General features: G+C 50.4%; 1 protein-coding gene across 1 annotated transcript; it reads left to right on the plus strand.

Annotated features, from left to right (window-relative positions):
- Positions 1 to 60952: 60952 nt before the first annotated feature.
- On the plus strand, positions 60953 to 113352 carry LOC144139675 (uncharacterized). The gene is made up of 4 exons (XM_077671964.1): positions 60953 to 60969; positions 61851 to 61986; positions 85940 to 86116; positions 113158 to 113352. Exons 1-4 carry the CDS (start codon positions 60953 to 60955, stop codon positions 113350 to 113352), a joined length of 525 nt encoding a protein of 174 aa, XP_077528090.1.
- The last annotated feature ends 4189 nt before the right edge of the window (positions 113353 to 117541 follow it).

A 117541-nucleotide genomic window follows, 5' to 3' on the forward strand; every position in this document is an offset into this window, starting at 1 on the left:
CATGCATACACAAAATGAAGCTATTGATATATACAATGATGACAGGGATCGCGACACTATAGTAAGAACAATAATGGTAATAATACGTACATGCAGTGCGATACTATGCTACATAGGGTTACAAAAAGAGCACACACTACGACTATAAAGAATCAGGGCTAAAGAGACGGCACAGGCATGCTATACAAACTACGCTGCGGTGCGAAAATAATATTTGCAAAAAAAATTCGGGAGACACCGTTCCGCGGGGCTTGTGCAAAGTTCGGCGGTTGGGAGCACAAAAGTTTTTCGGGGAAACGTTCGTTGTTGAAAATCGAGGAGAGAAGATGGTGGGCACCAGTGCCGGAACGACCTCACCGTTGCGCGAGATAGCAGCTCCACGAGGGGGGTACCAACCAGGAGGACATGCGGCTTGTGCAGCCAGCCGACAGGTATGATGACCGCGATGGCGCCGCTCAGGTGTATACCTCCCGTGGCACTCGATGGGTGCCCCGCCAAAGAGCGATGAGCGGCGCGGGTGGTGGCTGCCGCCCAGCGCGAGCGAGGCAGCTGCCGGACGACAGCCGTGGTGCCGATGACGCATGGTGCGGTTCCGATATGGCACCACATTGTCCACATCTGGAGAGGGCACCTCTTCCGCAGCTCGCAACTGGCCGCCAGTCCCGCTCTCGTCGGTGCCGGGCAGCCCGGCTGCATTCGCCAGCCTTACATGCCGTTGAACCCCCATAGTCAGCGTAACTGTTCTGGGCCCGGTCAAGTTCCAGAAAAGGGCACCTGCGGACCCTCCACCACACCGACGAGACACCACGCGACGGCGGCGCGCACCGGACGAAGCCGAAGCCACTCGCGGAATGCACCGTTGGGTTCGCTGAAGCCGGCAGAAGCACACACCACACGCACTCACGAACATCCTATGCGCGTTACAGCGTTCGTGCCACCGGGGCCAAGTTCCTTCGCCACAACGCGGTGCGCCCCACTCGTAGCGTACGCCCGGCCCGCGTTTTCCAGGAAAACACAACCTCCCGTTGGCATTGGGTATATGGTCCCCCCAAAGTCTGGCCTGCTCTCCCAACTTCACACAGTTCACGCAACGGCCTCCAGTACGCGCTGCTCACCCGAACACGGGGGCCGCGGACGGCCGAAATCCGACACCTTCAAAACAAGACTATAACTCTCGACCCTGGCTGCGCGCGAAAGCCAAAGACAGTCCTCGAAGGGCACTCCCGCGACCGACCCAGCCGCCGCTTTTTCGGCATTCGCTCTTTCGTCAAGACTGCGCCTGAGTAAAAAAACAGAAGAGAAGAAAACTAGCCCTGCTAACTGCTAAAAGGGGCAAAAAAGAAAAGAATTTACAAAGCACTTCGTCCCGCATGCGCAGACCAAGGGGTTCCTGTACCAAATAAATAACGTCAAAGCACTGGAAAAAGAAAACACTACGTCGTGCACCGACAACACACACACATAAAAAAAAGAAAACAACCCTAACGCCTTCAACGAGGCTAACACGCGAACCGTACCGAACCCAGAAACTAAGCAAACAAAATAGGTTCATGCTACATCACGCGATACAACGCTCATAATACTAAGCGGAACACTTCCTCACCCTGTGCAATTAAACTAGTGTTCTAAACAATAACAAAACAAATTAGGACAAGATACATTACGTGCAGTCATCAACGCCCAAATGGGGACACCCTAATACAGACAGTGCCACGTAACATGCACACTCTTACAAACCGAGTAAAAAGAGAAAACATGCGCTTACAGCTTTGCTGGAGGGGAGTGACAACTGACCACACAGATTGGGCTGGGGCGGCCGGGGCGGCCGCGCTGACTGAGACTGAGAGAAGCGAAGGCAGCATGGGGGAGAAAGCGCCTGCCGTTTAGTGTGCTATGATCACTGAGGTGACCTCTTCGTGACGCTATATTGATGAGCCGGCCGAGAGAAGCCTGGATTAACGTGGGTGCCGTGTCATTACCGCGCAGAGCCACTGTGCTCAAGCGCCAAATAGTCAGCCCGTGACACCATATAAGTAAAGCTCTGCTTGCTTCTCGGCAAAGGTCCCTTCAAGTCGCAAGCAACTACCTGCCATGGACGCACACTGTCAAATGGCTTCACAATTCCAGGCGGCTTCCCACCGTGCGCCCTCGCCGTTTGACAGACATGGCAGGACCGGCAACAGCGAAAATGTCTTGCCTCGTCCCGGGCCAGGTCACGGAGCGACTCAGTTTACCAAAACTTTGGAGCCGCCTAAATGCCCGGCGAATGGTTCGTCATGAGCTTAGCGCAGCAGTGCGCAACTCAGACTTAGGGGGTTACCACACTGAATGGTTGATGAATTGCCTCATCATCGGTGGCTACGTAGTTAAGCACGAGTCCTTCACCGTCCAGCAGAAATGAGTCCCCCGGGGCGTCGGCGACACACGCTGACTTCAGCCCCCCCCCCCCCCCGCGCCTGCTACAAGACAAGTAGTATCTCGGCGCACGCCCGCAGCAGGACAAGCTACGTCTCGGCGTCTAAAAAAAATCAAACTAAAAAAATTGTCTCCCAGAGACCATCGCACATCCGGCGACAAAAACGGGTAATTCTGCTGGCCGGCTACTAGCTCTTTTCGGCTCAATACAACCGCCTTGCAACGGGCATCGCTTCCCCCTCCTGATTTTACAGCCGAGGCCCGTCCGCTTTCCGGCGGCATGGAGTTCGCGAAAAGCGCCTGCCCCTCTCTGCGGGGTGTCCGCGCGCTCTTTCTCAACTCTGGGCCCTCTTCCGCTACTGAACGGCTGTCAATTTTGCCTCCTTTACTGGCACACGCTTTTGCGCCGCCGGCTAAAGTCACACTTGAACAATGAATCTCGGTGGATTACGAAGCACGAGATAGCGCGTCAACTACCACGTTCGTGCTCTACTCTCAGGGGACGGCAACAAGCATATATCTCGCGTGCACTACTCCGAGTGGCGGCTGTGGCCTTTCTCCCGGAATACGTATACCGCCGCTCCAGTGGGGCGCGGTTGCACCGTCGCACTGCCCCGTGGGGCTGCGTTAACGAGGGGTGCACGCACAGTCGCGTGCGGAGGGGCAGTCGCCTCGTCCCCGTAGCAGCTACCGCTAGCGGATAAGCATTAAGACTGATTCCGGTTGCGTACTCAGTTTAATTAGCGGCCAAAAGCTAATGAGCCAATGGCCCCACGTTGGGCGCCAGTTTGTGGTCTCTCTACCTCACAATATGCATAACGCTAGCTTTGCACAAGGCAGGCATTCATGCACACCGCGAAGAACCACCGTGGGTTCGAGCTAGTTGAGCACGCTCACGATACTGAAACGCCGTCGCGCCAACTTAACACCGCCTCTGTTGGGCAGGTGGAGAAGGGGGCGACAAAGGAATATGCCCAGGGTACGGAGGGAAGACGTTTATTTTATACTAACATTCTAGTCACATATTTTACAGACCCAATTACATATTTTACAGTACCGGTACGCACTTCCCGTTAGGTGAAAGGGGCGATGGGGCGCCACGCGCAAGTGCGCACGTTTCGTCGGCGCAGAGCCAGTGGGCTCTTCTGTCAGGGCAAATTCCGGGGTGCACGCACGTTGTGCGCGCGCGCATCGCCGTGCTGGCCGGATCGGCTCGCAGCAGCGAGGGAGACGGGGCCCATTCGCTCACAGGCGCGTACCGCACGGCGTGATCGTCGAGTGTTAGGTACGGCCTTACTATATGCAAGCGTAGGGGCAACAGGAGCAGCCTTAGGCACGGGCCGCAGCCGGAAGGGCTGGTGGGCTTTCGCCGGCACAACAGAGTTGCAGCCGGCTGGTAAAGAAAGCGTCACATACCTTCGGCCAACGCCTTCGGCGTCCTGGAAGCGTCTCTCCGAACGGACCCCCGCGCAGGGCGCGCGTTCGCCTCCCGGCGAGAGTCGGGTTCGGGCCTCGTTCAAACGGACCAATGAGCTGAGGTTAGCTCCGCTACCAGGGTGGAGCGCCCGCTGCGTGACAGTGTTTTATCGCCGCAACGGTCTCTGCAGGCTTCACCTTACGCAAGAGTTTGAGAGACGGCTCGGCTCTACACAGAGGCGCCAAGACGAGCCGGAATTCCGGAGGAGAGAGGGGAAAAGGGCCGCGTGATGGCACAAACCCAGTGATCGCGCAATGGCCTGGGCGTCAGGATCCCCACAAGATGCATCACCCAACCGGACACCCCACTACATGGCTTACACACGCACTAAAGTTGTTTGACAAAGGTTTTATCATTTTTTCAGTACTATCTTTACTTTCTATCTTCGTCTCCTGTATCACCATAACATCGATTTCTTTTTCGTACATTATTCTACGCAATTGACATTGTTTGCGCCTTTCTCCGAGGCCTCGAACATTTAGCGTGGCTATATGTAGCGGCCTTTGAAGTACTGCCATTTAAGAACGGGAAAGAAACAAAGCAGACAGTACTGTTCGTGTCGTCAGCTGACATGCTCCTCGTATTCCCGAAGGTGTGCCGCTGATTTCGGGTGCGGCTGTCCGTGCTTTTTTCCGGTTGGCGGGTTTGCTGAGCTCTACCAGGGCCTGGCCTTGCCATCGTTGCCTAACGTCCCATCCAGGCGTCGTGCTTAAGTCCCGTAGCGTGAGCGTTGCACTCAGTACCCCCACTACCACCACCCATTTCGACAGTCAGACTCAGGTGATGGACGGCTGAACTTTGTTGCGATCCGGAGGTATGATGGGCTTCGGTTTCAGCGATGCGCGTCGAATCTATGGAGCCGCCTTGGATGGCGGTTCCCCGGTGCTCAGCGCCTCGGTGCCTTCGTCGCTCACCTCTGCTCGGGGTCGCTTGCCAACCGAGGAGCTGGTTGCGTCGTCCCCGAGTTCCATGCACCCAGTCTGGTCTCCCTCGAGGTGGACCTTTTCTTCTTTGCCTGCGGACTGAAACGTGGGTGCTTCGTCCATAGTTCCGAGTTCCTTGGGCGCTGGCTGCTGTGCCGCGTCTTCCGAGGCCATCTCGGTGAGCGTGGTCCGTCGGTGGTCCGGCACCTTCTCGGCGTCCGCCGCGTCCATAATAAACTCCGACTGCCGGTCGTCCTCCCCTGATCCCGCGACGTTGGCATATGTGCGTACGCACTGGCTCTCGTCGTGGCCGAAGCGACGACAAAGAACGCAGCACGGCACCCGACACTCGCGCCGAATGTGGCCGCTCCAGTGGCAGCGAAGACACAGGGGCACCCGCCCGGGCACCACCAGCAAGGCCGTCTCGCCGGCGACTCGTACCTGGTGAGGGAGGTCATCCACGCTGATACCCGTCTTCAGCCGGAGGGTGACCAGGCGCGTCGGCGAAGACTGCGCAGAGCAGCCTGGCACACGCAATCGGTCCCTGGTCACTTCAGTGACCTTTCCGTAAAGCCCCAGGGTGCTTCGCACCTCGTCGTCAGGGACGTGGTGTAGCACCCAGTGGAGCTTTAAACGGACATCCTGGTTTCGAGGACCGATGACGAGGTACCGACGTTTCTTGACTCGAAGTTCTCTGGCGGCAACAAGGTTCCGAGCCCCTTCAGCGTCCTTGAAAGTCACTGCCCACAAATGGTTCATCTGGTACGCCCCCAAGGCGACAACCTCGGGGAGCAGCGCCAGACAAACCAGAATGTCACAAAAATCTTCCACCTTGCAAGGTCTTCCTTTGACGTCCACGTGCAAAAATATTGTATTAAGGGCAGATGGTCCTGATGGTAGATGGGGCAGAATCACTTGGTAGTACTGGGTATCGATATCACGAACAGTAGACGCGTTAGCGCGGGCCGAAGGGCCAGCCAAAACCGCTCCTTGCACGGAGCTTACCATTCACCGTCCGCATGGTGCGGTGGCCGGAAGTGGAATGAGACTGAGCTGACCAGGTGGCTAGTCGTTTGCAGCGCGACGGAAATTGATCACCAACTCGAAGTGATGGACAGGTGTTAATCAACCAGATTTAGGGGAAATCCCCAAGGTGGAAAACGTTCAGCGAAGGAAAGTTTGACATCCACCTAAATGCAGCCCTACGGCTAAAAAGAAAAGCTATACAGCTTCGGGGGCCTGTGCACTTCATACAACAGCCTGACATTTTGGGCAAAATACTTGCTTACAGTGAGCGCATTCGAGTCCGCATGTCGCACAGCCATTCTGGACCTCCAAATGGCATGTAACCTATAGCCATGATCAAATCATACAGGACATCATCGCGCTCAATCGTAAGGAACCGAATGCGATGCGCTGAAATGGGCAGGTTTTTCTTTAACGTTCTCTGGAAAACGTCCAAAAAACGTACGGCATCCCAGCACTCCGGGAAAACATGTTCCGCTGTTTCGGCTTTCGCACACAGCGTACACATGTTAGACAAACCAATAAACAGACCCTTCCCCTCAATCCATGTTTGAACTGGTAGCGTTCCTGTAAGTAACTTGAAAAAAGAAAGTTTTCACGGATGCTGGGACTGCCATTCTTTCACACGGGATAACACATCCTGGCCAGACAAGAGCTTAACACTTCACGATAACGTGTTACGGCGAACAGCATATCCCTCAAGTTATTTGTAAGAGAAAATTTCACAGTAAGAAACCTAACTAACCTAACTCAACCACTTCTTTCAGATAGCCTTTCATGGCACCAAATTTATCATTTACAGAAGAAACAATATACATAGGCAACGCATTTACTAATGTAACCTGCATTAAAGTGCGCAAAATAGATCACGTGTATCACGCAGAAACAAAAGCAAGTTTACAAGTTGGTGAACAAATATGTGACACAGCCAACATCCACATGCCTTGCTCAGCGAGAAAGGTTACTCCGACTGGAACGCTCCCATACCGATGACCAAATGAAGACTGCGAATACTCTGTGCATACGCTGCACATGGACTCGCGAACAATGACGCACCTGCAGCACATACCACAGCTTTCTAAAAAAAGCAGGTTGCATAGCGTGGATCGTGCGAAAACAGACAATGCGTGACCGCCATACTTCGTTGCTTCCCAGTGCTCGCCGCTATCCTGATAGCACTGAGCTAGTCAGGAGGCTAGTCGTTTGTAGCGCGCAAGAGAATTAATAAACAAAGTGATCGACAGGTGTTAATCAACCAGATTTAGGGCAAATCCCCAAGGTGGAGTATGTTCTGCGAAGAAAAGTTTGACCTTCACCAAAATGCGGCCTTGCGGCTACAAAGGAAACCTATACAGCTTTATCAGAAACTCGCAGTTAAAGAAAAAAACTCCCACCTCCCCTCGCGGGAACGCCTGTGTAGATGCGACGCATAGGGGGTTCGCGTTGCAGCGTTGGACAGCGGAGGAACGGCGCTGGAACGATAGAGGGGAGCGGCGCAGGCACCGCGTTTTATAGCGCGCATAACGGTGAGGGGACGCGCCGGCGCCAGTGCGTCTGCCGCGGCTATGACGCAACACAATCCAATCTTATCCAATCCAATCCAATCCAATCCAAATTCAATCTACTCCAATCCAATTCAATTCAATCCAAGCCAAGCCAAGCCAATCCATTCGAATCAAATCCAATGCCCCTTGCGAGAGTATTCGCTGTCGGAGAGGAGAGGGGGTGAGCGGCGGAGAGCGCTGCTCATGCGGCGAGGAGAATGGGGGAGGGGCGGATGCCGACAACAACGCCGACGACGCCGGATGCAGGGACAAGGCGAGTGAATGAGATGCAGTCGCATCTAAAATTCGTCCTGGTCGAACCCGGGAACGCCGTTTAACCCAAGCAGTCGTTCTACCAACTGAACTAACCAGGAGGCTAGTCATTTGTAGCGCGAGAAGCAATTGATCAACTCGAAGTGATGGACAGGTGTTAGTCAACCAGATTATCCCTAAGGTGGAGTATGTTCTGCAAAGGAAAGTTTGACATCCACCTAAATGCGGCCATACGGCTAAAAAGGAAAGCCATACAGCTTTGTCAGAAACTCGCAGTTGAAGAAAAATTCGTCCTGGTCGAACCCGGGACCACCGCGTAACCGAAGCAGTCGCTCTACTAACTGAGCTAACCTGGAGGCTAGTCATTTGTAGCGTGAGAAGATCAAGAACTTGAAGTGATGGACAGGTGTTAAACAACCAGATTTAGGGGAAATCCCCAAGGTGGAGTATATTCTACAAAGGAAAGTTTGACATCCACCTAAATGCGGCCATACGGCTAAAAGGAAAGCTGTACAGCTTTCTCAGAAACTCGCAGTTGAAGAAAAATTCGTCCTCGTCGAACCCGGGACCACCGCTTAACAGAACCAGTCGCTCTACCAACTGAGCTAAACAGGAGGCTAGTCATTTGTAGTGCGAGGACAAATTGATCAACAACTCGAAGTGTTGGACAGGTGTTAATCAACCAGATTTAGGGGAAACCCCAATGTGACGTATGTTCTGCGAAGGAAAGTTTGACATCCACCTAAATACGGCCATATGGCTACAAAGGAGAGCTATCCAGCTTTCTCGAAAACTCGCAGTTGAAGAAAAATTCGTCCTCGTCGAACCCGGGACCACCGCTTAACAGAACCAGTCGCTCTACCAACTCAGCTAACCAAAAGACTAGTCATTTGTAGCGCGAGAGAGAATTGGTCAACAAAGTTACAGACAGGTGTTAATCAACCAGATTTAGGGGAAATACCCAAGGTGGAGTATGTTTTGCAAAGGAAAGTTTGACGTCCACCTAAATGCGGCCATATGGCTACAAAGGAAAGATATACAGCTTTCTCAGAAACTCGCAGTTGAAGAAAAATTTTGTCCTGGCCGAATGCGGGACCACCGCCTAACCGAAGCAGTCGCTCTACCAACTGAGCTAACCAGGAGGCTAGTCATTTGTAGCGCGAGAGAGAATTGATCAAGAAAGTTACGGACAGGTGTTAGTCAACCAGATGTAGGGGAAATCCCTAAGGTGGAGTATGTTCTGCGAAGGAAAGTTTGACATCCTCCTAAATGCGGCCATACGGCTACAAAGGAAAGCTGTACAGCTTTCTCAGAAATTCGTAGTTGGAGAAAAATTTGTCCTGTCCGAACCCGGGACCACCGCTCAACTGAAGCAGTCGCTCTACCAATTGAGCTAACCAGGAGGCTAGTCATTTGTAGCGCCAGAGAGGATTGATCAAGAAAGTTACGGACAGGTGTTAGTCAACCAGATGTAAGGGAAATCCCTAAGGTGGAGTATGTTCTGCGAAGGAAAGTTTGACATCCACCTAAATGCGGCCATACGGCTACAAAGGAAAGCTGTACAGCTTTCTCAGAAATTCGTAGTTGGAGAAAAATTTGTCCTGGCCGAACCCGGGACCACCGCTTAACTGAAGCAGTCACTCTACTAACTGAGCTAACCAGGAGGCTAGTCATTTGTAGCGCGAGAGAGAATTGATCAAGAAAGTTACGGACAGGTGTTAGTCAACCAGATGTAGGGGAAATCCCTAAGGTGGAGTATGTTCTGCGAAGGAAAGTTTGACATCCACCTAAATGCGGCCATACGGCTACAAAGGAAAGCTGTACAGCTTTCTCAGAAATTCGTAGTTGGAGAAAAATTTGTCCTGTCCGAACCCGGGACCACAGCTTAACTGAAGCAGTCGCTCTACCAATTGAGCTAACCAGGAGGCTAGTCATTTGTTGCGCGAGAGAGGATTGATCAAGAAAGTTACGGACAGGTGTTAGTCAACCAGATGTAGGGGAAATCCCTAAGGTGGAGTATGTTCTGCGAAGGAAAGTTTGACATCCACCTAAATGCGGCCATACGGCTACAAAGGAAAGCTGTACAGCTTTCTCAGAAATTCGTAGTTGGAGAAAAATTTGTCCTGTCCGAACCCGAGACCACCGCTCAACTGAAGCAGTCGCTCTACCAATTGAGCTAACCAGGAGGCTAGTCATTTGTAGTGCGAGAGAGGATTGATCAAGAAAGTTACGGACAGGTGTTAGTCAACCAGATGTAGGGGAAATCCCTAAGGTGGAGTATGTTCTGCGAAGGAAAGTTTGACATCCACCTAAATGCGGCCATACGGCTACAAAGGAAAGCTGTACAGCTTTCTCAGAAATTCGTAGTTGGAGAAAAATTTGTCCTGTTCGAACCCGGGACCACCGCTCAACTGAAGCAGTCGCTCTACCAATTGAGCTAACCAGGAGGCTAGTCATTTGTAGCGCGAGAGAGGATTGATCAAGAAAGTTACGGACAGGTGTTAGTCAACCAGATGTAGGGGAAATCCCTAAGGTGGAGTATGTTCTGCGAAGGAAAGTTTGACATCCACCTAAATGCGGCCATACGGCTACAAAGGAAAGCTGTACAGCTTTCTCAGAAATTCGTAGTTGGAGAAAAATTTGTCCTGTCCAAACCCGGGACCACCGCTCAACTGAAGCAGTCGCTCTACCAATTGAGCTAACCAGGAGGCTAGTCATTTGTAGCGCGAGAGAGGATTGATCAAGAAAGTTACGGACAGGTGTTAGTCAACCAGATGTAGGGGAAATCCCTAAGGTGGAGTATGTTCTGCGAAGGAAAGTTTGACATCCACCTAAATGCGGCCATACGGCTACAAAGGAAAGCTGTACAGCTTTCTCAGAAATTCGTAGTTGGAGAAAAATTTGTCCTGTCCGAACCCGGGACCACCGCTTAACTGAAGCAGTCGCTCTACCAATTGAGCTAACCAGGAGGCTAGTCATTTGTAGCGCGAGAGGGGATTGATCAAGAAAGTTACGGACAGGTGTTAGTCAACCAGATGTAGGGGAAATCCCTAAGGTGGAGTATGTTCTGCGAAGGAAAGTTTGACATCCACCTAAATGCGGCCATACGGCTACAAAGGAAAGCTGTACAGCTTTCTCAGAAATTCGTAGTTGGAGAAAAATTTGTCCTGTCCGAACCCGGGACCACCGCTCAACTGAAGCAGTCGCTCTACCAATTGAGCTAACCAGGAGGCTAGTCATTTGTAGCGCCAGAGAGGATTGATCAAGAAAGTTACGGACAGGTGTTAGTCAACCAGATGTAGGGGAAATCCCTAAGGTGGAGTATGTTCTGCGAAGGAAAGTTTGACATCCACCTAAATGCGGCCATACGGCTACAAAGGAAAGCTGTACAGCTTTCTCAGAAATTCGTAGTTGGAGAAAAATTTGTCCTGGCCGAACCCGGGACCACCGCTTAACTGAAGCAGTCACTCTACCAACTGAGCTAACCAGGAGGCTAGTCATTTGTAGCGCGAGAGAGAATTGATCAAGAAAGTTACGGACAGGTGTTAGTCAACCAGATGTAGGGGAAATCCCTAAGGTGGAGTATGTTCTGCGAAGGAAAGTTTGACATCTACCTAAATGCGGCCATACGGCTACAAAGGAAAGCTGTACAGCCTTCTGAGAAATTCGTAGTTGGAGAAAAATTTGTCCTGTCCGAACCTGGGACCACCGCTTAACTGAAGCAGTCGCTCTACCAATTGAGCTAACCAGGAGGCTAGTCATTTGTAGCGCGAGAGAGGATTGATCAAGAAAGTTACGGACAGGTGTTAGTCAACCAGATGTAGGGGAAGTCCCTAAGGTGGAGTATGTTCTGCGAAGGAAAGTTTGACATCCACCTAAATGCGGCCATACGGCTACAAAGGAAAGCTGTACAGCTTTCTCAGAAATTTGTAGTTGGAGAAAAATTTGTCCTGTCCGAACCCGGGACAACCGCTTAACTGAAGCAGTCGCTCTACCAATTGAGCTAACCAGGAGGCTAGTCATTTGTACCGCCAGAGAGGATTGATCAAGAAAGTTACGGACAGGTGTTAGTCAACCAGATGTAGGGGAAATCCCTAAGGTGGAGTATGTTCTGCGAAGGAAAGTTTGACATCCACCTAAATGCGGCCATACGGCTACAAAGGAAAGCTGTACAGCTTTCTCAGAAATTCGTAGTTGGAGAAAAATTTGTCCTGGCCGAACCCGGGACCACCGCTTAACTGAAGCAGTCACTCTACCAACTGAGCTAACCAGGAGGCTAGTCATTTGTAGCGCGAGAGAGAATTGATCAAGAAAGTTACGGACAGGTGTTAGTCAACCAGATGTAGGGGAAATCCCTAAGGTGGAGTATGTTCTGCGAAGGAAAGTTTGACATCCACCTAAATGCGGCCATACGGCTACAAAGGAGAGCTGTACAGCTTTCTCAGAAAGTCGTAGTTGGAGAAAAATTTGTCCTGGCCGAACCCGGGACCACCGCTTAACTGAAGCAGTCGCTCTACCAATTGAGCTAACCAGGAGGCTAGTCATTTGTAGCACGAGAGAGAATTGATCAACAAAGTGATGGACTGATGTTAATCAACCAGATTTAGGGTTAATCTCCAAGGTGGAGTATGTTCTGCGAAGGATGACATCCACCTAAATGCAAACATACGGCTACAAAGGAAAGCTATACAGCTTTCTCAGAAACTCGTAGTTGAATAAAAATTCGTCCTGGTTGAACTCGGTACCACAGCTTAACCGCAGCGGTCGCTCTACCAACTGAGCTAACCAGGAGGCTAGTCATTTGTAGCGCGAGGACAAATTGATCAACAACTCGAAGTGTTGGACAGGTGTTAATTAACCGGATTTAGGGGAAATTCCCAGGGTGGTGTATGTTCTGCGAAGGAAAGTTTGACGTCCACCTAAAGGCGGTGTTAAGAATGGGCTAGCCGCTGGGCTTTGTTTCAACACTCCTCGGCTGTTCGGCGACGCCTCCACTACGTGCGCCTTTCAAGCAGGCCCCCTCTGTCGGTGAGTCACGCTTGAAATAAGCTCCGACAAGCCTTGATCTCTGGGGCCTATCTATCGGCGCGATCAACCTTCGATGGCATGGCGACGCAAAACGTAGAGACCTGCCCCAAGGACGCAGAAGCACCGCGTGCGCAGCAGAGACCTCCTCTCCCATCTCTCGGACTCAGCTTGCGTCGCTAGTAGCGACTGCTCACGAACTCTGGAAAGGGTGTTGTGTGTGTCTGTACCGTTCGTGTCATGTGCACAATCTAGAGGGAACGCTTGTTTCGACCGTAAGCGCTTTGGGTATAAATACGAGCAGCAGAGAATCAATGCTGTCACTCTGCTCGAGTCCTGTACTGTAACCTCGCCCGGCGGGGCATTGCATTGTTCTTTGGCTTCGGTTCATCTCTCGCTATGAAGAAAACGAGTTACGTTTTGCCTACGGCTTCTGGACTTCTTCACGGCTGCAACATTGGCTGGCCGCTCGCTTCAAACCACGCTACCACACGTATGTCGGAGGCGACGTGGCTCGGCTCGGTTCGGCCTTCCCGCATGCAGCAACGGGTTTTCAGTGGTGGATGACAACATCGCAACAACTGGTTGGCAGCGGTCGGATGTTAACTTCGTAACGACTGGAGCCAGCGGTGCGAGATCCAGCACCACGAACGTCAAGGGGGCTTCGGACTTCGCAGAATTCACGGCGATCAATGGTGAGTGCGGGAATTTTCTTCACTGAGTTTTACCGGCTTCGCAGGGTAGCTGGAAGGGCATGTGTTTTTGCCGCGTGAGTTATTCGCGCAAAATATAGTTGGAGCAGTGGGAAAGCAGTACTCTAGACCGGCCATCAATTTGAAGGCGTTGAAAAACCCGCAGTTGTTGGAGCTTGAAAAACAGTTGCGCTTGGATGTTTCGGATGCTCTGAGAAAGGCAGAGCTGATACAGGCCATACTCGCTGTTGGGATGACGATGATGAGCTGTCTGAGTGCATTGAGCTGATCAATGGCAGGGAGACCGCTAAACGTCAGGTTGCAGAGGCAGAACGCGAGGAGAAAATTGAGAACAGGAGCTCGAGAGGCAGAAACAAGAATGGGAACGCGAGGAAAGAAAACAGAAACAGGAACGCGAGGAAAGAAAACGGAAACAGGATCGCGAGGAAAGAAAACAGAAACAGGAACGCGAGGAAAGAAAACAAGAACAGAACCGCGAGGAAAGAAAGCGAGAACGGGAGCGACAGCATGAGCTGGAAATGAAGCGTCTAGACATCGAGGCATCTCGATCTCGGCGTGAGTGACAGCAGCGCGCCAAGCGTGCAGTCGACGGCGACTGAGCGACCTATGTTACGAATGAGAGAACCTAATGCTACCCTACAAAGTACAAGACATCGGTCTTTTTTTGGTCAACTTCAGGCGTACGTGCGAGAGGGCCCAGTTTAGCCGAGACTCATGGCCCAAAAGCTGCTTACGCTTTTGCCAGGTGAGGCATCGGACGTGATGGCCCGCTTGCCAAAGGAGGAGGCGGAAAACTACGAGAAATTCAAGTCAAGCCTCCTGCGTAAGTACAGGCTGTCGGCAGAGGCGTTTCGCCAGAAATTCCGTGAAGCCGAGAAAGCTAAGGGCGAGTCGTACTCGGAATTCGCCTATAAGCTGAGGGCTAACATGGAAGAGTAGCGCAAAGATGCAAAGGCTTTCGCAGAGCACATAGGTTGTTGAGTGCTTCGGTCTCGAGCAGTTTTACCGCCGTCTACCAGAAATGGTGAGACTCTGAGTGCAAGATAGGCCAGGGGTAAAATACTCTGGATAATGCAGCTCAGCTAGCCGACGAGGTCGTCGCACGATGAGGTGCGCAGGGGCCGAAAGACGACCAGAAAGAGTTCAGGCCGAGGCCTGATAAGTCAGGGCCGAAGGGCAGAGCTCCATACGTAAAGAGCGGAGTGAAAGTGGCCGAATCCGCGAATAATGAAACGGGCTCGGAAAACGAAAAGAGCGCAAATGCAGAGGAGCAGCGCCGAAGAAACGCTTTTGAATCGCGCAGACAGGCTGCGTGTTACAACTGCGGCGAGGCGGGGCATTTCGCTGCGAGTTGCAAAAAGGGCAAACTCGTCTTTCACGGGCTAGGTCAGAGTGAGGACAGCAGGCAGCTTCTAGAGCCGTACGTACGTGAGCTCGTGGTCAACGGTAAACCGTGCCGGGTTCTTCTCGACTCCGCGGCGACGGTAGACGTTGTCCACCCTTCGTGCGTTAAACCGGATCAGCTGACGGGGCAGTGTATTTGGGTGAAGCAGGCCGTAGCAGCACGAAACGTGCGCCTGCCGATTGCTAAGGTCAGCATCGGAGGTCCGTTTGGTGAACTTGTCAAGCAGGCGGCAGTATCCCCGGACAGCTTCTTCCGGAATACAGGTACCTATTCTGGAACAGGTCGGATCAGCTGTTACGCGAAAAGGGGTACAATTTCGAGAAACTACCGAGGAAAGAATCAGCTAAGCTCGCTGCGAATCGCTAAAGTCACGATAGGGTCACCACCTCTGAGAGCAATGACGAGACTCGGACAGATAGCGAGGATGGGGGATTTCGGGAGGCTCACGACAGAGGGTAGAAATACACTGTGTGTAAGGCCCCTACTGTGAGCGGAGATGTGTCAGCGTCGTCGTGTGTCAGGGGGAAAGCTCAGGGCAATGACGAGAGCTCAAATCGCAGTTCTCAGGGCGAGAAGTTGCCTGTAGACGCCTGACTTTCTCAATTTTATTGTTGTTCCTTAAGCACGTTTCGCCCTTTTCGATTATATTTATTTTTGTGTGGGACATTTCCAATCACGCGAAATGTCACCTTTCAAGTTTGCGTGCTTGGCTAAAGTACTGCTGGGCTAAAATATAACTAGTGCAGGTAATTATTAGCATATTTTATAACAACTAAAAGCCTGGTGGAGCTTCAGTGTGGATTTGTCTTCGCACTTGTCGGCGATGCGGTTGTATCTTCCTGTGTTGTTCGGTTGCTTGCCTGACCAAGGCAGAGACGTTCTTGGGGAGCCACTATTCGTCCAGTGACCGGTCCCGGTGAAGCTCCAGCCCGGTGTCGTACAGCCCAGGCCTGGAGTCGAGTGTCTGGCGAGCACTTCCCCGAAAGCATCCCTCCGGACAACGGTTGAAGACCCTTATCCATCGGGATCCTGGACCCCCCTCGGAGAAGCTGTTACGAATGAGCCCGCCGCTGGGCTTTGTTTCAATACTCCTCGGCAGTGCGGCGAAGCCTCCACTACGTGGGCCTTTCAAGCAGGCCCCCTTTGTCGGTGACTCAAGCTTGCAGCAAGCTCCGACAAGCTTGGATCTCTGGCGCCTATCTATCGGCGCAATCAACCTTCGATGGCGTGCCGACGCAACACGTATAGACCTGCCCCAAGGACGCAGAAGCCTCGCGTCTGCAGCAAAAACCTCCTGCCTCCCCTCTCTCGGTCTCAGCGTGCGCCGCTACTACCCACTGCTCACGAACTCTGGAAAGAGTGTTGTGTGTGTCTGTGCTGTTCGTGTAGGGTGAACAATCTAGAGGAAACGCTTGTTTCGACAGTTAGTGCTTTGGGTATAAATACGACTGCCCCCTAGCGCTATGCCATTCCTGTTTGAGCACAGACTCAATGCTGTCACTCTGCTCGAGTCCTGTACTGTAACCTCGCCGGCGGGGCATTGTTCCTCGGCTTCGGCTAATATCTCGCTATGAAGTAAACGAGTTACGTTTTGCCTACGGCTTCTGGACTTCTTCACTGCTGCAACATTCGCGGGCCGCTCGCTACAAACTACGCCACCACACGTATGTTGGAGGCGACGGAGCTCGGCACGGATCGGCCTTCCCGCATGAACCAACGGGTTGTCAGCGGTGGTATGACAACGTCGCAACAGCGGCCATACGGCTACAAAAGAAAATTATACAGCTTTCTTACAAACTCGCACTTGAAGGAATATTCGACCTGGTCGAACCCGGGACCACCGCTTAACCGAAGCAGTCGCCCTGCCTACTGAGCTAACCCGGAGACTAGTCATTTCTAGCACGAGAACTAATTGATCAACAACTCGAAGTGATGGACAGGTGTTAATCAACCAGATTTAGGGGAAATCCTGGAGGTGGAAGATGTTCTTCTGTGAAGGAAAGTTTGACATACACATAAATGCAGCCATACGGCTACAAAGAAAAGCTATACAGCTTTCTCAGAAACTCACAGTTGAAGAAAAATTCGTACTGGTCGAACCCGGGACTATCGCTTAACCGAAGCAGTTGCTCTACGAACTGATCTAACAAGGAGACTAGTCATTTGTAGCGCGAGAACTAATTGATCAACAACTCAAAGTGATGGACAGGTGTTAATCAATCAGATTTAGGGGAAATCTCGAAGGTGGAGTATCTTCTGCGAATGAAAGTTTGACATCCACCTAAATGCAGCGATACGGCTACAAAGGAAAGCTATACAGCTTTCTCAGAAACTTGCAGTTGACAAAAAAATCGTGCTGGTCGAACCCGAGACCACCGCTTAACCGAAGCAGCCGCTCTACGAACTGAGCTAAGCAGGAGTCTAGTCATTTGTAGCGCGAGAACTAATTGGAGAACAACTTGAAGTGATTAACAGGTGTTAACCAGATTTAGAGTAAATCAACAAGGTGGAGCATGTTCTGCGAAGGAAAGTTGGACATCCACCTAAATACGGCCATACTGCTCAAAGGAAAGCTATATAGCTTTCTCAGAAACTTCGCAGTTGAAGAAAGATTTGTACTGGTCCAGAATTCGAAGCCGGCACCACTGATTAATTGGAGCAGTCGCCCTAGCCACTGTGCTAATCCGGAGGCTAGTCGTTTATAGCGCGAGAGCGAACTGATGAAAGACTCGAAGTGATGGACAGATATTAATTGACCAGATTTTGGGGAAATCCTCAAGGTGGAGTAAGGTCTGTGAAGGAAAGTTTGGCACCCACCTAAATGCAGCAATGCGACTATTAAGGAAAGCTATACAGCTTTCTCAGAAACTCGCAGTTGAAAAATTCGTCCTCGTCCAGGATTCGAACCCGGGCCCATCGCTTAACGGGAGCAGTGACTATACCAATTGAGCTATCCCGGGGGCTAGCCGTTTGTAGCGCGTGAGCGTATCGATCAACAACTCGAAGTGATGGACAGGTGTTAATCGACCGGATTTAGGGAAAATACCCAAGGTGGAGAAAGGTGGATGTCCACGGTTGATGTAAGGTGGATGTCTAACTTTCCTTCGCAGAACCTATTCCACCTTAGGGATTTCGCCTAAATCTGGTCGATTGAGTGATGAGAAGCTTTCACCACGCGCTATCGAAGGAGGCACTGAGTTGACCTTGGCTGAACTTGACTGAGCTTTCTTGGATTTGTTCCTGAAGTACTTTGCTCCAATAAATGTGTCCCCTGTTCTTCCTCCTGCCACCACAAGAAGCGTGTTTGCAAGCACGGCTGAGTAAAAATGAAACTGGTCACCCTTGACTTTCCTTGTCTTGAACCATCCACGGATTGCCCAGTTCGGTAAGAACGTGGTGGAAAATCGAGTGCTGGATCGCGGGCAGTCCGCGGACGGACAATCCACGTGCTGCCCTGACTGCCCGCGGTGATTGTCGAGGATGCCCACTGTCAGTTGCCATGGCGGCTCCCATGAAGGCACGCTACTGCGGTGGTTTGTTTCCTTTTAAGCATTGTATCAGTATAAATATATATAATCACCAGCCCGTCTACGCCCGCTGCTGGGCAAATCCTGTGTTAACAGTGACCTATTTATCCCCGCAAACCTGATGTTATCTGCCCATCTAACTTTCTGCCACACCCTGCCACGCTTGCCTTCTTTAGGGATCCACTCCGTTACCCTTAATGACCAAGGGTTGTGTTGCCTTCGCCTTACATGCCCTGCCTACGCCCATTTCTTAACTTCTACTAATATATCCTTAACATGTGTTTGTTCGCTGACGCACTCCGCTCCCTTCGTGTCCCTTAATCCTTACACCTACCATCTTCCCTTCGATTGGGCGCTGAGTCGTCCTCAGTGTAACTTCAACCCTCTTAGTGAGGCTCAAAATTTCTGTCGCGTAGGTGATTACCGGTAAGATGCAGCTGTCATACACTTTTTTCAGGTAGAATGGTAGGCTGCTGTTCATTATCTGAGAATGCCTGCCGAATGCACTTCACCCTGTTCTTACCCTTCGAATTATCTCTGCTTCATGGTTGGGATCCGGGGCCACAACTTGGCCTACTTGGTGCGTGTTTGTGTGTGTGTGTGTGTGTGTGCGTGTGTGTGTGCGTGCGTGCGTGTGCGCGTACTCTTGCATGAGCCGTGTACGTTTGAGATGGGATCATGCCTTGGTACGATGAAGAATGCGATATAGCGCCCCTCTAAAATGTGCCATTTTTTTCTAGGAATTTTCGTATTACTTACGTTGAGGTCAAGAATGGCCTTCGAAAAGCCCTTTACGGCAGCCCCAGCCTCAATCTTTCCGACTACCAAGGGTTTGCTGTCATCAATTCTTACGTCAGAGACACCCGGCATCTTCAGCGGGAAGAATACATAAGCGTAAGTGTTCCTACTCAACAGCACCGCTTGGAGTGCACTCTGCGTCCTGAGCAATCCAGTTTAATTCAAAGTCTAGGGGTCTAACGTTAACGCAATACATCGGAAAGTTTGAAGGGTGACCAGGATGTGGGCCCAATGCGCCTGATGCTGCAAGAAATCTTCGCACCGAGAGGAGATTACGTGCCAGGGAATTACGTGCCAGAGATTACCTGCCAATTAACTCCCCACGGAGCTGAGAACAAGCCCTCGGCGTTAAGGCCAGCTTTACAGGAACGAGTGAACGAATGAATCAATGAAAATCGGGGTCGATGCCTCTGTCATAAGAATTAGTAGAACACAAGTTAAATGTGCAGCGAAATCTGCAGATGAGCATGATTTGCGGGTCGGTGGCTGTCTTGTGGGTGTTGTTGGCGAGCGACGTCCTACTGCCGGGTCGCTTCTCACAAGGTGTACTGGTGTCATTTCTGTGACGGATATGACGTCAGTGAAATCTTCCTGTATACCCACTTAAGCACTTTCGTGATAAAATATAAAACCCGAAAAGAAGCAGCCGTAAGTAAAGTACTATTTAGTACTACAGGTTGCTTCCCCGTAAGCACACCGTGTGTGCAGGGGTGGGCCCTTTACAGGCCGCTTGCTTCGTTGTACTGGCGTCATTTCCGTAATGCATATGACGTCCCTCAAATGTTTGTGTACCCCGTAATAAAACACTTTAGTGTTAAAAAAAACTGACAGTTCCCACGCAGGGGTGGGAATTGGCGAAGCTTCTATTGTGCCATACCTGGATGTAAATGAAGTCATATTTCTTAGTGTTATTGTGCTTGGCAAGTGCTATCCAGGGCGGTCAGCCGTCGCAAGCGCGCCGAGAAATACGAGATGTGAGGGGAAGCGTTAAATGTTGCAATCACTTTGGCGCCACGAGCTCCGAGCGCAGTGAACGCGATACACACCAGTAATGGTGTCTCCCCACAGCACCCCCTTCCGGTCAGGTGTGTGCCAGAGCCGACCCTTTGGACGGAATCCGAGGAGGCGAGCGTTACCTCGTGTAGCTTCGACACGCCCCCACGCCGCGGTTGCGATAAGGGCAGACGAGCTGGCATCGTCGGGTGCGAGGTAAACCCAGGTGGCCTACGATGCCAGTAACAGCAGCAGCGGGTTCCAAACCTGGCTGAAGAGCCAACGAAAGCTGCGATTGAAAGGCTTCATTGGGGAAAGGGTTGCCTGGGGCCTGAATGTGGGGAAAGAGGTAAGGAAGTTGGCATTGCGAGGGTGGCACCACCGGCATTGCGGGCCAAGTCCTGCCGTAGTTGGCTCCCTCTGGGGATCCAACCACGGCAGCGAACTCAGGGAGCCAAACGTAGTTGGCTCAACGTAGTTGGCTCCCTCAGGGTACTCGTGCACTCTAACCGCTGAAAGACGGTCTGTTTTCACTTGTGCCGCAGATCTTCGACCCAAACGAAATGCCTGCTCTGCTTCCTGCCGGCTGGATGTACATTCACACCGTCGCCGTGTGGCCCACATTATACGCCTTGCCAAAAATCGTACAGTGGCTCCTCACGTAAGGGCATGTCGGAGAGCGCAGTCATGCCTCTAAGCGTATATTTCTTTGCTCCTAACACGGTCATCAAAACTGCGGAGTTTCATTACGTTGCGGCTGAAGTGGTGCCGGTTTAAGGGGGCCAGGAAGACATAATGTGACCTCGTTCCATTTTAACGATCTGATTTTTTGTAGCTCAAGCAGTTGCAATCGAGATGGACGGACACTTTCTGAACCGAAAACAATGCTGCAAATAGTAAGAAGCTTTCAAACTTTGCACTAAACGTACGCCATATGGGCAGCCATGGCTCAAAAGGGCATTAAAAGTTTTTGTGGAGTTTCCAGCATGACCACAATGCGTCGAGCACAGATTGCGGCATATTTGCGAGGAGCAGAAAGATACGACGCGCGGCCGTCAGGCTGTCGTCTTGTTTATTGAAAGGTAATGCGCGCGAGCTGAGTATATAATACCGTGCAGGAGACGACGAAATCGAGGACGGTGGGCTGCGATCAGTCGCGGAGTCTGCTTCGCGGGCATCAGCGCTGGAGCACACTTGACCCTATCCGGTTGCTGTTTGTTGTTCAACTGCATGTGAAGTGATAACATCAAACAAAACTAGAGGCCGCAAAGTTCTGACAGCAACCTCGCATTAAAGAGACGCTGAAACTATTTGTAAACATTAGGAAAGAACTTGTGCGGATAAAAGTCTGGAGTTTGTTATTGGACTCCAAACCATCCTCCGTGACTGTGGGTCCAAACAGTATCGGGTATTCGGTCCATGCAGTCCATGAAATATACAGAAAAACATCTGGGAAAAATGTTTTGACTATGCTGGCTGCGTTTACGTGAATTTATTAACCCAGGCAGCACAGGACTGTTAGGCCTAAAACAGGCCGGTTAACTTTGGCCGGTGATTTTCTGTACGGCCGTTTTCCGGCAGCCATGTTCGGCCCATGTCCAAATGTGGGCCTTTAGGCCGTATACGGCCGTACTCCCATGGCTGTCCAACGGCCAGTCTCTGTCGGTCAGTCGACCGGCTTACGGTCATACGGCCAGATTCCAGCCGTAGGGCTCCGGCCATTCCAAAGCCACTCGTGTGCGGCCGAAGTACTGCCGCTGGAGGACAGCCGAGATGCGGTCGTCGGACTCCAGCCGGACTACAGCTACCGGAAATACGGCCGTGCTACGGGCATTGGAGTTCGGCCACAGTACGTTAACTGTACTGAGGCCGGTCACTGCATGTCGCGCAAGCAGATGACTCATTCGCGCAGTGCAGAAGCAGCACAAACCCAGCATTTTGGGTCCAATGCAGCCACATCAAAGTGAGCTCGCGCGCAACCACCAGCCGTCAAGCTTTCAGCGCAGCCTTGCTTAATTACCAGCCTCAGTTGAAAGCAAAATTCATTTATTAAACAGTGCTGACAAATTGTCGTTCCTTTAATTGCTGTGCCTCTTTTACTGCCGAACACAGAAAATATTCAGTTCTTTGTAGAGCTTGAATAGATGTATTGTCCAGGTCCTGATATCCTCTGTGGGGCGGCTTACCTGTAATAAACGGGAAAGAGGAGGGGGGGGGGCGGCGGAGGGCGCATACTTTAGTAGATTGAATATCAGAGAGATAAATTGCGCCGCTTTTAGCCAATTTCTTTTAGGGCAATATTCCGGAACACTTTCATGCTATGACTACATAAACTATTTTTATAACAGGTGCTTGACCAATTTTGCTGTATATAAAACCGGCGTGAATGCCTTTACGAAGCGTTTTGGTTTTCAACAAAACACTCAGGAGCATTAATATAACTCCTTCACAAAAAAGTATGTCCAGTTTTTGCCCATTTTTCTTGCAAAGACATTTTCTACTCGATCAACTTTTCTGATGATCTCGCGCAGGGCTGATCCTAAGAAGGGGCGAACAGGTACTTTCATTTTCAATCTATTTTAATGTTGTTTTCATGATTATACGTCCACACCAGTTAATAGTACAAAAGAACTTAATTTTCTTCTAATGTCATACTACGTTCAAAAAATTCTAGAGGCGTTGCGAATGACGCCCTGCGTCAAGTGGCTGCCTTTGTGTTCACGCAAGAAAAGGCGTAAAAGTACAGTTACATAATTTGTTTCAAACCAATAACATAGCAATGGTAGCATGCATACAGGAAACCTTGCATACTGCAACGAATAGGGCAATAAATATTTTATTGGTCAAGGTTGAATGCGTAGGGTTCTCAACCCGTCGCAGGCCAACTTGCGCCTCTGGAAGTTTATTTATTTATTTGTTTATATTTTATTGATTTATTTATTCATTGTTTTATTTATTTATTTATTTATTTATTTATTTATTTATTTATTTATTTATTTGATGCCTGCTTGCCTTTGCATACATTACAGAAGGGAGATACATAACACTAAGCATTAAATATGAGACAAAATGACAAAATAATTCTACAATGCGCGCTGAAAATCATCAATATAAACAGTTAATGCAATCATACGTGGAAGATAATTACACTGCAGTATTGATGTAAAATAAAATGAATCGCGCAAGGCGTCACCTTTAAAGGAAAGTTAATAATTTGCTTTAAGCTAGCGGTCCCACTTTGCGATATGTAGAATGGCGCTTGGACATACTTCTCCCCTTCTACTCCAGTTTTCGAATGATAGATATTACGCAAAAAGTTCAACCTGTGGTTTCGTCTGTGATCTTTCACGTCCTGCCATTTCAGTTTACTTTTACTTTCTCTCATGCTAAGTTAAGCGGGCCAATTACCTAATACGAATCGCACTGACATATTCTGTATGTTTTCGAGCGTATCAACCAGCTCTTTGGTGTAGGGATCCACGAAAACACAGGCGTACTCCAAGATTGAGCGCACATGAGTGAAATACGGTTGTTCTTTTCAGTTAGATGGAGGTTCACTAACATTTCGTCTCAGAAAGCCAAAAACATATGCAGCCGTAGCTTTTATGGTGTGAACCTGCCTATTTAACCTCTAACCACTCCCTAAATAAACTCCTAGGTATTTATATTCCTCGACCGTTGTCACAGCAGCATAATTTACGGTATACGTATTCAATTGGAATGAAGGTTTTCTTGTAAAGGTGCCGTTAACACACTGTTTAACATCCAAAACATTTCTGAATCAGCACATGTCACCCGTTTCCTTAAATTAGGGTGCACTGCCAGAAGATATGGGGAGTCGACTCAAGAGAGCCAACAAACCCCACCGAATCTACAGGGCACAGGTGACAAAGGGGGTGGCCGTCTGATGTGCGGCTTTCGCCGACTAGAGCGGCAAGAATGAGCAAGAGCCTTGATCGGAAAACCGCACAAAGACTTACATTCAGACAGGCAAGTCACAAATACAAGCACGAGGTAGCAGATCGATAATGACAGACAACTTAGATGGAATTCAAATATAAGAAACAGTCAAATTCGACAAAATGATACAAACAGGAGCGTTAACAAATGAATATTACGAATCGGAGCAGTTAACTAAAAAAGAAACGAACAGTTCGATGCATATGAGAGACAGAGTCCCAGCATATTCACCGACCGGGCCGGACGATGCACCGCTGTCGGAGGCGAGTTGGCTACCTGGGAAGCGTGGCTTCGCTGTAGGCCAGGCCGTCCGAGACGATCACGGTGATTCGAGGCCCGGGAGCACGTTGGAGTCCTCCAGGGCGCGGGTCGCCGGTGGTGTGATGAACAAACTGGCAGGTGCCGTTGTCAATCACGACGTCCAAACGTAGCTGGTTTGTTTAGCCGCGGCTTCTCTTTTTATAGGCGCGCCGGCGCGCCGGCGCGGAGAGGGAGAGCACAACACACCACGCGCCCGCCGCCGTGAGCGAATAACTTCGCTCTTCTCCCTTCTAGAATCTTCGACGCTCTTAAGCACTGGCAAGGCCACGCGCACCTCCTCGAAAGTACTGGAAGCTTCGACGAAACCGGAGCGGCGGAGGTTTTATTTTTGTTGTTTTCTTGCCGGCGAGCCGGCGGCCGATCACGTTACTGCCTCTTCGTTCGCGAAAGTTCCAGCCTTGTCTCGGGGCGAATAGAACCGAGTGTAAGAAGAATTAGGCGCTGTACAACAAGAATGAAAAATTTATACGGTACGTTTAGACGTCGTACGCTCGAGTTTGTGACACAGCCCCCCAGTTTCAGAATATTATGCAATAATATTCCCAAAACTCACAAAGTCGTGCGTTCGCGTCGTTCACACTTAGTGAACAAAAGAGGCTGTGCCTACTAACACAGAATCAAGTACAGCCCAATGTTCTTCCTAAGAATAATGACAGGTACAGAATTCTAGTACAACGGTACAGGTACAGAACAGCGGTTTGGCGCAGATTTCTCAACAAATCCACATCCTAGGGACAACTCATAAGTTTAAGAACAATAAAGTTCTAGCATTAGAACTAAACCAGTGCCCATAATAATTGTCTGGCCAGTAGTCATTACAAGTGCGAAACTCATGAAAATACACCGTGCGCTACTGTGCGAAGGTATCGTAGGCTCAAATACAATGAGTATACGTCCGTACTCAGAAATACATACAATGGACTGGTACAATGAAACTCCTAAGAACATAACTAATATTTTGTTCACAAACAATAACATGCTACCGCAAAGTTCACGAATGGCACCACTAGTAACGCCAATAATACACAGCAAATGTACTGTATAATAGTGAAAGTAAAATTTACGCACAACGCAGCTAGTACGTGAATATACACTCTACAGCCAGAGTGACAAAATAAGTACAAGTTTCGGGTACAGTACGACAGAGAAACAATGAATACAACGTTCGAGTATACAGTACTCGACGTGAAAATACAACTCTGTCTTACACACTTCCACTCATATCCCACGTGCATACCTAAATTTCCATTCTTCATTTTTAGCCCGTGTCTATCGGGCGCTTGCATAACTGCGCCTGCGGAATTCTTCTCTTCGGAGAAGTTCCTTTCCAAATGTCGCGCGAAGCGACAAACTCTTTCGTGACCGCCGTGATAGCGGTCTCGCGAAAATGTTTCACTGCCTGGGCCTTCACCTGGTGAACGACCGAGTGGCTAATAACGAATTGGCGCTTGTTCCCATCTGTACGTCGGGACAAATGGCAGTAGAGATGTTTTCTCTTACTCTTGAGCCCAAACCTGCACTCTTTGTTTCGGCAGCTCAGCTGCTTGCACAATTTTGGGAGGCCGGTTTTCATTGACTTGCTTTTTACAGGCCCTTCGGTACTCCTTTCTCTTCTAAGCGGCACAGTCGCAGCGGCCGCAGATTTTGAGAGCCGGAACTGTGCTGGCTTCCATTTTGCCGGTGCCAGAGTTGCGACGGGCATGGCTTCGCCTCTCTCCGAAGCATCGAATCGGGGTTCTTCTTTCGAAACAGCGGGTGGTTTCTCTCCCACCGCTGAAGTCACAGGATCGTCGCCGACGCTTATGTACGGCGCGTTCCCTCCGCGGAGTGCGGCTCCGCTTTGCACGGGGGTTTCAAACTCGACCTTAGAGTCAGTCTCTTTGCTCCTCGAGCTGTCAGTTTCGAAAGCGACGCTAGTCTGCCCAGCAAATTCGCAGTCTCGAGCTGGGTCTTCCTGCACAACGAGCGTGCAACTACCCGTGTCTTTCGGAAAGACAACGGTTTGCTCGGGCACTCTCCCCGCAATATCGGGTACCCCTTCGTCTAGAGGGTTCGGCCCCGACGTCGTGATGGCATCCACAACCGGGATGTTATCTCCATCCTCAAGCTCCGCATCACCTGTAGGATCCTCGTCCTTCCAGGTATGAAGTGGTGCGCTTTCGCACAATTCTGGAGGTATTTCCTCCTTGCTGATTGCGGATACTTCCGCCTCTTCGCCTCCGGAGCTATCCTATCATTCCTTTATCGTTTCAGGGTTAGCATTTAGGCCACTATACCCTTCTCTCGCATTTTCCTCATCTGATGAGGATTCCGCTTTCAACCATCGTATTTCGAGTCGCTTTTTTAGAATCTCTAGTTCAGCTTTGCGTACTTTCTCCTCTCGCTCGGCTTTCGCTCGCTCCCTTTCAGCCTCTGCCTGGCGGGCTTTCTCTTCTCGCTGCGCTTTAACTCGCTCCCTTTCGGCATCTGCCTGGCGGGCTTTCTCTTCTCGCTGCGCTTTCTCTCGCTCCAACTGAAGTTGCCTCTGAAATTTTTTCTCTCTTTCTCTTTCAGCCCTCTCGGCCTCTTCTCGTGCTGCCTGTCTTGCTCTCTCAGCTTTCTCGTTTTCTTCCTTTTCTTTCTGTGCGACCCATTTTCGTAATTCGGCCCCTGACAGGCCCAGCTGACAGCCCAACGCTACTATTTTCTCTAAATCCATGATTGCAAATGTATCGCAATCTAGCCACAATACTCTAGCCTCTAGCTAGGTATGTCTACACAGAGAAATGTTAACGAGAGCACCCACTTATAAAGATAGTAGCAACCTATGCCAAAAAAGTTCCAGGCTCTTTCTCCTCCCTACCGCTCACATCAGACGTCCTGTCGCGGACGCCAGAAATTGTCACCCGTTTCCTTAAATTAGGGTGCACTGCCAGAAGATATGGGGAGTCGACTCAAGAGAGCCAACAAACCCCACCGAATCTACAGGGCACAGGTGACAAAGGGGGTGGCCGTCTGATGTGCGGCTTTCGCCGACTAGAGCGGCAAGAATGAGCAAGAGCCTTGATCGGAAAACCGCACAAAGACTTATATTCAGACAGGCAAGTCACAAATACAAGCACGAGGTAGCAGATCGATAATGACAGACAACTTAGGTGGAATTCAAATATAAGAAACAGTCCAATTCGACAAAATGATACAAACAGGAGCGTTAACAAATGAATATTACGAATCGGAGCAGTTAACTAAAAAAGAAACGAACAGTTCGATGCATATGAGAGACAGAGTCCTAGCATATTCACCGACCGGGCCGGACGATGCACCGCTGTCGGAGGCGAGTTGGCTACCTGGGAAGCGTGGCTTCGCTGTAGGCCAGGCCGTCCGAGACGATCACGGTGATTCGAGGCCCGGGAGCACGTTGGAGTCCTCCAGGGCGCGGGTCGCCGATGGTGTGATGAACAAACTGGCAGGTGCCGTTGTCAATCACGACGTCCAAACGTAGCTGGTTTGTTTAGCCGCGGCTTCTCTTTTTATAGGCGCGCCGGCGCGCCGGCGCGGAGAGGGAGAGCACAACACACCACGCGCCCGCCGCCGTGAGCGAATAACTTCGCTCTTCTCCCTTCTAGAATCTTCGACGCTCTTAAGCACTGGCAAGGCCACGCGCACCTCCTCGAAAGTACTGGAAGCTTCGACGAAACCGGAGCGGCGGAGGTTTTATTTTTGTTGTTTTCTTGCCGGCGAGCCGGCGGCCGATCACGTTACTGCCTCTTCGTTCGCGAAAGTTCCAGCCTTGTCTCGGGGCGAATAGAACCGAGTGTAAGAAGAATTAGGCGCTGTACAACAAGAATGAAAAATTTATACGGTACGTTTAGACGTCGTACGCTCGAGTTTGTGACAGCACACCAGGATGTTATTAAATTTGAATAAAGCTGCAGGTATACGGAATCACGTTCATTCGCTATAGTCCGGTAAACTACACAGTACTTTTGAACAAAGCTATAGGGCCAATAGTAATAACAATGCAAAAACCGATTCATTCAGTTCATAGGATGAAATGTACTACGCAGAAGGTGATATGGAACACCATCATTTGCTTTTTTGCAGTCCAAGAATATACAGTCAACCACTTTAAGCTTATCTATTGCAAGAGCCAAATCGTGCGTGAACTCAACAATCTGCGTTGAGCAAGAAAATCCTGACAAAATCCGTGTTTGCTAGGATGCTGGCGATTATGTTTAACCAAATGAGTCATATCCCAACAGTAGCTAAGCTCACCTTCAAACATCGGAAGTAAATTAACAGCTAGGCTACGTCAGTGACAAGGCTCTGTTGTTATCGCAAATTTAAAATAATTTTTTTTTCTAAATAGGCAGTCGTAAAATCCCATGAAGTAACATAGTGCAGGGCATGAAGTCGAACATACCAATGCACGAGCGAGTCTCTTCTACGTTTATCACCAACAACATAGTGCAACATTGCTTGTCGCAGTTTAATTGTAAGCAGAATAACTTGCGCTTTTGCTCGCACTTGCCTTTCTGTGGTGGGGAGTCCTTGACATGGTTGCGGTTTAGCTACTGCGTGGTGGCCGCTTGCTCGACGCCCTTGAAGGCCAGTTATTTTGGTGAACCATCTCCATCTTGGATCGGACATCTCTGCCGGGTCCATGTCTCCAATGCTCTCCATTTCTTAAAGGGGCGAATAGCCTCGAGCTGATGCGTCGACGAAGCCGGCGGCAGAGGCGTGGTAGCGGCGATGACTGGCGAGGCTTAGCTCGCCCGTCGGTGTGGCACAGTCTTCTTGTGGCAATAAATGACATTTCGATGGCCTAAAAGGTTCCCTGCTAATGTCCAGTGAGTCCTTGCACCTTGCCCGTTCACCGAGAGCACTCATTACTGTTTCACAAACGATGTTCGTTCATTTAAAACGTAGAAACACGGAGCGGATGAAAAACGCGTCCCCGTCGTTCGGCTCCGTAACGGCTTTTTCTCCCCCCAGAAAAAAACCGGTCGGTCTCCTTCCAAACACGTCTGTGCATGAATTCTCGGCGCCCAGGCGCGAGCCGTTGTTCGGCTGTATGCCGTTTACCGAAAAAATGACGTATAACCAGATACCTTACGTAGGCCGGTCTCCTCTTGAACACCGGTTGCCAAATATTCTGTGGCCATTCGCTTGCCGTAATTCGGCCGAGGACAGCTAACCGAATGAAAAACGTATATTCTGGGGCCGTACGTCGGCCGGTATCCTTCATAACACTGGTTGCCCGAAGAAAACGAATATTCTACCGCCGGACGCGCAGTTCACCGTTGTAACAACGAATGCACGGCAGCCGCGCTCCGGCCGGTCTCCTTTCGAACACCAACTGCCGCAAGAATACGCATATTCTGTGGCCGGTCGCTTGCCGTGCTTCGGCCGATTACCGCTTCCCGAAAAAAAAAAACGGATGCCCTAATGCCGTACTCCGGCCGATTTCTTTCTCAACATCGGCAGCCGAAAGGCAATTGAATATCTGGCAGCCGGTTAGCTGCCGTTGTGCGTCCGGACACGGGCGGACGGGAAAATGCCGAAGCGCTGGTTGCCGAATGTTGGCCGTTCAACGCATGATCAGTGGCTGCCAGAACCTGGATGCTGGCCGGACATGCCAGAAAGCGGCCATAGACGGGCCGGTCTTGGGGCACACTTTCTGTGCCGCCTGGGAAAGGCACCCTGCAACACTTTTTATAAACGCTTTCACTCTTTCCTTCGCGTCTGAAAGCCCTGTGACAGCGAAAGTTACACCACCACGGAGCGGCACTGCGTGATTGATTTGCTCATCGCACCAGATGCGCCTTCCGTTTCTACTTTGTTTTTGCGGCTTTCCGGTCAACAGCCGCTACATGGCCTCAGTGACGTAATTCGGGCCGTGGAAGAATGTCAAGACTGGGAAAGAGAAAAAAATCTTTTGAACAAGTTTCCAAGTTATATAATGGGAATAGAGCAGTAATTTTTGGCTGAGGTACTTTGCGACCCCCTAATCAATGACAAGACCAGGAAAGAAAAAATCTTTTGAACGAGGTTCCAAGTTATATAATATGAATAGAGCAGTAATTTTTGGCTGAGGTACTTTGCGACCCCCTAATCAATGAGCAGACCAGGAAAGAAAAAATCTTTTGAACGAGGTTCCAAGTTATATAATGGGAATAGAGCAGTAATTTTTGGCTGAGGTACTTTGCGACCCCCTAATCAATGACCAGACCAGGAAAGAAAAAATCTTTTGAACGAGGTTCCAAGGGGTATGATGGGCATAGAGCATAATTTTAGCTTAGATACTTTTCGACCCCCTAATCTAAGTACTGGGTGTGTTAGGTTACAACGTTCTGCGAGCATTTAAGATTGCAAAGAACGTTGAAAAAAGAGTTGCAGGGTCCCTTTAGGTAAAAAAAAAGAAAACTTGCGAAGTGGCGTTCTACTTTCTGCATCCCCCTTGCCTATTTCAGAAGAAACATGTCGTGCACATTTGCGCCGAATGACCGGCTCGACGAACAGCTAAGGGGACAGCCTGTCAGAAGTTGATCGCTAAGTGAACTGAACGTCGACAAGATTAGCAACTTGAAGAATGTTACTTCATTTTTCTAGTTTCAGATCGCGTTAAGCTCAGTAAAATACATGAAGGCAAGATAGCTCTAGGGTAGCGCTCGAATATGCACACCATATATTAAAGCGAAGCTTCAGTGTCCCCAGTGACAGCGTTCTACGCCAATACGCCCTGCAGGAAAGCCAACGTTCTCTGACGATGATGATGATGAGTGATCGTGGGCGGTAGGAAAAGTGAATTGAAACTGGGTCCATCGCGTTATGAAGCCACTCCGTTTATCCCATTGCTCTGTTTCGACGTGGTCGAAGCGAAGGGCAAGCAACAGGTACGCCGTACACCCCAAACCCAAACGTTAGGCCTCCGTAGTGCACACTCGACCTTTGCACGTACTCGCGATAGGGGATTGGCCAACCAAAGAATCTATTACGAGGAAGCTTCGGCGTCGTTAGACGGACATGATTTTGGCTTTCGTCCCGTTCTAACCTCGGTTCACTGGAGTTGTATGCTTCATTGCGTGTGCGGCTGGCACGCTCGTAGAAAACCTGGAGTAAATTAAAGGCAGAAATAGCGGTCAGTGAAAATATTCCGACAAGGAATTAAAATCAGTGGAGCTTATATCGTAAAATGTAGAACCAAGGTGCACGAAGCCCTTTTCTCAGTGTGAACTAGCACACCGGTGTGCAGCGCTGGCGCACATTTGCGAACGCTTTGCCTGCCTGAAGGAACACAGTATGTGGTGATCAGGTGTGTGTGCACAGACTAGGGGAAAGCTTACTGCACAAGCTTTATTCAGGAAATACTCAGCCCGGCAGTTCGGAATGCAGCAGCCCAATGAACTGGCAGCTTGTTCATCGTGTAGTAGTCCTTAGATTAATTTACCCCAATTTTCAAATTGAATATTTGGCTTAGTGGTTTAGAGCCTTGGTCATAGCGTGTTCACTATGCGGCTTTCAATCGCCGCAGGGTAAATGTTATAACAACGAAGCTATTCTTGGTCGAGGCTATAGTGGGACGAAATCAGGCAACGCGGTCGAGGAGATGTGGAGGACATAGCCTAAGAGAAAACCCGAAAACGAACAACCCTAAGTCTGACGTACTTTCTAGTTAGAAAGGCTGCTTCTCCGCAAGAAGACACTCTGTGCAGAGGCAGAACCTTTACAGGGGGCTTGCTTCGTTGTACTGGCGTCACTTCCGCGACGGATATGACGTCACTGAAATGCTTGTGTATCGCGGAATAAAACAATTTATATAGGCAAAAGTTTTCTAAAGTACTGTATCTGGTGTCGAGTTCAACATTGTTGAGAAAAAAGAAAACATTAAGCATGTTGGAGGCAAGGCACCAACACAAAAGGGATATTTTAATGGTTGTTTTAAATAACGATTTATGGCGGCTTGACTAATGGGATAGGCAATAAAAAATACGCCACGGCAAGACAAAAAGCGCTCGCGTCGACCACTCGTGGAAGTGTTCCTACATCAGAAGTGGTGCAAGGTTCCAGTAAATGCCGCGAGCAGTGCAACACGGCAAAAATGCATTGGCCCAACGGGAATGCATTGGCCCAACGGGAAAGCAGTGCAACGGTGGCCGGAGCTCTGTCAAACTGCTTTATTGCAGTTTTTTTTTCGGCCGCCATTTTTTCACCATTTTTCACCTGGTGTATTGAATTTGGTGAAAAATAAACAAATTGAAAAAAAAATTGAAGAATACATCTGCTGCATGGAGGAAAAAGTTACGAGACGGCATGACGTCATCCAACCGGCCTTTACCAGCCCACCTCCGGTGATGCGCTCTCTCACTGTTTCCTTTTCCTGAACCGTGGGATTCGGCCCTAGCACGTGATACACGATACATCTTTACATACTCGGGAACAAGTTAATAACGTCAACAGCTTATTTACGGTATCACTCCGCCAAAGCGATGGATCAGGATGTGAAGAGGCGCGCACGTTTAGCAAGGAGATGCCTTTTATCACGGAAACCGCTCGTGCCATGGTCAAACTATTTCCAGTAACGCACTACTTGCGCCACGCGGTGTGACATCCGGCTGTGGTGATGAAGCATAACAGCCACTTGCGCTTTACTTTGCTCTTTGAGGCTTGAGGAGGTAGCTTGTGCACTAAGAGATTTGTGGGGAAGTATTCACGAAATGATGGGGTATGCGTGGTCGGTGGAAAAGAAACAAACTATAAGGCGCATAGTGCGAGATTGCGAGGGTATCCATCCAGATCTACATGAGGGAAATATTTGGCTTCTAGAAGCCCTAGGATTCAAGGGTTGCACAGAGAAAGTTAACTTCAAGGCTGTCGAGGCGGCGAAAAGATTAGAATGCTGGTGGACGAAAAGCAGAGGGGGGAATGTTGCCTTGGACACTTACCACCTGTAAAAGAAGAAAAAGTATTTTGTGCCTAATAAGCTTTTTGTGCCTGCACTAAGCAGCGCTTGTATTAAACCAAGGGTATAAAACAAATATACTCGTTCTTTTTTGGTAAGATGACACGTCATCACCCCGCTACAAAGGGGAAACTAATAGCAATGATATCATCATCCTCATTGCAGTTATTAAGTTGTAGCCGAGCATATCTTGATTCCAGCATTTGTTCGATTGGAGCCAGCGACCTCTCACACGGCGGGGTCACGTGGTTCAGTGACGGCCGGGGCTGGCTTAGATTTTGCTTGTTATGACTACGCTTCACGTTTGGCCAGTGGCGCCGTATCCTAGCTGTTTTTTTGTAGCTTAACCTGTATTGGCCGAGGTTGAGCAGCCTCGCGTGGACCTTGAAGGGCCGTGCTGCACAAGCGCGAGGAGATTTGGATGGGATTGGATTAGATTTCTACTGGACTGGATTTGATTGGAATAAATTGGATTGCATTGGATTGGATGTAAATCCAATTGAAGTACGGATGTCTAGAGAATTGGGTCTGCACATTCGCCGGTCTGCGTATTCCAGAGGAGTGCCGTCATAGTCACGGCAGACGCACTGGCACCGGCGCGTGCCCAGCTGTGAGCCTCCGTTGCGCAGTAGCCAAGTCTGACACTGCGCTGGAGCCGCTTGATAGCCGTTTCGCGTGGCTCCTAGAGAGCCGTGCTGGGCATGCGCGAGGAGCAGTGACTGGACTGGACCGGACTGGATTGGATTGCTGAACTTAAGCTCACGCTATGTGTATCCTGGCATAGCCGAGCTAAGCTCGAATTGAGAAGTTCCATGGAGCTTAGCCTTGCGATTAGGGAACGCCATATAGCTCCGTTGACAACATAGGCGTTTGCGAGGTTAAGTAAGTGAAGCTGCGCTAATTTTTGTTGTCGATGATGTTGATCTGTGTGATGTCTTTCGTGCACCACATTTACGATTTTCGCCGTAACCTTGATTGCTCCACGAGTTAACTAGTGCGCTGTTTTTCACCGTTTTTGTCTGTAACCAACAAATATTTCTTGTTTGTTTGCTAACGTGCAAGGGTTTTGGTTGTACTATACTCACTTTTAAAGGTGTTTTGATGTGTTTTTTCGCTAGGGTGTGACTGTGTGTTGTTAGCCGTGAAAATTCCCCTTGAAGGTGTAACTCACTTCACAGTATAGACTGCACAGTGTTAGATGATTTACATCCTTAGAAGAAATATCTCTGTTTATCTCGCATCCTATATCTCGCATCCTAACACCCCAGCAAAATCACGACACGCTTTTGAAAGGTGTATAGTATATCTAGCCCTTTTGCGTTTAAATAAAAGGGTGTTCTTGTCCGTTTGCTTGTGTAAGGGTGTTTGTTGTAGGCAGGAATTATTACCCTTGAGGGTGTTTTTACATCGTGTATGAGCACAAGGCACTGACCTGCCGGCCAGTGTTCGCGCGCAGCCGCTCCGTGCGGCGTTGTATGGTGACCGACAGCTCGAAGACACTGCGCCGAATCCTCCGACTGTCGGCCTGCAGACAGACACTCGGCTGATGCAGCCTAAAGTCGGCAAGCTGGGGTGTTCACGTGCCTTTTAGGACACAGAAACAAGCCAGGATTGCTTCGAAGGTGCTGTTTTTAAAACGCTTCGCAGTTTGTCACAAACCCCCGTTGCACACTCGCGCAAACAATTGATGCGCGACACCAGTTATTTCTATTTGCAGGGTGGCCGGCCCGTGCGTGTGCACGTGTGCCGAAGTTGCTGGAGTGAATGAGAAGGTACGGGGGTGCACGAGTACGTTTTAAACCAAAAAAAGTTCACCATCTACCCGTAGGGGAACCCTGAGTAGTATGCGAAACAGCCATGGGGTCGACTCAAGTTCCCATTAGTTTTCAGTGCGATCGTGGCGTTGCGGGAGGAGAATCAGGGTAGCGGAGCGCGCGCGCGTCATTTATACCGCGGAGCTACAGTGGCGCCCCCAGCGGAGTATGCAGCGGCTACCGTCGCGTCTCTAACCCTAAGCTGCTTCGCATTATCGCGCGCGGAGCCGCAGGTGTTGCCATTCGTTGCGCGATCCCGGAGAGGAGAGGAGCTTGGGAGAGGAGAGGAAGAACGCCGCAAAGGAGAGGAGTGTCGGAGAGGAGAGGAGGAATGCCTCGCATACTACAAAGGGTTCCCCTACGGGAAGATGACGACGGTGGTTGACCGCGAAGCTATCTCGTGATGGATTCTTTGGTTGGTCAATCCCTAGGGGCATCCTGCCACAATCATCATCAGCGGTCCCTGGCCAGGCATGCGCAGGAAGGGTGTGGTACTCAGGGTTCCCCTACGGGAAGATGACGACGGTGGTTTAACGCGAAGCTATCTCGTAATGGATTCTTTGGTTGGCCAATCCCTAGGGGCATCCTGCCACAATTATCATCAGCGGTGCCTGGCCAGGCATGCTCAGTGGGTGTGCGGACGGCGGACAACGACAAGGGGAGGAGGGACACAGCCCCGAGCATAAGATGCTTCGCATCTAATATATTTCCACTGCATGAACAAGATCAGATTAGGTACATCGAGACAGATAGCGGTTGGCAAAACAACAAAAGAACGAAAAAAAGCCCTTACGAGGACACCCCTTTTGTGCGCGCAGGCACTAAGTGGGGATGCCGTACAATAAGCGCACGTGCGCGCTGAATGGCTAACGCACTTCATTAACTAGACAAGTGACAACCCAAAACAAAGCATTACACAATGGGGGAATACAGAGACCCAGAGGCCTACATACGAAAGCGGTGCGCGACACAGTAAAAAGGAGGAGGAGGCATACATCCGAACGCTAGGCGTGGCTATGGGTAACCGCGAGTTCAAGGACGGAATGTCACGGCGAAGTAGAGTCGGCTTCGCCGGGCAGCCGCTTACGTTTTTCGGGGATCCGGAGTGCGAAGTCAGGTCGTCCTTGACACCCGCGACGACGAGGTGAAGTCGTTCCCTTAGATGAGGCCCTGGTCGTTCCGCCACGGGCCTACCGACGGACTTCGCTAAAGCCGCGTCACCCCTGGACCCTTCCCAGCGTCTCGCACGTTGAAAAATCTCCAGCCGACTGACCCAAGCTGTCGCTCGAACCCCCTTAAAAAAAGTTCGCCCGATCGCCCGACTGTCCCGCACCTTTGTGCACCTGTCCCTTCCAGAACCTTTGTTACCGCGACCCCGCTCCTGCCCTCTTCGGAGCAGCGTCAACAAAAGGCAGGAGAAAGAAAAAAAAACAAACGCGGGAAAAGTGGAAGGGCTGACTGAGGTAACGAAGGGCGACGAAAAATGGCCGTCCCCTGCTGGGGAAGCCGTCATGTCGGCCGCATGAATGAAAAAAATTGATGGCCTGGGTGGCCATTTGTGACACAGTTGAACGTAGCTGCTGACGTGAAGGGGGTTGAGAGACTGAGTACGCCTCGGGTCGTAATTTGGCAATGAACGGTACGATACTTTTTGCCTAAACGCATTCTGCAGTCGACAACACGGCAAAATGCGTAATGCCTATACCTAAAATGTTGAGGACGGGGCAACGCTAACGTCGGACACCAAAGAGGGTGGTGCACGGAACCGAAACCGATCAGGACAACCCTGTAAACAACCACAAGAACTACATTCCGGAAGTTGAACATGACTCGGGCTACACACACGAAAAACACTGTGGTTCATTCCTCTGCCATAGGAATCGCTAAAACACGGAGGTGAAATGTGCAGCGAAATTTGGCTGTCTTGTGGGTGTGCTTGGCGAGTGACGTCCTGCTGCCGGGTCGCTTCGGCAAAGGTGCGCTGGCTTCATTTCTGTGACGGATAAGACGTCAGTGAAATCTTGGTGTATGCCGGCATAAAACACTTTCTTGTTAGAATATACAACCTGAAAACGAACAACCCAAATATAACTTACTCTTCAGTGCTAAAGATTGGTTCTCCGCAAGAAGACCCAATGTGCGGGGGTGCATCCTCTACAGGCCGTTTGCTTCGTTGTACTGGCGCCACTTCCGTGACAGATAAGACGTAAGAGAAATCTTCGTCAATCCCGGAATAAATCACTTTCGGGTTTTAAGAAATACACGAACGCGTTTGCCCTTTTCGTGTCCTTCTGTGGGTTTTTTCTGCGCTGTAGTATGGGACAATTGCAATTGTATATGCATTATCTGACAAATCTTGGGCATCCTCCAAGCGCATTGCAAGAAAAATCTGCCTGACTGCTGTTGTCACTGCCAGCTAAAATGGCGCACGGTATTTTTACAGCGAAGCTGTTTTTGGACAAGGCTTTCATGGGAAGAAATATGCTAACGGTATCGTAGCGATGTGGAAGGAGCATAGCCTTTCTAGGAGGAAAGAACATGCCAAGCACAATTAGTTAAAAACTATTGAACGAGATACTTATGTAGGCAACGGACTTCTAGCTCATAAATATGGTGCAGTCTTTATACTTCTTGACTTCGTTGAGATAAAAAACATTACATACAATTTAAGCTGGACATCTATATATTAGTGATATTTTTATAATTTTATTTAAAAATACATGGCCACTTGATTTCGTTTCAGCATATCATAAACGCCTCGTATTTTTGCATACAATTGCATCATCTACCGCCGTATATTAACTACCAAAGATCAGCTAATACTGCAGCAAGACTTACACACAACTGATAGGTGGTGCGCTCAGTGGATGATGAGGCCGAATTTTTCTAAGTGCAAGCTAATCCTTGTCTCTCGAAAACACACAAGCGTCATCTATCCGTACTCGTTAAACTCAGAAATGTTATCGTAAGCCAATTCATACCGATACCTTGGCGTTATAATTACAAGCAGAATAACCTGGACCGAGCATATTACAAAACTAGCTGCCAATGCCTCACTCTTGGCTCTCTTAGGACGTCATTGTATTATCACCTGTAATCCTTCGATAAATGGCACTTGGAACACGCATCTGCAATTTGGAGCCCTCATCAGAAATACCTAATAACAATCCTAAATCCGTTCAGAACTTTGTAATATGAGGAGGGCACACACGATTCATCTCCTCACATTACGGCAGACCTGCTGGTTATCAGTCAAATAAAATAATCTCTCGACCTCATTATTTTGTCAGCTCGACGCAAAATTGCACGTCTCTGTTTTTTCACAAACTATACTACAACTTTCCTCACCTACATGGCTCACCTTTACTTGGGCCCTCCCTATATGTCGTCGCTTATTTAATTCTATGAGTATTCAGCATCTGCTTGGCTCTGCTAACGCTTTTGACAAATCATTTTTGCCTACGGGCATTGAAAAGTGGAATGGATTGATGGATGCTGTTTTCAGTGAACAAGTTGCTAAATTTAAACAAATTGATCAAATTAGACCTATGAACAAGTGAAGTTAGACAAGTGAACAATTGCTAGCCACTCTTGACTATTATGTGCTGTTTTTTTCATTCTTTGTGCGCTGCCGCCTCTATTTTTAGGAAATTGACTGTTACCATTCAGGTTCACATGTTCTGTGTTTCTTTTGTTATTTATCACTACCCGTATGCTTTGATAATTCGAAAACTGCAATCATAAAGCAATTTCCTTGCTATTTGTAATTAATTGCCCCCCCCAGCCACCGCTTGTGTAATACCCGGAGAGGGGTCCTTCAGGGTAAGTAAATGATGATGAAAACATGATGATGACGACGACAATGTTGATGATGATAGGGGCCCTCTCTTTGCATCAGGACGTCGGTGGTCGCCAACCGACTTGCCTGTGTTGTTCTACATATCTGCCCTACCCTTAACTACCCTAAGGATTAGGCACCCAATTCCGGTTTTAAACTCGCATCTCTTCCCTTCTCCTTTTTCTGCCCGTGCAGACCTGATTATATTCCCTCCCTCCCTCTGTTCTAAATTCTAATCCGGTATATTACTCTTCCTACGTCCCACTCTCTTCCCTACCACCCCTCCAGGCACCTCTTCGTCACCTCTATGGCCTTGAATTTGAGGCTACCCCACCACACCAAATCCGAAAGCCTCCCTCAACGTCGCTTCCCCGTATCTCTGTGCAGTCTGACAATATGGTCTACAGATTCCCGGTCCCTGCCGCAGCAAACACAAGATTTGTCCTGTTGCCTGTAGTTAGCCATGTATTGCTGTGTTTTCAGACCCACCACCCGTGTTACAAAGAGCAATGCAGTGCATCGCGTATTGCCGAAAGCCTCCGCCAACGTCGCTTCCCCATCGTCCCGCCTCGGCCGTATCTCTAGGCAGTCTGACAATATGGTCTACAGATTCCCGATCCCTGCCGCAGCAAACACAAGATTGGTCCTGTTGCCTGTAGTTAGTCCCGTATTCCTGCGTTTCAGACACACCGCCCGTGCTACAAAGAGCAATACAGTGCATCGCGCATTGCCGAAAGCCTCCGTCAACGTCGCTTCCCCATCGTCCCGCCTCGGTCGTATCTCTGTGCAGTCTGACAATATGGTCTACAGATTCCCGATCCCTGCCGCAGCAAACACAAGATTTGCCCTGTTGCCTGTAGTTAGCCATGTATTCCTATGTCTTCAGACACACCGCCCGGGCTACAAAGAGCAATACAGTGCATCGCGCATTGCCGAAAGCCTCCGTCAACGTCGCTTCCCCATCGTCCCGCCTCAGTCGTATCTCTGTGCAGTCTGACAATATGGTCTACAAATTCCCGATCCCTGCCGCAGCAAACACAAGATTGGTCCTGTTGCCTGTAGTTAGCCACGTATTCCTGTGTCTTTAGACACACCGCCCGTGCTACAAAGAGCAATACAGTGCATCGCGCATTGCCGAAAGCCTCCTTCAACGTCGCTTCCCGATCGTCCCGCCTCGGTCGTATCTCTGGGAAGTCTGACAATATGGTCTACAGATTCCCGATCCCTGCCGCAGCAAACACAAGATTTGCCCTGTTGCCTGTAGTTAGCCATGTATTCCTATGTCTTCAGACACACCGCCCGTACTACAAAGAGCAATACAGTGCATCGCGCATTGCCGAAAGCCTCCGTCAACGTCGCTTCCCATCATCCCGCCTCGGTCGTATCTCTGTGCAGTCTGACAATATGGTCTACAGATTCCCGATTCCTGCCGCAGCAAACACAAGATTTGCCCTGTTGCATGTAGTTAGCCATCTATTCGTGTGTTTTCAGACACACCGCCCGTGGTACAAAGAGCAATGCAGTGCATCGCGTATTGCCGAAAGCCTCCGTAAACGTCGCTTCCCCATCGTCCCGCCTCGGTCGTATCTCTGTGCAGTCTGACAATATGGTCTACAGGTTCCCGATCCCTGCCGCAGCAAACACAAGATTTGCCCTGTTGCCTGTAGTAGGCCATCTATTCGTGTGTTTTCAGACACACCGCCCGTGGTACAAAGAGCAATGCAGTGCATCGCGTATTGCCGAAAGCCTCCGTGAACGTCGCTTCCCCATCGTCCCGCCTCGGTCGTATCTCTGTGCAGTCTGACAATATGGTCTACAGATTCCCGATCCCTGCCGCAGCAAACACAAGATTTGCCCTGTTGCCTGTAGTTAGCCATCTACCTGTTGCCTGTAGTTAGCCATCTATTCGTGTGTTTTCAGACACACCGCCCGTGGTACAAAGAGCAATGCAGTGCATTGCGTATTGCCGAAAGCCTCTGTCAACCTCGCTTCCCCATCGTCCCGCCTCGGTCGTATCTCTGTGCAGTCTGACAATATGGTCTACATATTCCCGATCCCTCCCGCAGCAAACACAAGATTTGCCCTGTTGCCTGTAGTTAGCCATCTATTCGTGTGTTTTCAGACACACCGCCCGTGCTACAAAGAGCAATGCAGTGCATCGCGTATTGCCGAAAGCCTCCGTCAACGTCTCTTCCCCATCGTCCCACCTCGGTCGTATCTCTGTGCAGTCTGACATAATGGTCTACAGATTCCCGATCCCTGCCGCAGCAAACACAAGATTTGCCCTGTTGCCTGTTGTTAGCCATCTTCCTGTTGCCTGTAGTTAGCCATCTATTCGTGTGTTTTCAGACACACCGCCCGTGGTACAAAGAGCAATGCAGTGCATCGCGTATTTCCGAAAGCCTCCGTCAACGTCTCTTCCCCATCGTCCCGCCTCGGTCGTATCTCTGTGCAGTCTGACAATATGGTCTACAGATTCCCGATCCCTGCCGGAGCAAACACAAGATTTGCCCTGTTGCCTGTAGTTAGCCATCTATTCGTGTGTTTTCAGACACACCGCCTGTGGTACAAAGAGCAATGCAGTGCATCGCGTATTGCCGAAAGCCTCCGTGAACGTCGCTTCCCAATCGTCCCGCCTCGGTTGTATCTCTGTGCAGTCTGACAATATGGTCTACAGGTTCCCGATCCCTGCCGCAGCAAACACAAGATTTGCCCTGTTGCCTGTAGTTAGCCATCTATTCGTGTGTTTTCAGACACACCGCCCGTGGTACAAAGAGCAATGCAGTGCATCGCGTATTGCCGAAAGCCTCCGTGAACGTCGCTTCCCCATCGTCCCGCCTCGGTCGTATCTCTGTGCAGTCTGACAATATGGTCTACAGATTCCCGATCCCTGCCGTAGCAAACACAAGATTTGCCCTGTTGCCTGTAGTTAGCCATCTATTCGTGTGTTTTCAGACACACCGCCCGTGCTACAAAGAGCAATGCAGTGCATCGCGTATTGCCGAAAGCGTCCGTCAACGTCTCTTCCCCATCGTCCCGCCTTGGTCGTATCTCTGTGCAGTCTGACAATATGGTCTACAGATTCCCGATCCCTGCCGCAGCAAACACAAGATTTGCCCTGTTGCCTGTAGTTAGCCATCTACCTGTTGCCTGTAGTTAGCCATCTATTCGTGTGTTTTCAGACACACCGCCCGTGGTACAAAGAGCAATGCAGTGCATTGCGTATTGCCGAAAGCCTCTGTCAACCTCGCTTCCCCATTGTCCCGCCTCGGTCGTATCTCTGTGCAGTCTGACAATATGGTCTACATATTCCCGATCCCTGCCGCAGCAAACACAAGATTTGCCCTGTTGCCTGTAGTTAGCCATGTATTCCTATGTCTTCAGACACACCGCCCGTGCTACAAAGAGCAATGCAGTACATCGCGTATTGCCGAAAGCCTCCGTCAACGTCTCTTCCCCATCGTCCCGCCTCGGTCGTATCTCTGTGCAGTCTGACAATATGGTCTACAGATTCCCGATCCCTGCCGCAGCAAACACAAGATTTGCCCTGTTGCCTGTAGTTAGCCATCTATTCGTGTGTTTTCAGACACACCGCCCGTGGTACAAAGAGCAATGCAGTGCATCGCGTATTGCCGAAAGCCTCCGTGAACGTCGTTTCCCAATCGTCCCGCCTCGGTTGTATCTCTGTGCAGTCTGACAATATGGTCTACAGATTCCCGATCCCTGCCACAGCAAACACAAGATTTGCCCTGTTGCCTGTAGTTAGCCACGTATTCCTGTGTCTTCAAACACACCGCCCGTGCTACAAAGAGCAATGCAGTGCATCGCGCATTGCCGAAAGCCTCCGTGAACGTCGCTTCCCCATCGTCCCGCCTCGGTCGTATCTCTGTGCAGTCTGACAATATGGTCTACAGATTCCCGATCCCTGCCGCAGCAAATACAAGATTTGCCCTGTTGCCTCTAGTTAGCCATCTATTCGTGTGTTTTCAGACACACCGCCCGTGCTACAAAGAGCAATGCAGTGCATCGCGTATTGCCGAAAGCCTGCGTCAACGTCGCTTCCCCATCGTCCCGCCTCGGTCGTATCTCTGGGCAGTCTGACAGTATGGTCTACAGATTCCCGATCCCTGCCGCAGCAAACACAAGATTTGCCCTGTTGCCTGTAGTTAGCCATGTATTCCTATGTCTTCAGACACACCGCCCGTGCTACAAAGAGCAATGCAGTGCATCGCGTATTGCCGAAAGCCTCCGTCAACGTCTCTTCCCCATCGTCCCGCCTCGGTCGTATCTCTGTGCAGTCTGACAAGATGGTCTAATGATTCCCGATCCCTGCCGCAGCAAACACAAGATTTGCCCTGTTGCCTGTAGTTAGCCATCTATTCGTGTGTTTTCAGACACACCACCCGTGGTACAAAGAGCAATGCAGTGCATCGCGTATTGCCGAAAGCCTCCGTGAACGTCGCTTCCCCATCGTCCCGCCTCTGTCGTATCTCTGTGCAGTCTGACAATATGGTCTACAGATTCCCGATCCCTGCCGCAGCAAACACAAGATTTTCCCTGTTGCCTGTAGTTAGCCACGTATTCCTGTGTCTTCAGACACACCGACCGTGCTACAAAGAGCAATGCAGTGCATCGCGCATTGCCGAAAGCCTCCGTCAACGTCGCTTCCCCATCATCCCGCCTCGGTCGTATCTCTGTGCAGTCTGACAATATGGTCTACAGATTCCCGATCCCTGCCGGAGCAAATACAAGATTTGCCCTGTTGCCTGTAGTTAGCCATCTATTCGTGTGTTTTCAGACACACCGCCCGTGCTACAAAGAGCAATGCAGTGCATCGTGTATTGCCGAAAGCCTCCGTCAATGTCTCTTCTTCATCGTCCCGCCTCGGTCGTATCTCTGTGCAGTCTGACAATATGGTCTACAGATTCGCGATCCCTGCCGCAGCAAACACAAGATTTGCCCTGTTGCCTGTAGTTAGCCATCAACCTGTTGCCTGTAGTTAGCCATCTATTCGTGTGTTTTGAGACACACCGCCCGTGGTACAAAGAGCAATGCAGTGCATCGCGTATTGCCGAAAGCCTCTGTAAACGTCGCTTCCCCATCGTCCCGCCTCGGTCGTATCTCTGAGCAGTCTGACAATATGGTCTACAGATTCCCGATCCCTGCCGCAGCAAATACACGATTTGCCGTGTTGCCTGTAGTTAGCCATCTATTCGTGTGTTTTCAGACACTCCGCCCTTGCTACAAAGAGCAATGCAGTGCATCGCGTATTGCCGAAAGCCTGCGTCAACGTCGCTTCCCCATCGTCCCGCCTCGGTCGTATCTCTGTGCAGTCTGACAATATGGTCTACAGATTCCCGATCCCTGCCGCAGCAAACACAAGATTTGCCCTGTTGCCTGTAGTTAGCCATCTATTCGTGTTTTCAGACACACCGCCCGTGCTACAAAGAGCAATGCAGTGCATCGCGTATTGCCGAAAGCCTCCGTCAACGTCGCTTCCCCATCGTCCCACCTCGGTCGTATCTCTGGGCAGTCAGACAATATGGTCTAGATTCCCGATCCCTGCCGCAGCAAACACAAGATTTGCCCTGTTGCCTGTAGTTAGCCATGTATTCCTATGTCTTCAGACACACCGCCCGTGCTACAAAGAGCAATACAGTGCATCGCGCATTGCCGAAAGCCTCCGTCAACGTCGCTTCCCCATCGTCCCGCCTCGGTCGTATCTCTGGGCAGTCTGACAATATGGTCTACAGATTCCCGATCCCTGCCGCAGCAAACACAAGATTGGTCCTGTTGCCTGTAGTTAGCCACGTATTCCTGTGTCTTCAGACACACCGCCCGTGCTACAAAGAGCAATACAGTGCATCGCGCATTGCCGAAAGCCTTCGTCAACGTCGCTTCCCCATCATCCCGCCTCGGTCGTATCTCTGTGCAGTCTGACAATATGGTCTACAGATTCCCGATCCCTGCCGCAGCAAACACAAGATTTGCCCTGTTGCCTGTAGTTAGCCATCTATTCGTGTGTTTTCAGACACACCGCCCGTGGTACAAAGAGCAATGCAGTGCATCGCGTATTGCCGAAAGCCTGCGTGAACGTCGCTTCCCCATCGTCCCACCTCGGTCGTATCTCTGTGCAGTCTGACAATATGGTCTACAGATTCCCGATCCCTGCCGCAGCAAACACAAGATTTGCCCTGTTGCCTGTAGTTAGCCATCTATTCGTGTGTTTTCAGACACACCGCCCGTGGTACAAAGAGCAATGCATTGCATCGCGTATTGCCGAAAGCCTCCGTGAACGTCGCTTCCCCATCGTCCCGTCTCGGTCATATCTCTGTGCAGTCTGACAATATGGTCCACAGATTCCCGATCCCTGCCGCAGCAAACACAAGATTTGCCCTGTTGCCTGTAGTTAGCCATCTATTCGTGTGTTTTCAGACACACCGCCCGTGGTACAAAGAGCAATGCGGTGCATCACGTATTGCCGAAAGCCTCCGGCAACGTCGCTTCCCCATCGTCCCGCCTCGGTCGTATCTCTGTGCAGTCTGACAATATGGTCTACAGATTCCCGATCCCTGCCGCAGCAAACACAGGATTTGCCCTGTTGCCTGTAGTTAGCCATCTATTCGTGTGTTTTCAGAAAAACCGCCCGTGGTACAAAGAGCAATGCAGTGCATCGCGTATTGCCGAAAGCCTCCGTCAACGTCGCTTCCCTATCGTCCCGCCTCGGTCGTATCTCTGTGCAGTCTGACAATATGGTCTACAGATTCCCGATCCCTGCCGCAGCAAACACAAGATTGGTCCTGTTGCCTGTAGTTAGCCACGTATTCCTGTGTCTTCAGACACACCGCCCGTGCTACAAAGAGCAATACAGTGCATCGCGCATTGCCGAAAGCCTCCGTCAACATCGCTTCCCCATCGTCCCGGCTCGGTCGTATCTGGGCAGTCTGACAATATGGTCTACAGATTCCCGATCCCTGCCGCAGCAAACACAAGATTTGCCCTGTTGCCTGTAGTTAGCCATGTATTCCTATGTCTTCAGACACACCGCCCGTGCTACAAAGAGCAATACAGTGCATCGCGCATTGCCGAAAGCCTCCGTCAACGTCGCTTCCCCATCGTCCCGCGTCGGTCGTATCTCTGGGCAGTCTGACAATATGGTCTACAGATTCCCGATCCCTGCAGCAGCAAACACAAGATTGGTCCTGTTGCCTGTTGTTACCCACGAATTGCTGTGTTTTCAGACACACCGCCCGTGCTACAAAGAGCAATACAGTGCATCGCGCATTGCCGAAAGCCTCCGTCAACGTCGCTTCCCCATCGTCCCGCCTCGGTCGTATCTCTGTGCAGTCTGACAATATGGTCTACAGATTCCCGATCCCTGCCGCAGCAAACACAAGATTTGCCCTGTTGCCTGTAGTTAGCCATCTACCTGTTGCCTGTAGTTAGCCATCTATTCGTGTGTTTTCAGACACACCGCCCGTGGTACAAAGAGCAATGCAGTGCATCGCGTATTGCCGAAAGCCTCTATCAACGTCGCTTCCCCACCGTCCCGCCTCGGTCGTATCTCTGTGCAGTCTGACAATATGGTCTACAGATTCCCGATCCCTGCCGCAGCAAACACAAGATTTGCCCTGTTGCCTAAAGTTAGCCATCTATTCGTGTGTTTTCAGACACACCGCCCGTGCTACAAAGAGCAATGCAGTGCATCGCGTATTGCCGAAAGCCTCCGTCAACGTCTCTTCCCCATCGTCCCGCCTCGGTCGTATCTCTGTGCAGTCTGACAATATGGTCTACAGATTCCCGATCCCTTCCGCAGCAAACACAAGATTTGCCCTGTTGCCTGTAGTTAGCCATCTATTCGTTTGTTTTCAGACACACCGCCCGTGGTACAAAGAGCAATGCAGTGCATCGCGTATTGCCGAAAGCCTCCGTCAACGTCGCTTCCCCATCGTCCCGCCTCGGTCGTATCTCTGTGCAGTCTGACAATATGGTCTACAGATTCCCGATCCCTGCCACAGCAAACACAAGATTTGTCCTGTTGCCTGTAGTTAGCCATGTATTCCTGTGTTTTCAGACCCACCACCCGTGTTACAAAGAGCAATGCAGTGCATCGCGTATTGCCGAAAGCCTCCGTCAACGTCGCTTCCCCATCGTCCCGCCTCGGTCGTATCTCTGTGCAGTCTGACAATATGGTCTACAGATTCCCGATCCCTGCCGCAGCAAACACAAGGTTGGTCCTGTTGCTTGTAGTTAGCCATGTATTTCTATGTCTTCAGACACACCGCCCGTGCTACAAAGAGCAATACAGTGCATCGCGTATTGCCGAAATCCTCCGTCAACGTCGCTTCCCCATCGTCCGCCTCGGTCGTATCTCTGTGCAGTCTGACAATATGGTCTACAAATTCCCGATCCCTGCCGCAGCAAACACAAGATTGGTCCTGTTGCCTGTAGTTAGCCACGTATTCCTGTGTCTTCAGACACACCGCCCGTGCTACAAAGAGCAATACAGTGCATCGCGCATTGCCGAAAGCCTCCGCCAACGTCGCTTCCCCATCGTCTCGCCTCGGTCGTGTCTCTGGGCAGTCTGACAATATGGTCTACAGATTCCCGATCCCTGCCGCAGCAAACACAAGATTTGCCCTGTTGCCTGTAGTTAGCCATGTATTCCTATGTCTTCAGACACACCGCCCGTGCTACAAAGAGCAATGCAGTGCATCGCGTATTGCCGAAAGCCTCCGTCAACGTCTCTTCCCCATCGTCCCGCCTCGGTCGTATCCCTGTGCAGTCTGACAATATGGTCTACAGATTCCCGATCCCTGCCGCAGCAAACACAAGATTTGCCCTGTTGCCTGTAGTTAGCCATCTATTCGTGTGTTTTCAGACACACCGCTCGTGGTACAAAGAGCACTGCAGGGCATCGCGTATTGCCGAAAGCCTCCGTCAACCTCGCTTCCCCATCGTCCCGCCTCGGTCGTATCTCTGTGCAGTCTGACAATATGGTCTACAGATTCCCGATCCCTGCCGCAGCAAACACAAGATTTGCCCTGTTGCCTGTAGTTAGCCATCTACCTGTTGCCTGTAGTTAGCCATCTATTCGTGTGTTTTCAGACACACCGCCCGTGGTACAAAGAGCAATGCAGTGCATCGCGTATTGCCGAAAGCCTCCGTCAACGTCTCTTCCCCATCGGTCCGCCTCGGTCGTATCTCTGTGCAGTCTGACAATATGGTCTACAGATTCCCGATCCCTGCCGCAGCAAACACAAGATTTGCCCTGTTGCCTGTAGTTAGCCATCTACCTGTTGCCTGTAGTTAGCCATCTATTCGTGTGTTTTCAGACACATTGCCCGTGGTACAAAGAGCAATGCAGTGCATCGCGTATTGCCGAAAGCCTCTGTCAACGTCGCTTCCCCACCGTCCCGCCTCGGTCGTATCTCTGTGCAGTCTGACAATATGGTCTACAGATTCCCGATCCCTGCCGCAGCAAACACAAGATTTGCCCTGTTGCCTGTAGTTAGCCTTCTATTCGTGTGTTTTGAGACACACCGCCCGTGCTACAAAGAGCAATGCAGTGCATCGCGTATTGCCGAAAGCCTCCGTCAACGTCTCTTCCCCATCGTCCCGCCTCGGTCGTATCTCTGTGCAGTCTGACAATATGGTCTACAGATTCCCGATCCCTTCCGCAGCAAACACAAGATTTGCCCTGTTGCGTGTAGTTAGCCATCTATTCGTGTGTTTTCAGACACACCGCCCGTGGTACAAAGAGCAATGCAGTGCATCGCGTATTGCCGAAAGCCTCCGTCAACGTCGCTTCCCCATCGTCCCGCCTCGGTCGTATCTCTGTGCAGTCTGACAATATGGTCTACAGATTCCCGATCCCTGCCGCAGCAAACACAAGGTTGGTCCTGTTGCCTGTAGTTAGCCACGTATTCCTGTGTCTTCAGACACACCGCCAGTGCTACAAAGAGCAATACAGTGCATCGCGCATTGCCGAAAGCCTCCGTCAACGTCGCTTCCCCGTCGTCCCGCCTCGGTCGTATCTCTGTGCCATCTGACAATATGGTCTACAGATTCCCGATCCCTGCCGCAGCAAACACAAGATTTGCCCTGTTGCCTGTAGTTAGCCATGTATTTCTATGTCTTCAGACACACCGCCCGTGCTACAAAGAGCAATACAGTGCATCGCGCATTGCCGAAAGTCTCCGTCAACGTCGCTTCCCCATCGTCCGCCTCGGTCGTATCTCTGTGCAGTCTGACAATATGGTCTACAAATTCCCGATCCCTGCCGCAGCAAACACAAGATTGGTCCTGTTGCCTGTAGTTAGCCACGTATTCCTGTGTCTTCAGACACACCGCCCGTGCTACAAAGAGCAATACAGTGCATCGCGCATTGCCGAAAGCCTCCGTCAACGTCGCTTCCCCATCGTCCCGCCTCGGTCGTATCTCTGGGCAGTCTGACAATATGGTCTACAGATTCCCGATCCCTGCCGCAGCAAACACAAGATTTGCCCGGTTGCCTGTAGTTAGCCATGTATTCCTATGTCTTCAGACACACCGCCCGTGCTACAAAGAGCAATGCAGTGCATCGCGTATTGCCGAAAGCCTCCGTCAACGTCTCTTCCCCATCGTCCCGCCTCGGTCGTATCTCTGTGCAGTCTGACAATATGGTCTACAGATTCCCGATCCCTGCCGCAGCAAACACAAGATTTGCCCTGTTGCCTGTAGTTAGCCATCTATTCGTGTGTTTTCAGACACACCGCCCGTGGTACAAAGAGCACTGCAGGGCATCGCGTATTGCCGAAAGCCTCCGTCAACCTCGCTTCCCCATCGTTTCGCCTCGGTCGTATCTCTGTGCAGTCTGACAATATGGTCTACAATTCCCGATCCCTGCCGCAGCAAACACAAGATTTGCCCTGTTGCCTGTAGTTAGCCATCTATTCGTGTGTTTTCAGACACACCGCCCGTGCTACAAAGAGCAATGCATTGCATCGCGTATTGCCGAAAGCCTCCGTCAACGTCTCTTCCCCATCGTCCTGCTTCGGTCGTATCTCTGTGCAGTCTGACAATATGGTCTACAGATTCCCGATCCCTGCCGCAGCAAACACAAGATTTGCCCTGTTGCCTGTAGTTAGCCATCTATTCGTGTGCTTTCAGACACACCGCCCGTGCTACAAAGAGCAATGCAGTGCATCGCGTATTGCCGAAAGCCTCCGTCAACGTCGCTTCCCCATCGTTCCGCCTCGGTCGTATCTCTGTGCAGTCTGACAATATGGTCTACAGATTCCCGATCCCTGCCGCAGCAAACACAAGATTTGCCCTGTTGCCTGTAGTTAGCCACGTATTCCTGTGTCTTCAGACACACCGCCCGTGCTACAAAGAGCAATACAGTGCATCGCGCATTGCCGAAAGCCTCCGTCAACGTCGCTTCCCCATCGTCCTGCCTCGGTCGTATCTCTGGGCAGTCTGACAATATGGTCTACAGATTCCCGATCCCTGCCGCAGCAAACACAAGATGTGCCCTGTTGCCTGTAGTTAGCCATGTATTCCTATGTCTTCAGACACACCGCCCGTGCTACAAAGAGCAATACAATGCATCGCGCATTGCCGAAAGCCTCCGTCAACGTCGCTTCCCCATCGTCCCGCCTCGGTCGTATCTCTGTGCAGTCTGACAATATGGTCTACAGATTCCCGATCCCTGCCGCAGCAAACACAAGATTTGCCCTGTTGCCTGTAGTTAGCCATCTATTCGTGTGTTTTCAGACACACCGCCCGTGGTACAAAGAGCAATGCAGTGCATCGCGTATTGCCGAAAGCCTCCGTGAACGTCGTTTCCCAATCGTCCCGCCTCGGTTGTATCTCTGTGCAGTCTGACAATATGGTCTACAGATTCCCGATCCCTGCCACAGCAAACACAAGATTTGCCCTGTTGCCTGTAGTTAGCCACGTATTCCTGTGTCTTCAAACACACCGCCCGTGCTACAAAGAGCAATGCAGTGCATCGCGCATTGCCGAAAGCCTCCGTGAACGTCGCTTCCCCATCGTCCCGCCTCGGTCGTATCTCTGTGCAGTCTGACAATATGGTCTACAGATTCCCGATCCCTGCCGCAGCAAATACAAGATTTGCCCTGTTGCCTCTAGTTAGCCATCTATTCGTGTGTTTTCAGACACACCGCCCGTGCTACAAAGAGCAATGCAGTGCATCGCGTATTGCCGAAAGCCTGCGTCAACGTCGCTTCCCCATCGTCCCGCCTCGGTCGTATCTCTGGGCAGTCTGACAGTATGGTCTACAGATTCCCGATCCCTGCCGCAGCAAACACAAGATTTGCCCTGTTGCCTGTAGTTAGCCATGTATTCCTATGTCTTCAGACACACCGCCCGTGCTACAAAGAGCAATGCAGTGCATCGCGTATTGCCGAAAGCCTCCGTCAACGTCTCTTCCCCATCGTCCCGCCTCGGTCGTATCTCTGTGCAGTCTGACAAGATGGTCTAATGATTCCCGATCCCTGCCGCAGCAAACACAAGATTTGCCCTGTTGCCTGTAGTTAGCCATCTATTCGTGTGTTTTCAGACACACCACCCGTGGTACAAAGAGCAATGCAGTGCATCGCGTATTGCCGAAAGCCTCCGTGAACGTCACTTCCCCATCGTCCCGCCTCTGTCGTATCTCTGTGCAGTCTGACAATATGGTCTACAGATTCCCGATCCCTGCCGCAGCAAACACAAGATTTTCCCTGTTGCCTGTAGTTAGCCACGTATTCCTGTGTCTTCAGACACACCGACCGTGCTACAAAGAGCAATGCAGTGCATCGCGCATTGCCGAAAGCCTCCGTCAACGTCGCTTCCCCATCATCCCGCCTCGGTCGTATCTCTGTGCAGTCTGACAATATGGTCTACAGATTCCCGATCCCTGCCGGAGCAAATACAAGATTTGCCCTGTTGCCTGTAGTTAGCCATCTATTCGTGTGTTTTCAGACACACCGCCCGTGCTACAAAGAGCAATGCAGTGCATCGTGTATTGCCGAAAGCCTCCGTCAATGTCTCTTCTTCATCGTCCCGCCTCGGTCGTATCTCTGTGCAGTCTGACAATATGGTCTACAGATTCCCGATCCCTGCCGCAGCAAACACAAGATTTGCCCTGTTGCCTGTAGTTAGCCATCAACCTGTTGCCTGTAGTTAGCCATCTATTCGTGTGTTTTGAGACACACCGCCCGTGGTACAAAGAGCAATGCAGTGCATCGCGTATTGCCGAAAGCCTCTGTAAACGTCGCTTCCCCATCGTCCCGCCTCGGTCGTATCTCTGAGCAGTCTGACAATATGGTCTACAGATTCCCGATCCCTGCCGCAGCAAATACACGATTTGCCGTGTTGCCTGTAGTTAGCCATCTATTCGTGTGTTTTCAGACACTCCGCCCTTGCTACAAAGAGCAATGCAGTGCATCGCGTATTGCCGAAAGCCTGCGTCAACGTCGCTTCCCCATCGTCCCGCCTCGGTCGTATCTCTGTGCAGTCTGACAATATGGTCTACAGATTCCCGATCCCTGCCGCAGCAAACACAAGATTTGCCCTGTTGCCTGTAGTTAGCCATCTATTCGTGTTTTCAGACACACCGCCCGTGCTACAAAGAGCAATGCAGTGCATCGCGTATTGCCGAAAGCCTCCGTCAACGTCGCTTCCCCATCGTCCCACCTCGGTCGTATCTCTGGGCAGTCAGACAATATGGTCTAGATTCCCGATCCCTGCCGCAGCAAACACAAGATTTGCCCTGTTGCCTGTAGTTAGCCATGTATTCCTATGTCTTCAGACACACCGCCCGTGCTACAAAGAGCAATACAGTGCATCGCGCATTGCCGAAAGCCTCCGTCAACGTCGCTTCCCCATCGTCCCGCCTCGGTCGTATCTCTGGGCAGTCTGACAATATGGTCTACAGATTCCCGATCCCTGCCGCAGCAAACACAAGATTGGTCCTGTTGCCTGTAGTTAGCCACGTATTCCTGTGTCTTCAGACACACCGCCCGTGCTACAAAGAGCAATACAGTGCATCGCGCATTGCCGAAAGCCTTCGTCAACGTCGCTTCCCCATCATCCCGCCTCGGTCGTATCTCTGTGCAGTCTGACAATATGGTCTACAGATTCCCGATCCCTGCCGCAGCAAACACAAGATTTGCCCTGTTGCCTGTAGTTAGCCATCTATTCGTGTGTTTTCAGACACACCGCCCGTGGTACAAAGAGCAATGCAGTGCATCGCGTATTGCCGAAAGCCTGCGTGAACGTCGCTTCCCCATCGTCCCACCTCGGTCGTATCTCTGTGCAGTCTGACAATATGGTCTACAGATTCCCGATCCCTGCCGCAGCAAACACAAGATTTGCCCTGTTGCCTGTAGTTAGCCATCTATTCGTGTGTTTTCAGACACACCGCCCGTGGTACAAAGAGCAATGCATTGCATCGCGTATTGCCGAAAGCCTCCGTGAACGTCGCTTCCCCATCGTCCCGTCTCGGTCATATCTCTGTGCAGTCTGACAATATGGTCCACAGATTCCCGATCCCTGCCGCAGCAAACACAAGATTTGCCCTGTTGCCTGTAGTTAGCCATCTATTCGTGTGTTTTCAGACACACCGCCCGTGGTACAAAGAGCAATGCGGTGCATCACGTATTGCCGAAAGCCTCCGGCAACGTCGCTTCCCCATCGTCCCGCCTCGGTCGTATCTCTGTGCAGTCTGACAATATGGTCTACAGATTCCCGATCCCTGCCGCAGCAAACACAGGATTTGCCCTGTTGCCTGTAGTTAGCCATCTATTCGTGTGTTTTCAGAAAAACCGCCCGTGGTACAAAGAGCAATGCAGTGCATCGCGTATTGCCGAAAGCCTCCGTCAACGTCGCTTCCCTATCGTCCCGCCTCGGTCGTATCTCTGTGCAGTCTGACAATATGGTCTACAGATTCCCGATCCCTGCCGCAGCAAACACAAGATTGGTCCTGTTGCCTGTAGTTAGCCACGTATTCCTGTGTCTTCAGACACACCGCCCGTGCTACAAAGAGCAATACAGTGCATCGCGCATTGCCGAAAGCCTCCGTCAACATCGCTTCCCCATCGTCCCGGCTCGGTCGTATCTGGGCAGTCTGACAATATGGTCTACAGATTCCCGATCCCTGCCGCAGCAAACACAAGATTTGCCCTGTTGCCTGTAGTTAGCCATGTATTCCTATGTCTTCAGACACACCGCCCGTGCTACAAAGAGCAATACAGTGCATCGCGCATTGCCGAAAGCCTCCGTCAACGTCGCTTCCCCATCGTCCCGCGTCGGTCGTATCTCTGGGCAGTCTGACAATATGGTCTACAGATTCCCGATCCCTGCAGCAGCAAACACAAGATTGGTCCTGTTGCCTGTTGTTACCCACGAATTGCTGTGTTTTCAGACACACCGCCCGTGCTACAAAGAGCAATACAGTGCATCGCGCATTGCCGAAAGCCTCCGTCAACGTCGCTTCCCCATCGTCCCGCCTCGGTCGTATCTCTGTGCAGTCTGACAATATGGTCTACAGATTCCCGATCCCTGCCGCAGCAAACACAAGATTTGCCCTGTTGCCTGTAGTTAGCCATCTACCTGTTGCCTGTAGTTAGCCATCTATTCGTGTGTTTTCAGACACACCGCCCGTGGTACAAAGAGCAATGCAGTGCATCGCGTATTGCCGAAAGCCTCTATCAACGTCGCTTCCCCACCGTCCCGCCTCGGTCGTATCTCTGTGCAGTCTGACAATATGGTCTACAGATTCCCGATCCCTGCCGCAGCAAACACAAGATTTGCCCTGTTGCCTAAAGTTAGCCATCTATTCGTGTGTTTTCAGACACACCGCCCGTGCTACAAAGAGCAATGCAGTGCATCGCGTATTGCCGAAAGCCTCCGTCAACGTCTCTTCCCCATCGTCCCGCCTCGGTCGTATCTCTGTGCAGTCTGACAATATGGTCTACAGATTCCCGATCCCTTCCGCAGCAAACACAAGATTTGCCCTGTTGCCTGTAGTTAGCCATCTATTCGTTTGTTTTCAGACACACCGCCCGTGGTACAAAGAGCAATGCAGTGCATCGCGTATTGCCGAAAGCCTCCGTCAACGTCGCTTCCCCATCGTCCCGCCTCGGTCGTATCTCTGTGCAGTCTGACAATATGGTCTACAGATTCCCGATCCCTGCCACAGCAAACACAAGATTTGTCCTGTTGCCTGTAGTTAGCCATGTATTCCTGTGTTTTCAGACCCACCACCCGTGTTACAAAGAGCAATGCAGTGCATCGCGTATTGCCGAAAGCCTCCGTCAACGTCGCTTCCCCATCGTCCCGCCTCGGTCGTATCTCTGTGCAGTCTGACAATATGGTCTACAGATTCCCGATCCCTGCCGCAGCAAACACAAGGTTGGTCCTGTTGCTTGTAGTTAGCCATGTATTTCTATGTCTTCAGACACACCGCCCGTGCTACAAAGAGCAATACAGTGCATCGCGTATTGCCGAAATCCTCCGTCAACGTCGCTTCCCCATCGTCCGCCTCGGTCGTATCTCTGTGCAGTCTGACAATATGGTCTACAAATTCCCGATCCCTGCCGCAGCAAACACAAGATTGGTCCTGTTGCCTGTAGTTAGCCACGTATTCCTGTGTCTTCAGACACACCGCCCGTGCTACAAAGAGCAATACAGTGCATCGCGCATTGCCGAAAGCCTCCGCCAACGTCGCTTCCCCATCGTCTCGCCTCGGTCGTATCTCTGGGCAGTCTGACAATATGGTCTACAGATTCCCGATCCCTGCCGCAGCAAACACAAGATTTGCCCTGTTGCCTGTAGTTAGCCATGTATTCCTATGTCTTCAGACACACCGCCCGTGCTACAAAGAGCAATGCAGTGCATCGCGTATTGCCGAAAGCCTCCGTCAACGTCTCTTCCCCATCGTCCCGCCTCGGTCGTATCCCTGTGCAGTCTGACAATATGGTCTACAGATTCCCGATCCCTGCCGCAGCAAACACAAGATTTGCCCTGTTGCCTGTAGTTAGCCATCTATTCGTGTGTTTTCAGACACACCGCTCGTGGTACAAAGAGCACTGCAGGGCATCGCGTATTGCCGAAAGCCTCCGTCAACCTCGCTTCCCCATCGTCCCGCCTCGGTCGTATCTCTGTGCAGTCTGACAATATGGTCTACAGATTCCCGATCCCTGCCGCAGCAAACACAAGATTTGCCCTGTTGCCTGTAGTTAGCCATCTACCTGTTGCCTGTAGTTAGCCATCTATTCGTGTGTTTTCAGACACACCGCCCGTGGTACAAAGAGCAATGCAGTGCATCGCGTATTGCCGAAAGCCTCCGTCAACGTCTCTTCCCCATCGGTCCGCCTCGGTCGTATCTCTGTGCAGTCTGACAATATGGTCTACAGATTCCCGATCCCTGCCGCAGCAAACACAAGATTTGCCCTGTTGCCTGTAGTTAGCCATCTACCTGTTGCCTGTAGTTAGCCATCTATTCGTGTGTTTTCAGACACATTGCCCGTGGTACAAAGAGCAATGCAGTGCATCGCGTATTGCCGAAAGCCTCTGTCAACGTCGCTTCCCCACCGTCCCGCCTCGGTCGTATCTCTGTGCAGTCTGACAATATGGTCTACAGATTCCCGATCCCTGCCGCAGCAAACACAAGATTTGCCCTGTTGCCTGTAGTTAGCCTTCTATTCGTGTGTTTTGAGACACACCGCCCGTGCTACAAAGAGCAATGCAGTGCATCGCGTATTGCCGAAAGCCTCCGTCAACGTCTCTTCCCCATCGTCCCGCCTCGGTCGTATCTCTGTGCAGTCTGACAATATGGTCTACAGATTCCCGATCCCTTCCGCAGCAAACACAAGATTTGCCCTGTTGCGTGTAGTTAGCCATCTATTCGTGTGTTTTCAGACACACCGCCCGTGGTACAAAGAGCAATGCAGTGCATCGCGTATTGCCGAAAGCCTCCGTCAACGTCGCTTCCCCATCGTCCCGCCTCGGTCGTATCTCTGTGCAGTCTGACAATATGGTCTACAGATTCCCGATCCCTGCCGCAGCAAACACAAGGTTGGTCCTGTTGCCTGTAGTTAGCCACGTATTCCTGTGTCTTCAGACACACCGCCAGTGCTACAAAGAGCAATACAGTGCATCGCGCATTGCCGAAAGCCTCCGTCAACGTCGCTTCCCCGTCGTCCCGCCTCGGTCGTATCTCTGTGCCATCTGACAATATGGTCTACAGATTCCCGATCCCTGCCGCAGCAAACACAAGATTTGCCCTGTTGCCTGTAGTTAGCCATGTATTTCTATGTCTTCAGACACACCGCCCGTGCTACAAAGAGCAATACAGTGCATCGCGCATTGCCGAAAGTCTCCGTCAACGTCGCTTCCCCATCGTCCGCCTCGGTCGTATCTCTGTGCAGTCTGACAATATGGTCTACAAATTCCCGATCCCTGCCGCAGCAAACACAAGATTGGTCCTGTTGCCTGTAGTTAGCCACGTATTCCTGTGTCTTCAGACACACCGCCCGTGCTACAAAGAGCAATACAGTGCATCGCGCATTGCCGAAAGCCTCCGTCAACGTCGCTTCCCCATCGTCCCGCCTCGGTCGTATCTCTGGGCAGTCTGACAATATGGTCTACAGATTCCCGATCCCTGCCGCAGCAAACACAAGATTTGCCCGGTTGCCTGTAGTTAGCCATGTATTCCTATGTCTTCAGACACACCGCCCGTGCTACAAAGAGCAATGCAGTGCATCGCGTATTGCCGAAAGCCTCCGTCAACGTCTCTTCCCCATCGTCCCGCCTCGGTCGTATCTCTGTGCAGTCTGACAATATGGTCTACAGATTCCCGATCCCTGCCGCAGCAAACACAAGATTTGCCCTGTTGCCTGTAGTTAGCCATCTATTCGTGTGTTTTCAGACACACCGCCCGTGGTACAAAGAGCACTGCAGGGCATCGCGTATTGCCGAAAGCCTCCGTCAACCTCGCTTCCCCATCGTTTCGCCTCGGTCGTATCTCTGTGCAGTCTGACAATATGGTCTACAATTCCCGATCCCTGCCGCAGCAAACACAAGATTTGCCCTGTTGCCTGTAGTTAGCCATCTATTCGTGTGTTTTCAGACACACCGCCCGTGCTACAAAGAGCAATGCATTGCATCGCGTATTGCCGAAAGCCTCCGTCAACGTCTCTTCCCCATCGTCCTGCCTCGGTCGTATCTCTGTGCAGTCTGACAATATGGTCTACAGATTCCCGATCCCTGCCGCAGCAAACACAAGATTTGCCCTGTTGCCTGTAGTTAGCCATCTATTCGTGTGCTTTCAGACACACCGCCCGTGCTACAAAGAGCAATGCAGTGCATCGCGTATTGCCGAAAGCCTCCGTCAACGTCGCTTCCCCATCGTTCCGCCTCGGTCGTATCTCTGTGCAGTCTGACAATATGGTCTACAGATTCCCGATCCCTGCCGCAGCAAACACAAGATTTGCCCTGTTGCCTGTAGTTAGCCATCTATTCGTGTGTTTTCAGACGCACTGCCCGTGGTACAAAGAGCAATGCAGTGCATCGCGTATTGCCGAAAGCCTCCGTCAACGTCGCTTCCCCATCGCCCCGCCTCGGTCGTATCTCTGTGCAGTCTGACAATATGGTCTACAGATTCCCGATCCCTGCCGCAGCAAACACAAGATTGGTCCTGTTGCCTGTAGTTAGCCACGTATTCCTGTGTCTTCAGACACACCGCCCGTGCTACAAAGAGCAATACAGTGCATCGCGCATTGCCGAAAGCCTCCGTCAACGTCGCTTCCCCATCGTCCTGCCTCGGTCGTATCTCTGGGCAGTCTGACAATATGGTCTACAGATTCCCGATCCCTGCCGCAGCAAACACAAGATGTGCCCTGTTGCCTGTAGTTAGCCATGTATTCCTATGTCTTCAGACACACCGCCCGTGCTACAAAGAGCAATACAATGCATCGCGCATTGCCGAAAGCCTCCGTCAACGTCGCTTCCCCATCGTCCCGCCTCGGTCGTATCTCTGGGCAGTATGACAATATGGTCTACAGATTCCCGATCCCTGCCGCAGCAAACACAAGATTGTTCCTGTTGCCTGTAGTTAGCCACGTATTCCTGTGTCTTCAGACACACCGCGCGTGCTACAAAGAGCAATACAGTGCATCGCGCATTGCCGAAAGCCTCCGTCAACGTCGCTTCCCCATCATCCCGCCTCGGTCGTATCTCTGTGCAGTCTGACAACATGGTCTACAGATTCCCGATCCCTGCCGCAGGAAACACAAGATTTGCCCTGTTGCCTGTAGTTAGCCATCTATTCGTGTGCTTTCAGACACACCGCCCGTGCTACAAAGAGCAATGCAGTGCATCGCGTATTGCCGAAAGCCTCCGTCAACGTCGCTTCCCCATCGTCCCGCCTCGGTCGTATCTCTGTGCAGTCTGACAATATGGTCTACAGATTCCCGATCCCTGCCGCAGCAAACACAAGATTTGCCCTGTTGCCTGTAGTTAGCCATCTATTCGTGTGTTTTCAGACGCACTGCCCGTGGTACAAAGAGCAATGCAGTGCATCGCGTATTGCCGAAAGCCTCCGTCAACGTCGCTTCCCCATCGCCTCGCCTCGGTCGTATCTCTGTGCAGTGTGACAATATGGTCTACAGATTCCCGATCCCTGCCGCAGCAAACACAAGATTTGCCCTGTTGCCTGTAGTTAGCCATCTATTCGTGTGTTTTCAGACACACCGCCCGTGGTACAAAGAGCAATGCAGTGCATCGCGTATTGCCGAAAGCCTCCGTGAACGTCGCTTCCCCATCGTCCTGCCTCGGTCGTATCTCTGTGCAGTCTGACAATATGGTCTACAGATTCCCGATCCCTGCCGCAGCAAACACAAGATTTGCCCTGTTGCCTGTAGTTAGCCATATATTCGTGTGTTTTCAGACACACCGCCCGTGGTACAAAGAGCAATGCAGTGCATCGCGTATTGCCGAAAGCCTCCCTCAACGTCGCTTCCCCATCGTCCCGCCTCGGTCGTATCTCTGTGCAGTCTGACAATATGGTCTACAGATTCCCGATCCCTGCCGCAGCAAACACAAGATTTGCCCTGTTGCCTGTAGTTAGCCATCTATTCGTGTGTTTTCAGACACACCGCCCGTGGTACAAAGAGCAATGCAGTGCATCGCGTATTGCCGAAAGCCTCCGTCAACGTCGCTTCCCCATCGTCCCACCTCGGTCGTATCTCTGTGCAGTCTGACAACATGGTCTACAGATTCCCGATCCCTGCCGCAGCAAACACAAGATTGGTCCTGTTGCCTGTATTTAGCCATGTATTCCTGTGTTTTCAGACACACCGCCCGTGCTACAAAGAGCAATGCAGTGCATCGCGTATTGCCATAGAAACCTTACTTTCTAATTTCTAGTTTCTCTCTTCTAAAGTCTCCAGGGTTTTTTCCCTTCCAATCTTTGTACCCAATTCGTCGTATCTGTCTTTGACCTGCCTTTTAACTGCTGTGTATACCCCACCTTGCCCTACCGAATTTCTGTACCGCTTGGTCAGCTGTCTGGTCCGTCATCTGCACCACGTGCCCATGCTCCTCAGATAGAGGTACCTAAACACTCTCGCGGACCATTTTTCTACCTCAATATCGCGAAGTCTCCCCTCAAACTTTATCTTGATCTGCGCTCCTACACCTCAAAGGACGACATGCCCATATCTCCCTGTGCCACTTCATTCGTAGTTTTGCTATGGGCCCCTAGGGCCAGCCTGCCTAGCGCCCTCTGATTTACGCCCAAACCCGTTTAGGTCTCTGATTTTAAGCGTATAACTGAATTTTCTAAAGTCAATCCTGACAGGAAGACCCCCTTCCAGATTTCCCTTACCACCTCACTTTTGTTGTAGCTCCAGAGCGCGCTGTTTCATTGCAGCCGCGTTCTGTCTTTCGTTTCTTGTAAGGTGGGCGTCATGCGCATGCGTGTGATGTCAGCCATCATTATTCGGCCCTTATTTTATTTTTACATCTGAAACGCGTTTACGGCACCCCTAGTGGCAGTGTTTCAGTTTGAAAAGTAAATAAAGTTTCAGTAGGATGCGCGAGCTGCGGAACACAGCAAAAATGAATTGGCGCGAATGAGATTCGATCTACTGGCTTTGAGAAGTTATATAAAGCTTAGCCTTGTGACTACGGAACTCCAGGCAGCTTAGGTGCCTGGAGCTTAACACGAAAGTGTTTCATTCCTGGATACACAAGAATTTCGCTGACGTCATATCCGTCACGGAAGTGACGCCAGTACAACGTAGCAAGCGACCTGTAAAGGGTGCGCCCTTGCACACACGGTCTGCTTCCGGGGAAGGAACCTTTAGTACTAAAGAGTACGTCATACCAAGATTTGTTCGTTTCCAAGTTTTATATTTTAACATGAAAGCGTATTATGTCGGTATACATTAAGATTTCCCTGCCGTCATATCCGTCACCGAAATGACGCCAGTACACCTTTTGAGAAGCGACCCGGCAGGAGGACGTCGCTCGTCAAGCACACCCACAAGACAGCCACCTACGCGGAAATCATGCTCAGCTGCATATTTCGATGCAGATTTCACTTTCGTGTTTTCCCGATTCCCACGGCAGAGAAAAAAACACATTTTTTTCTTCCGCTGTGTAAATAAATACTTCCTTTGGTCTCGGATAAGTGATTAATTTGAGCCGGTTGATAGATGCGGACATCAAGAAAGTTTGACAAATTTACTTCAGTGTCCCTTACAACACGCCGTAGCTGGGGAGCACATTTATGATACATTTGGAAAAAGCACCTCTTGTCAGAAGGAGCGCTTATATTCCATTCTTGTTGCGTGACGTGTGCAGCGGAGCTCACATTGCCGGCCTCAGCACCAGCAACACCACTGAGGATCCGTACGAACTTCAGGAGCACAATACTAGATACTCCTGGGTGTCGGTACCGAACCCGCTGAACTCTCCGAAACCTGGCGTCAATGGCATGGTGAGTTGTCATCGTACGAAAGCCTAATCATTCCTCAAGGAGGAAGGAAATGTGCTGTTCATATCTAATGGTGATTTTCGATTCCACAAGCAATTAGAGCCGGTCATCCCTAGAGTGATAAATAAACTCTGATTTTTAAAGGCGATGCGATTGTCTGCTCTGGGCTATCCCAAGCGTGAAAATTTTGGTGTCTCTCCGTCACTCGATTGAACCGCCCCGCCAAATGTTTGATGAATGCGTAAACATTATACACACACACACACACACACACACACACACACACACACACACATATATATATATATATATATATATACACAAAGTAGAAGTACGCTCTTCGGAGACTTTATTTCCAACGTTTCGACCTGAGACAGGTCTTCCTCAGGAATGAAGGTAAAATCGTACGGACTCAGAGTGGGGGCGGCGCCCCGAAACACAAGCCACATGGGAAACAAACACACAAACGACCACACACAGCATACAGAGCTTATTCTGCCAAAGGCAGGCGAAAAAGAGCCTTCAAAAAAAAAAGGCGAATATATATATATATATATATATATATATATATATATATATATATATATATATATATATAAAGAAATGCAGCATGTTCTAGGGCATATTGACGTTGCATTTCGAGACGACAAAATGCTCGATTCTCACGCTGGCATACGTGCAAATCGGTCTAACGCTAAGCTTTCACCGCTCCATACCTAGTTAAAAATGAACTTGCGTGTTGCTTTGTTACAGTGTGTTATTTCGCTTGACGTCGTCGTCGATTTTCGGACGGGTGAGCTGTGGCTGTGCGTTGAAAAATAGGATGCGCAGCGGGAAACGCTCAATGACTCAATATCCCTGGCGCAGGTGCCCCAAGTTCAAAGAGCCGAGAAAGTTACAGGATGAATTTGGGCTCCCCGGGGCACTCTATCGCCAGCCACTTTCGGGGGCGGTACGGGGAGGGCAGCCTTATCGGGTGTGACTTCCCGGGGCTGCCACTCCCCTGAAAGAAGCACTGACACAAAAATTTTGCATCTTGTTTTTTTAAATGCAGAGCATTTCAGTAACTCACGATGTCATCCGCGTTGGCGTCCGTAGTCCGCACCATCGTTGTCCCTACTATATAAAACGAAAATACTATCCGACGCCAGGTTTCGATCCCTCGACCCTGCGGGTGGAACGCTATGTACGTTGTGCTGTAACCACTGCGCCACAAAGCCGTCAAACAATCGGGCGCTATATACGCGCCTTATATCGTTGACTCATTCAAATTACTGCTGACGAGCGCTCTCTCGTAAGCAGTTGCCACAAGTGCAACAACATTAACGTAACGCAAACTACTTAACGTCGTGCGCCCCCGGAAATGCCCCTCGCGAGGGGCACGATCATAGGCAGAGCATGTTTCACTGCGGCTTCCTACTGGCCAGTACACTCGTCGCCATCTGTCGGATGTTGTGCGAACCCTTTGCGGCTGATGGCGCGCGATTTGAAATTTATGTACACTTTTTCATATCGAATTCAATAACATTCCCATGCAGTCAAAATTGATCCGGAGCCCTCCACTACAGCGCACCTAATCGCCTGTGTAGCGTCGGCGCGTGAAATCCCATTTATGCACTCCGTGGACTGCGCCCAGCTTCGCATGCCATCCTTCTTCACAGAGTAGAAGGGCCTTAATTTTTTTTAAGAAGGCCTCTGCAGTTGCATTGTATGATATTTTCTTGCTATAGGTAGCTAATGACCTATTTATCATACGTGGAAACCTCCTTTACTTCAGCCCGCGCGGCCAGTCGCAATTTCAGATTGAGCGGGTGCGCGAAACGCTGTATTATATTTATTTATTTATTTGAATACCCTAAAGGCCCCGAGAGGCATTACATAGGGGGGGATACTATCCATACAATGCATACGTCAACACGCGTAAAAAAGACCGCACTGAGCGAACAGACAACTGGGCGAAAGATACATACATCCGTTAAAAAAAGGAAGGGGGGAAAAAAAGAAGCGACACGGAGTTACCACACAGCGCATTTAATACCCGCAGTATATTCCAATGCCAAGAAGTACACAGGGCAGCCGAACATCAACGCTGCACTGGCACACAAGAAGTATCAGTCGGAACTTTCCACATTCAGAAATTTGCGCAGAGCAGATTGGAAGTTAGACGGGTCATCCACCGCTACAATCTCGATGGGTAGCTCGTTCCACTCGCTTACGGATAGCACAAAAGGGGAATTTTAGTACTTTTTGGTTCTTGCGAAAATGGGCGAGACTTTACGATCGTGGTCAGTGCGATTGGACACATAATGGGCTGGAAAAATATGAGCACACGAAAAAGATGTAACACCATGATAAAGAGAGTGAAAAAAGGTCAAACGGAAGAATTTGCGACGAGTGCTAAGGTCTGGAAGATTAAGAATCTGTTTTAATGCCGATACACTTTGGTATGGCGAGGAGTACGAGCGCAGAATGAACCGGGCAGCCTTATTTTGAATGGACTCGATACAGTCGGACAGAATAGCTGTGTGAGGGTTCCAAATAATAGAAGCATAGTCAAGGGTTGTACGGATGAGGGAAATGTATGCTCGAAGTCTGGTGACATGGTTCGCAAGATATAAACGGCGCTTTAGAAAGCCAAGTTTTTTTAGGGCCTTGTTTGTTATGTGCTCAATATGCATGGTCCAGTTTAAATCAGGAGTAAATATCACACCTAGATACTTGAAAGAATGGGTTCGTTCAATTGTTGAACTGCATAACGTGTATTGATGAAATGGAGTATTTAGCTTCGAAGAAAATGTCATGACCTTAGTTTTCTTGGTATTAATTTCTATTTTCCACACGTGGCACCATTCTGCGAGGGTATTTAAATCACTTTGTAAAATAGCTACGTCATCGGTGGTAGTGATCTGCCTATAAATTATACAATCATCGGCAAATAGCCGTATTGTTAATGTTATATTGTTCGCAATGTCATTAATATATATCAGGAATAATAAAGGCCCTAAAACTGATCCTTGAGGCACTCCTGACGTAACACAACAAGAACTGGAGAGATTATTATATATATTTACTTTTTGAGAGCGACCAGATAGAAATTCATTAATCCAGCGGGTAGTTTTTACGTCTAACTCTAGGCAATTTATTTTTTGGATAAGCCGTTTGTGGGGAACGCGGTCGAAGGCTTTGGAGAAATCGATAAATACTGCATCTGTATAAACCAATTTGTGCAAAGAGTCGTGTAAGTCCGTGGTTAATTCAAACAACTGTGTTTGGCAAGACCGCTTGTACCTGAACCCATGCTGATTATCGAATAACATAACATAACATAACAAAACTTTATTTCAGAAGGTGGACGCGTCGGTCAGCATGGGGAAGAAAGGAAGGGGGGGAGAGTTTAAATGTTACATTCTGCGGTCGACGCCTGAAGAGCGCGCGAACTCCCACAGAGAAAGCAGCTTCTGCCTTGCAGTGGCGGGTTGCAGCGGGGTTGTCCATTCCACAAGCCGCTGGACGCACGGCGGAAGATACTGTAAACGGAGCGTTTGAAGGCCGGGACAGTCCCACAACATGTGGTGTACAGTGGGCGTGGCTCCTGTGGAGCACGAGGTGCAGGCAACTGTGGCCACAGATTGCGCAACCTTGACGGCATGCTGGTGACGTTTTGGCACATACGCACGCCACTTGGCCAACACATCATCGGTTAGCGCGGCACCAGCCCGTGCCTTGTGCAGAAGTACTTGTGCGCCACGGGGCAATCCAGCGGGCAGGGGGGCGGGGTCTCGTGGAACCAAGTTCCGCAACGACTGTTTGGACGCGTGCCGTGCTACCGCTTTTGCTTCTGAGGGGTCGGGGTCGTGTTGTGCAAATGGGACGGGCAACGCCGGGTTGGAGCGGAGTTCAAAGTGCTCGCTCGCGCACGCGTAAGCGGTCTCGCTGCCGATTCCGCCGGCGTGTCCCGGGACCCAGTCTACCCGAACGACTATATTGCGTGTGTCTCGCAGTCTGCGACAAATAGTCTTGATGAGGTCGCAGGTGGTTCCGACGTATGGGGTTTTGCCAAGTCGATCGAGGGCTTGGGGGCTGTCCGTAAATATTGTGAAGTGGTGGTTGTCACCGGCGCCGTAAGTTGCCTCAATGTGCTCCACAGCGAGAAGAACTGCCGCAAGACGGGTCTGACATGGGCTTGGAGGGTGAAGAAATTGAATTGTGCGGGAAATGCGCACTTGGCCGTCAATACAGGAAAGTGAAGCGCGAGATGTTGTTTCATTTAGGACTGCTGTTGTAAAAATGGCGCCGGCTCGGCGGTCTGCGCGTGCAGCAATAGCGGTGCGCTCATGGTGGTTATGGTTTCGGCCACGCAGGCGAGATAGAGGCTTTGACACACGAACCAAGACATCTTCCCAAGGGGCTCGAACAGCCGACAGTTGCGGGAAAAGCGAATCGCTCTGACCGGAAGCCAATTTTTGGACAAGCTGCCCCGCGCGGGTTGCGGCGCGTCTCCTGTTGTGGCCTTCGACCCTCTCCGTTATGATAGCGCGGAGGGGGGGCAGCTGGGAATAGCGGTAGAGTTCTTCCACGCGGGTGTGCCGAGGTAAACCAGTAATTACTCTAAGGCTTTCGCGGTGTAATGTCTCCAGTCGGTCATATTGTGTCTTCGTAAGGGCAAAGCATGGAGCACCGTAGCACGCCTTGGAAGTCAGGACGGCCTGTGTAAGTGTGCGCAGGACCTGCGTTGTTGCCCCGCCGAAGCGGCCTCCAATTCTCTTGATGATATGAAGCTGCTGCTTCCAAACACATATGATTTGCCGGATCCATTCACTGGCCCCTCCGTCTTCGTGGAGGGGTACGCCCAGTATCCGGAACCACCTGTCGGCAGCACGCTCGATGGGTTGACCATTCAGCGTGAAATGTATTTGTGCCTGCAGATGGTCGAGCCCCCCAATGACGAGGTATTTTTTCTTTTCTGGAGACGGACTCATTCCAGTCGGAGGCAGGCACCTGTCAATGGTATCAAGTCCAAGCTGAATTGTTTCGATGACTTGCTGCGTGTTCAGCGTAGTGCATCGAGGGTCAACCCAGATGGTGATATCATCAGCGTACATAGTGTGCTGCAGGTGTGGAATGTTGCGAAGTTGTTTTGCAATCTTCCGCATCACTAGGTTAAACAGCGTGGGCGAGAGGATGGCTCCTTGCGGTACACCAGTTGTATTGGTGAAGACGCGGGGATGGTTTAGCTCCGTTCTAATTTCAAACGTGCGGCCATTTAAAAAGCTTTTAACAAAATTAATTACGCGCGTACCCGCACCACAGTCCTGGAGAGCTTCAATAATGGCACTGTGGCGGACGGTGTCGAAAGCCTTTTTGAGGTCGACTGCCACGATCACGGCGGGGATCTTCGTTCGTCGGCGCTTCTTGCCGGTCAAGTTGCGCAGGAGCAGCAGGCTGTCGTAGGTGCAAAGACCAGGGCGAAATCCAGTTTGCCCTTCGTCATAGTACGGCTCTGCGCCAGCGTTCTCAAGAATGTAAGGTTAACCTGGTGAGAACCATGCGCTCAAGAAGCTTGCAAAGTGTAGAAGTCAAGGAGATGGGCCTCATGTTGTTGATGTTATTCATCTTTTTTCCTGCCTTGGGAATGGGGTAAACTACTGAGTGCTTCCAGTCGACTGGCAGCTCACCGGACATCCACACAGCGTTTAACTCTGATAACAACTGCATTTTGGCGTCTTCATCCAAGTTTTGAAGCATGCGCCATGTAATCCCATCTTTACCGGGCGCGCTCCTCACGTTGATCGCCCCCAGAGCTATTGCCATTTCCTGTGGAGTGAACGGCGCATTTTGGGCCACATCATTCTCTGGTGGTTGCCATTGATACGTAGTCGGCTCCGGGGGAATGCTGGGTTGCGGGAAAAATGTGCGAGCGGCCTCCTCCTCAAATTCTGCAGCAGAAAGGCTGCATCGAATAACAATTTATTAGTATTGAGATGTCGCATAATGTGGGAGTAAATTATGTGTTCAAGGAGTTTACAACAAACCGATGTGAGGGAAATCGGGCGGTAGTTTTTTGGACATGAGGGTTCACCAGATTTATAAATGGGTTTGACATGACCAGATTTCCAATCGTCAGGGACGCACCCAGAATCAAGCGATTGTTGAAAAATAAGGCACAATAAAAACGAGGATACGTGACTAGTTAACTTTAGCAGCTTTGAGCTGATGCCGTCAGGTCCAGGGCTGGAGCGAAGCGGAAGTCTAGCAATTTCACGGGATACACCAACTTCAGTAACGATGATAGGCTCGCTTGGGTAAGTTATTGTGGTAGGAGCGGCGGTACAGGACTCGTCAAGGGGGGGTTCGTCGGTAAAAACTTCACTAAAAACATTGTTTAATACGTGGGCACATTCTGAGGTGGGTACAATGCAACCATTTGCGTCCTTTAGTGTTATTACACTGTCCGTATCTTTGGGGTTAATTACGCGCCAAAACTTTTTTGGATCAGATTTTAACAAATGTGGCAGCGTATCATTAAAATAATAATTCTTAGCTTCTTTAATGGCTTTTTCCGACTCCCGAGCTAATTCTTTATACTTGTTCCAAGTACTGACACTGTTGCTTTGCGAAGCCTTTTTGTAGGCTCTTTTCTTTTTATTTAGGCACTGTTTACCCTTTTTCGTAAACCAAGGAGCACTTGTTTGTGATGTGAAGGAAACCACTGGAATACACGTATATTCAATTTTCTCAAGGAAGTCACGAAACACTATCCAGTTTTCATTAGTTGTACGATTATTAAATTCGCTCGAAAAGGAGCTCGAAAACTCAGTTAGCATACAGTTAATTTTTTCACAATCAGCTTTTTTGTAATTACGTATGCGTTTAGGCTTTGTTTCCTTGTTAGGAAGTGGGAGAGGGTGGGAACAGTGTATTACTCTGTGGTCACTAATTTCATCAAGGACATGGACTACAACGTTTGTCGGATTGTTTGTAAAAATTAAGTCGAGAATGCGTTCGCCCCTCGTAGGTGCAGTTACCAACTGAGTTAGGTGAAACAGTTTTAACGTACGAAGGAAGCGGGATATCTCAAGACCGACAGATAATGATGGCGATGATGGTGTGACCCAGTTAATGGAGGGGTAATTGAAATCACCGCCAAGCACCAAAACACACTGAGAAAATTTGTTATAAATTAATTCGAGTACATGGGTAAGGTGATCAACAAAATCTGGTTTGCTATCGGGTGGTCGATAACAGACCCCGATTATACACGTGCAACCTTCAAATTCGGTTTTTACACAGAGCAGCTCGAGAGGGGTATCAATGGCAAAAATGGAAGGTTGATAAGAGCTCCTTAATTGCTATCAGCACACCACCGCCACGAGATGAAGTTCTATCTTTACGGAAGACAGTGAAATAATGTGGAAGCAATAATTCACTATTGCATATGTCTTCGCGGAGCCACGTTTCAGTGCCTAGAATGATATCAGCGGAGCATGCGCGACCTACGGAAAGCAACGAGTCAACTTTATTTATAATGCTATGAAAATTAGCGAGAAGAGCGGATAAATTTTGTACTTTTGTTTTTATAGGCTTGATTCGGACTGTTTGTCAATCCGTGCTGCGCATTTGCGGTGGGTCTGCCTGAACTACTCTTGCAGAAACCGCATCATAGTAGTATATGCGTCCTTTAGGCTTCAGTTTGTTATACCGAATGCTTTAGCGCTCATCCTTCTCTTTGTTCGCTTTGGCGAAATCACGAAGCATTTTTCTTGCGAACTGTATTTTAGGGGAGAAGTCTTCCTCAAGCCAGATTTTAGGTTCAATGTCTTTCAGTTTATGCCCATTTCGAAGGAGAGCATCCTTTGTCTTGAAATTTAGGAACTTTATTATCAACGGGCGCGTAAAGTCGGGACGAGGTTGCCCGCTTCGATGCGCCCTTTCAATGTCACCGGGTTGCAAGTTTATTTTTAGATGTGTAGAACAGAAATCCTTGACTAATTTCTCGCTAGCCTCATAGTCCTCTTTGTCCACTTCCGCTAAACCCTTGATTAACAAGTTATTTCTTCGTGAACGATTATTTAGGTCATCGACAACATCTTCTAGGCCACAATTAGTCTGCGACAAAGTCATTTTAACTTCCTCAAGTGTGTCATTGACTGCTTTGACGCCAGTGCCTATTTCGGGTACTATAGGTAGATTTTTTTCAACTGCGCAAACTCGGGACCTAATATCAGCAATATCTCGTTGTATTTCTTTCAAGGTATTTGCAGTGGCGTCAAAGTTTATTTTGTTGGCTTCAATGCATTCTTTCAGCAAGGCATACACATCATCTACTTTGGGGCCTGGATTGGCCTCAATGTCCCCAGCACAGAGCAAAAGCAGCGCTAGACAGAATGATAGTGCAAGAGAGGGCTTGGGGCACAAGACACAGAGTAGGCGGGCCTCTGCATGAGGGCGTTCAGCAACCCCTATCCTATTTCTGCAGCAGTTTCTGAAGGCTCCGATACGAACCCTGTAGGTTGCAATGTCAACCCCCATGAATCAACAGACCACAGGAGGGTGAGGCAAAGTACAACAGTATGGGGGTCAGCAGCCACATAAAAAAGTAAAAAAAAACAAAAACAAAAAACAAGGGTTCTAGTGCATACCTATAACAGAGCAGGAAAGCGTTTGAATCCTGTCGTGCGTGGCCGCATATCCAAGAGGGTCTGGGGCGAGCAGTCCTTTTATGTTGAGCGGTGGCGCTGCGCCAGCAGCTTCCTCTTCTTAAACCGTGACGTCAGACAGGCGACACGATGGCTCAGCCCCTATCTCTTCCCAGGCAGGAGCAAGACGGCGCACGAGCAGCAGGCGGTGGTGATGGACGATATCTATAACAGAGCAGGAAAGCGTTTGAATCCTGTCGTGCGTGGCCGCATATCCCAGAGGGTCACGGGCGAGCAGTCCTTTTATGTTGAGCGGTGGCGCTGCGCCAGCAGCTTCCTCTTCTTAGACCGTGACGTCAGACAGGCGACACGATGGCTCAGCCCCTATCTCTTCCCAGGCAGGAGCAAGACGGCGCACGAGCAGCAGGCGGTGGTGATGGACGATATCTATAACAGAGCAGGAAAGCGTTTGAATCCTGTCGTGCGTGGCCGCATATCCCAGAGGGTCAGGGGCGCGCACTCCTTTTATGTTGAGCGGTGGCGCTGCGCCAGCAGCTTCCTCTTCTTAGACCGTGACGTCAGACAGGCAACACGATGGCTCAGCCCCTATCTCTTCCCAGGCAGGAGCAAGACGGCGCACGAGCAGCAGGCGGTGGTGATGGACGATATCTATAACAGAGCAGGAAAGCGTTTGAATCCTGTCGTGCGTGGCCGCATGTCCCAGAGGGTCAGGGGCGAGCAGTCCTTTTATGTTGAGCGGTGGCGCTGCGCCAGCAGCTTCCTCTTCTTATACCGTGACGTCAGACAGGCGACACGATGGCTCAGCCCCAATCTCTTCCCAGGCAGGAGAAAGACGGCGCACGAGCAGCAGGCGGTGGTGATGGACGATATCTATAACAGAGCAGGAAAGCATTTGAATCCTGTCGTGCGTGGCCGCATATCCCAGAGGGTCAGGGGCGAGCAGTCCTGTTATGTTGAACGGTGGCGCTGCGCCAGCAGCTTCCTCTTCTTATACCGTGACGTCAGACAGGCGACACGATGGCTCAGCCCCTATCTCTTCCCAGGCAGGAGCAAGACGGCGCACGAGCAGCAGGCGGTGGTGATGGACGATATCTATAACAGAGAAGGAAAGCGTTTGAATCCTGTCGTGCGTGGCCGCATATCCCAGAGGGTCAGGGGCGAGCAGTCCTTTTATGTTGAGCGGTGGCGCTGCGCCAGCAGCTTCCTCTTCTTAGACCGTGACGTCAGACAGGCGACACGATGGCTCAGCCCCTATCTCTTCCCAGGCAGGAGCAAGACGGGGCACGAGCAGCAGGCGGTGGTGATGGACGATATCTATAACAGAGCAGGAAAGCGTTTGAATCCTGTCGTGCGTGGCCGCATATCCCAGAGGGTCAGGGGCGAGCAGTCCTTTTATGTTGAGCGGTGCCGCTGCGCCAGCAGCTTCCTCTTCTTAGACCGTGACGTCAGACAGGCGACACGATGGCTCAGCCCCTATCTCTTCCCAGGCAGGAGCAAGACGGGGCACGAGCAGCAGGCGGTGGTGATGGACGATATCTATAACAGAGAAGGAAAGCGTTTGAATCCTGTCGTGCGTGGCCGCATATCCCAGAGGGTCAGGGGCGGCAAGTCCTTTTATGTTGAGCGGTGGCGCTGCGCCAGCAGCTTCCTCTTCTTAGACCGTGACGTCAGACAGGCAACACGATGGCTCAGCCCCTACCTCTACCCAGGCAGGAGCAAGACAGCGTACGAGCAGCAGGCGGTGGTGATGGCCGTAATCTATAACAGAGCAGGAAAGTGTTTGAATCCTGTCGTGCGTGGCCGCATATCCCAGAGGGTCAGGGGCGAGCAGTCTTTTTATGTTGAGCGGTGGTGCTGCGCCAGCAGCTTCCTCTTCTTAGACCGTGACGTCAGACAGGCGACACGATGGCTCAGCCCCTATCTCTTCCCAGGCAGGAGCAAGACGGCGCACGAGCAGCAGGCGGTGGTGATGGACGATATCTATAACAGAGCAGGAAAGCGTTTGAATCCTGTCGTGCGTGGCCGCATATCCCAGAGGGTCAGGGGCGAGCAGTCCTTTTATGTTGAGCGGTGGCGCTGCGCCAGCAGCTTCCTCTTCTTAGACCGTGACGTCAGACAGGCGACACGATGGCTCAGCCCCTATCTCTTCCCAGGCAGGAGCAAGACGGCGCACGAGCAGCAGGCGGTGGTGATGGACGATATCTATAACAGAGCAGGAAAGCGTTTGAATCCTATCGTGCGTGGCCGCATATCCCAGAGGGTCAGGGGCGAGCAGTCCTTTTATGTTGAGCGGTGGCGCTGCGCCAGCAGCTTCCTCTTCTTATACCGTGACGTCAGACAGGCGACACGATGGCTCAGCCCCTATCTCTTCCCAGGCAGGAGCAAGACGGCGCACGAGCAGCAGGCGGTGGTGATGGCCGATATCTATAACAGAGCAGGAAAGCGTTTGAATCCTGTCGTGCGTGGCCGCATATCCCAGAGGGTCAGGGGCGAGCAGTCCTTTTATGTTGAGCGGTGGCGCTGCGCCAGCAGCTTCCTCTTCTTAAACCGTGACGTCAGACAGGCGACACGATGGCTCAGCCCCTATCTCTTCCCAGGCAGGAGCAAGACGGCGCACGAGCAGCAGGCGGTGGTGATGGACGATATCTATAACAGAGCAGGAAAGCGTTTGAATCCTGTCGTGCGTGGCCGCATATCCCAGAGGGTCAGGGGCGAGCAGTCCTTTAATGTTGAGCGGTGGCGCTGCGCCAGCAGCTTCCTCTTCTTAGACCGTGACGTCAGACAGGCGACACGATGGCTCAGCCCCTATCTCTTCCCAGGCAGGAGCAAGACGGCGCACGAGCAGCAGGCGGTGGTGATGGACGCTATCTATAACAGAGCAGGAAAGCGTTTGAATCCTGTCGTGCGTGGCCGCATATCCCAGAGGGTCAGGGGCGAGCAGTCCTTTTATGTTGAGCGGTGGCGCTGCGCCAGCAGCTTCCTCTTCTTAGACCGTGAGGTCAGACAGGCAACACGATGGCTCAGCCCCTATCTCTTCCCAGGCAGGAGCAAGACGGCGCACGAGCAGCAGGCGGTGGTGATGGACGATATCTATAACAGAGCAGGAAAGCGTTTGAATCCTGTCGTGCGTGGCCGCATATCCCAGAGGGTCAGGGGCGAGCGGTCCTTTTATGTTGAGCGGTGGCGCTGCGCCAGCAGCCTCCTCTTCTTATACCGTGACGTCAGACAGGCGACACGATGGCTCTCCCCAGGCAGGAGGCAGGAGCAAGACGGCGCACGAGCAGCAGGCGGTGGTGATGGACGATATCTATAACAGAGCAGGAAAGCGTTTGAATCCTGTCGTGCGTGGCCGCATATCCCAGAGGGTCAGGGGCCAGCAGTCCTTTTATGTTGAGCGGTGGCGCTGCGCCAGCAGCTTCCTCTTCTTAGACCGTGACGTTAGACAGGCAACACGATGGCTCAGCCCCTATCTCTTCCCAGGCAGGAGCAAGACGGCGCACGAGCAGCAGGCGGTGGTGATGGACGATATCTATAACAGAGCAGGAAAGCGTTTGAATCCTGTCGTGCGTGGCCGCATATCCCAGAGGGTCAGGGGCGAGCAGTCCTTTTATGTTGAGCGGTGGCGCTGCGCCAGCAGCTTCCTCTTCTTATACCGTGACGTCAGACAGGCGACACGATGGCTCAGCCCCAATCTCTCCCCAGGCAGGAGCAAGACGGCGCACGAGCAGCAGGCGGTGGTGATGGACGATATCTATAACAGAGCAGGAAAGCATTTGAATCCTGTCGTGCGTGGCCGCATATCCCAGAGGGTCAGGGGTGAGCAGTCCTGTTATGTTGAACGGTGGCGCTGCGCCAGCAGCTTCCTCTTCTTATACCGTGACGTCAGACAGGCGACACGATGGCTCAGCCCCTATCTCTTCCCAGGCAGGAGCAAGACGGCGCACGAGCAGCAGGCGGTGGTGATGGACGATATCTATAACAGAGAAGGAAAGCGTTTGAATCCTGTCGTGCCTGGCCGCATATCCCGGAGGGTCAGGGGCGAGCAGTCCTTTTATGCTGAGCGGTGGCGCTGCGCCAGCAGCTTTCTCTTCTTAGACCGTGACGTCAGACAGGCGACACGATGGCTCAGCCCCTATCTCTTCCCAGGCAGGAGCAAGACGGGGCACGAGCAGCAGGCGGTGGTGATGGACGATATCTATAACAGAGCAGGAAAGCGTTTGAATCCTGTCGTGCGTGGCCGCATATCCCAGAGGGTCAGGGGCGAGCAGTCCTTTTATGTTGAGCGGTGGCGCTGCGCCAGCAGCTTCCTCTTCTTAGACCGTGACGTCAGACAGGCGACACGATGGCTCAGCCCCTATCTCTTCCCAGGCAGGAGCAAGACGGCGCACGAGCAGCAGGCGGTGGTGATGGACGATATCTATAACAGAGAAGGAAAGCGTTTGAATCCTGTCGTGCGTGGCCGCATATCCCAGAGGGTCAGGGGCGAGCAGTCCTTTTATGTTGAGCGGTGGCTCTGCGCCAGCAGCTTCCTCTTCTTATACCGTGACGTCAGACAGGCGACACGATGGCTCTCCCCAGGCAGGAGCAAGACGGCGCACGAGCAGCAGGCGGTGGTGATGGACGATATCTATAACAGAGCAGGAAAGCGTTTGAATCCTGTCGTGCGTGGCCGCATATCCCAGAGGGTCAGGGGCGAGCAGTCCTTTTATGTTGAGCGGTGGCGCTGCGCCAGCAGCTTCCTCTTCTTAGACCGTGACGTCAGACAGGCAACACGATGGCTCAGCCCCTATCTCTTCCCAGGCAGGAGCAAGACGGCGCACGAGCAGCAGGCGGTGGTGATGGACGATATCTATAACAGAGCAGGAAAGCGTTTGAATCCTGTCGTGCGTGGCCGCATATCCCAGAGGGTCAGGGGCGAGCAGTCCTTTTATGTTGAGCGGTGGCGCTGCGCCAGCAGCTTCCTCTTCTTATACCGTGACGTCAGACAGGCGACACGATGGCTCAGCCCCAATCTCTCCCCAGGCAGGAGCAAGACGGCGCACGAGCAGCAGGCGGTGGTGATGGACGATATCTATAACAGAGCAGGAAAGCATTTGAATCCTGTCGTGCGTGGCCGCATATCCCAGAGGGTCAGGGGTGAGCAGTCCTGTTATGTTGAACGGTGGCGCTGCGCCAGCAGCTTCCTCTTCTTATACCGTGACGTCAGACAGGCGACACGATGGCTCAGCCCCTATCTCTTCCCAGGCAGGAGCAAGACGGCGCACGAGCAGCAGGCGGTGGTGATGGACGATATCTATAACAGAGAAGGAAAGCGTTTGAATCCTGTCGTGCGTGGCCGCATATCCCGGAGGGTCAGGGGCGAGCAGTCCTTTTATGCTGAGCGGTGGCGCTGCGCCAGCAGCTTTCTCTTCTTAGACCGTGACGTCAGACAGGCGACGCGATGGCTCAGCCCCTATCTCTTCCCAGGCAGGAGCAAGACGGGGCACGAGCAGCAGGCGGTGGTGATGGACGATATCTATAACAGAGCAGGAAAGCGTTTGAATCCTGTCGTGCGTGGCCGCATATCCCAGAGGGTCAGGGGCGAGCAGTCCTTTTATGTTGAGCGGTGGCGCTGCGCCAGCAGCTTCCTCTTCTTAGACCGTGACGTCAGACAGGCGACACGATGGCTCAGCCCCTATCTCTTCCCAGGCAGGAGCAAGACGGCGCACGAGCAGCAGGCGGTGGTGATGGACGATATCTATAACAGAGAAGGAAAGCGTTTGAATCCTGTCGTGCGTGGCCGCATATCCCAGAGGGTCAGGGGCGAGCAGTCCTTTTATGTTGAGCGGTGGCGCTGCGCCAGCAGCTTCCTCTTCTTAGACCGTGACGTCAGACAGGTGACACGATGGCTCAGCCCCTATCTCTTCCCAGGCAGGAGCAAGACGGCGCACGAGCAGCAGGCGGTGGTGATGGACGATATCTATAACACAGCAGGAGAGCGTTTGAATCCTGTCGTGCGTGGCCGCATATCCCAGTGGGTCAGGGGCGAGCAGTCCTTTTATGTTGAGCGGTGGCGCTGCGCCAGCAGATTTCTCTTAGACCGTGACTTCAGACAGGCGACACGATGGCTCAGCCCCTATCTCTTCCCAGGCAGGAGCAAGACGGCGCACGAGCAGCAGGCGGTGGTGATGGACGATATCTATAACAGAGCAGGAAAGCGTTTGAATCCTGTCGTGCGTGGCCGCATATCCCAGAGGGTCAGGGGCGAGCAGTCCTTTTATGTTGAGCGGTGGCGCTCCGCCAGCAGCTTCCTCTTCTTAGACCGTGACGTCAGACAGGCGACACGATGGCTCAGCCCCTATCTCTTCCCAGGCAGGAGCAAGACGGTGCACGAGCAGCAGGCGGTGGTGATGGACGATATCTATAACAGAGCAGGAAAGCGTTTGAATCCTGTCGTGCGTGGCCGCATATCACCATATTTAGTATCGGCGCTGGGACGTTTGAGTGGCGCCCCTAGTTCTGATGTCAGTGTAGGGACTCACGGCGCTGTCGTCTGCTATACTCACGCCGCTGTACAATCCGAGCCTCTGTCGTCTGCTTTTGAGGGGCAGCAGTGCCTGTGCTAGAAATCGCCCGCCTTGATGCATTAAAAAGCATTGTTCCAGTAACTCAGTTATTTTACCAGCTCCTGACACCTCTGAATAATTCAAGCTGTTTCCCGCACAAGTTTGCAACACCAGAGGGAAAGTTTGGAACTTTGTTAGAGCATCGCTCAGAAAATCCTGTGTAACTCGTCCTTTCTAGGTTATTTGCGAGGTTCAGATAGCTCCTCTAAAAATACTGAAAAATACTTTATGGAAGCCTCCACAATCTTAAGAAGACTCAACAGTGTAACGCTACACACCAAGCAGCGGGCCACCACACGCGCATGGAACAGCAGGAAATAAAAACGGCTGTATTTTATTTCTTTTTGTTGTTGACTCGTGTCCAACGCATTAATTTTTCTGCACCATCAAAAACGTTTCATTAGGAAGTTTTGGGATGTTTGGGAGGCTCGCAAAGTTCCTAATGCCGTAAGGCATACAGTACCTTCACAAATTTGCTTTCGTTATGGCTGCTTACAGGAAGGTGCATATTCGCAGCGTGCGTTGTTAATTCACACGAAAATGCAATGAAAAGGTTTGTGCTACGCAACCACAAAACGGCGCACACATCGCAACGTTGTCCAGAGTAATTGGAGGCGGCTTTTGTGCCCAGAGTTTCTATCGTAACCATCGTCATCGTAACGAACTGAATATAACCCCAAAAGGCGTGACACACTCGCTCATGAACGCAATAAATAGTATACCTGCCACTTTTCAGCATAACAGAAATCGCAACCGATGAATTTCTCCAAGCAGGTCTTTCTCTTGCAACCCCTTCAGGCGTAAAGAACAAATCCTGGCCTACGCGGGATACAAATTTTCGATGAATGGAAGAAAATTACTCTTACTCTCTAGTCCTGGAATGAGAATCCCGCCCACTAACCAGCTTGTTTTTACTATTAGTTTTTTCCTGCTCTTTATCCAGCTTCTCTTATTTAGTTACTATAACGCATATCTGAATATTGGGAAGGTATGGCTGTGGGAAATCTACCAAAATATCCCTCCGAGTCTGAACAGACATAGCCTTACTGTGGCGTGCCTGCTGCGTGCGGTGTTTAGTTGAAAAACGGGGTGGCGGCACAGGCAGAAGTGATTACTGGCACCCTTTGTCTTGGTTGGCATTATCGTAGTACACATAACCGCTATCGAAACAGAGAACAAAAGGGAGGAGCTTGGCGCCGGTCGTCCCTGTCTACTATGCGTAATCATGGGAACGGCAATTAAAATTAGCAGTTCGATATCTCGGAGTCCGGATGCACAAGAAGAATTCTGACGAATGAAACTGCGTCGAAACACGATTTCGTCATACTTTTCAATGCAAACATGCCTGCTTACTGCAGCCACTAAAACATTATTAGTTTTAGTTAATTAGGACCCCGACATTAATAATTACCACCTAATTACCACCTTGGCGCATAACTTTACTTTAGCGGTGGTCTTCACGTACATCTAAGCGCCATACTGAAAAAAAATATCTGTTGACTTAACTTTGATCACCCGGTATATCACCTGGGCAAAGGGCGACCAAGCAATTAGTTGTGCTGAGAGGTGAAGGCAACTTCAAGGAAATTGTAGTTGCGAGGTGAAGCATGGCTATGTACGGAGGGAGTATGATTACTAAAAACGGCTCTAACTCTGTTTATTGCAAGCACCTAGAAACTAATTATATTACAGTTAGTCGCTAAGACGACTGTAACATTACGCAGAACAGCTTCAGTGGTCATAATTCACAGAGTGGCCGTTAGGGCGCTGACTTTTCACGTCGAAGCGGTATACATCTAACCAGCCAAGTAAATTTTCCTGTCCGCGTCAGCAGAGAACTCTCAGGCCAAATGAAAGAAACCATTTGCGCCTCCAGGAATCGAACCTGGACCCGCATAAAGGAATACGAGAGACATTCATCTTAGGGACTCAGCAACGCCCACACGAGAAGACGGTCGGTGTACTCAACGAGCACAGCGCCGGGTCGCCATCAGCGCTCATTAAACGCCCCAGAGTGATGTGCAAACCACATAGTATATGGTAACGGTGTTCACGTGGTTTGCATTAGCGGCGAACTGAACACAGTCTGGGGATTGGGAGGGCGGGGAGGGCGCTTCTCGTGGGCGACGCATGAATGAAGAGTGAGGAGGAGGCAGCGATAGATGACGCCAAAGCCACGCGTGCCGCCCGCCTGCGTGCCCTTCGCCAGACGCTCCTCTCCGTTTTTTCTGCCGTCGCTGCTGCGTTCGGACGCCGCCCCCCCCCGAGAGAGAGGTAGAGAGAGAGAGAGAGAGAGAGAGAGAGAGAGATCTTTATGTGGCTCTTTGGACGTAGCCGCTGGCTTGTGCCGGGCGGCTACATCGGCAGCTCTGGTAACCAAGGAGGTTTGTACCTGTAGGCCTGAGCTCCCCAGCGCCCCCTCCCACTGCTCTTCATAGGAAATTCGAGGAAAGGAATCTTTCGGACACCCCCATAAGATGTGGGGAACGGTGGTGAGGGCGCGACATGCAAGGCATTCTGCGGCAGGGTATAGTGAAGTGTGAATTCGGTGGAGTAAGGCGACGTCACCTGTGTTCTTCGGAAGGTTGACGTGATCCGGGGAGTACCTACCGCTTTCGATGCGGTAATAAACGGTTATTTCTTTGTACGTAAGGAGTCGCTCTGGCGGATCTGGCCCCGTGATAGGGTTAGAAGCTTTCCCTGGCCGGGCTTGTGAGCCCTCGAGCGGTATTGTGGACAGCCTCATTACCAGCGAGGCCAGCGTGCTCCGAAGTCCAGACAATATATGCCGTGAAGTCGGGTGAGTGGCACCGTAGAATTTTGGATGCCTGTGGCGAAAGATAGCCGTTGGCAAAATTTTGAATGACCGCTTTGGAACCCGAGGTTATTATCGAGGGAGTCGGGTTTTGGGAGTGGGCTAAAGCTATTGCCGCTCTTCCGCCGCGGCAGGATGGGGAGTACTTAAGGCTAGGAGGTCAAGGGGGTGATTATCAGGGTCGTTACTAACTGCAATGGCGAATGAGGCGTGGTGCCTGTATTCTGCAGCATCCCCATCGACCACGTCTGATCGAGCGGGAGTCGTTTTTGGAAAGTGCGTGCTCTTTCTCCTGCGGCTGGCATAGTATATGGGATGAATGTTGTGGGGTATTGGTTTAATGATGAGCTTTGTATGGGTTTCACAAGGGGAGGGGGAAGTTTTTACTCAACACAGTCGCCGGAGAATATGGCTTCCAGTGGGAGTTTTAAACAGATGAACTGATTGGAAAAGTGGGCTTCAATAAGCTCCTTTGCAGTATTGTGCCCATCAAGGCTTTCGAATCTGGCAGTGGGTGTGTTGAGCGGGAGGTGGAGGGCAGATTTGTATGCCTTTCCGTTGAGCTGGTTCGCGTTATCTAATTCAGTGGCATTCGGGTTCAGGCACGGCAGGGAGTACGTGATGCTGCTAACTTGGATTAGCGCCCGCGAAAGCCAGGTAGCGGCTGTCAGTCTCTGGTTTCACTTTCTGTTGAGCCACGTAAGTGACGCCGCATGGGTAATTGTTGGAGATGTCGTTTACACTTTGCAGTCCAACCAACTTTACAGTGTAGATGAGAGCCCAATTTTTTAAGTGGCCTTGTTCTCTCATATGTCACAGGCATGAAGCAAACGCGGGGGCATAATGCACAACTGATGCAGGCAGGGACATGAGCTTAAATGGCCGCAAGGGCAACGTTGTCCAACTATCCTGCTAGAGTGCACGTCGGCCACTTTCTAAATTTTCCTGGCCCATTTGCGCCTTTTTTGGGATACGTCCATTGGAATATGCCGTTTTCATTGCATCGTCCGTCTGGCCGACTCCCTCACTACTCGTGTTTCAGCGAAAACACTGTCGAGAGTAACCGTGAAACACCATCATACAAAATGACAATCCAGTGTGACGTCATTTTGGAGACCATGGTGCCTCCTCTTCTTTAATTCTCTAAAGGGGACGGGCAACCGATTTTAACAGCGTCAGCTTTTTTGTCCGTGCGGATCGTTAACAGAAAATTCCGCTAGTCGAAAAGTAGAGAGGAGTAAAATATTAGGTCAAGGTGTGTGAGGGAATGGGAAGAAAAGGCAAGGAGCCCAAAAGAAGGTGCTAGGAGTGCGCGCGTCAAGCAGAAAATTGGCCGCGTATCTGCTTCTCTAGTTGTAAATGCCGACAAAAGACGATAGTCTGTCGACATTTCCCAAGTAAATGCATCCCTTCCCCTTACGCAGCGCTCCTCCCAAGGTAAACGCTACAGGTTTGCTCCCGTCAATTCAAATTTACCACGGCGTTCCACTCCTCCAGGGCGGGTGCCTCGATGCTGCCGTACGGCGGAGACGCGCGTGAGTGGAGGCGCCCTACTTCAACGTTTATAGAACCACGTTGCCCTACTCCACATGCGTTCGAAGCATAACATGGAACCTTGGAGCCTTTGGCAACTGTTGCCGCTTGATTTCTTAAAACGTCGGCAGTAGCTATAGTGGCGCGGGTGACAGCAGTCGACGGCGGAGTGCATTTTTTCTCCAGTGGATGAAGTATTTAATTCCGCCGAAATCAAGAATCTATGATTTTTTTTTATAAATGAACACAGCAAATATCCCTTCTGTATTAAAATGTTACCTTATATTTGTCTAATGTCTTGTTCTTGAACAATGTTGACAAGTATAAACATTACACCGGACTTAAAAGTGTAGATTTGGCTGTGACTATATATAAGACTATTGCGCAGACCTTGCTTTACTTTGGCCAGATGGCTGCATCGAGTCACAGACAGACACACACAGATTTGTGGAGAATGGGCTGTTTGTGGAAAATTGTGGAAAATTACAACAATTGCGCCAAATGGGCATACAGAGGAAGGAAGATAAATAATGCGCAGTTTGTCAGTTTGCGCACTGTTTGTCTTCCTTCCTCTGCATGTCCATTTGGCGCAATTGTAATTAGAAATTTCTGGGTTTCAGTAGCCAAAGAAAGACTATCGTCTTTAAAACGATTCCCGTGACCGGAACCTAAACTGGCTCCTCCCTCTTGTTATGACACCGGCGTCTCTCCGATTGTGCTATCATCGCATTTCGGGGCGCACAGCATTTCCTTTGTTGTTCACAGCGGGGGCGTTGGCGTTCGGCCGAGTTGAAGTGAACTTTGACTTTGGACTTTGGCAGTGTGCATTTTGGACTTTATGAGGGTGGATTGTAGATGTTGAGTTAACTCAGTTCACACGAAGAAAGCTCCGCTTTTCGACCATCTTTCTCCTTTGGAAAGGAGCATGCCACTGAAAAGCCAAGTTAAAGGGACGGGCAGCCGATTTTTGTCGTGTGTTTTCTTTATCCCAGATAAAGGGGCATCACTGAAGGGGCACCTTCACCCGAGAGGGTTTTGCCGACAGAGCCCTGGAACTTTCTCAATTGTAATTTTTAGATCTCCCGCCAAAACGAATGCTGGTGAGGATGACAGCGAGCCGACCGGCGAAACAACAGTGTGCAGCCTTTCCTATCCCTTTATGCCCTTTTTGAATCACGCGCTGAAAGCGGCGGAGTTGTTTGGACACGTACGCAGCGCCACCTTTCGGACTCAAAAATATTAGTGCAACATAAAATTGTTTCCGCCTGCTTGTTTAGAAATTCCTTGCAGTTACCTCAGCGTATACACAGTTTACAGAGCGGCGGCCTGGGCGCAGCCGTGTTGGATGGTGTGACGTCACTCGCCATTGCTGGCCTTCAAGAACTCGTTTTCTGCCGTGGCCTTCTACGGGGCCGCGGCACAGTGGCGAGCACGAGGCCACTTTATCGTGCAATTATTTTTCGTTTCGCTGGGCATGGCCACTTATCGAACGACTAGATATTGTGCGCCAACTTTCATAGTCCGTAAAACTGGCCCATCTAGCTGCTTAAAGCGCCCTTCCTACTGGTGCCCGTCGACTAACACCTATTCACGTGTTACATAGCTGGTTGGCGGCATATTTATTTTCTATTTACATGTACACTGCAACCATATTTATCCGGGGTCGGCAACTTGCGGCATGCGGTAAAGTATTATGCGGCCCCCGGCACGGCAGCAGGACCCCCTCCCCAGGTCACATCCTGTATAGCTGAACGCTGGCATGACCATTTTAACCTCAAATGGGGTTAGACAGGCACAAAGGGAGACCCAGATAGCGTATTCGCTTCCTTTCTTTGGACCTGTCAAAAAATTACCAGTGACTTAGCCCGGCTATGCCAAGATATACGTAGTGTGAGCTAATGTTCAGCTCGTTATTCTTAAGTTTCCTTGTTGTCTAGGATTAGCTGATTATCATGCTTATTACTGCTAAAACGATTTACAATCCGATCCAATCCTGTCCCTCGGCAGCGGTTCCAGCGTACGAGCTGTGCAGCCATGAGACGGCACTGCTCCTCGCGCATGCGCAGCACGGCTCTCCAGGAGCCGTGTGAAACTGCTCAACCTCGGCCAGTGTAGCGCACGCTACAAAACGCCCCCCCCCCCCTCCCCTTGAAATGATTGGCCGTCCGGCACTTGTCCTGTCGGCTTCATGGAACTAGGCCTTCCACCTCGAAAGGTTGCTGACCCGTGATGTAACTGAAACGGCTTTGAGCCGCTGGATGGCCCACTTTTATCTCACGGGCATTTGCGCATACGATCGCAGACGGATTATTAACAGTTCGAAATAACGTCGAAACTGCAGCCTCCGGCGTCAGGCAACTGCCGCGACTGCTTACGGTACTGGTTGCGCCAAAGCGCATAATACAGACCTGCAGTCCGGCGAAACACATGCAATGCTTACTGAAGCACGTTTCTGCACCCGTCACTGGTAAACAAAATGGGTTAGCGGCAGCGCCGAACGGCGGGGCTCCGGGGACGCCGGCGGTGCGATGAAAGGCGTTTGGTGCACTTAAACGCGACACCAGATGTTCTACTCCATGCAAAGCTAATATGCGCCAGAGGAAACTAGAAAATCTCTGAGCCATTACTCCTATCGCCTGACTGGTTTCGTCGCGATGACAGGCACTCAACGCGTAAACGGTTCAGGAGGCATACTTTAGAACTAGCCTGCTGAGGCAGATCGGTGTGCTTGGCGAGAGCCTTCCATTACGGTCTAAAAAAGTCGTCCTTGCCGATGTCCTTGGGGCAAAATTTTTCTGATGGAGATTGGCAATTCAGAGCGCCCTGGTCTCCGCGTCCCGCTCACAGTACGGAAAGGGGCGCATTGCAAAAGGCCGCGCAAACGGAGTTTATTCGTGAAGTTGGGGCGAGGGAGACTCGCATGGTGATTCGTCCCACACATTGCGATTCTGATCGCAACTGGCACATCCGTCTACGGCGCAAGGTTTCCCCCGTGACTTCCACATTTTCCAACTGCGCACTCCGCGGAGCTCCATGGCAGCCTACAGCAGAAACCGAAACCGCCCGTGTTAAAGGCCAGTCATGGCGAGTGCGGCGCTAGCGTCACCTGTTGAAGGCCTGCCCAACTGCTCTCTGTAAACTGTCTATAAAGCGCTGACTATCATGAGCTAGAGAGGACATGCATTCCAGAAAACTGGTTGTCTGTCCCTTTGAAGCTAGGCAAAGACAGCTCCGCTGTTAGGTGTTCGCATCGCACTTGCCACAGTGGCCAATTGTTTGTGTAGCATACGCTCCCTATTCCAAACGGAAGGGAATTGCTCAAAACACCTTAAACCGAAGCTGTTTCCTTGATAGGTCCACAGAAGTTTGGAACTTTGAGGTCGGTTAGCCTTACGCAGGCTGCTCAAAGGAATGGTGGCAACCACGACAGAGCCGCGAAGCAGAATCCCTTTAACGCTTTTAACTGTACGTGAGATGAAAAATTTATACTTAAGAACATGTCGCCAGCTAAATAATTGTGCTCTTTTATATTCCTTTATGCCGTTTTCCAGTCACTTTGAAACCGATGGATCTGTTTGTCTACGTACGGTAGTGTTACATGTAGACACAACATGGCACCACTAAGTGTTCAAAAAGTTTCATCATCACTACCATCAACAGCCTTTTTAATAGGTCCATTGCAGGACGAAGGTCACTTCCATTGAATGTAGCGACAGCTACACTACTCTACCTCGGGCAGTCTTCGCGGGGTGACCAGTTGTGACCTCGAGAGCTAGATGTCAAAGCACATCCCCTTCCGCAAGCGCCCCGGCATGAAGCAGCAGCCCGACGGCGGGACGTATAGGCGGCTGGGGAGAGATAGGCGCGGGAAAAACCGAGACGTGCGAGGGACCCGTGTAGCCACCTGGCAGTTGAAGACGAGGGGGCGGCCACCGCAGCGATAAGCGGTCGCCACGATGGAAGGCACGAGGCCACATGCGGCGCAGAACCATGTGCAATAGAGACAACTCTCGTTATCCACTCGGATTAAGTAAAGCTAACCCATAGCAATTCTTTTTATTTAAAACTTCCTTGCTGTTACGTACCCTTTATATAGAAAGCTGGCTTTTGTTTAGGCACGAGGATATTCAGTCAACAGAAATTGGTTGTCTGTCCCTGTAAAGGTTACCTGAGGCTCACCAGAGGCATTGCCTCAGGCTCACCATTGCAAGGTGCACCAAATGCTCACGGAATAGACGTCGGATGCGTTAACAGAGTAATACTGCCGCAACCAAGAGTCATCCAGGCATCTTGAGTCTGTGTGTCAGGCATGCTAATGCTCTGCTGCGCGATTTCGTCTCTCCCAGCTGGACAACCTGAAGACGTTCCCCAAGTGGAAGAAAATCCTGAACCGCACCCACCTCTGTTTCTCTGTGAGCACTGCCATAAACGCTTACGACACATTGCGAGGGGAACACCTCGACTGGGAAGACCCGCTACTAAGCTATTCACCCTTCCTCGTTCAACGCTACACGAGATTCAGGGTGAGTCAGCGCCCAGTTATATTATTGTACATAACTTTTTTTTTCTCCACTTTTTTCTCTACTTTCTTGCTTTCTTTCCAAATTCTTTATCTGTTTCAATGACCCACCACAGCCTCCCCTTTGCTTTCCGAGGTTTTCTTGGCTGGCAACTCTTATTTCTTTATATATATATATATATATATATATATATATATATATATATATATATATATATATATATATATATATATATATATATATATATATAGCAGATGCGGGCTATTTACACGCTGTGCTTAAAAGCGATCTATTTTCAAAGAATGAGGCGTATAGTCCGAAGCCGAGGATACCAGCGTAGCTCCAGCCAGTCTGTCTCTGCGCGACCTCTTCGTCTTCGCTTCGGCTTGCCTTGCGCGACCCACTGATGCGGCACGTACCCATAGATGAAATGTACGATGGATTGACCACCAGGTGATCCAGTGCATTGCCATGTGAAATGTCAAGAGGGCCGTGACATGACCCCCCTCCGGCGGAGAAGCGCCGCCTCGGTGCTTATGGAAATCGAGGGTCAGGGAACAGGTGCGGCCGCTGAGTAATACGCCTTGAGGCGGCCGACGTGGACGAGTTGAGCTGATGGGTCCAGTGACGGTGAGGAAGGAGCGGCGGGAACAATTTCGTACGTCACAGGTGTGACCATACGCTTAATCCGATAGGGGCCTTTGAAGCGAGGCAGCAGTTTCTCGGAGAGACCAATGCGGCGGCAAGGGGTGCTGACAAGAACCAAGGAGCCGGGCGTAAAGTGGGCGGTGCGGTGTTGCTCGTCATAGCGGTGTTTCTGGGAAGACTGGGAAGCCGCGAGCTTGGCACGGGCAACCTGGCGGGCGACATCAGCGTGAGCGACAGCATCGCGGGCATATTCGGTAACCAGAGGTGTCGCATCAGGAAGTAGGGTATCTAAGGGAAGAGAGGGTTCACGACCGTAGAGAAGAAAGAACGGTGAATAACCGGCGGTGTCATGGCGGGATGAGTTGTATGCGAATGTAACATACGGCAAAGTGACGTCCCAATCCAGATGGTCCGCGGAAACGTACATCGCGAGCATGTCGGTGATGGTCTTGTTAAGCCTTTCCGTCAAGCCATTAGTCTGGGGATGGTAGGCGGTGGTCAGCTTGTGCTTCGTGTGGCAAGAGCGGAGGAGGTCGTCAACAACCCGAGACAGGAAGTACCGGCCACGATCCGTAAGGAGCTGACGGGGAGCACCGTGTTGTAGGATGACGTTGTGAAGCAAGAAATCAGCAACGTCGGTGGCACAACTGGTGGGGAGAGCACGCGTAATAGCGTAGCGGGTCGCGTAATCGGTTGCAACAGCGATCCAGCGATTTCCCGAACGAGAGAGAGGAAAAGGGCCGAGCAGGTCCAAACCGACCCGAAAGAAAGGTTCGGAAGGAATCTCTATCGGTTGGAGCAGTTCGGCTGGGCCCAAAGAAGGGGTTTTCCGACGCTGGCACAGGTCACATGCCGTTACGTAGCGGCGGACTGATCGGTAGAGTCCGGGCCAGTAAAATCGCTTACGTACACGGTCGTAAGTTCGTGCGACGCCAAGGTGGCCAGCCGTCGGCTCGTCGGGCAGCTGATGGAGGACGTCAGATCGGAGGTGTTCAGGAACAACGAGAAGCTCGTCAGGGCCATCTGCGCGAAAGTTCCGGCGGAACAGCACGCCGTCGCGGAGCAAAAACGCGTTCAATGCAGGGTCTGACGGCGTGGTGGTGAGACGTGCAATGATCGACTGCAGAGATTGGTCGCGACGCTGGTGGTCGGCGATGTTGAGAAAGTCAGTTAGTGCAAGGACACAAGAATCAAGGTCGTTGTCAGCTGTATCAGGTTGGTCGACCGGTTGACGTGACAGGCAGTCGGCGTCGCTGTGGAGCCTACCAGACTTGTAGGCCACGGAGTAGTCAAACTCCTGAAGGCCTAAAGCCCAGCGACCAAGACGACCAGTGGGATCTTCCAAGGAAGCAAGCCAGCAGAGGGCATGGTGGTCAGTTACCGCAGAAAAGGCCTTCCGTATAAATATGGGCGGAATTTGTTCACGTCCCATACAAGAGCCAGGCATTCGCGCTCGGTGATCGAGTAGTTCCTCTCGGAAGGTGACAAAAGGCGACTGGCATACGCTATCACTCGTTCGAGACCGGCGTGTTTCTGAACCAGAACAGCACCTATGCCGTGTCCACTCGCGTCCGTGTGGACTTCGGTCGGAGCGGAAGGGTCAAAGTGCGCCAGAATAGGTGGATTAGTGAGGTGATTGACGAGTGTTGAAAAAGCGGAAGCTTGCTCAGGGCCCCAGGAAAACGGGTTATCGTGCCGAAGCATATCCGTGAGGGGCCTGGCAATTTCAGCGAAGTTCTTGACGAAGCGCCGAAAGTAGGAGCAGAGCCCCACAAAGCTTCGAACTTCTTTCACCGATCGAGGAGCAGGGAAGTCTTTTACGGCTCGTATTTTGTCTGGATCAGGTTGGACTCCGGTAGCGTCGACGAGGTGCCCAAGGATCTTTATTTGGCGACAACCGAAGTGGCACTTTGACGAATTTAGCTGAAGTCCAGCTCTGCGAAAAACTGCCAGGATGTCGGAAAGGCGATGCAAGTGTGTCTCAAATGTGGGAGAAAAGACGATAACGTCATCCAGGTAGCATAAGCATGTCGTCCATTTAAATCCCTGGAGAAGAGAGTCCATCATCCTTTCGAATGTGGCTGGCGCATTGCAGAGCCCGAACGGCATGACTTTAAATTGGTACAGTCCGTCTGGTGTTACAAAAGCGGTCGTTTCGCGGTCCATGGCGTCGACTGCAATTTGCCAGTACCCTGATCTCAGGTCAATGGACGAGAAATACGACGCGCCATGCAAGCAGTCGAGGGCATCGTCAATTCGAGGAAGTGAATAAACGTCCTTCTTGGTTATTTTGTTTAAATGTCTGTAATCAACACAGAATCGCCATGAGCCGTCTTTCTTTTTGACCAGCACGACTGGAGACGCCCATGGACTAGAAGACTGCTCAATAACATCTTTCCGCAACATCTTCTTGACTTCCTGCTGAATGACGGTACGTTCGGAGTGGGAGACACGATATGGACGTCGGCGGATAGGGGTCGCATCACCAGTGTTTATGCGATGTGTCACATGGTAAGTCTGGCCCAACGGACGGTTGTCCAAGTCGAAAATGTCCCGATATGATGCTAGGAGACAACGGAGCTGATGGGCTTCCGGAGGTGGAAGGTCCGACGCTATCATGTCCATAAAATCAGTGGTAGTTCGCGAAATGTCCCGTTGGCTATCCGTAGAGGATTCAGAGTCGTCAGTTGTCACCACGGAAACTTCGCATTCAGCCAAGGGGATCAGTGTAGCAAGCGACATTCCACGGGGAAGGACTTGGGTGGAGAAACCGAAGTTCAAAAATGGGAGGCCAATTTCGTTCTTCGCGACAGTCACGACTGTATAAGGATGGGTCACGTTGCGTTCAAGGAGTATATCGGTGACGGGCGAGACAAGGTAGTCACCATCTGGAACTGCCGGGCCCGACGATAAACGCACGTAGGTCATGGCCTTGGGAGCTAATCGAGCATGTTCGGCGCCGCAAAGCCGGTAAGTGGGCGTGATGTCATCAAGGGGTGTTGTGGGCAGCTCAAGACGTAAAACCCCGGCGGCGCAGTCAATGAGGGCGGCGTGTTCTGTAAGAAAGTCCAGTCCGAATATTATGTCGTAAGGACATGTGTCCAAGACGGTGAACAAGACAGGGGTGTCGTGTCCGGCAATTGCGACGCGGGCGGTACACATTCCGGCTACGGTGGTCATTCCTCCGTTGGCGACTCGTACAGCACGGCATATCGCGGGCGTCATAACTTTACGAAGAGTGCGGCGAAGGTTCGAACTCATGACTGAAATATTGGCACCTGTGTCGACTAAAGCACTAACACGAACCCCGTCAACGTGAACATCTATCAAATTCGGTCTTGAAACCGAAGTCAACAGAGGATTTGCAGGCCGGGTCGTTAATGCAGCATCACCTCCGGGAGCTGCACTGGCTAGTTTTCCGAGAGGGAGGCCGAGAAAGTGGGCGGCGGAGTCTGGCGGCGGGGCTGCGGCGAACGCGACTGGCGACGCTGAGGTGACGGCGAGCGGCTACATAGGTTGCGTCGTGTGTTGTGGGGTGCGAAGGGCTGCTGAGGACGTGGCGGAAAACGTCGAGGGTAGTCGTCGGAGTAGCTGTTCTCGGGAAACCGTTGACGGCTAAATGGCGACCAGCTGCTGCGGCAATAACGGGCGACGTGTCCAACGCGATGGCAGTTGAAACAGATGGGGCGGTCATCGGCTGTTCTCCATTCACCAGGACTGCGTCGTCGGTAGCGCGGTAGAACATCGTAGCGCTGCGGGACATCAGTACGGGGCGAAGGGGTACGGAAGCCGTCGCAGGGATCCTGGCGTCCCAAGGCACAAACTGAGTGAAGGCCCAGGGACATGATCTCGTCTCTAACGACGGCTTGGATGAGAGAAATCGTGGGGCCGTTCCGGTCGTGCGCGCAGTGCTGAGCGATTGGAGCCATAGCCTCGATCTCACGGCGTACTATTTTCGTCAGGCTCTCAGTCTGGGCCTCCGTGCTAGGCGTCAGCGTTGTGCGTGGTGGCACCGACACATCTTGACACGACGACGTTGCCGCCGTGTGAGGCAGCCGAGTAAACTGGTGGGCAATGCGGCGGCATTTGGCCTCCTGGAAGCGTCGGCATTCGTTAAGAATGGCGTCGATTGTAACGGCATCCTTACACATCAGCAGATGGAAGGCGTCATCTGCAATGCCTTTAAGGACGTGGCCTACCTTGTCGGCTTCCGACATTTCGGGATCAACCTTTGCGCAGAGGGCCAAAACATCGTGTATATACGTGATATACGATTCAGTGGCGGACTGGGCGCGCGAAGCGAGCTGTTGACGTGCGGCGAGCTGGCGACCCACGGGGCTGCCAAATATTTTCCGCATCTTTTCTTTGCAAACGCCCCAGCTGGTCAACGTGTGCGCTCGTTGGTGTCGTACCAGGATTTGGCTGTGTTTCGTAGATGGTAAGGTAGGTTAGCCAGCATTATTGTACCATCCCACCTGTTATGGGCGCTGGCACGTTCGAACATGCGAATCCATTCTTCCACCTCGGTGTCGTCCTCACCGGTGAAAAAGCCTGGGTCAAGGGGCTGAGAAACGATGATGAGGGGCGCAACGGGTGCGGTATCGTTGGCAGGAGGCATCGTGCGTCGACGAATGTGTCGCCCACTTCGAAGATCCGTGGTGTGGTGTTGCTGCGCTGTTGAAAGGCACAGGGACGGGAACCGCAACCTCCACCAAAAAGATGTTACGAGGCAGATGCGGGCTATTTACACGCTGTGCTTAAAAGCGATCTATTTTCAAAGAATGAGGCGTATAGTCCGAAGCCGAGGATACCAGCGTAGCTCCAGCCAGACTCTCTGCGCGACCTCTTCGTCTTCGCTTCGGCTTGCCTTGCGCGACCCACTGATGCGGCACGTGCCCATAGATGAAACGTACGATGGATTGACGACCAGGTGATCCAGTGCATTGCCATGTGAAATGTCAAGAGGGCCGTGACAATATATATATATATATATATATATATATATATATATATATATATGTATATATATATATATATATATATATCTATTGATACGAGGTAAAGCTGTATTTACAATGGTGTACTTACAATACTCATTCAGTAGTAGTAGTATAAACGTTTATTTGCCATAAATAGTAAAGGAGCGGAGGATGATCTCCTGCGTTTGTCTTGAGGTGATCGCCCCCTTTAGTTGGCGTCCCTAGTCCGGGATGCCATGGCCTGCCGCAGCACGAAGAGCCCGGTTCACCAGACCACGCTGGTTCTCCAGGACCGCGCTGGTTAGGACGGCCTCCCACTGCTCCGGTGATGGCGCCAGGACCTCCGGTAGTTCCTTGACGCCCTTACACTCCCACACCATGTGGTATAGGGTGTTGGGCGTTCCGCTGCAGAACTGGCATTCGAAGCTGTATAATGTGGGATACATCATATGCAATTGTGTGGCATGTGGTAATGAATTTGTCTGAAGTCTTCGTAGTTGTGTTGATTCTTCTCTGGTGAGCATTGGATGTTGTGGAGATGGGTATTTTCTTCTTGTAAGCCTGAGGTGTTCCAAGTTGTCTTTGCTTCGTTTAGCGATGGGATGGCTGTGTGGCATCCCGGGCAAGACGTGTGTTCCCGCCAAGGCAACTGCCCGGAGAGAGGGGTCTCGGGCTACGGCGTCGGCCGCTGCCTTACCTTATAGGGACTCGTGCCCCGGTGTCCACACGATGTATATGTCTATTGGGTTTCGGCGTGCTTGAGAAGTCTTGGAGAATATTCGAAGCGCCGTTTTAGAAATTCGTCCTTTTTGGTAATTCCTGCAGGCTGCTTGCGAGTCCGCGAGCACTGTGATTCGCTCTTTGGTTTCCGGCACTGTGCTGACGGCAAGCGCAACCGCTGGCTCCTCCGCCAAGCCCGTGTCTCCCGTCTTGATTGTTGCCGATGATAGGTGGAAATCTTTGAAGTCTACAACGCTTATTGTATGGGCTCGTTTATTTATTTCGATTGGATACACTGCCGCATCAACGTATATTGAGTTTTGATCGTTTCCGTAGGATCTGTAGAGTGCTTTCGCTCTGGCTTCGCGATGCTTCTTGTGGTAGACGAGGTGCATGTTTCGTGGGATGCTTGCTACTTAGATGTGCGTCCTTAAATCAAGGGGGATGCGTTGCTTTTGGTGTTCTGTTTTTATTGGGCCCTGATAGTTTAGGCGGCACAAGGTAGCTCTGCCCGTTTTTGTAAGCTAGAGCCGTTCCAGAGGGCTTGCCCGGTGCGCTTCTGTCAGTTCTTCCCACGTATTATGCGCACCTAGTTGCAGGAGTTTTTCGGTTGTGGTTTTGGCCGGTAATCCAAGCGCCATCTTGTATGTTTGTCGAATTAAAACGTTTAATTTTTCTTTTTCTGCTGTTTCCAGTCCAAGTTAAGGGGTTCCGTAGGTTATTCGACTTATAATTCGTGCCTGGATCATTATTATTGTGTCTTCTTCTTGTAGCCCGTGTTTTTTGCTGGTCACTCTTTTGATCAGGTGGGTGACCTCGGAGAGGGTAGACTGTAATTTTTGGAGAGTGGCTGATCCCGCGCCGTCCTTTTGGAAGACAAGTCCCAAGACTCTCAGCGTGTCCACCTTTGGGATGACGACCCCATGAAGCGTCACTTCGTGGTCGAGGGACTCCGGTGGTGATCGTCCTCTTGTCCGTTTCTTTAGTATTAGAAGTGCTGATTTCTCCGGAGCTTGGGAAAGGCCACAATTCCTGAGGTATTGTTCCGTGTGGTTTACTGCTTCCCGTAGTGCATCCTGTTGTGTGCCGGCTGACCCTGTCGTCGTCCAGAAAGTAATATCATCTGCATATATGGCGTGTAGAAGCTCTGGGATAGTCTTTAGTGATTCTGGTAATTTGATCATTGCGAGGTTGAATAATAGAGGCGAGATCACTGAGCCTTGGGGTGTTCCTTTTGCTGGTACGTCGAATTTTTCGCTTTGTAGGGTTCCTAGGCTTAAAGTTGCCGTCCGTGAGGATAGAAAGTCCCTTACATAGTTATAGGCTTTCTCTCCACATTAAGTTTCCTGGAGATTTTCGAGTATGGCTGCATGCGACGCATTGTCAAACGCTCCCTTGACGTCTAGGGTAAGAATGGCGCTTTTTTGCGTGGCACTCAGGTTGTCAATCGCTTGTTCTTTAATTTGTAAAAGGATATCGTGGGTTGACAAGTGGGGGCGAAAGCCATACATGGTGTCCGGAAATCCCCCTCTGTCTTCTGGTGATTCTTCGATATGGCAGGTGAGTCTATTGAGAACCATGTGCTCCATTAGTTTACCCAAGCACGACGTCAGTGATATTGGTCTGAGGTTAAATATTTCGACAGGTTTGTTTGGTTTCGGAATCATTGTGACGTGGGCATCTTTCCAACTGGCCGGTAGCCTGCCTTGCTCCCATACATCATTGATTTTTTTTAGTATTTTGTTCTGCATGTCTTTGTGTTACGCAGTAATTTGTTCGTCACCTTATCGCTTCCCGGGGTGGTGTTTCTTGTGAGTTTGGCCAGAGCGGCGTCCAGCTCACACCTGGCGAATGGTCTAACTCGGGGTTGGGTTCCCTCTGTAGTCCAGATTGGTAACGGAGGGTGGGGCGGACGTGGTGCTATTATTTCCAAAGAACTTTTCTTTCGTCGCTTGGAGGACGTTCTTTTCTGTCCCTGAGAAATTGTGAATAAGGCGTGTGACGTGTTTTCTGGTACATGATTTGGATTCGTTATTTTGAGGCATGAGGGATCTCAGGATATTCCAAGTGCCCCTTGTACTAAGAGTCCCTTGTAGCCTGTCACATAGTTGATTCCAGTTCGGTCGAGCCAATTGATTTGCGTATTCTTCCGCTTGCTTTGTTAGATTTGCAATACGGAGTTTTAGCTTCCTATTGCACTTTTGTTTCTTCCACCTCCGGCTGAGGCTGCGGCGGGCGGCCTCCCAGATGTGCATAAGGTGAGGGTACACTGCTGGATTATCTATTGTCAGTTGAATTTGTTTTGTGTATTTGTTGACCCTTTCCACCAGGCGTTTTGTCCACGTTTCTAGGTCATCCAAAGAATTTTCCTCGTCATCTTCTTCCTCCTTTCTGAAGGCCATCCAATCCGTGATTCCTGCTTTGCCTACTCTGGTGGGTGTTCGGTTGTGGTGATGGTTGAGGCTCAGTTGGACTATGTGGTGGTCACTGCCCATTGTTTCATCTAGCCTCTCCCATTCTACATGTGGTATTCCCCTGGAGAAGGTGAGATAAGGGCTGGTGTCTTTCGACACGCTATTGCCGATCCTGGTGGGGTGTTGTGTGTCGTTCCACAGGGTGAGGCGGTATTGTTGGGCCACATCGTGGACTTCAGCCGCTGTCTTTAGAGTTCGGGTATATCCCCATGCTACGTGGGGTGCTTTGAAGTCCCCAACCATTATAAGTTTATGGCATTTTGTCACTTTCAAGACGGATCGAATTAGGTTGTCAAGGTCTCCTAGTTTGTCCGAAGGCGGGCAGTATATATTCAATATAAACAGGCTCTTGTGATTCTTCTTTGGAGGCAAAATTTTAACAATGGTGTTTTCAATCCTATGTTGGACGGAATGCTTCTGCGTCGTTAGATATTTCGAAGTTAGGATGGCTGTGCGGGTCCTGCCTTCTATGTGCGTTTCGTATCCCCGCAATGTTAATGAATCTGTCCCTGTCTCTTGAAGGACCAGGATGTCCGGTTTTTCATTTTCAGATAGTTGTGAGAGATTATGTCTCTTTAACTTAATTGTTCTACAGTTCCATTGCCAAATTTTGAGTCGTCGATCCACGCTCTTGTCGCCGACGTTTTGAGAGGGGCTACACGTCGTCATCGTCTAACGTCCCCTCCATTCTTGCTTCTCTTCCCGGGTAGCTTTTGGGCTTTTTACGAGCGTTGTCCTTTTCTTCTATGGTGGTAACTCTTCGATCTAGTTCGGTCTTTTCATTTATGATAGTGGCCAATGTGTCCTGAATTTTTCTTTGGGTTTCCAGGTTTTCTTTGAGGGTGGTGTTAATATTCTGAATTTGTGCTTGGATTTGCTCGAACGTTTTGTATAGCCATCTGCTGGAACATGCCCTGATCCTGCTTCATCTGGTTGACTTCTTTGTCTTGTCGAGCTTGGTGCAATTTCATTTGCTTTATTTCTTTCAGCACTTCTTCCATGTACGACTCGTAAGCGCATGTTCTTTCATCAATTCTTTGGTAATTCGCGTGTTCTCTTCAGCGTTACGCCTGTGTGCTTCGAAGGCAGCTGCCCAGTCGGGTGCATCTCGTCCTTCTTTGCTAGTGCAGGTACTAGGACAGGAGACTTGTGCAAAGGGAGGGAAGTGTTCGTCTGAGAATACTACTTTGGGCACGTCTCCTTGTGCACGCCTGGAAAGCGATCGTGATGGCGATCGCGACTCTTTACGGAACCTTTGACTTGAGCGAGAGTGTGATCTGGTAGAGGCTAGTTATTACGAACCACGGTGGAAGAGAGCACCGCGCAAGCCAGGGAACGAACGCGCTTCACCGCCAGTGTCCTCTTCATCCCCTTTCTTGATGATGATCCCGGCTAGCACAGTACATGTATACCATACTCTTTGCGGGGAATTTAATTAATGCCCCGTAGCCCAACCCTCCGTGGTAGGAGCGCCGTCTTAGTGCTTGTCAGGGTAAACCTGTAGGCTGCGAGTGGTATGGCTTAAGACGCGCGACGTGGACAACGTCGGTTTGTGGAGAGCGGGGTGAGGCTGACGGAACCAGCGGATGATTTCGTAGTTGACCTCAGTCACTTGGCGTACGACACGGTAGGGGCCGTAATACCTGGCTAGAAGCTTTTCCGAACGCCCTACGCGCCATGCAGGACACCAGAGCAGCACCAGGAATCCAGGTGCAAAGTGGCGGGTGCTGTGGCGGTAGTCGTAGCGATCCTTTTGAGAGCGCTGGGAGGAAGCGAGCCTGACACGTGCAGTGTTGGGGGCAAAGTGAGCCCGGGCAATGGCGTCTTGTGCATATACGGAAGGTGGCATAGGGTGTTCAAATAATGTGTCCAGTGGTAACGTCGGCTCTCGGCCGAATATGAGGTAGAAGAGAGAGAATCCGGCAGTATCAAGGCGCGACGAATTGTAGGCAAGCGTTATGTAACCCAAGACAATGTCCCTGTAACCATGGTCGTCAGAAACGTACATTCAAAGCATATTTGTTAAGGAGCCATGAAGTGAAAATACAACTTCGTTTAATTTGAAAGAAATAGGATTCACTATCTCACTCAGTTCCATTAAAGCCACAAAATATGTTTTTTAACAAAAAAAAGCAAGAATTATAAAAACGTTCAAATTTTGCGTGACAGCGACGTGTATGAACAAGAATGACGTCATACGGGCCCATTATAAAATATAATTTTCAGTGCGTTAACTGCACGTTAGCATTCAAGTGATGCGGTCAAATATTACTAGAGGCCCAATTACAGACGTACAGTCATATGTCGTCGCGACAGGTAAGTTAGGCGGCCGCAAATCGCACAAACAAAGTTCCGTGACGTCGTAGAAAGTTGCGGGAAATTGGCTAGAGGGTCGCGACTGCTTCAGACGTTTTCTTTAATATCTCCGTTATTTTTTCGAAGATTGCGATGATATTGGTATCATTGTTATCAGGAATAAGCAGTCTTTCTTATAAACCAAACTTGTATTTTGTCTTCATGGCTCCTTTAAAGTCCGGTTAAGGCGCTCTGTGGGGCCGTTGGTTTGAGAATGGTAGGCGGTAGTAACCTTGTGAACGGTTGTGCATGAGCGGAGGATGTCGTTGACTACTCGGGAAAGGAAGTATCGTCCGCGGTCTCTCAGGAGCTGGCGAGGAGCACCGTGGTGTAAGATCACATCGTGCAGGAGGAAATCGGCGACATCGGTTGCGCAGCTGGTTGGAAGAGCCCGCGTGATGGCGTATCGTGTCGCATAATCGGTGGCCACCGCAATCCACTTATTGCCGTTCGCAGCCCGGGGAAAGGGGCCGAGGAGATCTAAACCAACTCGGAAGAATGGCTCAATAGGTATATCGAGCGGCTGAAGAACCCTGGCGGGTAGCGTGGTAGGCACTCCTCTGCATTGGCACATGTCACAGACACCGACGTAACGACGAATCAAGTGGTACAGACCCGGCCAGAAGAAGCGGCGGCGCACGCGGTCATAGGTTTGGGAAACCCCTAGATGGCCAGCTGTTGGAAGGTCGTGGAGCTGCCGGAGTACATCTGAACGAAAGTGCTCAGGTACTACAGGAAGCAGATAAGAACCATCCGGGCGGACATTGCTGCGATAGAGGATGCCGTCCTTCATTTGTAACAACCGCAGTGAATGGTCGGAAGGGGCAGCGGTTAAGCTGTTGATGATCCGTCTCAAGGAGACGTCATGGCGCTGCGCAGCAGCAAGCTGATGAAAGGAGGAAATAGACAATACCGAGGTGGCGAGTGAGTCCGAAGTTGTAGGATCGGGGGGGTTCGACTGGGTACCGCGATAGACAATCAGCGTCTTGATGTAGACGACCGCATCTATAAACTACAGAATAGGAGTACTCCTGCAGCCGCAGAGCCCAGCGCCCGAGGCGTACGGTATAGGGTTTTTCAGGGACGCGAGCCAGCATAGCGCGTGGTGATCTGTGACGATAGAAAATTGTCGACCGTAGAGGTATAGGCGAAATTTGGCGACAGCCCACACTAGGGCAAGGCATTCCCACTCCGTAATAGAATAATTTCGTTCAGCTGGTGTCAGCAGGCGGCTGGCGTAGGCAATCACGCAGTCGTGGCAGGATTGGCGTTAAGCCAAGACCGCTCCAATGCCGTGACCACTAGCGTCAGTCCGTACTTCCGTCGGAGCGGCCTCATCGAAATGAGCTAAAATGGGCGCAGTTGTGAGGAGAGATGTCATGGTCTAGAAAGGCTGAGCTTGCTCACTACCCCACGAAGAGACGGTATCCTTTTTGGGAAGGTCAGGGAGAGGGCGGGCGATATCAGCGAAGTCTCGGATAAAGCGACGGAAATAGGAGCACAGGCCCGCAAAACTTCGAACATCTTTCGATGACCGGGGCACCGGAAAATCTCTAACCGCCTTGATCTTGTCGGGGTCAGGCTGCACGCCATTAGGGTCGACAAGGTGGCCCAAGATAGTTAGTTCGCGCCTAGCGAATCGACATTTCACGGAGTTAAGTTGCAGATTCGCTTGACGGAAAATAGCAAGGATTTCGGACAGGTGATGGAGATGAGCTTCGAACAATGGAGAAAAGATAATGACGTCATCGAGGTAGCACAGGCATGTAGACCATTTGAATCCCCACAGGAGAGAGTCCATCATGCGTTCGAAGGTAGCTGGCGTGTTGCATAGACCAAAAGGCATAACCTTGAACTGATATAAGCCGTCGGGGGTGACAAAGGCGGTCTTTTCTCGGTCCAGCTCATCGGCTGCAATCTGCCAGTAACCTGAGCGTAGGTGAATGGAAGCAAAGTACTTGGCACCGTGTAAACAATCTTAGGCGTAGTCGATTCTGGGAAGAGGGTAGACGTCCTTTTTGGTTACTTTGTTAAGGTGTCGGTAGTCTACACAGAATCGCCAAGTGCCATCTTTCTTCTTTACCAAAACTACCGGTGAAGCCCAGAGACTGCAGGAAGGTTCGATAATGTCCTTGGCGAGCATTTTGTCGACCTCTTTCTGGATGATGCCTCTTTCAGTATGGCGCACACGGTATGGACGCCGATGAATGGGTAGCGCATCACCTGTGTCGATTCGATGGGTGACTGTAGAACTTTGCCCCAAAGCTTTGTCGCCAAAGTCAAAGACGTCGGCAACTATCGCCCTATAACCATACTGCCCTATTTAGGCAAGTTAATCGAAAAACTTGGTGTAACTAGGCTGTGGAAAAGCTCTCTAAATTTCAACTACTAACCCCCTGTCAGTTTGGTTTTCGGCCTAATTTTCCACGGAGGCTGCTCTTATCGAGGTACCTGATTTTATGAAACAATTGATTGCGGCCTATTTGCAGCAGCTATATTGGTCGACCTCACAAAGGCATTTGATTCCATTACTCAGGATATTCTTTTTTCAAAATAAGAATCATTGGGTGTCTGTGGACCAACATTAGCGCTATAACAGTCATACCTGGTAGATTGGCTTCAGGCTGTGGAATGCAGTGGCACTCTTTCCGAATACAAGACAGTAAGTATAGGCATCCCTCAGGGTTCCATACTAGGACCACTGGTTTGTTGTTATTTATAAATGATCTTACATCTTTTTTTAAAATTTTCAAAATGCATATGCTTTACGCAGATGACACCACGAATTATTTAGCTTATTCTGACCTCTCGAACCTAACTAAAAAATTAAACGACGATTTAGTAAGGCTATCCGATTCGCACCGAAACAGTAGGGTAAATATAAACCGTAGTAAAACCAGTTTCATAATTTTTACTTGCATCATAAGCAAATTACTTCAATCCCCCATCTATGCCTTAACACACATTTTATCTACCCTTCAGATTACACGACATTCCTAGCAGTGGTGCTCGATAAACATTTAAAATTTCACTTCCACATCAAGTCACTTATTAGGGAAATTGCGTTTGATAATCATGTACTAATTAGAACTCGCACATATTTTCCTCTGGCAGTTCACCATTCTCTTTACAACTGTTTTGTACACAGTCATTTACATATTGTTTAGGTTCGTGGAGAAGCACCGATGATGTTCATCTATCACCGCTTGTTTCTTTGCGAATCCGTGCCATCCGAATCATTAATTTCACTCATCCGAGTGCTCCAAATTTATATTTTCACCTTCGAATCCTACCCCTTCTTTTTGAATATAAAATAAAAATGTGCATTTTGCTTTTTCGCATAAGAATTAATAAATTGATCCACAACTGCATCGACCAGTCGTTACTTTTTACCCCAACAACACCCGCTTTTCAGAACACAATAACCTAATTTTACCGAAATTTCACTCTAACTACAGCAAATGGACTGTCGTATTCGCAGCCATTGCAATATGGAATGAACTACCTACCCCCATAAATCAATTTCCTCTCCCCCTTTATTCCGCAACCAATTAAAATGTTTGCTACCCTGGCATAATGTATCAACTTGTCTCTATTGTAGCTCCCTTTTTTGCAGTGCCTCTGTTCTTATGTCTAATCCTTTTACAGCAATGTTTGATGTGCATTTGTTTGTATTGCTGCAAATGGATGTATATATGTGTGCGTATGCATATACATACATATATGTATTGCTTGATGCCCGTTTTTGCTCATTTTCTTTTTATGTATTGCTTACTTGTTGCCTACTCTAACGCTGTTCTGTTGCGCAACTTCTCACAGGAGGTCCCCCCGACAGTTTAACTATAGGAGCTCCTTCTGTATTACTACTTGTACTTTCTTTTAAAACGTCAAAATAAACTTCAAATTCAAATAAATAAACTTCAACTTCAAATGGGCGGTAGCGCCGTTATCCGCTCACTGTTACAACCCAATGCAATTCAAATTCCCTCCTTGGCAGTGCTCGCCTGCTCTCTTCCTGAAACTGCGCCAGCGGGAGTTCTGTTATTTTTGCGCTTGCTTCCTCCCACACGTGCCGGCATTGCAATGCCACTTTTTTTGCTTATTGTCGTAAAAACCGAAAACACCGGCCCGACGAGTGTTCCCATCTAAATGATTGCGGATGCGGCCGGTTAATGGGAATTTTAGTACAGCGTTTGTTGCCTTGGCATAGGGTAAAACGCTAAATTTTTGCGTCACGCTACGTAAACACCGCGAGAGGAGTTCTAGTAGTGTTTCATCAGTTTTGCGTTGCGACACACTAATGCTTACGGCCCCATCTCTCGAATGTTTTGCGAAATGAATCGCCGCCTGATCTGTCAGCGGAGTGCCGGAGTGCTAGTACATTTTACAACTATCCCAACAAGTGTAAACAAACGCTTTCCAGTTAGTATTGAATGCAACACGCCCATAACACGACATGAATATTCTCTTGCCTGAGTACGTTCCATAAAGAAAGCGTTGAAGCCCCGTGGAACTTCTTTCGTGCAATCGCAGAGAACGCTTTGAACTAAATGCCCGGGTTTGACGCATACATTTTATTCAAATTCAAAACAATCCAAAGACGTGTTTCGAGCGAGCAAAACGTCACAACATGCGTTGCAAGTCTGAACCGCGATTGACGGGCGATCGGTTGCTCCTGCCCGTCGTAAATTCGGCGCTCACCTCGCGCGCGGTTTGCGGGAACGTAACTCTGGCGCGAAAGCCGAGAAGGCTTTTAGCCACTCGCACTGCACATACCCGATGTGAGGTTGAGTCGTACGTCACTCGAAAAAGATAATCCAGAGCATGGGAAGCACTATCCACGCGCAGAAGCACAACATCGCATTTTATCGTGAAGCGAACGTGTCCACAACACAAACACAGCTTCGGGCAAGCTTCGTTCGGACAGTCAGCGATGTTACGACGGTACAAAGCTGCGCGAGGGCGACGTGCTAACAACGCGACGTATATAAACACAGGAGCAAATAACTTGGTCCATCGGAAGCAAATTACTGTCCACAGAAGAGCGAAACCGTGGATGGTTGTCGCGTTACTTGGCCGCCATGTTGAAACGCAAGCGGCCTCACGTACGCACGCTATTCTGCTGAAATAGCGTCCGCTACTCTTCCGTACGCTAAACGAAGAAACGGCTTAACCTACGCCGCATGCGCAGTGCGAACGACGCAAAAAAAAAAATAGCGTTCGCTAACTCTTTGCGTACGGCTGGGTACGTTATTCTAGAACTCACTAATTACGTATATTTTGCCTCGAACGTACCTACAGTATGACAAGCGCCCGCGGTTCACAGGTTTCCAACGCTTATGACTATATAAATCTCTTGGATTTCGAAACCTCTGTTGGTCGCCATGACGACAGCCGCTACGACGAAATGCCGTGTGGCTCTACTTGCGTCTAGCGAGCGAGCTATGTCGACAAGGCGAGCCCCTAAAATGCTCTGCATTTAAAGGACATAAATCCCAGGACTATCGAGTAGTGGCGCAGTCACAGCTGATAGTCCACGAGGGACGTCTTCTGTTTCAAGCCGGGGCGCACACACCCGCTCGTGCCCGAGCGAAGGATTGATGGCATCGCCACTCTGCGCTGTTTGAATGTCTCTTAGCTACCGTCGAATGACTGGACTGGGCACTGCCTCGCTCTTCGGGAGGAGCATCATCTCGATTCTCGAGGTGGGGTTCACCAGGAAGACATATGTGGCGGTCCCGAAAAGAGACGACGCACTGCTTCATTCCCGTATGACAACCGTCACTAGAATTGCGAAGAGAAAATTTTCGGCCCATCAGCACGTTTCAGATTCGCCTGGTGGGGTTAAGCAAGGCCGCTCCTTGTCGTAATACGGCTTCATTCAAATCGCGAGCACTTCCTCATAGTTGACGTTTCTAAGGCGGCGAACAACTTTATAAGGCCCGAAATACCGACGAAGCTGTTTATCCGAACGTTCACGCTGTCGTGCTGGTGTCCAAACCGAAACCGCGCAATCAGGTTCAGAGAACACGGCCCGCCTGTGTTTATTGCAGCGACCAGCATCGGAACTTTGCTGACGTTCAGTTCGCTGCCGTGCGGGCTGGAGCGCTCTGTGGGCTCTTTGTACAAAGTAGTCGACGTCGCTGTTCTCATCCTCACGAACCGGTAACATGCAATCAAGAGTCGTAGTGGCAGTGCGACCGTAAACCAGCTGAAATGGAGTAATTGCTGTGGTCTCCAAAACGGCCGTGCTGTACGCGAATGCTCATCCCACGTTTTCTGCTCTACGTTGACACACAGAGAGCATGTCGGTGAGGGTTCTGTTCAGTCTTCCAGTCAAACCATTAGTCTGCGGATAGTAGGCAGTTGCTCGCCTGTTAGTGGTGTGGGTTATTATCATGTCGGACTGCACGAGATCAGCCGTGAAAGCTGTGCCTCTGTGTGGTATGACAATCTGGGGAGCTCCTTGCCTCAAAACGATGTTGTGGACGAAGAAGTGAGCTACCTCAGCCGCAGTTGCTCTTGGGACCGATGCTGTCTCTGTGTACCGCGTGAGCTAGTCGGTCGCCACACCGATCCATCCATTCCCCTTCGCAGAAGTAGGAAACGGGCCCAGGAGGTCCATTCCGCCCTGCTGGAAAGGGGCCATCGGTGGTGTTACGAGCTTAAGAAGCCCTGCTGGCTCTAAAGGCGCAACGTTCCTGCCCTTGCAGCAGTTCTTGACGAGTGGTGGAGTGTTCGCACGACGTATTGGAGCGGATGTTCGGCAGCCCACGGCTGACGCCCAATTGCCCCGCCGAAGCTTCGTCGGGACAGGCGTATAAAATTTCCTAACGGAACGCTGTTTTCACGACGAGTGCGAACGCGTCCTCACCATTTGGGAAAACCCGCCTGTACAAAACGCCGTTCCGGAGGCCAAAAGACGAGATTTTTCGGCCAAAGCGCGCGGAATTTGAACATTGCAGTCTTTCAATTGCTGGATGGCAAGAAGCAGTTCAGGATCTTTTCGTTGGAGTTTGGCCATTTCAGAAAATGGGAAAATCTTCGTCGGTGTCTGGGCGTGCCGAATCGACGGGCGCCCGGGACAAGCGATCGGCATCGCTATGCTTTTTCCCGGACTTGTAAGCTACCCTCATGTCGTACTCTTCCAACCAGAGGCTCCATCTAGCTGGGCGTCCAGATGGGTCGTTAGGTTTGCCGGCCAGCACAACGAATGCTGGTCACTGATAAGTTGAAGCGGCCTGCCATAAAGGTACGGCCGGAACTTAGCGATTGCCGAGGCGATGGCTAGACTCTGTTTTTCTGTTGAGTAATTCGTCTCTACCTTTGAAAGAGTGCGACTGGCATAGGCTAGAAGTCGTTCGGCTCCGTCCTGCCACTAAACGAGGACTCCACCAGGACCGAAGTTAGTGGCATCACTGTAGATTTCTGTATCCGCGTGTTTCGTCAGAACGAGACAGTACTGGCACTCATTGTGTCGGTCCCGCAGATCATTGAAGGCAACCTCTTGCTCTCCTTCCCATGCGAAAGGTGTCTGTCAGCCACGTCAATGGTTCCGCCAGATTAAAACAAAGTATCTATAAATAGTTTGTAATACGCGGAGTGGCAGAAAAAGCGCGTAACAGCTTTTTTTATCGCCTGGTCTTGGAAGGCTGCTACAACTGCCGTCTTCTCACAATCTGGTAGTTGTTTGTAGACGAAGTTGCTCTTTTCTGGTTTTATTGTAAAACCAGCCGACCTTGTAGCGTCCAAAACCAGTGGAAGTCTTTGTAAGTGTTCATCAATGGGGGCAGATAACACGGCGACATCGTCGAGGTAAATGAGACACGACTGCCTTTTTAAACCGGCCAAGACAGTGTCCATCGTTCGCTGGAACGTCGCGGGTGCTGAGCAGAGTGCGAACGGAAGTGCTTCGAACTGAGAGTCCATCGGGTGTGACACGCGTGGTCTATCCCCTGTCTCGCTTATCAACCTGAATGTGCCACTACCCACTTTTGATGTCTAAAATTGAGAAATACTTTTCATTACGCAGCCTTTCTATGCGTGGAAGTGGGTAGACATCTCGGTTTGTTGCACTATTCAGCTGTCTGTAATCGACGCAAAATCGTAAGGTTTTGTCTTACTTTTCTACCAGCACCAAAGGGGGTTCCCACGGACTTGCCGACGGTTGAATCCCATCGTCTCGTAACATTTAATTTGCTTGGCTCCAAGTGGCTACCTGGTAGACTTACCTGGTCGTTTCGCCTACATGATTTGATGCTTGGCCGTAGGCATTTGTGGAACTTTCGACGAAGTGGAGAAACATTCGCGGAAATTCCCTAGGACTGTCAGGTGGTTGTGCTGGTCTGGTGACAGGTCTGGGCTGAGTGGATTAAGCCGACAATGTCGTTCGGAGCCTATGCTTCATGACAACGTGTTGCCACAGTGCAAACATCTGCCGCTTGAACAAACTCGCGCCGGGAGGTGATGGCGGTCCCTTTTGGGGACTGCTGAAGCTCATTCCCGAAATTCGTCAGCATGACATCTGCACAGCTGCTATGCAGGTGAATCAGGCTCCTTGAAACACAACACAAAACACGCCACCGGGCCAGCTCCGCTACGACCGGCGCGCAGCCGGCGCAGCTACGCTGCTCGGCGTACGCCGCTTGGGCAGTAACGACGCCAGCTGGAATATCACTTGAACACTTTCTTCGGTTTACGTGCGCGAACGCCACGTACGGCGAGAAACGCTGATGCGCAATACAACACCGACAAGGCTGTCTGTAATCAAGCATAGTACACACACGACCCAAGTCCCATCCTTCAGCTCAGCCTCACAGCATTCGAAAGAGGCTAACACCACCGTTCGCTAAAACCACACAAACAATTCTTGTTGCGATTCATCCTGGTGGTCTTGGCGTGCCTTCTGCATCATAATAATGGCCGAGGGAGCACGCACGAGAAATCTCTCCCTACATCAGACCCATTACTAAAGATGCAAAGTAATGATCAATAATCTCGGGAGAGACCAGCGGTTTGAGATAGGTGGCGAGGCAGTGGAAGTGGTAAGTGAATATATCTACTTAGGCCAAGTACTGACCCCGTATCCCAACCACGAGGCAGAGATAATTACTAGGATAAGAATGGGATGGAGTGCGCTCGGCAGACATTCTCAAATAATGAATGGCGCATCCTACCATTGTCCCTGAAGAAGAAAGTTTATGACAGCTGCAGCTTACCGGTACTAAGCTACGGGGCAGAAACTTGAAATCTCACTAAAAGGGTTGCAATGGAAGGGAAGATGATGGGTGAAACATTAAGGAACAAGGAAAGAGCCGAGCGGGCAAGGGAACAAATGCTTGTTAAGGACATATTAGTAGAAATTAAGAAGAAATGGGGATCCCTAGAGAAGGCAAGCGTGGCAGGGGGCGTCATAAAGTTAGATTGGCAGATGATATCAACAAGTGTGCGGGGATAAATCGGTCACAGTTACCACAGGACCGGGATAATTGGAGATTTATGGGAGATGACTTTTGATGATGATGCGAAATGATGATGATGATGCGATGACGATGAACCATACGAAATTGCTCAACCTCGGCCAGTGTAGTTCACTCTACAAAAAGAGTGCTACAAAAAGAGTGCAGAGGACGTGGACAAAGATACGTAAGTAGGGTGGACGAGCGGTCGTTGTCCAGGACCTTTTCGCCCTTTTTTATTTTAAATGCAGAGCATTTCAGTAACTCACGATGTCACCCGCGTTGACGTCCGTAGTCGTAGAGCGCACCCCTCCCCTTACACTATATAAAAAAACTTTCCGGCGCCTGGTTTCGATCCCTCATTGCTGCGGGCGGAACGCAATGTACATGGTGCTCTACCCACTGCGCCACGAAGCCGACACAGAATGGGAGGCTACGAACGTGCCTTATATTCTTGACTCATTCAAACTACGTCAAGAAGCTGCTGATACAACGCATTCACTACCACCAATTCCCCAAACACTAAACGTTAACGCAATACACCCACCCCTATGCGACGCATTTACTCGAGTCCCCCTCGCGGGGAGATGGGCTCAATTTTACGATAGTAAGCGAAATAAGTGACCGCCAAAAACAACGCGTTGTGGACTGCGCAGTAAGGTGCCGGCACGTGCGAGAACCGCTCGCGCTGTTCGTTCCAGGCAGGGGGCGCGCGAGCACTGCGAAGGCGGGAAATTTGAACTGCTTTGGACAAACCTCCGTTCAATTCATCAAGAGAGAAGTGAGACAGGGAGGCGAAGAGCGTGATGGGTAGTAGCAGTAAGCGGATAACGGTGCCACAGGCCGTTATGGCGAATCACTGCTCTGCATTTACGACAGCTTTCACGTTGAGTGGAACGGCTTTAATTTTTTTTCAAGTTGTTGCTGCTGTTGTTCCATACGGTGCCACATTGTTTCGACGACGGTCGCGAGTTAGAGCGGGAACGTCACTTCTCACACGCTTTGCTTCCGATTGTCTGCAGTTTATGTCGTCGAAGACGGGTAACATTTACCCCACTGAGGGTATGGACTACGAGTTCCATCAACCGACCCAGACCCATTTATGGGTCGAAAGAAACGTCGAGAAGGCACGCAATATAAATTTTCTGCATAGAATGTTTGCCTACGACGACGGTAACACCATCGGCATGAAGGTGCGTTGCCGGCTGTTCTACACTTTTTACTGCACTCTAGCGTAAAACACAGAACTGCTTTTGCTCGTGAAGGCTGCCATAACATGCCTGATAAAACCCCCCAGAAACGAGTTTCGTTCGCGGCTGCATTGTGCATGCTTAGTTCCACAGACGCCATTTCGCTGGAATATGGGGTCGTAGTGTACTTTTGGTGCGTGGTATGCAACGCGAGGACCCTGACGAATAAACATTGGCCGCGTATCTGCTCCTTTCGTTGCAAATGTCGTCAAAAGATATTCTTTGTAGAAATTTGCCAAAGAAATGCCACCCTTTGCTTTCCCGCTCACCTCTCATGCTGCTCCTCGCCCGTCGCGCTCATCTCAAGGCAAACACACTAAAGGTTTGCTCAAGGCGACTTGAATTTACCGCGTTCCACTGCTCCAGGCCGGGTTCCTCGATGCCAGCGCTGCAGTACGACGGAGACGCGCGCGAATTGAGGAGGCCGACTTCGAGGTTTATAGAACCACGTTTCCGTGCTCCACGTGCGTTCCGAGCAGAATATGGAATCTAGCTAGTGGAACCTTTCGTTGCTGTTGCAGCGTGATTTCTCATATGCCGCCAGGAGGTGGCGCGGGCAGCAGCAGGTGACGGTTTTCTGCAGTAGGTGTAGAAAATGATTTGCTATCGAAAAAACCAAGCATCCATGAATTTTTTAATAAAAGGACACTGTAAATGTCCCTTGTGTACTAATTTCCTGTCTTATATTTGCGTAATGTTTTGTTCTTGTTCAACAAAGCTGACAGCTATGAACATATAAACCGGGCTTAGACGTTTACGTTTGGCTCTGAGTAGATAAGACTATTGCGGAGCACCTATTTTACTTTGGCAGGGCGGCTGAATCGTGTCACAGACAGACAGACAAGCAGACATACGGACAGACGCAAATTTCCGGGTTTAAGTAGCCCAAGAAAGACTATCGTATTAAAAAGCGGGACCGCTTACGGGGACGGCCAGCCGGGGCGTGACGGAGACACGAGTTTGCAGAAGAGAGCGCGCGCTGCGGGCAACGAGCCGTGTTCTGCATGGCTGGACATCGGCAGCTGCATCGATGCGGAATCTCACCCTGGGAACTTATTAGTACACTATAGTTTTAACGACGATAGTATTTCTTGGGCTGCTTGAACGCCAAAACTTTGGTCATTCTCAATGTCTGTATTCAGCCGCTTGGCGAAAAGTTGAAGAGTATTTCGAACGTTCATATAGGCTACACAATTCCAAACTATAAATGTGGTGGAAATGTTCGAAAGTATCTCGAACAATGTTCAAGGCAATGTCGAGAGTATATCGACACGTTTATATAGGCCAAACAATTTCAAACTATAAATGTGTTGGCAATGTTCATAATTGTCAATATTGTTAAGCAAAGAGATAACATTAGCATAGTTGAAGTAAGGAATAATTAAGTGATTGTTGCCGCGTTCTTTTAGTAAATATACTTGGCTCTCAGATTTCTGTGATAGCCAATAAAATTCATTCAAAAAGATGTTTTGACCCGGAAATACAAATAGCGCTCACCCCGACTTACAACAGTAAGGAAATGTTTTAGTAGATGGCGCGGTGGCAGTTGAACGCAGTAATAGTTCACTAGAACATTCACCCTGTTTATCGTTGCGGGAAAGGACATGTAAAGTTAGCGGGAAAAAGAGGAGAGGCCTTTTCGCGTCAGGAGCGGCAGACAACTATCGTCTTTCAACGACATTGAGAGCGAAGTGAGTAGGTACGCGGCCATTTTTTTCTTGATTATACAGCTGCTTGGGTCCACGACCGGTTCATAGCACCCTGCACCCACAGCCTGGAACGGGCTAATTGTTTTAATGCGAAGCTGCTTTTCGCAGCTAGAATTGTGCACATATTTCCTTATCACGATCAGGGGCGGGTTACGACAAAGCCAACCTTATCGCGAATGCGCGGGAGAAGACGCCTGTACCTCTGGGTTTATCAAAACTTTCCCAGACGAAAACTGCATGGCAATCGGCTTCGCAGACGATTCTATCATCCCGCCGAGTTTGATTTACTTTTCCTACTTAGTTCACAACATTGTTGTGAGCGTTACGCAATTCCCGCCCGCTATCACCCATACGGGAGAAGTATATTTTTCCGACTTCAGCTCAAATAGCTTGTACAGCCTCTTCTTGAAGAGAGGCAGGATGTCTTGCCACGGCCAACATCCCCAAAGTTCTTTATATGGGTATCAATGAGAGGATCAAACATGGCGAACAGTTCAAGACACCCAGGGAATTTGCTATTTTGGGGAGACCCTATTAAATCATAAGATCTCTTGAGAGAGGGCCCTCGTTCTGCCAGAAATGCAACAGAACTACGCGCTGAAAGTTTTCCACGAAGTTGACCGTTCCGAGTAGTGCCCCTTAAGGGATCGAATGACGGAGGCCTTCAAAGAACTTCACTTGTACAGGTCCAGCACGTATTGTTTATGACTCACTTCTCTCGTCTTTGTTTGAGCACGCATAGGGCTTGTTCCATGAACTGAACCCATCTGGCTTTGGTCTTTTCTTGCCGTTTAGGAGGGGAGGGAAATGGGAAGAAGTTAAGAATAATAAAAGGGGGATAGTTAGTGCGTGTATATTAATATGTTTAAGTGCAAAATAACCAAAACGATACACAGGAAAGAAGAAGAGACAGGACGTGCGCTAATTTTTCACTGAAATTAATCACCGGCGGAGCCAGTAAATATAGGAAAACTGGCGCATGCCCAGCATGCACAGCAGTGGGAAATCAAAAAGTGCGCACATGTGCTACTTAAACGAAACGCTCGAAAAATGATTTCTCGGAGTTTAACAGGGACACCGGCGTATCACTGATAGAGTTATCACTGAAACATCGCCGACGTGTCACTGACACAGGAAATTGATAGCCCCAAGAAGTCATTTTTTTTTTGCGTGTTTCGTTTGAGTAGCCCATACGCGCACTTGTTGTTTCCCACTATGGCGCAGGCTGCGTATGCCCCAGTCTTTTTATATTTACTGGCTCCGCCGGTGAGAAATTCTGCTGCAAGTTAGCGCTTGTCCTGTCACTTCTTTTCTCTTGTGTATCGTTTTGGTTATTTTGCGCTTAAACATATTTGAGGAGTGGGAATGCTACGGTATTTACCCACCATCGCGTTTTGTCTCAAGCTACGGGGACAGGTCTTACTCCTACGCAGCTGCAGCGAGGATGTGTATATGTGTGTAGCACCGAAAAAAAAATGCCGGTTCGGTTACGGTTCAGGTTCAAACGAATTCACTTTGTTCCGGTTCAGTTCCGGCTCTACAAAATAGCGTACCGAACCAGTTCGGTGTCAGTGATGCGTCCTTTTACCAATTGATGGCCTCTTGAGTCTACGTGTAACGGCCGCAAATTGAAATTTGAACAATGCCGGGAATGAAGATTCGAATCTTTAGTTCTTCGGAGTCCTTCCATAAACGGAGAGGCCCATATCATATATTTCATTCGGCGTTGCTTGCACTACCACATTATAGCACAGAAACCTCCGAGTCAGGTGGCTTCCGGTAATTTTCTTACAGCACATTAAACGATATTTCAAACAAACCGCGCTCTCTCTATGCGCCTTCGCTGTGCGCGTTCCGAAACTGTTGGACCGCAGCTGCTCATATCCTAGTCCGAGGGCCTTGCCCATCAGCTGGATCAGCTCCGTGAATCGACGCCATGAATGGTTTTGCGTTACTGAAACGGCGTAGAAAAACAGCGCTCAAGACGGGACACATCGCTGTTTTGAGCGCTGTTTTTGTGTGAGGTATGAACCAACGAGCCCAAACTATTCCATTGCTTTAGTGAAACATGTTTACCTCAGACTGAATATTTCTGACCTGACTTCAGGATTATGCACATTATGCAACGAACATTACAGATTACAACCATTACAGATTGGAGCGTGTTAAATATACCCCCGATCACAGAACATTCAACAAATGGCGGTCTGAAGCATGGCGCCTATAGCAGACAGATTCCACAATCCGGTTATATGCCGTCACTGCTGCCACGGGCTTTATTTGAGCTAATGTAAGCTATGTACAGCCGGCAGCAAAATAAGCCGGGACACGCAAGCACGTGGCAAAATGCATCGCCGCGACATCGGACGTAGCACTTCTGGTATCGTGACATCCATGTGCGCGTGCGCGTCCAACCACGCTCACTCTCAAGCCAAGCTGATGACATTCAGCGTTTCGCCATAGGGGTCACTTTTTTTGCCAACATTGCGCGCTCGCAGACGCTTCGGTGGCGAACGCCGAGGGTGAAGTGTGCGTTTTTCACTCTTCCCCAATCTAGCATGTCCCGCCGCTCTTTGCGATGGTCTTGCGCCACCTATATGACGTTTTTATCTAAAATATGCAGTTGCTTGGTAACTAGACAAGAATACACCAAAACGGAACGGAATTGAGGCAAGAAATATATTATTTGAATAAAGTGTGATAAGAAGTCACTTTGCACAAGTACTAAACAGGTACTGGCGAGAAAAAAAACGTGAGCAGAGATCGGCGTGGTCGTGGGTTTGACAAAAAAGAACAAAAATAGTAGTAGGTTGCAATACGCATTGAATTGATTGGCACATGGACTAACCAGAAGTGTCGCGTTTAGGCAGCGAAACAAACGCTGTCACCCTTAAAACTATGTTATCGGAATCTCGTTTTCAATGCGTCCTCTATCGGAGCCAGGCAGATAGAGAAAAGCAGGTTTCACCCTCGCCGTTCACCACCGAAGCATGTGCCAGGGAGACGTTTCGAGCATCAAAAGCTACCCCTAGCGTCAAGCACCCAATGCTACCATGTTTGCCGCTTGAAGAGAAAAACCACAGGGAAGTACAGTTGGGTTTGGACGCGCGCGCGCACATCCGTGTCTCGAGACCACAAGTGCAACTTCAGATGGCGCGGCAATGCATTTTGGAACACGCTCGCGGTCTCCGGCTTGTTTTGCCACCGGGTGTACGTGCAGGCCAGACCTACACCATATCATCTGGGAATGTCCACAGTAAAATAAAATTGTTAGGTACTATCTGGACCGAGGTGCAGTGGGAGATTATTCGTGTCCGGGTTTTCCGAATGACCGAAAACGCTGGCGCAGACGAAGGGTGTCTGGCCACTGTCCAAGGGGATGAAGGGGCTCCTGCTCTCGGTTTCCTTCAGAACCATGTTTGACAAATGTTGTTTTTCTATCTCATCTCAGATGGAGAAACTCCTGGATGCTTATCCGGACGACAAGTGCGTGGTGTTCGACGAATTGGGGGACGACAGCTTCGAGAACGACTACACCTACAAGAACAAGACAGTGAACTTCGACCAGTTTGAGATGCTCAAGGCAGTCTCCAGCGCCATGGTAAAGCGATACGGCCCGGCCTTCGAAGCAAAGTACTACACATGACAAATAAACCATGGCCTGCAACCGAAGCAACCGAACTCTCCTGGTGACAAGACTCTTGGATTAGTGAAGATAACTGTCGATATATTCATGGTCGCCACTGAAGTCTGTGATGTCTGCGACATGCATGCATGCATGCATGCATGCATGCATGTATGTATGTATGTATGTATGTATGTATGTATGTATGTATGTATGTATGTATGTATGTATGTATGTATGTATGTATGTATGTATGTATGTGCGTGCGTGCGTGCGTGTTGTGCGTGTGCACTTGCGCGGGTGCAGGCGCGGGCGCCTATTTCTGCGTGTGTGTATGTGTGTTTGTCTGCGTGCATGTATGTGTGTGTGTTCGTGTATGTATGTGTGTTTGTGTGCTTGTATGTATGTATGTATGTATGTATGTATGTATGTATGTATGTATGTATGTATGTATGTATGTATGTATGTAAGTATGTAAGTATGTATGTATGTATGTATGTATGTATGTATGTATGTATGTATGTGTGCGTATATGTGTATGTATGTATGTATGCACCGTATTTACCCGATTCTAACGCGCACCCGATTTTCCTGGCAAAAAAAAAACGAAAAAGCTTGCACCTCCGATTGTAACGCGCACGGGACTTTGTGATCCAGACAAACGAATGCGAGAGAAATGGGCGATTTATTTCGCGAGGTAATCTCACTCATATCACTCCTCGTCGCTCTCCTCTGACCACAACATCTCGGCCTCGGCGCCTTCAAGCGTGTTCGCGATGCCACACTTCTGAACGAACGTTCAACCATGGTCTATGGGATCGTGGCCCACGCCTCGCACACCCATCCCGAGAGCTTCTCCAGAGGGGCACGCTTGAGCCGACCGCTCGTTTTGAACGCGTGGGAGCCGCTGCTGCCATTGCTGTTATCAAGCGCGCAAGTGAAACGATTTGACGATTTGTGTGAACTCCGATAGAAAAACCTAGGCGCCTAGGCTTGCTGCGTCCGAAAAATCGTTGCTAAAAGCTTAGGCGCCATCTTGAGATGGCGATGGCGATGGTTGGAAAGAAATTTCTGCTGTTTCGGCAGTTTCGGTTTTGTATCCGATTCTAACGCGCATGCGATTTTTCGGCCTATTTTTTCGGAAAAAAAGTGCGCGTTAGAATCGGGTAAATACGGTATGTATGTATGTATGTAGACAGAATAAGGGTTGGAAGTCGAGAAAACCTCGGAAAGCAAAGGGGGGAATGCGGTAGGCCATAGTAACCGGTGAAGAATTTTTTGAGTCAGAAAGAAAGTGGTGAAAAAATGCCCGCCGGTTGGGATATATGTATGTATGTATGTATGTATGTATGTATGTATGTATGTATGTATGTATGTATGTATGTATGTATGTATGTATGGATTCAGCATCTAAAGGTACAACAGCGGATATTCCTTCTCGGTGGACCTTTCGTCTCGTTTGACATTCAGGCTCAATCGGACCTTGCAACTCGGTGGATCTTTCGTCTCGTTAGACATTCAGGCTCGATTTATGCCTTCCGTATCAGTGTATCTTTCGTCTCGCTGAATATTTAGTCTCTAAAAATTGAATGAATGTCCGGGGCACTATAAAATTGCTTCGACGGGCCTCTACCGCAACATAGCTGTTGGAATTTCTGCATTTTCATGCGAAATAACTTCACGTGGATGATAATATGAAGTAAAATATGTGCCTCTGATTTCTGTCGTAAAATTTGAGTCTGCCTGCAACACTATTGAAGAAAGCAAGCTTCACAAAGGATAAAACGAGCTGGGGCTGGCACTCCAGTGTGGAAGGGGGACGGCACACAACAGACGTTCATTGCGGACGGCCTTGGGAGTCTGCGTTGTCTGGAGTCTGTGCACGTGCGCACGCGTGCGTGTTTGCGAGATTTGTGAATTTTCTGGAAAATTGTATTCAAGTTTATCACGAAAATTGCGCTTAATAGACATACACAGACGAAGGAAGACGGTCGATGCGCAACTCACAACTCGCTGTTGTGAGTTGCGCATCGTCCGTCTTCCTTCGTCTGTGTATGTCTATTAAGCGCAAGTTTCGTGATACATAATGCACCAACTAGCCCAACAGCACGTTATACTGAAGTATTCAAGTTGTTCTGTGAAAAAGTTTATCTCGTCATAATTGTTTTGAGGAGTTTATATTGTTACGTGGCGGCAGGGCACATGAATTGAACGATGGTTGATGATGAGCGTTGTATTTACAAGATGTCGGCAATTGACCCTATTTCAAGCAGCCATCACAGCTCTAGCCAGCCATTCATTCGTGCTGCGCAATCTTCGTCTGCGTCGGTGGTAGATGAGCTTGGTGCAACACGAGTTTTTCGTTATTTGCTCCTCGTGAATCAGCTCCCTGGTTGATAGCCAGGGAATATAAACGCGTCAGGGAGTGTAAGAAATGTAAACGTGCTACACAATGTATACTTGTGAAGAAAAGTTTGACATCCACCTAAATGCAGCCATACGGCTACACAGGAAAGCTATACAGCTTTCTCAGAAACTTCGCAGTTGAAGAAGAATTCGTTCTGGTCTGGGATTCGAACCCGGGACCACTGCTTAACCGGAGCAGTCGCTCTACCAGCTCAGCTATCCAGGAGGCTAGTCGTTAGTAGCGCGAAAGGGAATTGATCAAGAACTCGAAGGGAAGGACAGGTGTTAATCGACCAGATTTAGGGGAAATCCCCAAGCTGGAGTAAGTTTCTGTGAAGGAAAGTTTGACATCCACCTAAATGCAGCCATACGGCTACACAGGAAAGCTATACAGCTTTCTCAGAAACTTCGCAGTTGAAGAAAAATCCGTCCTGGTCCAGGATTCGAACCCGGGACCACTGATTAACCGGAGCAGTCGCTCTACCAACTGAGCTAACCAGGAGGCTAGTCGTTAGTAGCGCGAAAGCAAATTCATCAACAACTCGAAGTGAAGGACAGGTGTTAATCGACCAGATTTAGGGGAAATCCCCAAGGTGGAGTAAGTTTCTGTGAAGGAAAGTTTGACATCCACCTAAATGCAGCCATACGGCTACACAGGAAAGCTATACAGCTTTCTCAGGAACTTCGCAGTTGAATAAAAATTCGTTCTGGTCCTGGATTCGAACCCGGACCACTGCTTTAACCAGAGCAGTCGCTCTACCAACTGAGCTATCCAGGAGGCTAGTCGTTAGTAGCGCGAAAGGGAATTGATCAACAACTCGAAGTGATGGACAGGTGTTAATCGACCAGATTTAGGGGAAATCCCCAAGGTGGAGTAAGTTTCTGTGAAGGAAAGTTTGACATCCACCTAAATGCAGCCATACGGCTACACACACAGGAAAGCTATACAGCTTTCTCAGAAACTTCGCAGTTGAAGAAACATTCGTCCTGGTCTAGGATTCGAACCCGGGACCACGGCTTAACCGGAGCAGTCGCTCTACCAACTGAGCTAACCAGGAGGCTAGTCGTTAGTAGCGCGAAAGCGAATTCATCAACAACTCGAAGTGAAGGACAGGTGTTAATCGACCAGATTTAGGGGAAATGCCCAATGTGGTGTAAGTTTCTGTGAAGGAAAGTTTGACATCCACCTAAATGCAGCCATATGGCTGCATTTAGGTGGATGTTAAACTTTCCTTCACAGAAACCTACTCCACCTTGGGGATTTCTCCTAAATCTGGTCGATTAACACCTGTCCTTCACTTCGAGTTGTTGATCAATTCGCTTTCGCGCTGCTAACGACTAGCCTCCTGGTTACCTCACTTGGTAGAGTGACTGCTCCGGTTTAGCAGTTGTCCCGGGTTCGAATCCTGGACCAGGACGAATTTTTCTTCAACTGCGAAGTTTCTGAGAAAGCTGTATAGCATTCCTGTGTAGCCGTATGGCTGCATTTAGGTGGATGTCAAACTTTCCTTCACAGAAACGTACTCCACCTTGGGGATTTCCCCTAAATCTGGTCGACAATGTATACTTTTTATTTTCAGTTGTGGTAGCACTGGCTGGTGGCCGAGTGGTTTTGAGCCTTAAGCGCGAGACACATGGACGACTTCTGCACGCGATTCGCATGCGACTGATCGTTAGGACCTGTTTTGGCGTCGTTCGCTGGTCAGATGAGGCTCACGACTTGCGACCGGCAAGCCAGATGCAGTCGTGCCATCATTGCGATCCTCGAGGCCGCAGCCAATGAGAGCCCGCTGAGCCCGCAACC

Source organism: Haemaphysalis longicornis, unplaced genomic scaffold (assembly GCF_048455015.1).
Source record: "Haemaphysalis longicornis isolate Haplotype H1 unplaced genomic scaffold, Haemaphysalis longicornis Haplotype H1 scaffold_5, whole genome shotgun sequence".
Classification (NCBI taxonomy): Eukaryota; Metazoa; Arthropoda; class Arachnida; order Ixodida; family Ixodidae; genus Haemaphysalis; species Haemaphysalis longicornis.

Coding starts and splice junctions, on each gene's coding strand:
- LOC144139675 (XM_077671964.1), top strand. Junction 61,987..85,939: donor AACCTGGCGTCAATGGCATG/GTGAGTTGTCAT, acceptor CGTCTCTCCCAG/CTGGACAACCTGAAGACGTT. Junction 86,117..113,157: donor AACGCTACACGAGATTCAGG/GTGAGTCAGCGC, acceptor ATCTCATCTCAG/ATGGAGAAACTCCTGGATGC.